Source organism: Ahaetulla prasina, chromosome 10, assembly GCF_028640845.1.
Source record: "Ahaetulla prasina isolate Xishuangbanna chromosome 10, ASM2864084v1, whole genome shotgun sequence".
NCBI lineage: Eukaryota > Metazoa > Chordata > Lepidosauria > Squamata > Colubridae > Ahaetulla > Ahaetulla prasina.
In genome coordinates, this window is record NC_080548.1 from 17,843,831 (window position 1) to 17,988,009 (window position 144,179).

Here is a 144,179-nt window from a genome sequence, read left to right on the forward strand (position 1 = left end):
GACCAGGGGAGACATGATAGCAGTCTTCCAATATTTAAGGGGCTGCCACAGAGAGGAAGAGGTCAAGCTATTTTCCAAGGCACCTGAAGGCCAGACAAGGAATAATGGATGGAAACTGAAGAAGGAGAGATTCAACCTAGAAATAAAGAGAAATTTTCTGACACTGAGAATAATCAACTAATGGAACAGAAGTTGCCTTCAGAAGTTGTGGGAGTTTCATCACTAGAGACTTTCAAGAAAAGATTGGACTGCCGTTTGTCAGAAATGGTGTAGGGTCTCCTGCTTGAGCCGGGGGGTTGGACTAGATGATCTATAAGGTCCCTTCCAACTCTCTGTTAAATCAAGTTCACCATAAGACAAAAAGAAAAACTTATTTTGGTCATTTTAAGGATGGAGAATGCACTTGGTGGTGACAAACATATTAGTCATAAGTCATATTCACCGACGATTTACAATTACGATACCTTTACAATTATGATACCAATTACAATAGACATGGATCTCCAGATGTTATAGACACACCCACAACTCTTATGTCTGGGGAAGCAGGTTCACTTTGTAGGTTGATGCTTTCAATCAGTGGCTAGATCCATACCATACACATCAGCTGCAAGGCCGGCTATGCGGTTTGCATAACATGCTCAGCCTGGTTAGCATGAAATTTTCGATGGTTTCATGGCATCTGCATGTACATATCTCAGCGAGACACTAATTTTCATTGCCTTTATCTGACCGCACTTCAGGTAGTCCTTGACTCGCAACCACAAATGGGGCTGGAATTTCCGTTGCTAAACAAAGCGGATGTTAACTGGGTCATGCCCAATTTTACAACCTTTTTGCCACGGTTGTTAAGTGAATCACAGTGGTTGCTAAGCAAATCACATGGCCGTTAAGCAAATCTTCGCTTCTCCCATTGACTTGGCTTGTCAGAAGCCAGTTGGGAAGCTTGTGTAGAAAGTTAGCACCCACTCCTGTCCTAGAAGAATGAAATATTTTGAGAAATATTTAAAAAAGGCAGAATATCATATTTCCCTGGAAGAGAAATGGAGAAACATGTTTTTTAGAGGGAGAAAGCAGCCCCCCTTTCTTAATAACCCTCAGCAGATGCCAGCACTTAAGAGATAAAGGGATAGATAGCTCTATTCATAAGCCAAATACCCTCACCCAAAATCCAACACAGGAAAAAGCCATTCAGCCACAATAGGAATTGCCCAACGCCCCTTCATTGCATCACCCTCACAAACTTCAACCAAACCTGGAAGCTCAGACAACCTATAGAGCCAGCTATGACCCCAACATAACCCCTACATGGGCCCCACGGGAATTTGACAGCAGCCAATAGAATACATATTCTTGCGCAGGAACAGGAAGCTCAAATGCAAAGCCCAAAGAAAGTATAAAACCCCCTCACTTGCAACCAGTGATGGGATTCAGCCAGTTTGGGTGAACCAGTAGTTAAATTGCTGGCTGGCCCCTCCCCTCCCCGCCCTTTCCAGGAATCCCCACGCGCCCCATTTTGGCTCCCAGCTAAGTGCAGGGAAGCCTACTAGGCCCAAAACGGGGTGAAGGTGGTGCGGCAGGCCCCACCCCCGGCGGCCCCGTTTTTCCTCCCAGGAGGCTTCATGAGACATACTAGGCCCAAAACGGGGTGCGGGGGGGAGCTCATCCCCCCTCCCCGTAGCCCGTTTTTGCTCCCAGGGGGTACAGGAGGCCAAATGCTGCCTGTCACACCCCCTGGGCACGCCCACCCAGCCAGTCATTTGGGCAGAGAACCAATTGCTAAATTATTTGAATCCTATCACTGCTCTCAACTCCATGTGGTCAGCTGCACCAGGACCATGTGCTTGGTGGTTCTGCTTCATCATTAAACCTCTTTAAGGTTTAATGATGCACAAGAGGGCCTCTTGTGGCTCAACAGGCTAATGCAGTCTGTTATTACTACAGCTGCCTGCAATTACAATTACTGCAGGTTCGAGTCCCACCAGGCCCAAGGTTGACTCAGCCTTCCATCCTTTATAAGGTAGGTAAAATGAGGACCCAGATTGTGGGGGGGGGGGAAATACAAGTTGACTTTGTATATAATATACAAATGGATGAAGACTATTGCCTTACACAATGTAAGCCGCCCTGAGTCTTCGGAGAAGGGCGGGATATAAATTCAAAACAACAACAAAGTCTTTCCAACCAGCCTCCATGTTTCCAGTGTCTTTCTCTTGGCTTGGAACTGAACCAGAGGGATATTTCTTCCCACTGTTGCAAATGGCAATCGCGCAACCTGAAAATGCTGCAGCCATTGTAAAGGTATGTCGGTTGCCAAGTGCCTGAATTTTGATCCCCTGACCAGTCAAAAGTCTGAGCACTGGTTGATCCCTTTTTCGGTGTCCTTGTAATTTTGACTGGCTGCTATGCCAACGGTTGTAAGTTGAGGACTTTTAAAAGCGGGGATCCAGTGAAGTAGTTTTAAGCACCGTGTTACACTATATCCTTTTTCTGGGATATAATCCGCATTATTGAAAATCCTTTTGCTTTGACGGTTCAGGAGTCTTGTCCCTTGTAGCTTCTGGCCATCCTGAGCAGAGACTTCCATTACAAGCCCCAACGATGTCTAAATAATGACTTGTGCCATGACATCATTATAAAACAATGGCACAGTTTGAGCTTGTAATGCCAGGCAATACAAGTCTGCGCATTGCTTGTTTTGCACAATAAGGAAAGAATGCAGGTGTTGCCATTTGCCCCCATTGGACATCTATTACTTTAGGAAAGGGATAATCCTGATCATCATCATTATCATCAGCAGCAGATCTGTTTATTTAACTCTTTAAATTTATTATAGTTAAAGGTAAAGGTTCCCCTCGCACATACGTGCTAGTCGTTCCTTACTCTAGGAGGCAGTGCTCATCTCCATTTCAAAGCCGAAGAGCCAGCGCTGTCCAAAGACTTCTCCGTGGTCATGTGGCCGGCATGACTAAATGCCAAAGGTGCACGGAACGCAGTTACCTTCCCACCAAAGGTGGTCCCTATTTTTCTACTTGCATTTTTTATGTGCTTTCAAAACTGCTAGGTTGGCAGAAGCTGGGACAAGTAATGGGAGCTCACCCCATTACGCGGCACTAGGGATTTGAACCTCTGAACTGCCAACCTTGCGATCGACAAGGTCGGCATCTTAGGCACTGAGCCGCTGCATCCTTTTTATTATAGTTCCCTAATCCCAATAGATTTGGGGCAGGGTAAAACTCTGTTCCCCAAATCCTTTACAGATAAAACCTAAAACCACACAGACGGCCTTAAGTTATCTAAAAATAACACCAATCAATCAAACAATATAGCTCATTCCCCCAACACCCAAAACAACAACAACAAAATGATAACCCCAGGCCTGGGTCCAAAATTAGGTTTTTAAGAGTTTTGTGGAATCCAAGGAGAGGGGCCTTCATCACTGGAAGCTTTCAAGAAGAGATTGGACTGCCATTTGTCAGAAATGATGTAGGGACTCCTGCTTGGGGGGCGGGGGTTGGACTAGATGACCTACAAGGTCCCTTCCAACTGTATTAGTCTGTTATCGGTTAACTCAGGGAGCAGGGCAAGGCCGCCGTTGCTGCTGGTGCTCAGCTGGGTTAGCTGCTTTGCCCTTGTGAGCTGCGAGCGAGCCGGCAAAGCAGGAGGCCCGTGGGCGGGAGGAAGAGCAGCCTGGGTGTGGGTGTTGATGATGCCGGGCTGAGTGGCAGGCTGGTCCGGCACCAGGTGAGCCGAGATGGGGTGCAGGCGCAGCAAACAGGACACCGCAGAGATGCAGAGATCAGATTAGTCACCTACAGCTGTGAGGCAGCAGCACAGCAGCTAATAAAAGACCCAAATGTTTCCTGTTGTTTTTTTCATCGACACCCGCCCACCTGACCTCACGCCCCAGTTGCAGGAAAGAGAGAGAGAGAAAGAGAGAGAAAGAGAGAGGAGGAAAGACATGCAGAACCCGAAGAAGAAGATATAAGATTCTCCCTTGGCAGAACACGCTTTCCCTGTTTATCAAATTAAGCCAAGTGTCTCAGCTCACGTAATAGTTAGCCCTCGATTTACAACCATTTGTATCCAAAATTTTTATTAATTTTACTACAACAACAACACAATGCAACGCAAACGTGTATAACACAAACACAAAATCTGTGTTTTCTTTTTACATGTCAGTTTCATTCCACATACTTTCTGCTTTATGTAATTCCCCATTTTTCCCCTCTTCTTATCTTTTATCATCCCTTTATTTCTAGTTTTATTCATTTAGTATATTTTATACATTTATCACCTTCTGTTCTCCGTCATTTATTAATATTTACTTTTCCTATTGTCTAACCAATCGTACCACTTAATCCATACTTGATAGTATTCTGTCTCTTCTTTCTCTTTTATTCTTTTCGTTAATTTATCCATCTCCGCAAAGTCCAGAATTTTCTTGATTATTTCTTCCTCTGTTGGTACCTTTTCATTTTTCCAGAACTGTGTGTAGACAATCCTTGCAGCAGTAATTATGTGTAATACCAAATATTGACTTTCTTTACTGTAAGTTCTGTTCAGTATCCCTAGTAAAAGCGTCTCTGGTTTCAAGTCCATCTTCTGTCCACTTATCTCTCCTATCCGGTTTCTAATTCTGGACCAATATTTTTTCACCTTGGGACATGTCCACCAGAGGGGATAATATGAACTTTTTTGCCTTTCCAACAATCTGGAGAATTATTACTTAAAACCATTTGTTTAGTGACTGTTTGAAGTTACAGCAGCTCTTAAAAAAATGGATTGATGACCATTTTTCACACTTATGACCATTGCAGCATCCCCGTGGTCACGTGAGGAAAATTCGGACACTTGGCAACTGACTCATAGGTAGGACGGTTGCAGGGTCCCGAGGTCATGTGATCCCCTTTGGTGATCTTCTGACGAGCAAAGTCAGTCAGTGGGGAAGCCAGATTCAATTAACACTGACTTTTAAGAACTGTGATGATTCACTTAACAACCGTGGCAAGAAAGCTTATACAATGGGGCAAAACTCACTGAACGGTCTTGCTTAGCAATATAAACGTTGGGCTGAATTGTGGTTGTAATTTAGCTGTGAAATGCAGCCGGTTATATCCGGCTCGCACGAACCAGTAGAGGCGGCAGGAGGCTTCGCTCACCCGCTGGGACGTCATTACGTCCCTTTTTTACCCTCTGTGAATGCATCCCATTCCCGAACCGGTAGTGAAGATAAGTGGATATTCACCCTTGTTGTAAATGGTGGATTACCGACATCTTCCATGAAAAGTGGGGTAGATGGGTTGGTTCTGGCACTGGCTAAGAGGCAGGGAGGTCCAGGTGAAAATGAACACCGGCTGTCAGGCCAACCTCTCTGTTGGGTCAACACAGCCCACGAAAAAAGCACACAAGCATGATAATTGGACAACAATGGGGCGATCCCAAATCCCCAAACATCATCCTATGATGGAGTTGGGGCCACCATCAAAAGCCTTATGTGGAACTTGAAGCAGCTGAATCCCCACTGTTTGTCCTAGCTAAGCCCCAGATGTTGCTGGCAACCTTTCAATAGGACTCAGTGAAGTAATAGGATCATCTGATCTCCTTGAACTTTTCAAGGCCTGGGTTTTGACTCAGCAGTTGCACCAGAACTGATCTTCCCTCCCCTCCCTGCTGATACTGTTGTTCAGGAAATCTCAGCCAACAGCCTGAGCAGATAACAGGTGAGATAAACTGATTAGAAGGGGGAAAATAATCTAAGCAGGCAATAAATATGTAAGTTTTCAAAGCAGCTGATTATTCCACACAGAGAGGAAACAACGTGTGTGCATGCACGTGTGTGCGTTCAGAAAAAAAAATCAGATAATATAGCCTGACTGGGAATGTCCCACACTGCATAGAAACATTGAAGGGAGAAGGGAGTAATTTAAAAGATGATCAGGTCCAACACCCGGCAAGATGTACTATATAACAGTTATGCAAGGGTGAAATCCAGCAGGTTCTGACAGGTTCTGGAGAACCGGTAGCGGAAATTATGAGCAATTCGGAGAACCAGCAAATGCCACCTCTGGCTGGCCCCAAAGTGGGGTGGGAATGGAGATTTTGCAATATCCTTCCCCCAGGAGTGGGGTGTGTGTGAAAATGGGGATTTTGCAATAACCTTCCCCCAGGAGTGGGGAAGGAATGGAGATTTTGCAATATCCTTCCCCTGGAGTGTGGTGGGAATGGAGATTTTGCAATATCCTTCCCCTGGAGTGTGGTGGGAATGGGGATTTTGCAATATCCCTCCCCTGGAGTGTAGTGGGAATGGGGATTTTGCAGTATCCTTCCCCTGCCACGCCCACCAAGCCACGCCCACAGATCCAGTAGTAAACAAAATTGGATTTTACCGCTGCAGTGATGGCTAAACTTTTCCGGACTGAGTGCCCAAATTGTGCGCCCGAACCCCCAAAATGCAATGCGTACATGGCCCCTGCGCATGTACCCCACTCCCCGCGCATACATGCACGGCCCCCTGCATGTTCCCCCACCCCCACGCATGCATGGCAGAGACCAGAAGACCAGCTGGCCAGTGGGAGACGCGTGTGCATGCACAACAGAGCTGAACTGGGGCGATGGCTCGCGTGCCATCAGAGAAGGCGCTGCGTGCCACCTGCGGCACTCGTGCCCTAGCTTCAACATCACGGCTATATACTATCTCTGATAGATGATTATCCACTTAGTTGCTCTGAAAATACTTTTTTTTGCAGAAATCAGCTTAGTAACTTCGTAAGTTTCTTCCCCCCCTCTCTTTCAAAAGAAGCCTTCCTGTGTTCTCTTTTATTCTCCATGTCCTTGAAAATTTCTCCTATAGTGTTTTGACTTGATTGGCAGAGGAAGTGCTACAGCTGATCTGGTTTTCTGTTTGCGGGTGTCCTATTCGACTTTGATCCAATTTGGGTAATTGACTCTACTTGGATCATTGATCCAATCGGAATCAAATTGGGAAAATCAAATCAGGTCAAAGACCCGGCTGAATTACCCTTCAAATGGATTCAGCTTGAGACAGTCATCCCTAATTTGATGTGTTGTGCGAAGAGAGATGCTGTCAGGCCAAGCAGCATCGCTAGATAGCCGAAATAGGCAACGTTCATCAACTCATAGACTCAACAGTCTCTGTCAAAAACTTTTCTTCAAAAGTAGGTAGGACACAAAATCCAATTTTGGGAGGAGGGGCAGATATAAGAAATGAAAAGAGTATGTTAAATCCCTGCAAGATACAAACAGCATTTTATTGATTTGTTTATTTTCTATAGCTGCCCTTCTCAATCCATCAAACTGAATTGGACCCAGTTTGACTCAGTTGAACTCAATTGGGCCCAATTTGATTCAACTGAACTCAAATGGACAAATTACCAATTTATCTCTTTGATGCAGGGTTGAAATCTACTTACCTTCCTCACTGGCTCAGGAGTGCACATGCCGTGCGTCACATGCGCACACAGACCTTCTGCCCATGTGCAAAGCCTTCTGCGCATGCATAAAACGTAAAAAACACATTACTTCCTGGTTAAAACCAGGAAGTAATGACACCCGAGTGGGTGGGCGGAGCTTTACTCTGCCATTGCTACTGGATCACCGAACTACTGGCCGCGATTGCTACCGGATCGTGCGATCCGGTCCAATCCGGTAGCATTTCACCCCTGCTTTGATGCCTCCCCAAAAGTTCATTGGGAAATGGGAACTGAAAAACGAATTGTGATGAAGCTCTTATGGCTCCAGATAGTATTTTTTTGCAATTAAGCCACGTTTTATGTATGAGATACTTTAAGACCACAGAGATCTGAAAAAAAGAATGTCAGTCTAAATGTACCAGCTATGATAGCGAGGGAATTCTGGGAGTTGAAGTCCACCCAACTTTTAGTTGCCAGATTTGAAGAACACTGAACCAGACAAACTTTGATACCCCTTTCCAACTCTGTGATTCTTTGATTTAATGACTCATCGTTCACATATTTTCCGTTCAAAGAGGTTTTGTTCCATTGATGAAGCTTGCACAGCAGCCAGAGATGGAAACCAAAATGCTTAGCTTTGAAAAAAATATTTCTAATTTGTTAGCCACATGGCACACACGCATAATTCACACTTTTCTAAATATTTGCAACTGCATTTTGTACTGAACAATTAAACAGGTGCAAGGGAAACTGCAGGGTGGATGTGGTATTAGACATTTCCATGCCAAGAGGTGGAATTTGCACTGTTGGTTATCAGCAAAAGAACTAAAACAAATTGTTAGTTTAAAAGAGTCTGGGATGTGGCAAAACTATGCAAGAATATAATCCATTCTGATACATAAAAAGTTGTAGATACTTTAGGCATCGGTAAACAGGGCAAAAATACATCCAAGCCAGGATCTTACAATTTTTTACAAAATGAAAATATTTCATTTCAATATTTGAACAAGTATTCCAGTTACACGCACTCTTATGACTAAGAAGACACTTCAGACAAACAAATGGAATTTATTACAGAGGGTTTCTCTCTCATTCACTTAATCTACATACAATTACCATATTTCTATGGAGATTCTCAGTCACCCAGGCCATGGTTGTCCCCAAACTGCTTTTTCAAAAGGCAACTGGACTCTGTTTTTCCTTGAAGACGTTTCACTTCTCATCCAAGAATTGAACTGAAGAAGCTTCTTGGATGAAAAGAGAAACGTCTTCAAGGAAAACCAAAGTCCAGTTGCCTTTTGAAAAAGCACCTTTGGTACAACTACTATGTTTCATTTAAATTATATTAAATCATTTCTTTCCTTTTTCTTTCCTGAGTGACTATCTTGAGTTGAGGGCTTCAAGCTAATTTTTAAGCTACGTCAGAAGCTCAGTCTAGGCAGGTAACAAAGTCCCTACAGCAGTGGTGGGTTTCAAAAATTTTTACGACCCGTTCTGTGGGCGTGGCTTGGTGGGTGTGGTGTGGCTTGGTGGGCGTGGCAGGGGAAGGATACTGTAAAATCTCCATTCCCACCCCACTCCAAGGGAAGGTTACTGCAAAGTCTCCATTTCCTCCCAATCAGCTGGGACTTGGGAGGCAGAGAATAGATGGGGGCAGGGCCAGTCAGAATTTTTACTACAAACTATTCAAAATTTCTGCTACCGGTTCTCCAGAACTGGTCAGAACCTGCTGAAACCCATCTCTGACCTATACCTGCAGGCACCAAGGTTAAAGTGACCAGATTTCAGCGATGGCAAAGCGGGACACCATTGACAGGGGGACCGGGGGGGGGGCTGCGCATGCGTGCTGAGTCTTGCCATTTGCCTGAAGGAGGAGGAATGACTGCTGCTTCTCCGCTCTTCCAGGCAGGCTCGGCTCTCCTCGGCTCTCCTCTCCGCTCTTCTCTTCCTCTCGGGTGAAGTCAAGCGGCATCTCTCCTCCCTCTCGCGCCCCCTTCTCTGCCACTCCCCCTCCTCCTCCTCCTCCTCTTGCGTTGCCGCCTCCCATTTTCAAAATGGGAGTGAAACAAAAAAAAATCGGGACTTTTTGGAATTGCAGCGGGACGCGGGACAAATTATTAAAAAGCGGGACTGTCCCGCCAAAAGCGGGACGTCTGGTCACTATAACCAAGGTGGCTGTAAATATCTCACTTGGCAGCTGTTAGATTCCCTGGCCTACCTAATTTTTAAGGGCTGAACAGGCACAATGCACCTATCTTGATTCTCTTAGATCTCTCAGTTGACTGTCAGCAACATTGGCATTCTTTAAACCATCTGAAACTGTTGAGAATGAGAGACACCATCTTGCATCATCCTTAGCAGATAAACTTTGCCAATAAAGTGTGATTGGACACACAAGGAATTTGTCTTTGGTGCATAGGCTCTCAGTGTACATAAAAAGAAAAGATACATTGTCAAGAATCATAAGGTACAACACTGAATGATAGTCATAGGGTACAAATAAGCAATCAAATCATACTAGGAAACAATGTAAATCATAAGGATACAAGCAACAAAGTTACAGTCATACAGTCATAAATGGAAGGAGGTGGGTGATGGGAATAATGAGAAGATTAATAGTAATAGTAATGCAACCTTAGTGAATAGTTTGACAGTGTTGAGGGAATTATGTGTTTAGCAGAGCGATGGTGTTCGGGAAAAAACTGTTCTTGTGTCTAGTTGTTCTGGCGTGCAGTGCTCTACAGCGTCGTTATGAGGGTAGGAGTTGAAACAATTTATGTCCAGGATGCGAGGGGTCTGTAAATATTTTCACAGCCCTCTTTTTGACTTGTGCAGTATACAGGTCCTCAATGGAAGTCTGGGTCTGTCTTATTGGGTTGCAGAACGCAACCAAACCACTTTGGAAGCATTTGCTCTTAAAAAATTAGGGCCCTTCCTGGACTTGTGACTCATGCTGGAACAACAGGTGGAACTGTCACCATGAAATCCTTCCTTGACTTCAGTTGGTGCTCCAGATGCAGTTTTCCCTTAGGTGAAAGGGCCTAGCAGTAGTGATTCAGGCCATTATCACCACCTGCTTGGACAATTACGACCTGATCTACATAGAACTGCCTTCCAAGACTTCTTGGAAATGATTGAAAGTATGGTAGACCCTTTCTTGCCATCTAGAATTCCCTTCCATATCCGAACGGGGAGAATGTATTGGATCGCTTACTCCTCAGGCCTCCATTGTCCGTGAAAGGAAGGAATCTTGGTGAGCTGTATTTTTTTGCATCTCTAATTCTAACCTATCTTGATGGTTTCCTTCCTGTCGAGTTTCACAATTCACAGCTGGAATAATGCATAAGTTCTCATTACTGGTGGTTTGTTAGGTTTGGTGTCTGCATGGAATTTTGATGTTGTTGTCTAAGTCTATTTTGAAAATTGTAAGGCAGACCAAGAGGGAGGAACCCTGGCTGAGTCAAAACCCACACAATCAAGGCCTAAAGATGGCTTCCAGATGCTTAGGTCAGTAGTTATTGCATTTAAAGGCTGCTGCATCTTCTAGGAAAAGAAGAATTAATGAACCAGCTGTCTGGTTCATTAATTCTCATGGAAGAGATCTTCACAGCAGAAATTCAGGATCCCACTTAGAACAGGGCAGGGGTAAAATGTTCCCAGTTCAGACCAGATCACCCAATCCTGTAGCGATGGTGGTGGGTGGTTCGGAGAACCGGTAGCAAAAATCCCTGCCCACCCCCCTGCCCAGCTGAGTCGCGCGATCATCAGAGGCTTTTTTTTTTACTTTTAAAAGCATATTTTGTCAGCCGAAGAAAAAATGCTTTTAAAAGTAAAAAAAAAACAACCCCTCTGATGATCGTGTTGCTCAGCTGGGCATGGGGGGGGGGGTGCGGCAGGGATTTTTAATACCTGTTCTCCGAACCACCTGCCACCATCACTACCGGATCGGGTGATCCAATCCGAACCGGGAACATTTCATCCCTGCCCTGTTCTAAGTGGGATCCTGGATTTCTGCCGTGAAGATCTCTTCCACCAGAACTAATGAACCAGACAGCCGGAAAGCCAAAAGCTGTTTCGTTTTTTCAATGCCTTCTTGATTCATGCCATTCCTGTGTTAGGATCTACTCTCATGGCAGCTTCCAACGTTATTTCTGTTGTGAATCACCTGAAGTATTAAAGCAGGTATTTTGCTCATCCCAGTGGACTTTTGAAAGAAAGGATTCGGCCGTGGCTTTCGTCCAATAATGGTTGCTGGAACTGGAATGTGGGAGATTTATAGTACGATGTCCTTGATCCACACGATAAGCTGTTTCACCCATCGCAGCTGGAGTGGCGATGATTAATGGCAGAGAAATGTTTTTCTGCATTAGCACAGAATGTGTTCTGCTTCTAAAGTTAAGCCGCTGTCAAATTACCTCGATTTCTTTTCTCCCCCCCCCCCCAAAAAAAAAACTTTTCCAGGCAGAAAAAGAAGGATCCTGAATGATTTGCGGCATTCTTTATTCAGCCAGAAAAGACACGTTTGGCACCCACAGATAAAAGGAAATGGAGACGGATACAGCAGCCTCGGTTGTTACGCAGCTGCTTTCCAATTTAGGGGGAATAAAAAGAAGCAAATTCAGAAACAGCCGTTTCAGAAGTCAAAAAAGATAAAGCAGAGATAATAGAAAGTCAATACTTGGGCTTTCTAACATGCTTCTCTAAAACTGGGAAGGTCATGGCCGGCTCAAGGCTGCCAGCAACTTCCTGGATTGTTGTTGACATGATGATTCAGAGGCTTCTTAAAATCAGGGAGGCTACAATCTTAATATCCTGTTTTTTAAAAAATATAATAATTAGAAGGATTCCAGGTCCCTAATTGTTTTTCCTTGCCTTTCTTAATAAATAATAATAATAATAATAATAATAACAACAACAACAACAAAACAACTATTATTATTATTATTATTATTATTATTATTATTATTATTATTATTATTATTATTTAATTTTTATACCGCCCTTCTCCTGAAGGACTCAGGGCAGTGCACAGCCAGATAAAATCAACAATCAATAGATACAATATAAATAAAAACAGTACTAAAAAACTTATTAAATTTGGCCCCTGGATTAAAATACATAAACCATAAAACCTATATTTAAAATTACAAATATTAAAACTAATTCTATGCCAGTCCTGCGCGGAAGAATAAATACGTCTTCAGCTCGTGGCGGAAGGTCCGGAGATCAGGGAGTTGACTAAGTCCTGGGGGAAGTTCGTTCCAGAGGGTAGGGCCCCCCACAGCAGCTCTCTTCCTTCACCAGCAGCTCTCTCATGGGGTGAATGAAATTCACTAGTCTTCATTCAGCTCATCTCCATTCATAGGAACTTCAACCATTCATGCGTTGCTGGAGAAGTGGGGGGGGGGAAGAATCTTTAAAAGTTTTATGCTCTAGGACAGAATTTACCAATGTTGGCAACTTTTAAGACTTGTGGACTTTTCAACTCTGGCTGGGGAATTCTGGGAGTTGAAGTCCTTATGCCTTAAAGTTAGCCAAGTTGGGGAACCCTGTTGCAGGCTGTTTTATCCTTTCTCATCAGGCCTTGGTGGCTAAGACGCTGAGCTTGTCGATCAGAAAGATCGGTAATTCGAATCCCTAGTATAGTTCTCCTGCGTGAGCAGGGGGTTGGACCAGGGGTGAAATCCAGAAGGTTCCGACAGGTTCTGGAGAACCAGTAGTGGAAATTTTGAGTAGTTCGAAGAACCGGCAAATACTGCCTCTGGCTGGTTCCAGAGTGGGCTGGGAATGGAGATTTTGAAATATCCTTTCCCCAGGAGTGGGGAGGGAATGGGGATTTTGCAGTATCCTTCCCCTGCCACGGCCACCAAACCACCCCTACCAAGCCACACCACACCCACCAAGCCACGCCCACAGAACCGGTAGTAAAAAAATTGGATTTTACCATGGCTTCAGCTCCAGGACGATGGGTTTAAGACAGGGCCCTCAGGACATGAGTGGGGAGGGAATGGGGATTTTGCAGTATCCTTCCCCTGCCATGCCCACCAAGCCACATCATGCCCACTAAGCCACGCCCACAGAACTGGTAGTAAAAAAAAATTGGATTTCACCACTGGGTTGGACTAGATGACCTCCAAGGTCCCTTCCAACTCTGTTACTGTCATTTATTTATGAAATATATTGGGAGTCTGTCGCTCCGTTTTTTGATGGATCTACTTGCTTGTTTTTCCTCTTTTATCTTTTTTCCAAAGTTTTCCAAGTTAGGAAAGGCTATATTTGATCACTCGGCTTCTTTTTTTGTAGCTTGGGCAAACAGCTCCCTCAGCTGGCAGTCTGTGGAACTTACTACTCTTCTATATCTCAGGAGGAACAATTTCTCCTTTATGGATGAAGATCAGTTAAATGTCTTATCTTTAAAATCGTTTCGGTGTGCCATTCCTCCCACTTAAAGATACGAAGGACAGCATAGGAAGATCTTTTATAGCAGGTCAGACTCGCTATAAAAGAAGAGGGCCGTGAAAATATTTGCAGATCACTCGCATCCTGGACATAAACTGTTTCAACTCCTACCCTCAAAACGACACTATAGAGCACTGCACACAAGAACAGTTTTTTCCCGAAGGCTATCACTCTGCTAAACAAATAATTCCATCAACACTGTCAGACTATTTACTGAATCTGCACTACTATTAATCGTCTCATAGTTCCCATCACCAATCTCTTTCCACTTATGACTGTATGACTATAACTTGTTGCTGGCAATCCTTATGATTATATTGATATAGAATAGAATAGAATTTTTATTGGCCAAGTGTGATTGGACACACAAGGAATTTGTCTTGGTGCATATGCTCTCAGTGTACATAAAAGAAAAGATACGTTCATTGTGTTGTAAATGTTGTACCTTGATGAACGTATCTTTTCTTTTATGTACACTGAGAGCATATGCACCAAGACAAATTCCTTGTGTGTCCAATCACACTTGGCCAATAAAATTCTATTCTATTCTATTCTATCAAACCATGGAGTTTTACATGTTTTTCGATGGCCTATTGGAGTCTGGTTTGATGGGACAAATCTTATAGGTAGCCCTACGTTGTATTCTCTTTGAACTTGCATTGGAGGCTGCATAACCATGTTCCCATTAGATTTAGGACAGGGGTCTCCAACCTTAGCAACAAAGCTGGCTGAGGAACTCTGGGAGCTGAAGTCCCCAAGTCTTAAAGTTGCCAAGGTTGGAGACCCCTGATTTAGGACATCTAATTTGTGGGGTTGGGGGTTTGGGAAGGAGCACACTGGTGGGTCATATAACCAGCCCTTGATGAACCCTGTAAATCAATCCTTCACTTGTAGGATTACAGATTAACAGAGTTGAAAGGGACCTTGCAGGTCTTCTAGTCCAACCCCCTGTCCAAGTGGGAGACCCTACATTTGTCTCCACCTAGGATCGAACTCACAACCTCCTGATTGTGAAGCAAGAGCTCCACCTCTAGGCCACAGCAGCTGGGATTGATGAACCAAAGCTGGTCTACTCGGAAGACCTACCTGATAATGATGTGGGCCTGCTTGGGAAGCTGGCTGGCCAATTAGTGAGCCAAGTCAGAATAGCAGAATAACAAATGTTGGAAGAGACCTTGGAGCAGAGGTGATATTCAGCCGGTTCACACCGGTTCGGGCGAACTGGTAGCGGCAATCACAGGTGGGCCTGCCCACTCACCCAGACTCCAAGTCGTGATTTTTAGGCACATTTTCAAGGCCAGGCGCATGTGCAGAAGGCGCATGAGCAAGCAAAGCAAATGCACGGAAGACCGGGCGCATGCGCGGACAGCACACGCAGGGCGAACCAGTGGTAAAGGTAAGTGAGACCCACCCATGCCTTGGAGGTCTTCTAATCCAATCCCTGCTCAAGCAGGAGACCATATACCATTTCAGACAAATGGCTGTCCAATCTCTTCTTCAAAACCTCCAGTGATGACGCACTCACAACTTCTGAAGACAAATCCCACTGTTTAATTGTTGTATCTGCCAGGAAATTTCTTCTTTGTTCTAGTTCAGTGATGGCTAACTTTTTTGCTGTTGCATGCCAAAAACATGAGGAGTAGGGGGCCCACGCGCATGTGTGCCCACACCCATAATTCAATGCCACCCCCAGCGCCCTGTCCTTCCATGCATGCACACGTGACCCCACCGTGCTCCCCTGCTTTTGGCATGTGATGCTAAAAAGGTTACTAGTGGGTCCAGTAGGTCCATTTTTCACCCTCCTCAGGCTCCAGAGGCTTTCTTGGAGCCTGGGGAGGGCGAAAGCGGCCTTCCCCACCCCCTGGAGGCCCTCCGGAGGCCGGGAATGGCTTGTTTCCCGACTTCCAGTGGGACCATAAGGCCCAAAAATCAGCTGGCCGGTGCGCACATGCACGCTGGAACTGAGCTAGGTCAATGCTCGTGTGCCCACAGATATGGCTCCGCGTGCCACCTGTGGCACACATGCCATAGATTTGCCATCACAGTTCTAGTTGGTTTTCTCCTTGATTAGTTTCCATCCATTGTTTCTTGTTCTGCCTAACACGTCCTATCATGGGACATTCTCTTCCAATTCTCTTTCTTCTATCCATAACCACCCTAGGGTCACAATAACGCCTGTGGCCTAAGCAGGGTCCTTCCATGCAGGTAGATGATGTCCTTAACTTGCAACTATTCATTTAGTGACTGCTCGGTTACAACAGCACTGAAAAGAGTGACTCATGGTCAGTCGTCAAATGTAAAAACCACGACAGCATCCCCACAGTCAAAATTTGGGCGCTTGGCAACCGGTGTGCATTTACGACAGTTGAAGCGTCCCAGAGTCAGGTGGTCACCGTTTGTGACCTTCCCCGCCAGCTTCTGACAAGCCAAGTCAATAGGAAGTCCAGGTTCCCTTAAGGAACCTGCGATTGACTTAACAGCTGCAGTGATCCGCTTAACCACCATAGCAAACATGGCAGGGGCGACTCCCTTAATAACCACCTCGCTTAGCAACAGAAATTCTGGTCCCAGCTTGGTCATAAGGCGAGCATTATGTGTGCTTTGCTTTGCACAGCCCCATGAATCTGCAGTGAGCTTTAGGACTTGACTCAACTCTTGTGCCAGGGGAAAAGATGTACTCAAGGGTTTTGCTACATTTTGGGGGGGATGTTGTAGCAGAATCTGTTTCCATGAGGATTCTCCTGTGATTGGCCTCTCTTCCTGATAGGCAAAGGCACTGTGGCTTTGGTTGCAAATCTTCCATCACATGACTATGACACAGACAACCATCCTCTCTCCCCAGGGTAGGGGAGCCTCCTTTCCACCTCACTGAGAAAAGCACACAAACCAAGAGAAGAACGATGAAGGGTGCCAGTTAGCTGCCAGTTTTGGTGCTCTACTTTGGCCAGCTGGCTGGTTCAAGTGCAGGAAGCTAAGCTGGCTTGCCCGCCCATCATACTATACAAAAATGCGGTTTATCATGTAAGCAGTGAGGTGAAACCACCAGCTGTGTAGTAAAGTCCTTCCTACTCCCAAGATACTTCATACTTGTGCAAATATTTGAGTTTCACCAAAGTGGATGATCCTGTCTCTTATGGCACCATTTTTTTTCTGATTAAGGATATCTTTTTTTTAAAAAAGACATTGGATTCCAACCTGGCTGCAGGAAACAGTATGTCTCTACTTACTTAATAATAATAATAACAGAGTTGGAAGGGACCTTGGAGGTCTTCTAGTCCAACCCCCTGCCCAGGCAGGAAACCCTACACCACTTCAGACAAATGGTTATCCAACGTTTTCTTTAAAAATTCCAGTGTTGGAGCATTCACAATTTCTGCAGGCAAGTTGTTCCATTTATTAATTGTTCTAACTTAAATTAAAAAAAAAACTCTCCCAGAATTGGCCTTGCAAGTATTGTAATTTGATACCGGATATTTATCATGAATAGTCTCTACATTTTAAATTATGTGTTCCGTGTTAGTATCAGAGAGATTGTGTTACAATCACGAAATTCAGGCTTGGGAACAAGGCAATTTTATTGTCCTAACACGAAGTACAGGAATTGGATAAATTAGAGAGAAAGTAATAGACAGATGTCCAGATCCCAAAACCAAGAAAAATATGTTGAGGTTCTTCTAAGCATTTTCCTTTATGGGTCTTCTTCACTTGTTGGCAGAGATCTTGCCAAATTGAAGCAGCTACTTGCACCATTAAATATACTCTTGAGAACACCTACAAAGAAGCTGTCTTTCTTCCTTCCACACAAACTCTCTAAATTTTGCTGTCTTTTGCTGCTCTGGAATGCAGCCCCTCCTTCCTGGGAATCCAGAGCACATTCCATCACACCAGGGCTTTGCCTCTCTTCAAAGCAGAGGTGGGCAATTCATTTTCCCAAGGGGCCACATCAAAAAACTGAGACTGTGTGAAGGGCCAAACAATCAGGTTGTGAAGGTGTGTAGCAGGGGTGAAATGTAAAATTCGGTTCTGTGGGCGTGGCTTGGTGGGGGGAGGTAATGTGACTGGGTGGGCGTGGTCAACTTTTTAAAAAACTTTTAAAAGCATTTTTTCTACAACCTCTTCCACTGAAGATGCTTTTAAAAGCCTCCGATGATCAGGCAACTCAGCTGGGATTGCCAGAGGAGACTTTTAAAAGCTTTTAAAGGGTTCTGACGATCCCAGCTGAGTTGCCTGATCGCCAGAACCTTTTAAAAGCATTTTTACAACCTCTTCAGCTGAAGAGGTTGTAGAAAAAATGTTTTTAAAAGGTTCTGACGATCCCAGCTGAGTCGTGCGATCATCAGAGGCTTTTTTTTTTAACTTTTAAAAGCATTTTTACAACCTCTTCAGCTGAAGAGGTTGTAGAAAAAATGTTTTTAAAAGGTTCTGACGATCCCAGCTGAGTCGTGCGATCATCAGAGGCTTTTTTTTTTAACTTTTAAAAGCATTTTTTCGGCTGAAGAAAAAATGCTTTTAAAAGTAAAAAAAAACAACCCACCTCTGATGATCACATGGCTCAGCTGGACATGGGCAGGGAGGGCAGGGATTTTTGCTACCGGTTCTCCGAACCACCCGCCACTATCGCTACGGGATCGGGCGATCCGGTCCGAACCGGGAGCATTTCACCCCTGGTGTGTAGGCATGCGTGCACCTATGTACATGTACATTAGTTTTGAAGGCAAATGCTTTCAAAATAAAAGCAATCCACGCTGGCTGGATAGGAGAGCCAGAGGGCTGGATGTAGGCTTGAGGGCTATAAAATGACCCGGTCTGCTTTAAAAGGATGCTTAACTTCCAAATTCAACTTCACCAGAATGGCACTGTTTCAAAGCCGTTTTGTGAAATGATGTGGTTTCCTGCATTGAGAGGAAGGAAAGGACTTTGTGCAAAATATGTTTCTGCCTAACAGAAGAAGTAGAACAGGTGCTTTGCGTGGAGACCATCATTTCTGTACTTGGTGGTGTCCACTACTGCACGATGGCATGTTCTTTCCACCACAGTAACAATTTTGGGACACAATCTGGTATTCACGCTGAAATATGCCTATTTATTTCATTTATTGGTTGCACAACTCCAGTGGATTCCTGTAGACATAGCTGCATCCACGGCCTGCCTATCTATCTATCTATCTATCTATCTATCTATCTATCTATCTATCTATCTATCTATCTATCTATCTATTTATTATTCTTTATTGGCCAAGTGTGATTGGACACACAAGGAATTGGTCTTTGGTGCGTAGGCTCTCATGTGCATCAAAAAATACGTTCATTAAGAATAAGAGAGCTAATCGGAACTTCCTAGGTGTGGAATAGGCTGTATGGCTTGGTCTGCTGGCTAGAAAGAATGGGTATTCTCCAGAAATGTGGGCCAACACCCAGAATTCTTAGCATTGTCATGTTGACTGGGAAATTCCAGACAGTTGGAGGGTACCCAGTGGTGGGTTTCAAAAATTTTTACTAGATGGTTCTGTGGGCGTGGCTTGGAGGGTGTGGCATGGCTTGGTAGGCGTGGCTTGGTGGCCATGGCAGGGGAAAGATACTGTAAAATCTCCATTCCCACCCCACTCCAGGGGAGGGATACTGCAAAATCCCCATTTTTTTCCCGATCAGCTGGGACTCAGGAGGCAGAGAATAGATGGGGGTGGGGCCAGTCAGAATTTTTACTACCGGTTCTCCGAACTACTCAAAATTTCCACTGCCAGAACTGGTCAGAACCTGCTGAAACCCACTTCTGAGGGTACCCCAACTTTATAAGGCACTTTAGAAGAGACATGGCATTCTGTCAGTGGATAATCTTTGTCCAAGTGTTCTTGGCTTCAATAAAGCACCAGAATAAGGGTCCAAAATTTGGCAGGGGGGCAGTTAGGCACTTTGTGGGAATTTTGGCCAAATGGCTTACAGAATAGCAATAGCACTTATATACCACTTCACAGTGCTTTATAGCCCTCCCTAAGCGGTTTACAGAGTCAGCATTTTGCTCTCAACAATCTGGGTCCTCATTTTACCGACCTCAGAAAGATGGAAAGCTGAGTCAGCCTTGAGCCGGTCAGGATCAAACTCCTGGCAGTGAACTTAGTTAGCCTGCAATACTGCATTCTAACCACCGTGCTACCACGGCTCCACTGCAGGAGGGCTTTCCCCCAGAGACTAGCCAATTCTTTACAATTGCCCGTTGTCTGAAAGAATTGCCCCTTGCGGGACACAAAACTTCTCATTTCCTGAAAAGCAAGCGAACACAGCTAAAAAAGAGAACCGACATTTGAATGCATTTTGTACAAAAAAATAAATAAATGAAGAGAGGTGGGGAAATTGTCCCACGCCAAAACGGGCGCCTGCAGTTCTGTTCAGCTCATAAGCATCGTGTGGAGGAATTTAGTATCAAAAGATCCATTGGGCCGAGATAGATTCAGGGTAGCGTGAAAGCTGGATTTTCATTGCAAGCGGCTGATATAGAATCCTTCAGGAGATCAAAAGAGCAAAGTTCTTGTCTGCAGAGTTTTCTTTCTCTAAGCCCCAAAGAGAGGGCAAGATAGGGAAGTCGGTTTGGACCAATACAGTGGTCCTCGAATTACAGCCATTCGTTTAGTGACCAGTTAAAATTACAAAGGCACTGAAAAGGTGACTTATAATTAGTATTTGTATTTACAACTCTTGCAGCAATCCTATGGTCACGAGATCAAAAGCTTGCAACTGACATGTAGACAGTAGGGGCCAAAATTGTGGAAACCTTTTGGGAAAAGTGTATTTTTGAGATTTGATGGCTAATAACACAACTTTTTTTTGGGGGGGGGAATTTCAAGATAATCATATCCCACTTCTGGAATGGCCTGGGAATAGCCTAGACCTTAACCCAATTGAAAATCTACGGAGCCGACTAAAGACTATCGCTTCTGGTAGTCAGAAGCGACCCAGCAATAAAACCCAGTTAATAGAAGCAATCATTCAATCTTGGTTTCACATTTTCACAGCTGCAGAACTAAAAGACTCAATTTGCTCCATGGGAAGACATTGTAAGACCCTAATTCATGCTAAAGGTTACCCAACTAAGTATTAACTGACATGGTGATAATTTTTGTATATCTCATTTTTTCTACGTGTTTAACTTTTCTTCTTTATGTTGTAACTGCTATGCTAATAGCAAATCCTTCATAAAAGTTATCGCGTTGCATTCTTGATTAAATTTTCTTTCCATTGATATATAATTTTATGGTACTATTCCCCCAAAAAATGTGGTGTTATTAGCTAATTTTAGAAAATACACTTTTCCCAAAAGGTTTCCACAATTTTGGCCACTACTGTATAATAAGATGGTTGCAGTGTCCCAGGGTTGTGTGATGGGACCTTCATGGGACCTTCCCATCCAGCTTCCAACCAATTAAGTTAATGGTACTGGTAGAAGCTGGATTCTCTTAATAATTGCATGATTCAGTTAATTGTAGTGTTTTGCTTAACAACCACGGCAAAAGATTGTAAAATCAGGCAAGATTCACTTAGCAACCGCCTTGCTTAAGCAATGGCTATTCTGATCCCAAGTGTGTTTGTAAGTTGAGGACTAACCGTGCTGGATAACCAAATTCACTGCAAAGATGGAGGAGTCAGAGTTGGCTCCATCGGCTTTCTTGGGGATGGTAGAGAAATGAGGAAAGGGATAAATGCATAATGTGTATTTATCAGCGCCTTGCCAGGCGATCCCAAACATCTGCGGTTGGATGGAAATTATATCTATCACTCCCACACAAAGCATTAACATTCGCAGCAAATTCGTCCAGCGGGCTGCCCATTTTTGCCCTGATCCCCAAACCTTACAGGGTCCTACAACACACAAAAGAAAGGAACAAAGGCCCCCGTTGCTAAATCACAGTTGAATTACGAAGATGCTAGGCCGCCGGTTGCCATGGTAACTGTTCAAGGGTTATGATTACCGTGGCTCCCAAGGATACTCCCATTGGGGAACTCTCATTTGCCTAGGGGACAGGCCACACCAGTGCCTTGCAGGCCGCAAAAGCCGTCCGGATTTTTGTGCAGATATTGCTGGTGGTAATCTTCAGCATAATAGAATTCGCCGGCCGCTTGAATCTCAGTTGTTATTGGTCCTAGTTGCTTCTTAGCCAACTCCTGCCAAAGAGGAGACAGAAATGCATTTCAAGGAAAAAACAATCTGAAATCTTGTCTCCCTGCAGGGTCATGAAAGGAACGATGTTTAAATATATATATTTTTTTTTACAAAATCCAAGAAAATATTTGTAGCTCAGGTTTGAAAGGAAGGATCCTCAGCGCTCTCTCAACTTGAGTGCTTTCTCGCAGACGTTTCATTACCAAAGTCGGTAGCATCATCCGTGCTAGCACAGATGATATGACCCTGTTTTGGATCATGAAACGCCTGCAAGAAAACGACCAAGCTCAGAGAGCGCTAAGGACCCTTGTAGCTTATCTTCAACTCACCATCCTCTCTGCTTGCCAAATGTGGATTCTAGATAAGAGCCTCAGCATGCTAGGCCCAGAGGTGGGTTTCAGCAGGTTCTGACCAGTTCTGGAGAACTGGTCACGGAAATTTTGAATAGTTCGGAGAACCAGCAGTAAAAATTCTAACTGGCCCTGCCCCCATCTATTCTCTGCCTCCCGAGTCCCAGCTGATTGGGAGGAAATGGGGATTTTGCAGTAACCTTCCCCTGGAGTCGGGTGGAAATGGAGATTTTACAATATCCTTCCCCTGCCACGCCCACCAAGCCACACCCACAGAACAGGCAGTAAAAAAAATTGAAACCCACCACTGGCTAGGCCCCTTTTATGACACCGAGACAAGGAAGATCATTTAATTTACATTTTATTTGAGATATTTCAATTTAAAAGGACTTTTTAAAATTGATTTCACAAGTGAGAGAACCTGGAAAAAATGGCTTGCGGTTACTCTTAAGAGTCAGCACGACCAAGAACTTCAGTTCTCCCTCCTCCTTGCAGTACCAAATTCATGTTGGAATTTTAGTGGTGGGAAAGAGAACTAATGTTTTTAAGAAGAGCTGGCACTCATAAAGAGAAAACAAGTTTCTGGTCCTTGTGGCACTGAATATTGGCTAGGAAAAGTGTGAGCTGCAATCAAAGGTATTGTAGGGCAGGAAGGATTTTCACAGTGCTTGCGGGAATGGAGTGGCTGGCTCCGGAATTCTGGGAGTTGAAGTCCACAAGTCATAAAAGGGCCATAGATTCCCACATCTCTGTCCTAAGGTTTTGGTATGTTTTAATAGTTTTTAAGGCATCTTTCTGACTTGAAATATGGCAAAATGCCCAGAAGGATTGCCACAGCCTATGCCAAAGCCCACTGTAACAACATTGCCAAAAAGGCACTAAGAGTTGTTAACTTAATCTTGCGTAGCTTCTTCTCTGGTAATATTGTACTACTAACTAGAGCATACAAAACATTTGCTAGACCAATTCTCGAATACAGCTCATGGAACCCGCACTGCATTAATACAATTGAGAGAGTCCAGAGATATTTTACAAGAAGAGTCCTCCATTCCTCATCCCGCAATAAAATACCTTATGCCAACAGATTCCAAATTTTGGGGTCTGGAAGACAGAACTTCACTGTCTTCGGTCTGACCTAAGTACATCAAATCATCTGCTACAACGTCCTACCAGCCAATGACTACTTCAGCTTCAACCACAACAATACACGAGCACACAATAGATACAAACTCAAGGTAAACCGCTCCAAACTCGACTGCAGAAAATACGACTTCAGTAACAGAGTTGTTAATGCACTATCTGACTCTGTAGTTTCTTCCCCAAACCCCCAAAACTTTAACCTTAGACTGTCTACTGTTGACCTCACCCCATTCCTAAGAGATCTATAAGGGGCGTGCATAAGCGCACCAGCGTGCCTACCGTCCCTGTCCTAATATTCCTTTTTACTCTTACTCCTTTCATGTATTCAAATTATGTTTATACTTTTACCTGTTATCTTATACATGCCTGACAAATAAAAATAAATAAATAAATAAATATGTGGCCACTTGAGGGCCCCCAAGATCCCTGCCTATTTACAGAGTTCCTTCATCCAAAGCTTTCAGGTTGTTTCAATAAGATGTATTCATTCAGAATTCAGAAGGACAGAGAAATAAAAAAAGATAATAATGAAATAAAAATGGAACACTATTAATTGTTGCTGATATGAGCCTGACTTTTACCAACAATGCCAACCCTTCGAAATTTTGCAATCCATGCATCTGGTTGTTCACACCATCTCCTTTTAAGATGACCTACCATACCAAAAAGATAGTCCTCAGCGTACGACCACAATAGAGCCCCAAATTTCTGTTGCTAAGCGAGACAGTTGTTCAGTAAGCTTTGCTCCGTTTTACAATTTTTCTTGCCACAGAACATCTGTGAAATGAATCACTGCTCTGGTCAATTCAGTAACACGGCTGTTAAGGGAATCTGGCTTCCCCATTGAGTTTGTTGGTCACAAGGTCGCAAAAGGGGAATCACGTGATCTCCAAAATACTTGCAGCTGTCATAAATATGAACCAATGGCCAAGCATCCGAAGTTCAATCACATGACCATGGGGATGCTGCCAATGGTTCTAAATTTGAAAAACGATCATCATTCACTTTCTTTCGTGCCATTTTAACCTGTATCTAAGTCAGATACTCCCAAACAAAGCTTTTATCATGCAATCTCCAAGAATCACCTTCTAATCTCCAAGGACTTTAAGAAGGGCAGCTAAGAGACTTCCGGTTTGGCACCGTAGGTGATGGCGGTGATCTTTATGATCACCAACCTCTGGATTATGTGGAATCGCTAGGACAGCTTAAATCTGCTGTCCAGCGGTTCGGAAAACCCCCTCTTCGGGAGAAGGAGAAGGGGTGAGCTGAGGGCAGAGGTTGAATTTCCCTAAAGCCCCTGAGAAAAAAGGGGTTTGAAGGGTTAAGTTCCCTCCAGTAACCCGAAGTGCTCCAGATCCGAGGATTCTTCTGCTTTGGCGGAACCAATCACCACGACCAAACGCCGAGATTTATTTTGGACAATAAAGGATTATACCGGACAGAACGAAAGTGGGAGAACTTTATGCAAGTAGCCAAGCCGATTCCCCGATACTTTGTAACAAGCTTGAAAACAGTAAAAAAATGGAGGCGAATTGTTAACAAGTTAACGAGTGGAAAGCGAAAGCGATACTTTCAGCGTTGGGTCTGCAGTTGGTAATTTGCATGTTACTTGCTGCTTTTACTCTTTAACTCTTTGCTGCCTGCTGATAGAATCTAGGGGAGATTTTTAAATACTGCTTTAAAAGACTGTGTTTTTTAGAGGTTAAGAAGATTTAAAGTGAATATTAAGTTGGAAATAAATAAATATATAATTTTATAGAAGATGGCAGCCAAACAATTAAAGTCTACTGTAACAAAGAGCTCTGGAACTTTATCAGCTGGTGCCTCTCCAGCTCATACAGCAGAGACTAGAACATTGAATTTAGAGGCGTTACAAGAGAACTTAAAAGGCTTTATAGAAGAAAAATTTAAAGTAATAACTGATGAGATGTCTGAAATGAAAGAGCAGATATCAGAAATTCAAGTGGGAAATAAAGAAGTTAAAGAAGGATTTGTAATGGCAGTACAAGTTTGGCAACGAATGTGATTTTATTGGAGGAGGAGGTTGAAGAAATTAAGCAACATAATTTAAAATTAGAAAATAAAATGGATGAATTTCAAAGTAAAATGGAAAAACAGAGGATGAAATAGTTTTGATACAATATAGAAATATGGAATTTGCTCTTAGAATTCGAGGTTTGAAAGAAAATAAGGAAGAGAATTTAAGGAAATTTTTCTGAAGTATTTGCTGAGATATTAGCAGCTCGTCCAGCAGATGTGGCTTATCAAATTGATAAAATATATCGTGTGAATTCTTGGATAGCAAGGCAAAAAAGTTGCCAAGGGATGTTGTTATTTATTTTACAAACAGAACAGTGAGAAATCAGATTTTGCAAGCTTCATATAAGGGGAGAAGATTCAGATTGCTGGTCAAGATATTTTGATATTAAAGGAAATTCCACCAAAATGTTAAGGGCTAGGAAGGAATTTGCCTTCCTGGTGAATGAACTTAAAAACATCAGATTGAATATAGATGGGATATTCCAACTGGTATAATAGTATATTATGCAGGAAAGTATATCGTTTCAATACGGTTGGAAAAGCAAGAGAATTTTATGTTGAGGTATTAAGTTGGAAGTCTTCCCCATTGGAAGCTAGAGGAAGGAGGCTGAAGTGAAGGAAGAGAAGTGAAGCAGGTACAAGAACAGATTGTGATGGAAGAAGATTTATTACAAGTGTTGGAAATACCTACGACGGGTTTAGATTCAAAAGAACAAAGGTTGAAAAGAGCTGCTGCTAAACGCAAGGAACAAGAGATGAAGGCACAACAACAACTGGCAACTACTACAGCGGAAACAGTGGGAGGAGCAAGGCCTAAAGTAAAATGTGATCTGCGGCTGGTGTTCCAAAAGTTTCCTATCTTGGAATGTTAATGGCCTGAACTCACCGTAGAAGAGAAGGAAAGTATTTCATTATTTGAAACAATTTAAAAATGACATTACCTGTTTACAAGAAACACATATTAGATCTTGCTAAATGTTGGAGATGCGATTGTGAAGATGCTACTTATTACCATATATGGTGGACTTGTAAAAAAGTTAAAGCATTTTGGATTAAAGTATGGTGGATCATGCAGAATATTTTGAAAAGAAGATTAAGTTTACTGCAGTTCTTTCTACTAGGAATAATTATGGACTACACAGCTATAGAGACTAAATTGATTTTGAACTTAATAACAGTCGCAAGACTTTTGATTGCTCAGTATTGGAAGAAAGAAGAATTACCTACAATCGAAGAATGGACACTCAAAGTATCAAATCTGGCAGAGATGACAAAATCTCCGCTTACTTGAAAGACTATACACTAGAAAAATATATTCTAGAATGGAAAATGTGGATTGATTATATTTAAAATAAGTATCAGATAAAAAAATATTGAATAGCATATGAGTAAATTTAGGAAATATTTTGTATTAGATATATTTTTGAAGGAGAGGGAATTGAGAGTGTGACTAAGTGTGGTGTGACTAGAGATTATAATTTAGGAATTATTTTGGATTATGATTGTTAGTTTTGATACCCTGCATTTTGTTCTGGGAAGTCGGATGGGGGTGGGGGTAAGGGGAGGGAATTGGGGGTTTGGTAGAGATGGAGTGATGGTTAATGTACAGGGATTATTGAAGAAATATAATTAATGTACGATCGGGTCTGCATAGTTACCATTTTAGAACGGTGAGGAGGGAGAAAAGAGGAGAGAGTAGGAGGTAGGAAAGAGGAGAAGAGGAAGGAAGAGGGGTAGAAGAGGGAGAAGGAAGGTGTAGGGTGGAGGGAGGAGAGGATGTAGATAAGAGAAGGAGAGGAAGGTCTGAAAAGTAAAAGAAGGTAGAAGAGGGAAGAGTGTTAAAAAGGGGGGTGGTGACTGGGCAAGCCCGACTAATTGTATATAACTGTACATTGGAGGAATTATTTGATATGATTGTAAAAATAAAACTTTTTATGAAAAAAAAAGAAAAAAAAAGAAGGGCAGCTATAACTTTCTACTGACATGATTGCAGTGTTCCAATATCTCAGGGGCTGCCACAAAGAAGAGGGAGTCAAGCTATTCTCCAAAGCACCTGAGGGCAGGACAAGAAGCAATGGGTGGAAACTAATCAAGGAGAGAAGCAACCCAGAACTAAGGAGGTATTTCCTGACAATGAGAACAATTGATCAGTGGAATGACTTGGCTCCAGAAGTTGTAAATACTCCAACATTGGAAGTTTTTAAGAAGATGTTGGATTACCATTTGTCTGAAGTGGTATAGGGTTTTCTGCCTGAGCAGGGGGCTGGTCTAGAAGACCTTCACAGTCCCTTCCAACTCTGTTATTCTGTTAAGTGGCTCTTCCCTAGTCTATTTATAGGTCATGTCACTTTTTTTCAATGCCATTGTAACTTTGAAGAATGACTAAATGAACAACAATACAAGAGCAAATAATACAATATTGCAATAATGCAGTAATACAAGAGCAAACAATAGATTCAAACCTAATGTCAACTGCTTCAAACTTGATTGGAGAAAATATGACTTCTGTAACAGAGTTGTTAATGCTTGGAACTCATTACTTGACTCCATAGTCTCTACTCAAAATCCCAAAATCTTCAACCAAAAACTGTCTACTATTGACCTCACCCCATTCCTAAGAGGACTATAAGGGGCGTGCATAAGAGCACAAAAGTGCCTACTGTTCCTGTCCTATTGTTCCCTTCATTATATCAAATTAACATAGCTGTTGCATACTTTTACTTATATATATATATATTTCTTTTATGATGTGGGGTTTTTTTATGTCGATGTTTGTGTATACTGTTGTGACAAAATAAAATTAAAAAAAAAACCTGTTGTAAGTCAAGGAGTACCTGTATCTTGCCAATGTCTATGCAGCTAGGGATGATGGAAATTGAGGTCCAAAATATCTGGAAGCATTAAGTTTTTAAAGCAGCTGAATGCAGGACAAAAAGCAATGGGTGGAAGGTAATCAAGGAGAGAAGCAACTTGGAACTAAGGAGAAATTTCCTGACAGTTGGAACAATAAATCAATAGAACGACTTGCTTCCAGAAGTTGTGAATACTCCAACAGTGGAAGTTTTTAAGAAGAGACTGGACAATCATTTGTCTGAAGTGGTGTAGGGTTTCCTGCCTAAGCAGGGGGTTGGACTAGAGGACCTCCAAGGTTCCTTCCAACTCTGTAATTCTGTTTAAGCAGTTCCACATTGCTTCTTCCACCATTTCTCTAAAGTTTCACCACCTTGGCAATCTGAAGATGTATGGACTTCAATTCTCAGGATTCCACAGCCATTTTCAGGAGAGAAATACACCAAAACTGTCACGTAAAATAGACTTTACATCTTTTTTTCCTTTGGGCTCTTAATACTATTCAGTATTGATGTCTTCCCATCTTCACTTGAGAACTGTTGCGTGGGGGGAAGAGCCTATTACTTGGGCAACGGCTAACCATTTTTTCATTACAGCTCATAAACAAAATGCTAGGAGACTTAGATGAACATTGGCAGCTAAGTCTCCTGTTATCCCTTCAAGGCAGTCTTGACCGAGAAGCAGAACTGGGTATGTTGGGCTCTTTATTGCAAAGTTACATAAACAGAATCTTGCAAGACTGAACGTATTTCTCCCCTCCTTTCCTTGTACTTTCCAGGAAACGAAGGAAATGTTTCCCCCACCCTCCCTCCTTCTGTGAGCTGAGATAATCTTTCACACACCTGTTGTCCAGTCTGCAGCTCCCGTGTCTCCCAAGGCCATTCCCACAGACCATAAATCCCCCTTCTCTTAAATGCATGGCTTCCCTGGGTCTTCCCTGGACTGGGACAGAAGGCTAAATACTATTTCTCTCCATCAAAGGTCTGGAACAGGGGTCTCCAACCTCCGGTCCGTGGCATGCCTGAAACTGGGCCGCACAAACAAGTGAAGCCCCAGCATAGTTACTACTACTACAGTAGTAGTAACTGTGAGAGGGATCTTGGAGTCCTAGTGGACAACTGTTTAAATATGAGCCAGCAGTGTGCAGCAGCTGCCAAAAAAGCCAACACAGTTCTAGGCTGCATAAACAGAGGGATAGAATCAAGATCACCTGAAGTGTTAATACCACTTTATAATGCCTTGGTAAGGCCACACTTGGAATGCTGCATTCAGTTTTGGTCGCCATGATGTAAAAAAGATGTGGAGACTCTAGAAAGAGTGCAGAGAAGAGCAACCAAGATGATTAGGGGACTGGAGGCTAAAACATATGAAGAACGGTTGCAGGAACTGGGTATGTCTAGTCTAATGAAAAGAAGGACTAGGGGAGACATGAAAGCAGTGTTCCAATATCTCAGGGGCTGCCACAAAGAAGAGGGAGTCAAGCTATTCTCCAAAGCACCTGAAGGCAGGACAAGAAGCAAGGGATGGAAACTAATCAAGGAGAGAAGCAACCTAGAACTAAGGAGAAATTTTCTGACACTGAGAACAATTAATCAGTGGAACAACTTGCCTCCAGAAGTTGTGAATGCTCCAACACTGGAAGTTTTTAAGAAGATGTTGGATAACCGTTGGTCTGATGTGGTGTAGGGTTTCATGCCTAAGCAGCGGGTTGGACAATAGGACCTCCAAGGTCCCTTCTAACTCTGTTATTCTATTCTATTCTATTCTATTCTATTCTATTCTATTCTATTCTATTCTATTCTATTCTATTCTATTCTATTCTATTCTACTCTACTCTACTCTACTCTACTCTACTCTACTCTACTCTACTCTACTCTACTCTACTCTACTCTACTCTACTCTATCCTACCTGCGGGATGCAGGCAGCACATGAAACCATGCCCACTCCGGTCTGCAGAAAACTCTCTCTCCATGGAACCGGTCCCTGATGCCCAAAATGTTGGGAGCCACTGGTCTAGAACCGGGCCGTCACAAAAATGCTACCCAGTGTCTCCATTTCCATAGGATGAGTCTAGCAGAGACTGGTGGGGCCCTCCCACCTCCTTTTCCCTTTGTCATCTGCCCCTACCAGGTGAAATGATTTTATCTCCTCTCCTGAGGAATAGTGGGGAAGCAGAGGCAGAAAGAGGGGATGATCCTGTCAACCCTGAAGCTGACCTGGCTGGGGCCGTTTTCTTTTCTGTAGCTTTTTCTATAGGCATTTTCTTCACATGGCTTCAGGCTTGACAAAGTCTGGAGCTGAGCGGGGTGTAGAGATAGCTGGGGTTTTGCAGCCAAAACAAAATAGTTCTTTTATGAGCCAAGGACATTCCAACTGCTGGCTGGCCAGAGGAGGAGGAGAAAAGTAACCAGGCAACCAGCCAGCACCCAGATTGGACAATGTGACTCATTGTTTGGGAGAAAAGGGAAACTTTCACTTTTTAAGGTGGTGGAAAACACAGGAACTCTCAGAGTTGGTTTTCCACCCATCTGTGTGCCAAGATGGTATCCCCAAATAAAACTGTTCTTTGAGGAATCAACCTGCCTCGGGTTCTGTTTGCAATGGGTGTATTACTTGAAACATTGACGTATCCATTTAGCAACCATTCCAAGTTATAACAGCACTGGGGAAAAAAGGGATTTACAACCAGTATTTACACTTAAAACCATTGCAGCATCCCCAATGGTCATGTGATCAAAACTGGGGTGCTTGGCAACCAGCACCCCAGGGTCATGTGATCGCCATGGGCAACCTTCTCAGCTGGCTCCCAACAAGCAAAGTGCCAGGGTTCCAGGTAACGGACCCAACGCAATGAAAACTCCGAGGCCTAGGAGTTCCTCAAAGTCCAGATTTATTATGATTTATGTCATATTGGCACATCTGGGAAAAGCCCGACTCTGAAGGTCCCATGGTTTTCCCCACCCAAATTAAAAGTCAAAGTTCTCCCCCCCCAACAATCCACATGTCCATCACATAATCCAATCCGGCCACAGCCTCAACTCCAGTTGGATTCAATCCACGCCTCCCCAATACTTGGTGAGAACGTCTGTCCTCCATCTTCCCTGAGTCTTTGTGTCACCCGGTGTTGGGTCGACACTTGGGGCTCAGGACCCCAGGCAGCACCCTGAAACTCGTGAGAGCTGCTTTTGTTTGACTAGGGATTCGGGTTAATGTCCAGGTTCCAAGTAAAACCCCCAACGAAATCAAACTCTGAGGCTTGAAGTTCCTCAAAACTAATTTTTATTAGAGATGTCATATTGGCACATTTGGGAAAACCCGGATCTGAGAGCTTCCGGGTTTTCCTCACCCGAAAGCAAGTTCAAGTCCTTGCCCTTCACCCACATGTCCATCACACGAACCAATCAGGTACCCTCCAGAACAGAAGATACCTCCTCATTCTTCTCAGCACAGCTGCAGGGCACAACGGCCTTGACTTTCTAAAAAGAATTTTATTTTGACTACATATCCTCTTCACTGTATGCAATTCCCCCCTCCCATTTTCCCACAGTAGACTTTGTGGCAGGCCTGAAGGCTCAAAGGTAGAAAGGTAGAAAGATGGCTTCTAGGTCTGACAACGTCCTTGGTTCCCAGGAGAAAAAACTTTATTTTGGCTACAGGTCCCCAGCTATTTCTATTCCCCCCGCCCGTTCCCACAGCTCCAACCAGCATAGTTGTGGCAGCCCTGAAGATACTCCAGAAATGGCTTCAGGGTTGACACAAAATCAATGAGGAATGCTAGATTCACTGAACAATGGCAGTGATTCGCTTAACCACCAGCCTCCCCCCCCAAAAGGGGGAGGGGAAATTGGGCACGACTCACTTAACAACTGCCTTGCTTAGCTATGGAAATCCTGGTACCAACTGTGGTTCATTTGAGGACTACCTGTCAACCGACTGGGGAAGAGGGTGGCCTTGGGAGACGGTGGAGTGGGGAGAGAGAGAGAGGAAACGCACGGCTCGATTTTTCAACCATGCAATTAATGGACCTGCCCACTTCAAAGGAAATTGTGGATAGCTCAGGAGGCTTCTTGGCCGAGGGAAGCTGGATTGTTTATTTCAGGGGAAAGGAAGTCTGAGAAGGAAGCGTGGGGCTCTCCAGGGCTAAGTACAATGAGGCTTATCGCAGGCAGAGTTAATTCGCATGCAGGCTGGATGATGTGTGCAAGAGAGCCGATAAGACAACATGGTTAATTAACTGGAACCCAGCTGAGCCTGGCGTCAGCAGAGACGCTGCGGCAGGAAAAGAGCAGTGGAAGTCAGCTTTGCATCGGGAGAGAGGGAGAGAAAGAAAAGAAAGAAAAGAAAGAATGGAAGGAAGGAAGGAAGGAAGGAAAGAAAGAAAGAAAGAAAAAGGAAGGAAGGAAGGAAGGAAAGAGAAAGAAAGAAAGAAGAAAGAGAGAGAGAGAAAGAAAGAAAGAAGAGAGAGAGAGAGAAAAAGAAAGAAAGAAAGAAAGAAAGAAAGAAAGAAAGGAAGGGAGGGAGGGAAGGAAGGAAAGAAAAAGAAAGAAAAAAAGAAAGAAAGAGAAAAAGAAAGGAAGGAAGGAAGGGAGGAAGAAAAGGAAGGAAAGAAAAAGAAAGAAAGAAACAAAGGAAGGAAGGAAGGAAGGGAAGGAAGGAAGGAAAGAAAAAGAAAGAAAAAAGGAAGGAAGGAAGGAAGGAAGGAAGGAAGGAAGGAAGGAAGGAAGGAAGGAAGGAAGAGGACTTGCTGGGGCTTCTAAAGGAGAGTGAATGGCTGCACTCCTGCTCCTGCTTCTTAAACAATCTGAGAAATTTTGCAAGGATCGAAGCGTGATTCCTAGGAATGTTCACTTTTTCTAATTCAAGAGGAACGGCCAATATCTAAATCATGATCAGAAGGTATTGGGGTTAGCTCTCACAAACATTTCCTCCAAATTAAGTCAAGTAGGAGATCTGAAGATTTAATATCTTCAGGTCAACCAAGTGTTTTTAAATGGCTCTGAGTTAGGCCCTCTTGTGTTCTAATCAAGGCTTTGTTACTCAATTCCTATGTCCCTTTCTTGCTTTTGAAAATATAGGATTCCAACCCTGTTTGAAGAAAATACTGTATTACTGCTTATTTAAGTAAGCACTCACATATACACACTTCAATTTCAAAATCAGGCAGTTTAGTATTGGATATTGGACATTAATAATATATACCTGAAAAAACAAATAAACAAGCGAGATTAAAATTAACCAAATTTGGCAGATTGTGTGAAGGCACTTTCTAAGTTCCTAAGTGACATAGTTTGGCTTGTTATGAGAACATCACCAGAATACACACGTTCTTTATACAGTGATACCTCCGGTACTCAACATTAATTGGTTCTGGGAGATGCGATGACTACCAAAAATGATGAGTACCAAACAACCTTTTCCCATAAGGAATAATGCAGTGAGTCACAAGGCAACCAACATTGACAAATCCTATCTTGTGAGCTGAGTACCAAACAAATGATGAATACCAGCACAAAAGTTTCAGGTCAAAATCCACTGAGTACCAAATTCGATGAGTTTCAAAGCGGCTGAGTACCAAGGTACCATTGTATTTATAAAGTGGTTCTAAGGTTGCTTTCTAATAGAATTGGGTTAGAGCTCTCAACATCCCCTCTCAGACCACTCAAGCTGAGAAGCAGGTGGGAGGGCTCAGCCAGTCTCGGCTAAATCCATCCTAAGTAAGCAAAGTGGCAGGGGATGATGGGCGAGGAAAGGTGTCCCAAGCAAAGTCTTTTCTTGTCTTACTTCTAGGCCAGGGGTGAAATGCTCCCAGTTCAGACCGGATCGCCTGATCCGGTAGTGATGGTGGCGGGTGGTTTGGAGAACCGGTAGCAAAAATTCCCGCCCCCCCCCCCCACCATACCCAGCTGAGCTGTGCGATCATCAGAGGTTGTTTTTTTTTACTTTGAAAAACATTTTTTCTTCTGCCGAAAAAAGGCTTTTAAAAGTTAAAAAAAAAAAGGCTCTGATGATCGCACAGCTCAGCTGGGATCGTCAGAATCCTTTAAAAGCATTTTTTCTACAACCTCTTCGGCTGAAGCGGTTGTAGAAAAAAACCTTTTGAAAGGTTCTGGCGATCAGGCAACTCAGCTGGGATCGTCAGAACCCTTTAAAAGCTTTTTTTCTTCTGGTGATCCCAGCTGAGTTGCCTGATCATCACAGACTTTTAAAAGCTTTTTTTTTACAATCTCTTCGGCGGAAGAGGTTGTAGAAAAAAATGCTTCTAAAAGTTTAAAAAAAAAAAAGTTGGCCACGCCCACTCAGTCACATTACCCCCCACCAAGTCACGCCCACAGAACCGGTAGTAACAAATTTTACATTTCATCCCGGTTCCAGGCTATAGTGTGCACCTACTCAGCATCGATGCTCCACACCCAACAAGAAGGTATAGTAGCTCTCCTAGGAGCAGGTACACAATTCCAATTTGCTACTTTTGGAATGGGATGTGTCATGGCCCCATCAGAGCCTGAATCTGTGGGGGGGGGAAAGACGAGCTGGAACCCTGAGCCCACAGAGATGGAGGGGGCGGCTTCATTGACTATGGAGGAAAATGGGGAAGAGCAGAGCCAGTCAGGCCAGGACCTTTCAGGTTTAGAACAGCTTGTAGGCAGGGAGGAACAGGGGCCCCGATGAACACGAGAGACGGAACTCAGCCGATGAGCAAGGATCACTCCCTCCTGATCCGAGAGCACGGAGAGTGGAGAGAAGGCGAGAACAACGCAGACTGGGCAGGCTACTCAGGAGAAGAATGCCCGGCCCATCTTCACAAGGCACACCTGGGGAATGAGGCTTAAGGAAACACTGTGGGGAGGGGCATTTGTCAGGAACAAACGCTGAATTCCTGAAGTGCTGAATCTGTGGAGCCTCACGTGCACTTGCCAACGTCTGGAGATTACTGTGCTCTGTCTTGTGTGCCTTGCCCAGTTCGTCTACCTCGCTGGGCTGCTGGCCTTGGATGCTGCTTTGCTAATCTTGCTTATTGGACTACTCGCAGCCAGAGGGTGTTGAAGGTGCATGTGAGAGCTTGGCTCCAGGCCTTCTAGTAAATGTGGGGTCATTTGGGGGCAAAGTTGGAGTAATATAGGGGCGTTAGACCTGTTCTCTGGCTGTGTTGCTTCCATGCCACGCCTCAGGTCATCACAGGACGGATGGATGAATGGATGGATGGATGGAGAGATTCCACACTAAAGCATCCGCCCCTAAATTCATCCCCTGACATTTCTTATAGAAGATGAACTCAAGCTGCAGTACCAGGAAAGATCCTTGACTGGAGATCATGGACATAAGGAGCAAGAAACCAATATACCTTTTCCCATTGAAGAGCCTGAATAAACAGGTTAGGCAAACATAAGCACAGCTGTCCTTCAGACAGACATCTAGCTCAATCTGCAGGGGGGCCAGGAAGAACAAGAGACAGAACTGGAAGGCAATTTCCCTAACAGCTTTCAGAATTTCAACTCAAAGTTGGCTTCAAACTTCAGATCTCAGGAATGCAAATTGAAAATAAGGGCCCCTGCCTTGAACATCAAATGCAATTGGAGTTGGGAAATAATGCTTTGGTTTTAATCTTCTTCCAATCCAGTCCTGCAAAGCTCCCAGCAAGGAAGAGAGGGAAACAAATCCTTGGAGGAAAACCTCGCTATTTCTGAACGACAGAAACAGGATCCCAGATGGATCTGGACAAACAGGAGGATCTGTCTCCCTTGGAGTGATCAATAAATGCTAAGATATTTCTTTCTGCCGCATCCCGAGGATGGGATGAGCAAAGCTCTAAGGGCCTCTGCAGGGAGCAAAGAGCAGAGACCAAGTGCTTGGTATTTAAGCCATACCGAGGAACAGAATATATAAATAACAGATTGTTCCTAGAGGCAGCATGCTATCTTCCTGTCCTTTGGGATGTGGAGGGGAGCTATTGATTTTTTTCCCCTCCCTGGTGGGGAATATCTTAGCATGTTTAATGGCCACTAGAAGTAAACCTGTCAGAGAAGAATGATGTGATCTGTCTGTCAAAATCTCCCAAACAGCCAGAGTCTGATCTCAGTTATGATGTCCCATCATGAACACCCCTTCTCCTTCCCCCTCCCCTAAGGGACAGCAATATCCTGGGTCACAGGTACATTCATGCCATGCAGTTCATCAACCACGCAGATGTGTAATTTCATTGGCAGAAGCAACAGGGAAACTGCATGAAAGAACAGCTATGACTCTCACCAGCTTATAATAAGTTATAATAAGATGATCCACCTAGGCTCTTGAGAGCATTTTGTTAGAAATGGCTACTATGCTGAGGGACTTGAATATCTATCTATCTATCTATCTATCTATCTATCTATCTATCTATCTATCTATCTATTGAATATCTGTCTATCCATCCATCCATCTATTCATCCATCATTCTATCTATCTATCTATCTATCTATCTATCTATCTATCTATCTATCTATCTATCTATCTGTCTGTCTGTCTGTCTATCTATCACCTATCCATTCTTCCTTCCATCCATCCATCCATCCATCCATCCATACATACATACATACATACATACATCTATCTATCACCTATCTATCTGATTTATATGTCAGCCCATCTCACAATTCAAGGCAACTGTGAGTGGCTTACAGTGTAATATTCACAAGATGGTTGCCATGTTGGATTAAGGTTCATTGCCAACACTATTTTTCCAAAGACAAACTGATACCCTACATAAAGAGATGGGCTACAGCATCCAACATCCACAGTCTCCAGTTGACTGGGCTACACAACCCATCATTCATTGTCATCAATGAAGGATAGTAACTTAGGAAAGGCTGCTGAGGGGCAGGAAATGGGGGAGGTGTGAGAGAGGTACTTTATTTATTTATAAATTTGGTACTTTATTAGACAGTACAACCAATCTACAAATTAAATAATAAGACAGCCTGAAGCAGTGCAAGCAGAAGTATTGCTGAACACCTGGTGAATTTCACATTCTGACATTTCAAAATCAAAAAAATTGATTTGTGCATTACCCAATTTTCCAAAGATACTAAAACCTCACACTTATATGATGCAACTAAAGAAACAGAATCCTACTCCACAACATCACAAATACACAAAAATATTCTCTCTCTTCCTCCAAAAACTAACTTTGCACCCCAAAAGCATACTAAAGGAACAGTGGCACTAAGGTGGGAGGTGTTGCCATCAAATGAGAACCATACACCAAAAGTTAGACTAGCTATACAAATTTGATTCAGCTTAGATCCGTGTCCAGAATGAAACGAAGTCTTGTCCTCCGAGAAATAACTCTGCCACATCTCTGCCTTAATAAACCTTAGTCTGGTTTTAATTCTATCCTAGCTTGGCCTGACTGAGAACTTCAAGAAACCTAGCTTAAGTAGATCTAGACAAATGGCAACAGTTATGGGAGAGGAACTACAAATTAACAATGTCCACTGCATATAAAGAAAATCAATATTAAATGTTTTATAGATGGCATATGCCACCTGAGAAACTGGCAAAAATGTTTAAAAATAAATCAGCTAAATGCTGGAAATGTCATCAGTTACCAGGATCTTATTATCATATGTGGGGGACATGCCCAGAAGACAAAAGTTATTGGGAGAAAATAAAGGGTTGGTTAGAAGAAATGATCCAACAACACACTGACTCAAAACTGGAGCTGTTCTTTTTGGGGATTCTACCAGAGAAAATCAGTAAAGAAAATATCTATTTGATTATACATGTAATAACAGCAGCAAGAATTGTTTTTGAGCAAAATTGGAAAGCAGAGATAATACCCCTGGAAGGAGAAATTATTAGAAAAATTTTAGATTGTGCAGAAATGAATAGATTAACTTTGATGATTAAAGAAAGAGAAGATTCCGAATATTTTAAGATATGGGATAAATTCTACCATTGGTTAGAAAAAAGGTATAGATAAGCAATGGATAATTATGTAAGAAAATGGTATAATTAGAATAGTGTATTTGTGGGAAAATGGTAATAGATTAAATTGAAGTGAAGAAAGAAGAAACAATAAAAAGATGGAGCCATGAAGAAAACACCGAGATGCCACATGGAAGGAATGACTGATATACTAAATGTCTATTTGTTTATAAAATAAAAAACTTCTTTTTTTTAAAAAAAGAAACCTAGCTTAAGAGCAAATGCTATGAGAGACAAAGCTGGTTTGTTCACAGGTACAGTGCTGTAAGCATTTTCAGGACCATGGATAGCTCAGGGCAAATAACCACGATTGAACTAATTCTAAGAACTATTGTACCAGCACCTGTCCAAGCTAAACCAGTATCAACATTTAACGACCCCATAATCCTTTGCAGGATGGAGTCTGGGTGTTTACTGGCCGGATGCCCTTCCTGTCGCCAATGCGGAGCTATATTTAGCAGATATATTCTCATCATGCAAGAGACTGAAATATCTGCCTCTACCTAGGATTGAACTCATAGCCTTCTGATTGTGAGGCGAGAGCTCCACCTCTAGGCCACCGCACCACTCAGGCTCAACCAGTACATTAAGTCTAAAAAGCCAGCAGTTCTTCAATACCCCCGCACACGCTTGCTAGTATGTTGATTTAAATATCTTTTAATCTTTTCTGCATGGCTGGAAAATCACAGGAACTATGAAAAACTCTGAACCTGAACAGAAAACTAGAGCCTCAGGCTTGGAAGGCATAGAGAGGGTGCTAACAGTTTGGTTAGCCTTTGGTTCCCCACAGTTTGTGTCTTGGCAATTAAGGGTGAATTACCTGCGGCGCGCCAGATCCTACTAAACACCCAGTTCTAGATGCCTCAGCCAGGAATGCCACCGGTGTGGAACACTGGAAGTTCTAGATCAAATCTCACAGGACCAGTGCAAAACACCAAATGGTTCAGCCTTATGGGTTCTAAAGTATTAATATCGCCAATTGACAAACAGGGCAGAAATGCTACTGCTGTGCAAGCGTCCTTATATCGTTTATAATATTTCTCTTGGCAAAACGTTTTTAAGTTGTCCTTCACACTAGATGTTCTCAAGCTTTGCTTAAATGTTTTTTCTGAATCGGATCACCAATGCTCTAATATAACTTCTTCTTTATTATTCATGATTGTTTACTCTTTCTTGAATGAACCCCTTGGAGAAGACCTCACCACTCAATGTCTCGAGCATTACGGAGCTCTGTTCCCACCAGAGCAGTTTTTATCTTCAGACCTTGGTGCACAGACACCAAGTGGTTTTGGGCCTTTCAAGTCAGGCATTGACAAGAAGTAAGGTTTCCGTCAATGAATGAGCTATCTAAGGACACTTCCTGATCAATATTTTTCTTCGTTTCCTTCTGCCTAGAAACACAGATGATGTTGGGGGGGGTAGGGCTTTCTTCTCCAAGGCTTCAATCCTGATGTCGCCTACTCACGAAGGCAGGGGTGCTATTCAGCAGGTTCTGACAGGTTCAGAAGAACCAGAAGTGGAAATTTTGTGTAGTTCGGAGAATTGGCAAATACCATCTCTGGCTGGCCCCAGAGTGGGGAGAGAATGGAGATTTTGCAATATCCTTCCCCCAGGAGTGGGGAAGGAATGGGGACTTTGCAGTATCCTTCCCCCAGGAGTGGGGAGGGAATGGAGATTTTGCAGTAACCTTCCCTTGCCACACCCACCAAGCCATGCCCACCAAGCCACACCACAATCACCAAGCCACACCTACAGAACCGGTAGTAAAAATATTTGAATTCCACCACTGCACCAAGGCATTATAGGAGTTGCAAAAAAAAAAATGCTTGGAAAGCAGGACAAAGATTCAATTTTCTGCTCAATTACTATTACTGTATATTTGGATATTGCAACTAGTCCTCAGTTTATGACCATTTAGTGACTGTTTGAAGGTACAAGAGTGGTGAAATGGATGACCTTGGACCAGTCCTTGCACTTAGCGTCCATCACAACATCCCTGTGGTCACATGATCACAATTCGGATTCTTGGCAACTGGCATCTACTTACAACAGTTGCTGAATCCCAGTGTCCTGTGATCAACGTTTATAACGTTTCCCAGACAGCTTTTGACAACAAAGTCATTGGGGGACTCTGAATTTGCTTAATAAACACATAATTCGCTGAACAACCAAAACATGTTGTAAAATTGGGGTTGGTCATGTTAACAACTTGTATCCCTTAGCAATGGAAATTCGGGCCCCAATTGTGGCTTGTAAGTCGAAGACTACTTGTATTAAAAAGATAGCAATGTAAAATAATATAAAAATGTAATAATAGAAAACTGGTTATGTCACTGTGTGCTGTTTAAATACCAGTAATCTGATATCATCAGAGAAAGCTGATTTATCTAGGAAGGAAGGAAGGAAGGAAGGAAGGAAGGAAGGAAGGAAGGAAGGAAGGAAGGAAGGAAGGAAGGAAGGAAGGAAGGAAGGAAGGAAGGAAGGAAGAATAAATGAACAAACAAACAAACAAAAAAAGGGAGGGAGGGAAGGAGGGCGGAAAGAGGAGGAGGGAGGGAGGAGGAAGGAAGGAAGGAAGGAAAGAAAGAAAGAAAGAAAGAAAGAAAGAAAAAGAAAGAAAGAAAGAGAAAGAAAGAAAGAAAGAAAGAAAGAAAGAAAGAAAGAAAGAAGGAAGGAAGGAAGGAAGAAGGAAGAAAGAAAGAAAGAAAGAAAGAGAAGGAAGGAAGGAAGGAAGGAAGGAAGGAAGGAAGGAAGGAAGGAAGAAAAAAAGAAAGAAAGAAAGAAAGAAAGAAAGAAAGAAAGAAAGAAAGAAAGAAAGAAAGAAAGAAAGAAAGAAAGAAAGAACCAACCTTCAGACCTCATGTAACATTACCTCCATGTTTGGGAACCCTCCCTCAGATGGTATCAACCAAATAGCAATTTTCACCTGCCTCTTTTTACTTAGATCTACTTAAAAACCACAACCAGCAACCTGGTCAAGAGTGGTAAAGCCTCCGGTATTCTAAAGGTGCCCAACTTTGGAACTGTTCAGAAAACCCTCCAGAGGATTTTCCCATCCTTGCTCCTTTCAGTACATCTCGGCCTGCCTTCTGCAGTTGCCAAGAAACAATAAAGGAAACGCCAACCCCTAGCTGCGGTGGGTGGGGGGGGAAAGAGGCTGTTCTGCTAGACCTCCCCTCCCCTCCCCAACCCCACCCTGCCCCCATCATAAAAACCCAGCAACATTGGCATCTTTGGAATGACTCTGCCCTCACCTATCCTCACCAGGAAGGAGGAGACCCTTCCAAAACTGCCCCAGTTCCCTTGATCTCAACCTCATTAGCCACTTGGAAATACACAACACTCCCCACCCACAGACTGCCAGCCCCCAAGAAATACCCTCCTTCCCCCCCACCTTTTCCCTCCCTCCTCCCACACTGATGTCCAGCCAGCACGTGCCAATTTTAAGCTGGGGTTGCCCTTAACTGTCCTACTTGGGAGGAGGGGGGGCAACTGCTTATGGCAATGAATCATTTCCAAATGGGCCCAGGCGGAGGGGAGATATTGCACCTGCCTCTCCCGTGACCTTTGCTCTCTAGCTGCCAATCACCATCATGGCAAGTTGCCAGGGAAACTGAGACATCTCTCCCTCCCTCCCCCCTTTTTTTCTCTCCATCCAGAGTGCACTAACGGCCTTGGAGGAGCAATTATCTATATTCGCTTCTCTGCCTTTGTTATGGGGCAAGGCGTTGGGGGCAGGTTCTATTCACTGGAGGGGACCAAAACAAAAAAACAGCCTCTTCAGAGTCCCTGAGGGTGTGTGTGTGTGTGTGTGTGTGTGTGTGTGTGTGAGAGAGAGAGAGAGAGAGAGAAGGAAAGAGTGTGTGTGCAGGAGAGAGAAAGAAAAACAGATCCCTACCAGCTCCATCGTGAATCCGATGCTGGAAAGACACAGCATCTTCCTGGCGACTGCTTATTTAAAGGTCTCTCTGAACATGTTTCCAAAACAGATTGTACCCGTAAAAGAACCACATTGTGTAAAAAAAAAAGAAAGAAAAAAGAACACAATGTCAAGCCACAAGATGATGGGGGGCGGTGGGGAGAGAGGGACTGAAAGGCCCACACTTTTCCAAGAAGCTGCTGAAAGGGGTTGAGTTGCCAAGAATGGAAACCAGCGGACATCTTTTGACAGAGAACATTCTGTATGTAATTGTGGAAAAACAGCTGTACTGGATCTACCTAAACATGTGTCAGCATAACACAGAAAATTGCAGACTTTTAACTCCCAGCCGGAAGGCTTTAGAAATTGTCACCAATATTATATATATATTTAAATGACACAAGATAAATTTGGAATATTCAAAGTTAGAAAGTAGAAAGACATTTCTGGCTGAGGGACTCTGGAAGTTGAAGTCCACAAGTCTTAAAGGGACCAAGGTTGGAGACCCCTGACCTAGAGCATGTCCTCCCTGTAGGAGCATGTTGGGGCAGGCAGATGTTCTTCAGGACCCTCAAGTAAATACGGGTAGTCCTCATCTTACGACCATAACTGGGAGAGAATCTCCACTGCTAAGCAAGACCGTTGTAAAGTGAGTCATGCCTGATTTTGCCATGGTTGTTAAGTGACTCGCATGATCATTAAGTGAATCCAGCTTCTCCCATTGACTTTGCTTGTCAGAAGCCAGCTAGGGAAAGTCATAAATGGCAACCACAGGACACTTGGATACTGCAACCCCTTGTAAATATACAGCAATAGTCATAGCGCTTAGACTTATATACCGCTTCGCAGTGCTTGACAGCCTTCTCTACGCGGTTTACAAAGTCAGCCTCTTACCTCCAATAATCTGGGTCCTCGTTTTACCCACCTCAGAAGGATGGAAGGCTGAGTCAACCTGGAGCTGGTTAGGATCGAACTGCTGGCAGCCGGTAGAGTTAGCCTGAAAATACTGCATTCTAATCACTGCGCCACCACAGCCACCAATATATATTGGTTGCCAAATGTCTGCATTTTGGTTATGTGACAGTGGATATGCTGCGATAGCCCTAAGTCTCTAAATCAGGGGTTTCAAACTCAATTACATTGAGGGCCGCAACAATGCTGTGGTTCGCCTCGGGGGGGAGTGGCCAACTGGGTGGGCGTGGTCTGCTTGATGCCACTCCCCAAACTGTTGGCATGTTTCCTCTTCGCACTGGGTAGACTGGGCCGAAGTGACACAGGCAGTGGTGGGATTCAAATAATTTAACAACCGGTTCTCTGCCCTAATGTTTTCTTCCAACAACCAGTTCATCAAACTGCTCAGAAAGCTAACAACCGGTTCTCCCGAAGTGGCGCGAACTGGCTGAATCCTACCACTGCACACAGGTAGACTGGGCTGAAGGACAGCCCTGTAGACTGGATCCAACCACATGGCGGGCCAGATTCGGCCCACGGGCCTTACGTTTGACACTCCTGCTCTAAATGAATAATTGTAAGACAAGAACTGTTTGTATTTTGCTTGGCCTATAGAACCTGACCCTGTACATATACAGTATATATAATTGCTGAACCAGCATCTGCATATTAGGAGAATTACAGTCCTAGACAGCTTGGCAGACAAGATTGGCCGAGAGTCCAGAGCACTTTAGGGCATTAGAGATTAAGAGCTATGCTATTTTCTTTAAGCATAAGTAGCAGCTCCGGTAAAAATGAAGCTTGTCTGAAAACATAGTGTGCAAAGAACAATACCTTCCTGGCATAATTAGATTGCCACTTCAAACCTCTGTTGGTTAATGAGCCCCTAACAAGAAAAAGCTGAAGGCATTAAGATATGTTTAGCCTTAAAAAGAGATTATTAAGAGGCAACATGCTAGCGAAAATATCTGAAGTATTGTCCTCCTCTAACGAGACTCCAGAGCATTGAATTCAAAATCCCAATGGGAAATGAAGAAAGAGGTTTCGACTTCGCTCTTATAAAATCTTCTTCACATCCAAACAATTCAGCGGTGAACCAGTTTGGTGCCTTGGTTAAAGGCACAAGGCTAGAAACCAGGAATCCATGAATTCTAGTCCTCCCTTAGCCATCCAAGCCGGCTGGATGGCTTTGAACCAATCCCTCTCTCAGCCCTAGGATGAATATTTCTAAGAAACGTCACTAAGAAAATTGCACAGACTTGAGTAAATATTGCCTCAAACACACAGATACAGAGAAACAAGCTGATTAAAAATAAATTTATGTATTTCAGGGGGGAAACTAGGGGTGAAATGCTCCCGGTTCGGACCGGATCGGCCAATCCGGTACCGTTTAAAAAACGGTAGCAATCGCGGTGTGAGGCTCCGCCCTCCAGCCCGGCTGTGGTTTTTTACCCTCTGCGCATGTGCAGAAAGGTTTTGTGCATGCGCAGAGGATGTGCGCTTTCGAACCGGTAAGGAAGGTAAGTAGATTTCACCCCTGGGGGAAACTAGTTATACAGTATTTGTATTTAACTGGGAATGAGCAGGATTGATTTGTCATGCAAACCCATAACCTACTTAACTGTGGGCTTGAGGGGTTCAGAACCCTGGAAGAGCTCTACGTTGTTTTAAATTAAACTACTGTTCCCTGGTCAACCATGTTGGGCAACTATGGAAGAGAGAGAGAGTTAACTTCTTCCTGCTGGCAGAGAAATGTAGATACAGAGCAATCCTGCAAAAATGGGGCTTTTCTAGGAATCCTGCCTCTACCATTACTTTTTAACCCTACCCTTCTGGCCGCATGGGAGGACTGAACATTGGAGAAGTAAGGTGGGTGAAGGAAACTTTGCGTTGCTGGTGACAGCTGAATCATTGTAAATGCTTAAAATACTGTGGCAGCTGAGATCCTAACTTGCTTGGGACAGCTGTGATTATGCATTCCCAGTCCATGAAGTTATTTTCTGCAGAAGAGCTGCCAACTGGGCCAGCTGTGGGATGGGAAGACAGTCACCGTAACTATGTAGTTTAGCTCCTAACTCTAACAATTAATCTTATAAATGAACTCCAGGTTTAGGACTATAATTAGGATATCCTAACAGAACTACAACCCAGTTGTGGAGCACACGTTTCCCATGAAGGAAGTCCCAGGTTTTAATTGTGATATCTCCAATTAAGAGCTCTTACATGGGAAGCTAGGGGGCACGATGGCTAAGGGGTTAAAGATGCTGAGTTTATCCGTTAGAAAGTTGACCGCCTGGGTTTGAGACCCGAACGCTGTGTGATGGAGTGAGTTCCTATTACTTGCCTCAGCTCCTGCCCACCTAGAATTTTGAAAGCATACCAGTGCAAGTAGATAAATAGGTACCACGTTGGTGGGAAGGTAAAAGTGTTCCGTGCGCCTTGGTGTATAGTCATGCTGGCCACATGACCATGGAAGCATCTTTGGACAACACTGGCTCCCTCGGCTAAGAAACAGATATGAGCACCACCTCTTAAAGTCGGACACGACTGGACAGGGGAAACATTTATCTTTACCTTTACCTTTAGATGAGAATTCGTAGCTAGGAACCTTTGCCTTACAAAGTTAATGCCAATAAGAGTCAACCTTAATCATATAAATAGCAGCACCATGGTCCAAGACCTCAATCTCCTGTCCCCCATCTATCCATAATTCTCCTATACCTGTTCATACATTGCCTTGGATCTTAAAGCAGATTCCAGTTGTTCTGCTCCGATAGTGTAGATGGCCGAGCGATATTGTGTGCCAAAGTCTTCGTACTGCTTCATTCCTGGGGGGGAGGGGGGAAACAAGACCACAACAATGCACGTTATCAGACAGAAGATGATCAAACTGATTCATACTGCTGAATCTTCTTCATCCCACTTCAACCTTAGTAATAAACAGTTTCAGGGGAAAAAGTGTTATCCTTGAGTATTTCCATTTTATCCATGTCATTAATAGAAAACAGAAAGAAAATTTTAGTGCTAGATTAGAAGATAGATCAGTGGTCTCACTCCACAGAAAATAACTTTTTTTTGTTTGTTTATTCTGAGGTTCCTCCTGAATTTAGGGACTAGGATTTCAAAGATCGTCTAATTTTGATTTTTGGTATCCATAGCCAATATTTCTAGCAGGTATACAAACTACGTATGTTGTCACTTTGGAAATTGCCATTCTGAGTTTAGTGGACATGGATATTGTCCCGGGAAAGAAATATTGGCTATGGATACCAAAGCCAATATTTTTTTCCCGGGACAATATCCATGTCCACTAAACTCAGAATGGCAATTTCCAAAGTGACAACATACGTAGTTCGTATACCTGCTAGATAAGTATGACTTCAGCAAAAAGTCCAAGTTTTCTCCATGAATTAAATATGGAAGACAAAAGACATCCAGCGACATTTGCAGAAGAAAACATTTTGGATCAAAAAACTCTTGAATTTGCTGAGTCCTGATCCAGAAAATGTTCCCTGATAATAAAATACCACCAGAAAACACTGCTTTGTTCACTGCAAAAAGGTGAACGTCTCACAACGAATTTGTACCTGATAATAACATGCAAAAGCTTTTCCTTCAAGATCAAATATAAAATACAGTTAGTCCTCAACTTAACAACATTCATTTAGTGACCATTCAAACTTACAATGGCACTGAAAAAAAGTGACTTATGACTATTATTCACATCACACTTTTTGCTCACCCGTGGTCAGGTGATCAAAATTCAGATGCTTGGAAACTGACTCATATTTATGACTGTTGTAGTGTCCCAGGATCATGTGGATCCCCTTTTGTGACCTTCTGATAAGCAACATTAATGAGGGAGCCAGATTCATTAAACAACCCTGAGACTAATTTAACAACTGCAGCGCTTCACTTAACAACTGTGGCAAGAAAGGTCATTAAAATGGGGAAAAACTCACTTAAAAACTGTCTCTTCCACTTAGCAATGGAAGTGTTGGGCTCAATTGTGGTTGTAAGTTAAGGACTTACATGTAAAATATGAATCCTGCTAATGCAATAGAAGAGGTAATATTATTGGTTGGAGGAAAAAGAAAAAAGACTAGACTAAATTAGACTAGGCTAGGCTAGGCTAGAATTTTTTATTGGCCAAGTGTGATTGGACACACAAGGAATTTGTCTTGGTGCATATGCTCTCAGTGTACATAAAAGAGAAGATACCTTCATCAAGAATCATAAGGCACAATACTTTATGATAGTCATAGACTAGACTAGACTAGACTGGAAAAGAATAGAATAGAATAGAATAGAATTTTTTATTGGCCAAGTGTGATTGGACACACAAGGAATTTGTCTTGGTGCATATGCTCTCAGCGTACATAAAAGAGAAGATACCTTCATCAAGAATCATAAGGCACAATACTTTATGATAGTCATAGACTAGACTAGACTAGACTGGAAAAGAATAGAATAGAATAGAATAGAATTTTTTATTGGCCAAGTGTGATTGGACACACAAGGAATTTGTCTTGGTGCATATGCTCTCAGCGTACATAAAAGAGAAGATACCTTCATCAAGAATCATAAGGCACAATACTTTATGATAGTCATAGACTAGACTAGACTAGACTAGACTAGACTAGACTAGACTAGACTGGAAAAGAATAGAATAGAATAGAATAGAATTTTTTATTGGCCAAGTGTGATTGGACACACAAGGAATTTGTCTTGGTGCATATGCTCTCAGTGTACATAAAAGAAAAGATACCTTCATCAATAATCATAAGGTACAACACTTTATGATAGTCACAGACTAGACTAGACTAGAAAAGAATAGAATAGAATAGAATAGAATTTTTTATTGGCCAAGTGTGATTGGACATACAAGGAATTTGTCTTGGTGCATATGCTCTCAGTGTACATAAAAGAAAAGATACCTTCATCAAGGTACAACACTTACAACACTTAATGATAGTCATAGGGGACAAATTTAACACTTAATGATACAACACTTAATGATACAACAAATAGGAGAAAACAAAAATTGCTGAAAGGAAATTGTGTACACGTTTATGTCTATGTATATATGTAAATAAAATAATTAATATTAGAAATATATGTATAAAAGACATATTAGGATAAGGGAGAAAAAAATGTATAAGTATTGGTTACCGACGCAAAACTGTTAAAATAAAAAAGTGTCAAAATTTATTTTTGTTTTTAAAAATGTTTAATAATTTTTTTTTAAAGAAGAGGTAATATTATAACCGCCAACATCATTCACGCATAAGCCTAGATGGTCCATCCTTAGAGTCCTGTAACCAAAGAGCCCTTTACTATCAGTGGAAGTGCCTTAAATCTTCATCCCGATTTGAGGCGAGCAATGGAAAAACCCTGCCTGAAGAGGAGCTCTTAGTAAGAAGGACAGGACTGCCTGCCAATGGTAGTATAGCTATAAAAGTGGGCAGCCATAAATGGGTGAGAGGAGGGGTTTCTCTTTTTCCTTCTGAAGAAGCTGGATGCCAGAAAAACCAGAGTTTCCTGTCAGTGGTCATCACTGAGGGCTTATAATATGCAATTCAGGGGTGAGACAAGTAAGGTACTGAACAGCGGTGAAATCCTCTGAAGTCTGCTAGCGGTCAGTGAGTCTGTTACTGAGGCACGCCTGCGCAGCGCTAAAAAAGGAACATTTTTAAGCCTTCCAAGTCTGCAAAGATAAGTAGAACAGTGAGGGGGGGATGGAAATCTGCCGTGATTTAGATTAGCTAGAAAGCAGGAAATCCAACGATTCCAAATATAAATTGCGGGTCACAGCTGATCGCCGCCCAGCTGATTGTCAGAAATACCAGTCCGGCCAAACCGGGAGCATTTTTTAACTACCAGTTCACCCAAACTGGTAGGAGTTCACCCTTCATCCTGAACTTAGGCAGGAAAAACCAAAACCACAGGGACAAATAAGTGGTACCCGTCAACAGTCCGATTAGTGGACCCAAAAGAAGTAAACACTCTTGGGAGCTTTGACTTCCAAAAAGAATAACTTTATTGAACACACCATCTCGGAACTGCAGAAGCAAAACCAGCTCTGGTTTTCCCACGCCAATGCTCACTTAGTTAAGCAATAGATTCCCTTTCTCCCCACCCCTGGCTATTTACATTCTCCAATTACAAAACTCCCTTTTGCTATGGGAAAAGTCTGCTATGGGAAAAGTTTGCTATGGGAAAAGTCCATGCCTCCATCTAGCTTCTGCAGTAGTGACCTTGGTGAGGTTTGGCTCTCCCAGTCCGTAAATGAAAGCTGAGCATTCCATTTTGCCCCCTCCTCCCATTTGGATGATAAGCTGAAAAGCGATAGAAGCTCAGAAGAAGGAAAGCAATTCAATCCTGACATGCCTCCCCCCCAGAGGAAAGGTAGACCGAGGAAAAAAATACCAAACACAGGTTAACATTGTTACTCAAGAATCTACTCCTTCAACAGTAGCAACTGAGAGAGAAATCTAAGTGTCCAGGTGGACCACCACTTCAGTATAAGCCAGCAACGTATTGCAGATGCCAAAACAACCCAATGCAATCCTGGTCTGCAGGATAACATCAAGATCATGAGAAGTGATGGCACCACTTTTCACCGCACTGGTAAGACCACACTTGCAATAACATGTCCAGTTCTGGTCACCACAATACAAAAAGGATATTGAGATCCTGGAAAGTGTGCGGAGAAGAGCCACAAAGCAACAAAGATGATAAAGGGTCTGTAGGCTACATTGTATGATGAACAGTTGAGGGAGCTAGGAATGTCTAAACCGGGGATGGGGGTCAAACTCAAGGCCCAGGGGCCAGATCCGGCCTGCGGGATGCTTAGATCTGGCCCTCAGGCCACCTGGAAACAGTGAAGGACCGGTCCACGATGCCTCTGCCAGTGAAAATGGAACTTGCAAGGGCCACGGGGAGCCCTCCGGAGCTCCGTTTTCACTGGCAGAGGGTTGCAGGAGGCAGTTGCAGCTGAAAACAGAGCTTGGGAGCCTGTTTTCTCTGGCAGAGTACTCAGCCCGTCACAGGCACTCCTGGCACGAGTGATGTTGAGCTGCTATGCCCACCTTGGCCACACCTATCCCAGGCCCACCAAGGTCAAATACAACCCTGATGCGGCCCTCAATGAAATCGAGTTTGACACCCCTGGACTAGACTATTGAAAAGAAGGCATCAAGCTGAGTTTGTGAGGGAATTCACGGGGGAAATTTGGGGGGGGGAGACACATGTTAACTGTCTTCCAATACTTGAGGGGTTGTCACAGAGAATGAGGGGAGTGACTTATCCTCCAAAGTACCAGAGGGCAGAACGGGAAATAATTGGTGGAAGCTTGTTAAAAAAAGATCCAACCTAGAAGTAAGGAAAAATTTTCTGACAGCAAGAACAATTAACCAGTAGAATAGCCTGCCTCCTAGGGCTGTAGATGTTCCATCACTGGAGGTTTTCAAAAATAAACTAGACAGCCATTTGAATGGGATGGTGTAACTTCCTGCCTTGAACGGGGGTGGGGTGGGGGTTGAACTAGAACAGGGGTCTGCAACCTTAAACACTCGAAAGAACCATTTGGACCCGTTTCCCACAGAAAAGAAAACACCGGGAGCCACAAAACCCTTCCCGTGGCTGACTATTTCTTGAGCGGCCACAAAACTAGCATATGTAGCTGAATTAAATGTTCTGTTTTCTTCTGAAACTTTTCTTTTCTTGGATTTATCCATGGTTAGCCTACCAGGGGTTGAAAAGCTCAATAAATTGTGTGCCAGCGGATATTGCACATTGGCGGTTGTGACACATACTTTGAGTGACATGGAGCCACAGCAGAGGGGTGAAAGAGCCACATGCGGCTCCAGAGCCGCAGGTTGCTGACCCTTGGATTAGAAGATCTCCGAGGTCCCTTGTAGCCTTATGATTCTATATGGCCCTTTGAAATGAGCTCAATTGTTCCACTCATGAGTTTATGAGTTAAGGTTACGCAACTCTGGACCTTAAAAAGCTACACAATGAATGAGAGAGCGTCACAAATGGGAGAACAATACGAAGTCCCAGAATTGTAGGCTAGATCACCAGTCCCTAATCCCCGGTCCGTGGACTGGCACTCGCCCGCGGCATGTCAACACCCGGTCCACACAAACAAGCGAAGCCACATCCATGGGATGCAGGCAGAACACAAAACCACACACCCCTCCAATCTATGGAAAAACTTTTCTCCATGGGATCAATCCCTGGTGCCCAAAAAGTTGGGTGCCACTTAGTGGTGAAATGTAAAATTTGTTACTATCAGTTCTGTGGGTGTGGCTTGGTGGTGGGGAGGGTAATGTGACTGGGTGGGCGTAGCCAACTTTTTTTTTACTTTTAAAAGCATTTTTTTTCTACAACCTCTTTGGCCAAAGAAAAAAATGCTTTTAAAAGGCTCCTCTGACAATCCCAGCTGAGTTGCCTGATCATCAGGCTTTTCTTTTCTTTTAAAAGCATTTTTTTTGCCTTTAAAAGAAAAAAAAAGCCTCTGACGATCAGGCAACTCGGCTGGATGGTCAGAGCCTTTTAAAAGCATTTTTACAGCATCTTCCGCCGAAGAGGTTGTAGAAAAAATGCTTTTAAAAGCCTCTGACGATCCCAGCTGAGCTGCGCGATCATCAGAGCCTTTTTTTTTTTTTACTTTTAAAGGCATTTTTTCGGCCGAAGAAAAAATGCTTTTAAAAGTTAAAAAAAAAGCCTCTGATGATCGCACGGCTCAGCTGGGCATGGTGGGGGGGAGCAGGGATTTTTGCTACCAGTTCTCCGAACCACCCACCGCCATCGCTACCGGATCGGGCGATCTGGTCCGAACTGAGAACATTTCACCCCTGGTGCCACTGGACCACTGAATCCCAATGTGAAACGAAGAGCTCAGGAGAAGGCCGCGGTGGCCCGTTTCCTTGTTATTGCAAGAAAAAACATTGGCCCGGATGCGGCCATGTTAAGTCACCAGGGGTCAAGCTTGGCTTCAAGGAAAATGTCATCTCTTCCTTTTGTGCCCGACCATGTCACTAAGGGAGAGCAGTCAGCAACGTTCCTCAGCTATAAGGCATATCTCCTTTTGAAATCTAGCACACAATGACTGTTGGGAGGGGGGAGGCAGACTTCTTCTCTCACCACCCCCACGTGCTCATTCCCTAATACTGCCATCCACACTGGCAACGTTACTCATTAAAACAAAAACCCACCATGACACACCCAGAGGAGGGCCCAGCCGGCAACACACAGAGAATGCTAATTTCCTCATTAAAATTACACTTCATTACAAAAATGCTCGGTCTTCCTAAGGCCTTCAACCCGTCCCCCCTCCCCTCCGCTGTTGCTCAGTGTTGACGTGAGGTGGGTTACAAACAGCCCTCCACCCCTCCATTTCCTCTGGTTATTAAAAAAAAAAGGGGGGGTGAGGAGAGAAACATTAGAAATCCCCAGTTCCCTCCCACCCCCCTTCTTTACAACTGAATTTCTCCTGTCTCAGCAGAGGTTCCACTAAGAGCTTCTTCACCTTTTGTGGCCTTGGTAGGGAAGGTGGGAGAAGCCATTTAAAGGAGTCGTTTAAAGCAGGGGTCTCCAACCTTGGTCTCTTTAAGACTTGTGGACTTCAACTCCCAGAGTTCCTCAGCCAGCTTTGCTGGCTGAGGGACTCTGGGAGTTGAAGTCCACAAGTTTTAAAGGGACCAAGGTTGGAGACCCCTGCTTTAAAGAGATACAGTAGCCTGAAAAATGAGGTCGGCTTACAAAATCAAGAGGAGCATGTGAGTGATTCCTGAAGAGAAAAAAAACCTTCTGCCTCAGGAGGAGTCGGGGAGTGAGTCAGGCTGGAGAAATTAGGTATTCTTTGGATGGAACCATCAAATGACTCAGCAAATAAATGAAAAACAAAATGGTATGAAGAAGGTTAAAGGTAAAGGTTCTCCTCGCACATACGTGCTAGTCGTTCCCGACTCTAGGGGGTGGTGCGCTCATCTCCGTTTCAAAGCCAAAGAGCCAGCGCTGTCCGAAGACGTCTCCGTGGTCATGCGGCCGGCATGACTCGACGCCAAAGGCGCATGGAACGCTCTTACCTTCCCACCAAAGGTCCCTATTTTTTCTACTTGCATTTTTTTACATGCTTTCCAACTGCTAGATTGGCAGAAGCTGGGACAAGTCACGGGAGCTCACCCTGTTACGCGGCACTCGGGATTCGAACTGCTGAACTGCCGACCTTTCCATCGACAAGCTCAGCGTCTTAGCCACTGAGCCACCACGTCCCTATATGAAGAAGGTTAGCTCAACTCAATAAGCTGTACAGGGAGTCCTCGATTTTCAACCATTCGTTTAGTGACAATACAGTAACGGCATTGAAAAAAAAAGTGACTTATGACCATTTTTCGCACTTACAACCGGGCAGGCATCCCCCCCACGTTCACGTGATCAAAATTTGGCCGCTTGGGCAAGTGGTTGCAGTATCCCAGGGTCATGCGGCCACCTTTTGCGGCCCATCGGACAAACAAAGTCAATGGGTAAGCCAGATTCACTTAACAACTGTGTTATTAACTTAACAATTGCAGTCATTCACTTAACAACTGGGGTAAGAATAGTTTGTAAAGGGGGGAACAAAACTCACTTAAAATTTTGGGTTGAATTGTGGTTGGAAGCTGAGGATTATCTGTATTCAAAATACTCCAAGCAGCTTTCGATCCAGGTATGGCATCTCTCTAGAACTATGTGTGTCTGCTGTATTACAGATTTTCAGGCTAGCCAGAGGCAAGCAATCTTAGCCCATCTAGCTCAATTTAGCATACTCTGCACTCAGGTAGAACAAGAAATCCCTTTTTATTAGGAGCAGGGGTCAGCAACCTGCAGCTCTGGAGCTGCATGTGGCTCTTTCACCCCTCTGCTGCGGCTCCCTGTCACTCAAAATAAGTGTCACAACCACCAATGTGCAACACCCACTGGCATGCAATTTATTGAGCTTTTCAACCCCCGGTAGGCCAACCACGGATAAATCCAAGAAAAGAACAGTTTCAGAAGAAAACAGAACGTTTAATTTCAACTACATATGCTAGTTTTGTGGCCACTCAAGAAATAGTCAGACACAGGAAGGATTTTTGTGGCTCCCGGTGTTTTCTTTTCTGTGGGAAACGGGTCCAAATGGCTCTTTGAGTGTTTAAGGTTGCCGACCTCTGCTCAGGAGGATAGTCTTAAATATTAGAATTGAAGCTGGTTTTTTACAACGGCGGTTCAATATTTTGGAGTTTCACATGTCTGCCTTTTTCAAAACGGTGGGAAGTCATGACACTGATTTTCAGCAACTGAAAACTTACTGGTGACGTTGGGAGGGAATTCCACCACAAGAGAATTCTTTTCAGAATGTGGACTTAGACCCATAAATTGCCCAAGATTCAATTAAACAACCCTTTGATCGGTCTGGGTTTAGCAATGTTTATCAATCCTTAAGCATCTAAAATATATTATTAGATCCTATTAATTATAAAATCAGGACTAAGAAAGGCAAAAAAGACAAGAGTGGTGAGAATCAGATATGAAAAGACGGCAAGAATGTGCTATTGTGTGCAAACAGACACATGGGGTCATCACATACTAAATTATGTTCTTCCTTCTTCAGTGCATTGTTAAGAGGAACCAATCAATCAATCAATCAGAATAGATTGAGGACTTAAGATTCTTATAAAATCAGCCCAGTCTGGTTTCCTATAAACCGATCTACAATTCTCTTTCCTCCTAGTCACCATAACTGTTGATAATCTAAGCTTCTATAAATTGCAGTCACAATTGGCCATGGTGGTTGAAGAATGATAGGGGCTGTAGTCAGAGGTGAGATTCAGTTATCTTCCCTACTGGTTCGCAAACGTGCATGAGTGCGCTCGCTTCACTCTCACGCGCCTCCTCTGCGCACACACACAACCTTCTGCGCATGCTCTTTGCTCGCACATTATGTCTGGGCGGGTGGGCAGAACCTCCCGCAGTCGCCACTAGCAGTTTGCGTGAATCTGCTGAATCCCATCTCTGGCTGTAGTCCGAGAGACTGCAGGGTACCGTACCAACAAAGCTGCTTTAGCATTACTTGCAAACATGATTCCTCTTGATTTGCTAGAGCAGTGTTTCTCAACCTTGGTAACTCGGAGAAGTGTGGTGTCAGTTCTGGAAGGCAATTTTCTTTTTGCTCCTTAACTGCCACATATTTTAGCTGTTGAAGTTGGGAGGGGGTTGTTGTTGGAGCGGTAGAAAGTTAGTCATAACAACATTCCGTATTCAAGGACTTTTGCCTACGTCTGATGTAGATTGCCTGAAGATTGTATCCAGTTGAGTGTAAAGGGTTGATTGGACAATATGATGAACCTGTGGGTGTGGGGCAGGGCTGTGAACTGTCAGCTGGGTGTGGAAAACCTGGAAGTTTTCAGTTTTGGGTTTTCCCAGCTGTACCAACATGACGTCTCTAATAAATTGGAACTTTGAGGAACCTCAAGCCTCAGAGCTTTATTTCGTTGGGGGTGTTCCTTGGAACCCTGACATGTGGACTTCAACTCCCAGAATTTTGGGCATTGGGGAAGGTTATCTTATGTAGTTCCATGTAAAATAGGTCTTTGAAGAATTCTGGGAATTGAAGTCCAGATATCTTCAAGCTGCCATGGTTGAGAAGAGTATTGCTTATAATAAATCCAGGTAAATAGTGGCAAAAGATTGGCTTCTCATACTGCACCTTTCCTGACCCTTAGATTTTACCTTGGGTTGGATCGTGGTTCTCCCAGAAGAATCGGAGGAGCTTTTCATAGCTGATCTTCTGTGGGTCAAACACTACACGGACTACCTCCGCATGTCCGGTCATCCCTGGAAACAGAATGGAGAAAATCACCCAATTAGAGCTTCTTCTTTTTTTGACCTTTGCAGTTGTTACAACCAATGGAAATTTACCCCGTTATGGGGCCAAGTCAGGGGTGGGGCTGCTGGGGGTTCACAGGGGTTCGGGAGAACCTCTAGCTAAGATTCTGTGCAGTTCGGAGAATCCCCAAATCCCACTCCTGGCTGGCCCCGCCCCACGAGTCCCCACACGGCCCATTTTGGATGCAGGTAAGTGCCGGGCACACGTGGAGGCTCAGGGAGGGCAAAAAACGGCCTCTGGAGCCTAGGGTGGCTTGGAGAAGCCAAAAAGGCACCCTCACCATGGTTCAAGAGGCCGACTAGGCCACGCTCACCATGGCCACACCCACCCAGCAACTGGGCAGAGAACCCCTTGCTAAAATTTTTGAAGCCCACCCCTGGGCCAAATTGATACTGCTGAGCCTTCTGTCTTGCAAATTATATTCTATGCTAGAAGTAATCCTTGACCTATGAACATTCATTTAGCGACCATCTGCATTTACAGCAACACTGGAAAAGGAGACTTACAGTCGGTTCTTGCACTCACCGCATCCCCATGGCCCTATGATAAAAATTCAGATACTTGGCAACCGGCATGTATTTATGACGATTGCGGCCTCCCAGGGTTGCGGTGACTGCCGTTTGAAACCTTCGCAGCCACCTTATGACAAGCAAAGTCAGTGGGGGAAGCTGGATTCGCGTAACGACTGCAGGGATCGTTTAAGCGCTCCTATGATTTGTTTAACGATCAAAAGAGTCATACAATCAGGCGTGTCTCCCTCAACAAATGGCATGCTTAGCCACAAGAAGTAAAGGTAAAGGTTCCCCTTGCACATACGTGCTAGTCATTCCCGACTCTAGGGGGCAGTGCTCATCTCCGTTTCAAAGCCGAAGAGCCAGTGCTGTCCGAAGACATCTCCATGGTCATGTGGCCAGCATGACTAAATACCAAAGACGCACAGAATGCTGTTACCTTCCCACCAAAGGTTGTCCCTATTTTTTCTACTTGCATTTTTTATGGGGTTTCGAACTGCTAGGTTGGCAAAAGCTGGGACAAATAACAGGAGCTCTCCCTGTTACACGGCAGCACTAGGGATTCGAACCGCTGAACTGCCGACCTTTCAATCAACAAGCTCAGCTGTCTTAGCCCCTGAGCCACCGTGTCCCTAACCACAAGAATACTGGTCCCTAAATGTGAATGGCCCTGGCTCTATTAGCCTTCAGAAGAATCGAGAAAACCTGGCATTTCTCCTGGGCACTGGGCTGGATGGGACGTGAACTCATCTTTTGGTGAAAATGATTCCTTCAGCTCAGCTATGGACCATATGTTTTGGAGTATAAGACACACTTTCTCCCCCCAAAAGAGGGTGAAAATGTTGGTGCACGTTATACACTGAATACAGCCATTTTTGGCCTCCCGAAACCCTGCCCGGCGCGTCCAGTTTTTGCCAAAAAGAGTCCCGCTATTCACAAAAACGGGATGCGCAGAGGGTTTGGGAGACCTGCAGAATGCTCCAGGGGGCTGGGGAGGGCAAAAACGCAACGTGTGGGGTGGGGGGTTTGGGAGGCCAGAAACAGGCCTGTTTTTTGCAAAAACTGGAACATTTTTGCCTTCCCCAGCCCCCAAGAGCACTCTGCAGACCTCCCAAACTCTCTGCGCGCCCCATTTTTGGCCTCCCAGCCCCCCCATGCAATGCATTTTTGCCCTCCCCCGCCCCCCGGAACACTCTGCAGGCCTGCCCCAAACCCTCTGCGCATCCCATTTTTCACAGAAACAGGATGTGCAGAGGGTTTGGGAGGCCTGCAGAACTGGGGTGAAATCCAGCAAGTTCTGACAGGTTCTGGAGAACCGGTAGCGGAAATTTTGAGTAGTTCGGAGAACTGGCAAATACCACCTCTTGCTGGTCCCAGAGTGGGGTGGGAATGGAGATTTTGCAGTATCCTTCCCCTGCCATACCACGCCCACCAAGCCACGCCCACAGAACCGATAATAAAAGAATTTGGATTTCACCACTGCTGCAGAGTGCTCCTGGGGGCCGGGGAGGGCAAAAACTTTTTTTCTTGTTTACCTCTTCTAAATCTTGGTGCGTCTTATACTATGATGCGTCTTATAGTCCGAAAAATACGGTATCTGACAGTGCTTTGGTGTGTTGAATCTATATGGTTTGATATTTTTTAAAAATGGAATGATTTTGCCACTCAGGGTCCAAATTTATGAGTTGAGTGGCCTTGCATATTCCTTAACTAAATAAATCAGTCCCCAGTACTGGAACTACAGGAACTAGGAGAAGCTGTTAAGAAATACATAAGGAACAAAAAGGTACATAAGGAACAAAAAGGTAAAGGCCAGCGTGTAGTGGAGTTTAATGTGTGGCTAAAGGAGTGGTGTAAAAGGGAAGGCTTTGGTTTTATTAGTCATGATGTCTGCAACTGGTCCAATGAAAAATTGTACAAAAGAGATGGATTGCATCCATCAAAGAAAGGGACTGAGTTACTTAGCAATACATTCACAGATTTTCTGGATAAACATTTAAACCGAACAGTGGGGACAGAGAATTAACTGATATAGAAAATTTCTGTCCCCAGCAATCGAAAACTAAAAGGGTTATCAGTGCATGTAACATAGATGTCTGTATGGGTAAGACTATCAACCATGCTATCAAGCAAAACCAAGCATTTAACAGTGAGTGCCATACCATGTGCACTAAACCAACAGGTGGCATGAAAGTAGGGGCAGTCAACACAGGTTATGTAGACAGTAAACACAAGATCAATCCAAATGGACTCAAATGTCTATACACCAATGCACAGAGTATGAGGAATAAACAGGGTGAATTAGAACCAAGTAAATGAGGGTAGATATGATATTGTTGCCATTACGGAAACTTGGTGGGATGAAACTGACAAATGGAACATACAGCTAGAGGGATATAAATTATTTAAAAGAAATAGACCAAATAAAAGAGGAGGTGGAGTTGCACTATATATAAGAAATAACTACATCTCTACAGAAATAGAGCACAACAATGATGAAAATCATCTTGAATGTATTTGGGTCAATATAAAAGGGTGAAAACGATATTGCCATAGGTCTATACTATAGGCCACCCAACCAAACAGAGGAAGTAGATGAACTTTTGCTAGTCAGCTAACTAAGGTATGTAGGAAGCACATCACAGTAGTAATGGGGATTTTAACTACCCTGACATCAACTGGGAAACAAACTCTGCACCAAGTGGAAGATCCAACAGGTTCCTAACAAACCTAGCAGACAACTTTGTTTCCCAAAAATAGAGAAGGCGACAAGGATCAGCCATATTGGACTTAATTCTCACTAACAGAGATGAAATGATAGAAGGTGTTGAAGCTACAGGAACCTTGGGGCAAGTGACCACGCAATATTGGAATTCAACATTAAGCAAATACAAGTAGTAGAACAAAGTCAAACTAGAGTCTTGGACTTTAAGAGAGCTAATTTCAATAAACTTAGAGAGATCTTGAGAAGGATTCAATGGATGAGAATCCTCAGGGGGAAAACAACTCAAGAAGCTTGGGAAATTTTGAAAAGTGAGATTATAAAAGCACAGTCTAACACAATACCAATGAAGAAGAAAAATAGTAGATCACAAAAGAAACCAGCATGGATGCATAAAGAACTATCTGACAAATTGAAAGACAAAAGGACAAATATAAAAAGTGGAAAGAGGGGCAAATAACTAAGGCAGAATATCAGCAACAGCCCGAGCCTGTAAAGATGAAGTGAGGAAAGCTAAGGCTCACAATGAACAAAGGCTAGCGACAAAAGTAAAAATAATAAAAAGCTTTTTACAACATGTTAAAAACAAGAAAAAAGTCAAGGAAACAATTGGCCCATTGCTGGGAGAAAGTGGCAAGAAGATGACAAGCAACAGGGAGAAAGCAGATCTACTTAACTCATATTTTGCATCTGTCTTTACACAAAAGGAAAAAACAATCCAACCTATCAAAAACAGCACTACAAAAAACAGATTAGACACACAAGTTAAAATAGGGAAGAAAATGGTAAGTGAACACCTGTCTACCCTAGACGAGTTCAAATCACCAGGACCGGATGGATTACACCCCAAGGTTCTGAAGGAACTGGCAGACGTGATCTCAGAACCACTGAACTATATCTTTCAAAGATCCTGGAGCACAGGGAGCTGCCAGAGGACTGGAAAAGAGCTGATGTAGTTCCCATCTTCAAAAAGGAAAAAACAGATCCAGGAAACTACAGACCTATCAGTCTGACCTCAATACCGGGAAGATTCTGGAAAAGATAATCAAGCAACGAATCACCGAACACCTAGAAGCAAACAAAGTAATAACCAAAAGCCAACATGGGTTTGTCAAAACAGATCATGCCAGACTAATCTTATCGCATTCTTTGACAAAATGACAAAATTAGTAGACCAGAGGAATGCTGTTGATATAATTTACTTGGACTTCAGTAAAGCATTTGATAAAGTAGACCATAACCTACTACTAGATAAAGTAGAAAATGTGGGTTAGACAGCACCACCACCAGATGGATTCGTAACTGGCTGACCAACCGCACTCAACGTGTAGTCCTCAACGGAACTACATCCACATGGAGGAAGTATGCAGTGGAGTACCCCAAGGCTCTGTTTTAGGCCCAGTACTCTTCAACATCTTCATCAATGACTTGGACGAGGGATAGATGGGGAACTCATCAAATTTGCAGATGACACCAAGCTGGCAGGAATAGCCAACACTCCAGAAGATAGGCTCAAGTTACAGAAAGATCTTGACAGACTTGAACATTGGGCGCTATCTAACAAAATGAAATTCAACAGTGAAAAAGTAAGGTTCTACATTTAGGCCAAAAACAAAATGCACCAGTACCGTATATGTGGTACCTTGCTCAATAGTAGTACCTGTGAGAGGGATCTTGGAGTCCTAGTGGATAACCATCTAGATATGAGCCAGCAGTGTGCAGCAGCTGTTAAAAAGCCAACACAGTTCTGGGCTGCATAAACAGAGGATAGAATCAAGATCACGTGAAGTGCTAGTACCACTTTATAATGCCTTGGTAAGGCCACACTTGGAATATTGCATCCAGTTTTGGTCGCCACGATGTAAAAAAGATGTTGAGACTCTAGAAAGAGTGCAGAGAAGAGCAACAAAGATGATTAGGGGACTGGAGGATAAAACATATGAAGAACGGTTGCAGGAACTGGGTATGTCTAGTTTAACAAAAAGAAGGACTAGGGGAGACATGATAGCAGTGTTCCAATATCTCAGGGGCTGCCACAGAGAAGTGGGAGTTGGGCTGTTCTCCAAAGCACCTGAGGGTAGAACAAGAAGCAATGGGTGGAAACTGATCAAGGAAAGAAGCAACTTAGAACTAAGGAGAAATTTCCTGATAGTTAGAACAATTAATCAGTGGAACGACTTGCCTGCAGAAGTTGTGAATGCTCCAACACTGGAAATTTTTAAGAAAATGTTGGATAACCATCTGACTGAGATGGTGTAGGGTTTCCTGCCTGGGCAGGGGGTTGGACTAGAAGGCCTCCAAGGTCCCTTCCAACTCTGATGTTATGTTATGTTATGTTATGTTATGTTAATAGGTAGAAAGTTGAGGGCAACTTCTTCCATTGCTTCTAAAGTCCTTCTTGTTATTTTTTTCCATTTAAGGCAATGTGGCCCTCAATTACAGTTCATTTAGCGACTGTTCAAAGTTACAACAGCACTGAAAAAAGTGACTTCTGACTGTTTTTCACACTTATGACCGTTGAAGCATCCCGATAGTCGCATGATCAAAATTCGGACAGTTGACAACTTATGTTTATGATGGTTGCAGTGCCTGAGGGGGTCATGTGATCCTCTTTTGTGACCTTTTGTCACAAAAGGTCAATGGGGAAGCCAGATTCACTTAACAACCATGTTACCAAACAACTGCAGTGATTCACTTAACGACCTATGGCAAGAAAGGTCGTAACATGGGGCAAAACTTGCTTAACAACTGTCTCACTTAGCAACAGAAATTTTGGGCTCAATTGTGGCCGTAAGTGGAGGACAACCTGTAACGGGAACTCGTTCAGTGGGAGCCCATCTATAAAACAGAACTGATATCAGCAAATACAGACTTTTGTCATAGTACTGTCAGACTCTGCTCTTTCGAAAAGTTGTTATCCGAAAGCCCAAATGAACCACATGTCTTAACAGAATAACACAGTTGGAAAGGACCTTGGAGGTCTTTTAACCCAACAGAGTTGGAAGTGACCTTTAACAGATTAACAGAGTTGGAAGGGACCTTGTAGGTCATCTAGTCCAACCCTCCATCCATACAGGATACCTTACACCATTTCTGACAAATGGCAGTCCAATTTCTTCTTGAAAGTCTCAAGCGATGAAGCTCCCACAACTCCCGAAGGCAACTTCTCTTCCATGGGTTGATTGCTCTCACTGTCAGAAAAGTTCTCCTTATTTCTAGGTTGAATCTCTCCTTGGTCAGTTTCCATCCATTAATCCTTGTCTGGCCTTCAGGTGCTTTGGAAAATAGCTTGACCCCTTCCTCTCTGTGACAGGCCCTCAAATATTGGAACACTGCTACCATGTCTCCCCCGGTCCTTCTCTTCACACCTTGGAGGTCTCCCTGCTCAAGCAGGAGATCCTTTACCATTTCAGACAAATGACTGCTCAGTCTCTTCTTAAAAGCCTTCCGTGGTGGAACAACATCCATAACTTCTGAAGACAAGACGTTCCATTGCTTAATTGTTCTCACTGTCAGGAAATTTCTCCTTCATTCTAGGTTACTTCTCCCCTTGATTAGTTTCCATGGTGGCTCACTGGCTAAGACGCCGAGCTTGTTGATCAGAAAGGTCGGCAGTTCAGCGGTTCGAATCCCTAGTATAGGGTCTCCTGCATGAGCAGGGGGTTGGACTAGATGACCTTCAAAGGTCCCTTCCAACTCTGTTACTGTCATCCATTCTTACTGGTGCTTTGGAAAATAGGTTGATTTCACCACCACCCCACCTCTTCTTTGTGGCAGCCCCTCAAATATTGGAACACTGCTATCCTGTCATCAACTAGACCGCAAGCTACTTCTTGGCATGCTTCCTGAAGCAGATAATATTCATACCGCAATTTAAGAGCAGCACTGCAGGGGTTAATCCAGAGCCTTCATCCCACTTGGAAACACTTGACACATTCCCATTAGATTAATATCTCCTGTCTAAAGGAGGAATTTCTCCTTTCACTGCCGTACCCTCATTCCCCCGTGGAGTTTGAAATTCTCATCAGAGATGCATTTCCCTGAAGCGGTTTCTAGTTAATTTTACTCAAGCAAGCCTGCTGACCCTCCTATGGTAATTAGGAGGGGGGGAAGGGGACGGGGGAGGAAGGGGGGGAATGTTCAATTCCACCGGCAACCAGGCAAGAAAAGCTGGTGAACATGCCATGCCTACTGTGCTGGGCCCTGCTGCAGTCAAATGAGAACAAGGCAGAGAAGGGATGAATAGGCAATATAAAGAAGAGACTGGCAGTGGTTGGATGCGGTGGGGGAAAAATCTTGTACTCAGTGGTTTTCCTGCTACAAGAGAAGCAAAGGGGAGCAGGTGACCTAGCCCTGTTTGGGTCTCCCAACCACAACACAGTTGTACCACACGGACAAATAGCCAATGGGGCTACCAGAGTCCATAGGTCTGTCTGCAAGGAATATAAATCCTTCCATTCCCCACCATCCAGTCAGAGCTGAAGGAGCTTCTTGAATGAGAAGCAGAAGGTCTTCAAAAGAAAAAACCAGAAAGTCCAATTGCCTCTTGAGAAAAGCACCTTTGGGACAACCATGACCTGGATGATTGAAAATCTCCAGTGATGGAGCATCCACAACTTCTGGAAGCAAGCTGTTCCACTGGCTAATTGTTCTCATTGTCGGTAAATTTGTCCTTAGTTCTAGGTTGGTCCTTTCCTTGATTAATTTCCATTGATCCTTTTATTAGGGCAGCCATTTGCAACAATACTAGTAGAGGGGAATATCTACAGCTCAGGATTGAACTGTAGAGTCTTTGATGCTCTCTGACCTTGGTTGTTCTCTCGGCTCAGTTCTCCAAGCAAGAAGCCAACCAAGTTCTGGGAGCACCAAGGACTCCACATCTGCAACAATAGCAGTCCCCAAGGCAGCCTGCTGCAATCAGGTTCAAATATCCTAACTTGCACAGCTACATTATCTCTGCCCTCTGCCGCACCCAAGAGGGAACTGCATACCTGCGTGATAACTATCACCTTACGCTACTTCGAAAAGTACCGTATTTTTTGGAATATAAGACGCACCAGAATATAAGACGCACCTTAGTTTTTGGGGAGGAAAATAAGAAAAAAGCTGATTGGCAGGTGGATCGGCCTCCCAGAATACCCCCAATCAGCTGTTCCCAGAGGTGAATTTTAGCAATAGGTTCCTTGGTTGTGAGCTCTGTGCCTTGCTTTTTTTTTTGCTTTTTTTTTCTGCCTCTGAAAGCCTCCAAAACAGAACTTCAGAAAAAAAGCCTCTGAAGCTCTGTTTGGAGGCTTTTTTTCTGAAGCTCTGTTTGGGGGCTTCTTTTCTAAAGCTTCGTTTCTGATGCTTTTTTTCAGCCTCTGCAACCTCTGTTTGAGAAGCTGGGTGGGGCTACATTCGGAGTATAAGATGCACCCAGGTTTTCGCCCTCTTTTTTGGGGGGAAAAGGTGTGTCTTATACTCTGAAAAATACGGTGAGTCTAAGTGCTATTGCTATTGCTACTTCTTAAAGCAGCTACATCCTTTGATGACCTCATATTGAGTTCGTCCACACAATCGTTCTTACAAACCTAGCGGTTGCATTTGAGTCACACACTAACCATGCTTAGTGTGTTTTATTCTAAGCCTGGTTAGTTTTAATTCTGGTAGGGTTTTATGTTTGTATATATATTTTAACCTTTGATCCTGTACCTATCCAACCATTGGTTCATTTAACAATTAAGATCAGATCTTTATTCTGGGGAATTCTAGAATGATCTGGAAAATGCTAGAATGTTCCCTTCCCCTTCGGACCATGATGGACCTCCAGCTAGACTGTGCAGTTCCTGAATCAGCGAGTTTTGTACCTCCTTAGAGGCAGCATTGCCTTTTATGAACCTGGGAGTAGAACACTTGTGTCTTCTCTGGCCTTCCCCAGACAAACGCATCTATTGGCAGAGTTAATCCTCCCTCCCCAATCTGGATCCCGCAGAAATCAGAGCAAAAGAGTTTTGCAGCTTAACTGCAAAAGCATTTTAAATGTGGGTATGGAAGATTATCTGTCTGAAAGAAACGTTCTCTACATCTGTCATCTACATTCTGGGTATTAAGACAATATTAAGGAAGTGGGGGGAGGACAATCTCTTTGCTCACACGCGTGCATGCACACACACACACAAACACACTAAGTTATCTTACTCTCCAAAACAATTAATCTGTCAAATCTGCAAATTGCATTTATATCTCCCAATCTTTGTCTCGTTTTTAGAAAATCAGGGATGCACTGATTGCGGTGCTGGAGGCAACAAAGCAGGGAGCCAGATTTTTTCCCAACACAATCTTATAAACCAAGTGTTCCCAACCAGTGGTGGTATTCAGCCGGTTCGCACTGGTTCAGGCGAACCGGTTGTTAAATTACCTCCCCACCCCGCTATCAAAGTGGACATTGGGTGCTGCGGTGCGGTGCAGAAACGGGCAACGGAATGGCCGGCACGAGGGAAGGAGAAGGCTGCTGTGATGACCCGGGGTGTGACACAAAGGCAACACAGCCAGAGAACCGATATGAGTCCCTTTATTATCACCAACTGTGCCCCCAATGTCCCTTTCAACTCTCCGGCCTGGAGAGAGCTCTTCCACCAACCTGTAATAGTCTGTGGCTGACAATACTTCAGTCCCATGTTGTAAAAGAAAACTTTCAATAAAAAATCCAACAAGGCAAGACCAGGTAATTAATCCAGCAGGGCAACCAAAATAGGGAATTCCAGAATTGAAGTAGCATGGCAGTAATATCAAACCAGTTGGGAGGATGCCAGGACTTCAGATAAACACCAGATGAACTCAGTGTTTGTTCCCAACAACCGCCCCTCCCATTTGCCTTTCCTTTTAAACTCCATCAGCAGCTGTGCCTTGTAAAGAGGATTGGGTCCCTTTCCTTCCTCGGAAGCCACGCAACCCACATTGCTCTCTTCTCCATTCCTCCCTAAGATGAGGAGAGGGTGGGCCTTGGTCTTCATCTGGAACCCTCTCTCCCTTGTTCTACCTCTCTCCTGCTCTGCCCAGCCTGACTTTGCACTTCTCCAGTTTCTTCCACAGCCAACGGATCCACTCTCTCACTCTCTGTCAGCTGTTCTTCTTCCCCTTCGGATTCAGACTCCGAGAGGGGCATGACAGCTGCTTTCCCTCTTTCTTCTCCCTGCTCCTCCTCCTTCCCTCATGCTGGCCGCTCCATTGCCCGTTGCAGTGCAGCGCCCAGGGTCAGGTTGGCGGGCCTAGCCAATGGTTCCTGCTTATCTCCATCAGGGTCATCTTCCTTACTTTCTGCATGAACGGACCTGGAGATGATCTGGTTCAAATAGTTTTGGGATGGAGATACTCAATTTGAGACCTACTTCCCTTTTGACCCTCATCCTTCCTGCTTTCAGATTCTTCTGCCACTTGGGAGTTACCGTATTTTTTGGAGTATAAGACGTACCTTTTTCCCCCAAAAGAGAGGGTGAAAATCTGGATGCGTCTTATACTCCGAATGTAGCCCCACCCAGCTTCTCAAACGGAGGTTTCAGAGGCTGAAAGAAGCTTCAGAAAAGAAGCCCCCAAACAGAGCTTCAGAAAAAAAGCCCCAATTGAGGCTTTCAGAGTCAGGAAAAAAAGTTTTTTTTTGAAACAGTTTCAGAAGTTTCAGAGGCAGAAAAAAAGCAAAAAAACAAAACAAAAGCAAGGCACAGAGCTGACAATCAAGGAACCTGTTGCTAAAATTCACCTCTGGGAACAGCTGATTGGGGGTATTCCGGGAGGCCAATCCACCTGCCAATCAGCTTTTTTCTTATTTTCCTCCCCCAAAACTAAGGTTTTTGTATACTCCAAAAAATACAGTATGTACCGCTTCACAGTGCTTTACAGCCCTCTCTAAGAGGTTTACAGAGTCAGCATATTACCTCCAACAACCTGGGTAGTAGATGCCAACCTATAAGCTCAGAAGCATATTTTTTTGTGGAACTGAATCCAAAGTTCTGCACAAGCCTGGTTTGAAACTGACTGGGTAAAGTGTGCAATGTCACACAGCTACATCAGTATAAAGTTGAAAATCAGAAAATCAAGGCAAGTGAGTCTCAACTTATTGTCTTTTGTTTCAACTGGAGAGAAAGTAAAGACCGTCAGTCTCGTATGTACAAGCCCCCCAATCTCTTTCACGGAGAAACAGCTTCCACCCAGAGTTCTTCTCAAGAAGACTTACCGCTGCAGACTTCTCGGTAGGTAGGATTGGGGGTGAAGCCTCCTGAGAACCCCACCTGTGTGGAGAAGACTCCCGACAGTTTCCAAAACATTTTTTCTGCTCCCCAGAAACATCCCATGCCTGTGAAGGAAACAAAGAAAAAGAAAAGCCATCTTAATAAGTGACTCATGAAGATGTTCTATGTCAGAGGTGTCTAATCTCAGCAACTTTAAGACTTGTGGACTTCAATTTCCAGAATTCCCCAGCCAGCCAGCCAGGCAAGTAACAGCAAGGTATTGTGGTTTGCTGGCGGCCTGCAAAGCTGACAGCAGAGTCGGACAGTGAGGAGGTTGGGGAGGAACATGGGCCAGTCCTGGAGTCTGGGGAAGGCTCGGACGAGGGCTCTGCATCGGAGGCAGAGAGAGGGCCAGGGCCATCTGGTAGTTATGTGCTGCCTCCGGAATCTGACATCAACGAGGCAGAAGAACAATGTGAGCCTGTTCCTAGTGTGCGCATGCACAGAGCTGCTAGAAGGCAAGAACAATTAAGGAAAAAAAGGGTGACTCGGGAGTAAGGCTTGGAGTTGACTGGCCCCTCCCATAAGACATAAAAGAGGAGCAAACAGACGTGAGCCATTGCAGGAAGCAATCAGTTCGTATAGTCGGTTCAAGCTCTGAGAAGTCCTGTTTGACTCTGTGCTCCGTTTGGCCTTGCAAAACTAATCGGCAATTAGGCCTCTGGCAGCATTTCAAGGGAGATAAAGGTGGGTGCTTATCAACGTTACCCTGAACGACTGTGTCAACTCGAGCAGACATCTGTCGGAATCTGCACAGACTGTTTGTGAATCATTACGGGCTGCAAATGATGATAATTCACAGCTCACAGCCGGCTCAATAAAAGAGGATTTTTGAGACTAAGATTGTGATTTATGCTTTCTCAGGAAGCCGAGGTCAGAACAGGTATCAACTACATAATTTCTCTGTTGCTGGATCCAGAAATTTTACTTCCTCGTTAAAATTAGAATCCAGGATTGGAGCCCGAAGTGGCGGGAGAAGGGGTGTAATTAAATCTGGCCATGGACAAATCATCACTCACCAAATATTGCCATTTGCATTCCTTCAGGAAATGGGGGATATGTTGGGTTGTTATTGACGGCATGGACAGCTGCAAAAAAACAAACAAACAGGGAAAGAAAAATCCTCAGAGGTAGTCTCAGTTAATGACCATTCATTCAGTGATTGTGGAAACAGCACTGAACAAGAAACTTATGCCCGTCCTCCAAATTGCAGCCTTCACAGGGTCCCTGCAGTTTTGTGACTGCGATTTGGGTGCCTAGCAACCAGCTCATCATGATGACCCTTGCAGCTTCCCGTAGTTACATGACTTGGGACTTTGACTGCCAGTTTCCCACAAGCAAAGTCAATGGGCCGTGATAGCTCAGGCTGTTAGAAGCCTGTTATTAGAACACAGTAGCCTGCAATTACTGCAGGTTCGAGCCCGGCCCAAGGTTGACTCAGCCTTCCATCCTTTATAAGGTAGGTAAAATGAGGACCCAGATTGTTCGGGGGGGGCAATAAGTTGACTTTGTAAAATATACAAATAGAATGAGACTATTGCCTTATACACTGTAAGCCGCCCTGAGTCTTCGGAGAAGGGCGGGATATAAATGTAAATAAAATAAAAATAAAAATGGGGAAACAGACAGGAGGTCACAAGTTGTGATCGTGCGAGGTCCTCGCTTAACGATAGCAACTGGGACTGCTGAAACGGTCACCGCTACGTGAGGCAGTCATGTGACACTGCAGTTTATAACTGTGTTGCTTAGCAACAAGGTTTTGCCCTGTCTTATGACCTTTCTTGCCACAGTTGTTAAGGGAATCCCGGCAATTAAGGGAGCAACACGGTTGCTAAAGTGAACCTGGCTTCCCGCATCGACTTTGCTTCTCAGAAGATCGCAAAAGGTGGGTCGCATAGCAACCGTCAGAAATGCCAATCCTCTGAATTCTGATCACATGACCACGGCCCGTCAATGTGAAAAAAATGGTCATGAGTCGCTTTTTTCAGTGCGGTCGTAACTTGGAATGGTCACTAAACGAAAGGGTTGTAAGTTAAGGATTTCTTGAGTTTTACTTCCTCCCCTCGCAAAGTTTGCAAGCCACGTATGCCATTTTTATAGGGCCTCTGTACTGAAAAATCGGAGTTCCAAGTACTAAAAGTATACCTTTGCAGCAGGGGTGAAATGCTCCTGGTTCGGAGTGGATTCCCCGATCCGGTAGCGATGGCAGCAGGTAGTTTGGAGAACCAGTAGCAAAAATCCCTGCCCCCCCCAATGCCAAGCTGAGCCGCGCGATCATCACAGGTTGTTGTTTTTTTTTTTTACTTTTAAAAGCACTTTTTCTTTGGCCGAAAAAATGCTTTTAAAAGCCTCTGATGATCGCACGGCTCAGCTGAGATCGTCAGAACCCTTTAAAAGCATTTTTTCTACGACCTCTTCGGCTGAAGAGGCTGTTACAAATGCTTTTAAAGAGTTCTGGCGATCAGGCAACTCTGCTGGGATCGTCAGAACCCTTTAAAAACTTTTAAAAGGCTCCTCTGGCGATCCCAGCTGAGTTGCCTGATCATCAGAGGCTTTTAAAAGCATTTTTTCTACAACCTCTTCAGCCAAAGAGGTTGTAGAAAAAATGCTTTTAAAAGTAAAAAAAAAAAGTTGGCCACGCCCACCCAGTCACATTTACATCCCCACCAAGCCACGCCCACAGAACCGGTAGCAACAAATTTTACATTTCACCCCTGCTTTGCAGGATATACACATCCATTACAGATAATCTTTGACGTATGACTGTACCAGAGGTGGTATTCAGTCAGTTCAAACCGGTTCGCCTGAACCGGTAGCGGAAACCCTAACCCAGGGGTCTGCAAACTTGGTTCTTTTAAGACTTGTGGAATTCAACTCCCAGAGTTCTTCAGCCAGCAAAGCTGGCTGAGGAACTCTGGGAGTTGAAGTCCACAAGTCTTAAAAGAACCAAGTTTGCAGACCTCTGCCCTAACCCATGCCCCAGCTCTATACCATCCTATTTAGGAACATTTTTGAGTCCGGGCACATGCGCAGAAGGCGCACGCACCAGCAAAGCCCATGTGTGGAAGGCTCTGTGCATGCATGGCATGCACTCTCACATTTGCAAACCGGTAGGGAAACTAAGTGAATACCACCCCTGGAGTGTACCCAAAATTTCCATTACTACGCATGGTAGTTGTTAAGTGAGCTTTGCCCCATTTTATGACCTTTCTTGCCACAGCTGTTAAATAAATCACTGCAGTTGTTAAGTAAGCCACTGTATTGTTAAGTGAAATGTGGCTTCCCCGTCGGGGTGGCTATTCCTTACATGCATTTTGTCTGTATGTTTTGGATACAGTTTTGTCAGCCTTTTTAATTTGGCCATGAATAAAAAAGCTGTTATTTTTTGCAAGCCTCGTCTGGAGTCTCACTCTCTTTGGCATCTCAGTGGCTCAGGGAAACTTCTGGGACTTTACAAAGGTTATTTCCTCGTTCTCTTACAGCATCCCATCCAACATCTGGAGAGCCCTCTAAATAACGGTTTAAGTAGTGCAATATAGATTATCCAGGTATCTATCGGTCTCTCTGTGCCTCATACACACACACACACAAACACTGCATTATCAGAGATTGAGAGGATCTATTGATTGCAATAGTAAAGCGACTTTGTATAAAAAAGCACGTATATGTATTTTACTCCTGTATATTCTTGTATTGTTGAAAATGAAACTCCAAATCAAACTTCACATTATCCCAAAGCAGTGTTTCTCAACCTTCAGCAATTTTAAGATGGGTGGACTTCAGCTCCCAGAATTCCTCTGCCACCTGGGGTCAGAGAATGACAGTTAGAAAGATCAATCAAGTCTACCTGCTAACCTACAGTAGTGGCCAAAATTGTGGAAACCTTTTGGGGAAAGTGTATTTTTGAGGTTTGATGGCTAATAACACCACTTTTTTTGGGGGGGGGGAGTTTCAAGATAATCCTATTCCACTGCTGGAATAGCCTGGGAATAGCCCAGACCTTAACCCAATTGAAAATCTATGGAGCCGACTAAAGAAACTTGTTAGTCAGAAGTGACCCAGCAATAAAACCCAGTTAATAGAAGCCATCATTAAATCTTGGTTTCATATTATAACAGCTGCAGAACTGAAAGACTTGGTTCACTCCATGGGAAGATGTTGTAAGGCCGTAATTCATGGTTACCCAACTATTAACTGACATGGTGATAATTTTTGTATATCTCATTTTTTTTTTGGTGATAATTTTTGTATATCTCATTTTTTCTTTGGTGATAATTTTTGTATATCTCGTTTTTTTCTACAGGTTTCACTTTTCTTCTTTATACCGTAACTGCTGTTCTAATAGCAAATCCTTCATAAAAGTTATTGCATTATATTCTTGATTAAATTATCTTTCCATTGATATATAATTTTATGGTACCACTCCAAAAAAAAAGTGGTGTTATTTGCTAGTTTCAGAAAGTACACTTTTCCCAAAAGGTTTCCACAATTTTGCCCACTACTGTACTTGGACATAAAATTGGTTCTAGAAGGAAAACAATTAAATTATTTTAACTCCACAACTTTCTTCTCAATAAAACTTGCTCAAGAGAACTCGGTGAGAATAGTAGAGCTTGGGAAAGAATTACTTTCAAGTTAGGTGAATGACCAGACAACCTGACATGAAATCTGCCTATGAATTCATTCAAGGCTTCTTTTAAAAACTACAGGGACTGTTGCTGTATCTGATGGCAGCAGCTTCTACAATTTAAGTCCATCTTATATAAAAAGTGTTTTGTTTTGGTTTTTGGTTATACCTTTAGAGATGACCCTGAGTTATAACAGGGGAGAATAATATCTCTACCTGTATTTTCCACACCATGTATGACCACAGGGAATCTTCATTTAGTGACGGTCTTGTTTAACAACCGTTCACCACTGCAGTGGGGCTGACCAAGTCATCTTATGACCAATCCTTTCACTTATGAACTTCTGCAGGTCTATAAAGCTGAAGTAAGATCTTAAGCACTGTTGTGGTTTCATTTAGTGACTGCTTTGCTTAATGACAAAGTTGCTGATGGTCACTAAATGAGGACTACCTGTATACATACCTTTGAGTTTCTTGCTGACTACCGGCTCTAAGCTACAAATAATGCAGTCTTTCCTTTAACACCTACAATAATTTCTGTTGCCTCTGTCTCCTTTTTAAAATATGCTTTTTTAAAAAAACAAAAAAAAGGATATTTCCCCTTCTTTTAGCTATACTGCATTAGATCAGATCTCTGCTTGTGTTTCTTCTATACCTACAACTTCAAAACGGAGCCTGCCGGCTGTCGTGTCAAATATTGCAGCCTGAATCCTGAAACATTTTCTCATTTCTATTCAGGTTTTTAAAAAACCAACAACAACCTTCACTTTACCTAATGAATTAATTTTCAGAAAACCCAGGCAAATTCAGGCTGAAGCATGGTATCTCCCACCTGGGTGTGCCGACGGTCTTGAGATGTGTTTAAATATATATATACATTATACTATGACCAAAACATCAGAGACATCGACTGGAAAGAAAGGAGCACCCAAGCATAAACCTGACTCATTTTCTTCCAATCCTTCGTTAAGTTCAGCGAGACTGTAATTTCTTTGTCTTCCTGGATGTCTCACACCTACAAAGGCGGCCGAGACACACCGGCAGCTCTATCGAAGAGGCTTCAAAGTGAGCAGCGGGGTGAAGATCCTGGCAGGATATTCCTTCTTTTTCCTAGGTCCATCTTAGAGCAAACAGCATCCTGTCCAAGCTTCCTTCCATGCAGGAGCTCCTGGCACAGCTTTAACCCGTCTTCTGCACCACACCCACCAAAAGCGGTTAGAAAAAGCTGGCAACCCTGAACCAGCAAAGCTGCAGCCACGCTTCAGTTCTGCCTCACCTTCTTAAAGCTCGTGGATGCCCAGGACCAAAGACTAGATGCTGAAGAGCATCAGCAACGTAGAGGCAGCCCCACGGCGGGCCAACATGCCGTACGGTTTGAGAAAGGAGATGCGACAAAGCAGGCATCGACTTTTGACTATTTTTTCCCCCCAAAGGGAGGCTAAAATCTACACACCCATCCTTTAAAAAAAAACAAAAACCACCTATGCCCACCCTACAACCCCGTGCCAACCCCATTCTCGTGGACTTCAGATGCAAATGTTTCCGGCTTTGGCATCCTTTTGAAAACTAAACCAGACAAAGGAACCACCGCTGGCCCAGAGGTTTTCTCCTTACCTGTTCTGGGACTACCTTCCTCCGAGGTTGAAGGGGTCCCTGTGTAAAAGCCACCTAGGGAATCCAGCCCCGCCCCTAATCAATATCCAAAGAGAGAGGTCCAAAGGCGCCACCGGAGGCCCGTTTGGATCCGGGCGACGATTCCTTGCCAAGGTGGCGAGGCAGCTTGGCAGCTGGCAGCCAATTCCTGCTACCCCTCTCTCTCCTTCCCCCCTTCTTCCAGGCAAGATAGCAGTCAACATTATTTCCTTGGCCCAGATTCAAATCAATCAGCGCAGGAAGTCCTGCGTTCCCTAAACGCAACTCTCTTGCATTTGGTACTCCTGTGCTACATAATGAACATCCAATAACCACAAGAAAAGGAGAAGGAGGGGAGGAAAAAAATCAAAGGAAAAGATGGAAGCAATTTGCCATATTAAAAGAAAACAAACAGGTGCCCAGATCAAGGATCTGCGATTCATTCTGTTCGCCTAAACCTCCCCCCCCGCCACCGCAGCTTTTCAGCATTTCTCTTCCGAAATATACATTACCATGTGTGTGTTCGCCCAGCTTTCTATGGCATCTTTGCCAAGCAGCCTTGGCAAACCTCCAGCCTGTGCCAGTTTTATTCTCTCCCTCCTTCTCTCCCTCTGTCTCCTGGCTTCCCTGCCAACCTTCATCCCAACGGCCGTGATCCTCTCTCTCTCTTTCTCTTTCTCTCTCTCTCTTTCTCTAGCCCTTTGCTGCTTGTCGGAACCCAGAAACGGAGCCAAAAACGAGAGAGAAAATGTTGAACGATATAAACGTCCATAGACACTACTGTATTTTTATGTTCCTCCCCCACCCACCCAAAAAAACAAAAAGGATGAATAAGGGAGGAAGAGGGAAGAAGAGGAGAAAGAACAGAGCCCAAATAAAAGCTTACCCCCCTTGGGTAGGCGGTTCTTGGTTCCCTTCGGGATTAGGACCCGCGCGGGGTTTTTTGGATGCCCGCCTTGTGCCCTCTGAGTGCAGGAGGCTCAGGGATACCAGGAAGGGGATGGAGTAGGTCAGACAATGCATGCCCAGGAGGCTACTGTCGGAAAGCTGGAGTTCTTCCTCTCCAAATGGTGCCAGGTTTTTCCCACCCTTCTGCCATCAAAAGAATGGGCAGCATAACAGCCCGTTGTTGTTTTTTTTATATGGCATCAGCTTGCCGAGGTACAATGCATCATGGGACAGGGAGGAAGAAGGGAGGAGGGAGAAGGGAACAAATTTACCTTTAGAGATGCCAATTCCCTTTCATTACTTTTTTTTTTTTAAACCAACACTCGTGTTCAACATCAGCTGAGAAAATGAGCAGGAGAAACTCGATTCTCCAAATTGCTCAAAGAGAAAACTGGCTCTTCAAATCTCTGCATGCTATTTCTCCATCATTTCTGCCCAAGGTGAGAGAACAGAGTCCTTGGTTACCGTTGTTAAGCAAATCATCAGGGGTCACTAAGCGAGGATCTCACATGGCCACGACGCCTTGATTTTGCTTGTCGGAAGCCAGCGGAGAAGGTCACAAATTGTGTTCATGTGATATTGCAATGATCAGTTACCGGGCACCTGGATGGCGATCATGTGACCCACGGGGGATACAATGGCCAGAATTCTGAGGACCAGTTGTAAGTATCACTTATTCAGAATGGTTGCAAGTTCAGTCGCTCAACATGTGGCCATTACCTGAGTACCATCTATAATGTAAAACCTGTTGTGGCCCACCAGCGGTCAGCAGAGCTGGCAGCAGAGTCGGACAGTGAGGAGGTTGAGGAGGAACATGGGCCAGTCCTGGGGGCTGAGGAAAGCTCAGACTACAGCTCTGCATCGGAGGCAGAGAAGGAGCTAGACAGCAGTGAGGCAGAGGAACAGCTGGAGCCTGATCCCAGTGTGCGCATGCAGAAGACAAGGACAACTCAGAAAGAAGGATCGACTTGGGAGTAAAGTCACATCTTGGAGGTGATTGGCCCCTCCCGTAGGAAACAAAAGAGGACCGGAGTGGGCTTTTGCAGGAAACAATTCATCCGGTTGTTTCAAGAGTGGAGAGTTCTGTTTGTGACTCTAAGAGACTCTGTGCCAAGTTTTGCCTTGCACTGCATTTGGAAACTAGTTATCTGGCAGCTTTCCAAGCGAGATAAGGTTGGTGTTGATAAATATTCCTCTGAAAGACTGTTTGCCAAGCCTTACTGACTGTGAATGAAAGGAATTCACAGTTGTGTAAATAAAAGGGGGTTTGCCTAGACCAAGACTGTTTTATGCTTTTTTAAGAAAGCCTAGGTCAGAACAAAACCTGAAATAAGCATAGATGTTTCAAAAACCCCAAATGCAGTGGTGGGATTCAAGTAATTTAACAACCGGTTCTCTGCCCTAATGATTTCTTCCAACAACCAGTTTGCCAAACTGCTCAGAAAGTTAACAACCAGTTCTCAAAGTGGTGCGAACTGGCTGAATCCCACCACTGCCCAAATGTCAGCATTTTCACCAACTACAGTTGACTGCAGACTTCCTATCCCCAACAAAAAGATTTAAGTTTTGGCTTATAGCCAACAATTTATACTCTACTGCACTAAAACATTGTCGCATTATGCATTCCAGATCGTTGCCGCTCGCCAATGTACATTGCACAAATCAAAAATAAAACTATTCCTTCTAATAAAACTTACATTTCAAGATTTCCACTCCTCTGGAAGATTAAAAAATGAACCTGCTTTCATAAACTAGGAGTGAACCTCTGCTCACACTTGCAGCTTTTTTTTCTCTTTCATATGAACTAGGAAATTTTCTATTAACTTTCATATTCCAATAGCATTCAAGACGGGACATTATATCCAAGGAATGGTCTTGGTTTATTAACCCAACATTTAAACTCACTTTAATAGTCCGGATTACTCAGGAAATACTGTGATTTCTTGGCTCGGATGAAATTGGAAATTTATTTCAATTATTGCTAACGGTACTACCCCCAATTCTCTGTGAAGTTTCTTCCAACATTGCACTGAAAGGAGAAAAAAAGCTAGAAATAAACAGAAATAAACTTGGAACGAGTTTTATAAAAAGGGAAGACCGGCATGCTGAACAGAATCAATCAAGGATGTTCATCGGTGTAGGACTTGATAAATTTGCCTATTTCACTGCCTGCACAGGGACTACATTTCCCATATGAATATTAAATGCCTAGCAGACAATTACACACTACAAGTAAAAAGTAGTATGTTATTGTCTGCTGACAGCTAGATCAATTAATCTGGAACGACTTGCCTCCAGAAGTTGTGGGTACTCCAACACTGGAATTTTTTAGGAAGAGATTGGACAACCATTTTTCTGAAATGGTATTGGCTTTCCTGCCTGAGCAGGGGGTTGGACTAGAATAGCGGTTACCAACTGGTGGTCCACGGACCACTGGTGGTCCACGAGAAAATTTTGGTGTCCGCAGAAAAATTATTTGCATTTTTTATATTGCACTAAATCAGGGGTCCTCAAACTACAGCCCCTGGGCTGAATATGTGCCCATCTATTCTCTGCCTCCCGAGTCCCAGCTGATTAGGAGGAAATGGGGATTCTGCAGTAACCTTTCCCTGGATTGGGGAGGAAATGGAGGTTTTACAATATCCTTCTCCTGGAGTGGGGTGGAAATGGAGATTTTACAGTATCCTTCCCCTGCCATGCCCACAAGCCACGCCCACCAAGCCATGCCACGCCCACCAAGCCACACCCACAGAACCGGTAGTAAAAAAAATGAAACCCACCACCTCTGGCACATCTGCCATGGGTTCGCCATCATAGCCTTAGGACATACAGGCTCAGGAATTCTGGGGGTTGAAGTCCACAAGTCATAAAGGGGCCATCTGGAGAAGATGGCAGCTGGGCACAAGGACATACCAGATTATGAAACTACACAGTAATCAGGTGATTGGTGTGTAGTCTCAAAAGGGGGAGAATGAAGCAGACCCCCCCCCACAAGTAAGGGTACCAATATACCCCAAAAGTTGAATACTTATAAATCTATAAGGCTTAAAGGAATTTTCCTGTCATATAAGCAGAAGTAAAATAGTATCTTGCAGAGGTGTTCTGTTGCAATAACCAACAGGAAGATGTGAAATCTTGCTAACTATTATTCTTTGTGACCTATGTACCAGCTACTTTCTGTAACATGATGTTGAAAGAGGAGGGCTTCGAAAGTAACAGATGAATCAGGTGGTGTAAGATACCTTCCATATATGGACATTATTATACGCTGACCATGTAATCCAAATGTCAACTTCTTCTTTTCTTGTTATTTTACTTTCTGTAAGAAACATATAAGAGTACAATCATGGGTGTGGCTTATTGTTCAGATTTTTCTCCTGCACGAGCGGAAATCTGTTCCATTTGTGCAATTAAATTCTTGTTTCTCTTCTACTTCGTGGTTATGTCTCCTGCCTTGTAGACCTAGCTTTCTACAGTATTTCCCCACTTCTGCCTTAGGACAAACATTTTATCAGAAGCATGGGACAACTATACAACTCCCAAACCATGCCATATTTGTGCACCGGAGACAAATTGCTTCTGTGTCCCATCACACTTGGCCAATAAAGAATTCTATATTTCTTTCTTCCAAGGTTGGCTCCAGTCTGTTTTGCTGTGCTGTTTATTTAAATCATGGGGGTTTTTTTTATTTTCAATGATTTGCTGATAGAGCATTTAATATTTTTTTTAAAAAAAAGTATTACTGGGGGCAGATAAGATTATCATTAGAATAATCAGAGAGACCATTATTTCTAGATACGTTAACTACCGGTAACTGGAGTGAACGTTTTATTCCTCTTCTTAGTAATTAGGATTACATTCTCTTTTGTCCTGTCTGGCCATTATCTACTAGTCAAAATCCAATCTGGATACCCCAAGACAAATGGCCTAAAACTATTTCTTATGTTCCTTCAACTTAAGTTTGATCCATCCTTATGGTTGAACTGGTAAAAGACCAAAGAAGGAGTTTACAAAAGGAAGAAAGTCTGCCAATCTAAAATAATTTCCCAGGGCAATTTTTTTTACCTTTAAAGGACAGGGAAACAATAAGAGTAATCTGATTGGAAACTCATAATTTATTTGATTTAAAATCCGTCAGGCCTCCAAACCAAGAATGGCAAGTGGTGATTCTTCCAAGTTAAATTCCTTATTGTTGCTCACCTATGGACAGAATCTTGCCAGACTAAACACTCCAGCATCTGCATCTACCAAATACTGGGGGAACTATTAAAGAGGGACTGTCCTCACCCTCATGTCAGAAGAGACCTGAGCCAGCAAGCTTCTTATTTTTAGAGCCCATTATGGCCATATCCATGCCTAGCATCTTCCTTTAGATCAGGGACCAGCAACCTGCGGCTCTGGAGCCGCATGTGGCTCTTTCACCCCTCTGCTGCGGTTCCCTGTCACTCAAAATATGCGTCACAACCTCCAATGTGCAACACCCACCAGCATACAATTTATTGAGCTTTTAAACTCCCGGTAGGCCAACCATGGATAAATCCAAGAAAAGAAAAGTTTCAGAAGAAAACAGAACGTTTAATTCAACTATGTATGCTAGTTTTGTGGCCGCTCAAGAAATAGTCAGGCACGGGAAGGGTTTTTGTGGCTCCCAGTGTCTTCTTTTCTGTGGGAAACGGGTGCAAATGGTTCTTCGAGTGTTTAAGGTTGCAGACCCCTGCTTTAGATTAAAGCCATGATCAAGATACCATCCCCCAATTGATGGGCACACTATTGCTTCAAATAAACTCAGCATAAAACATTAGTCCCTCACACAGCCAAGAAATGGGCCCCAAAAATGCCCAGTCTTCCATTGTCCCCAACTCCTCCGCGTCCTGGTGCTCCTGTCTCATGGTCGTAACTGTTCTTGCCATGTTTCAGGAATCATCTTGTTCCAAATGGGGAGACAGCAGAAGACGAGGGGGAGGGGGAGGAAGGCTGCCAGGCATCCCTCCAAGTCTTTTATTCCTCCGTCTCCTAGCAACAGTATCCGTTGCCATGGAAAGTGCCGTGTATGCCCCCATCCCAATCGGCACACGGGGAGCAGCTAGGGTATCATTCCAGAGCATTGGCTCTTGGCACATGTTCAGAATGTAAACAGAGATGACTCGGGGTCAGGAAGAACAGCTGGGAAATCAGCAAACCACAGACGTTCACACACACCATATTGTACACCCAGCCCTCATTCCTGAGCAAGAGGCTGCCAACTGCAGAGGGAATGCAGAGGCAGGAAGAGCACTATTCAGGATTCAGTGGCTGCAAGATGCATGCTGTACTCACTGAGGATCAAGTCTCTAACCTTTCAGATAGGGGAGGAGGAGGAGGAGGAGGAGGGCAAATAACTCAATTTGGCTTCCAAAGTCCAGGTGTGGAACAGCCTTTTCCAAAGTCAGCATCGTTACTCCTACCAGGCATATCTGCCAGAGGTGGTTTTCAGCAGGTTCTGACCAGTTCTGGAGAACCGGTAGTGGAAATTTTGAGTAGTTCGGAGAACCAGTAGTAAAAATTCTGACTGGCCCCGCCCCCATCTATTTTCTGCCTCCCAAGTCCCAGCTGATCGGGGGTGGGGGGGAATGGAGATTTTGCAGTAACCTTCCCCTGCCACGCCCACCAAGCCATGCCACGCCTACCAAGCCACACCCACAGAACCAGTAGTAAAAAAAATTGAAACCCACCACTGATACCTGCCTACACTGAAGGCCAGAGGTAATTGCAATTTTATTTTTATTTATTTCACAATATTTATACAGGTAGTCCCTGGCTTAGGACCAAAACCGGGGTGGGTTGCTGGGAGTTTGCAGGGGTTCGGGAGAACCTCTAGCTAAGATTCTGTGGAGTTTGGAGAACCCGCAAATCCCAGTCCTGGCTGGCCCCACCCACCCCACCCCTCCCCTCCCAGGAGTCCCCACGTGGCCTGTTTTAGATGCAGGTAAGTGCAGGATGCGCACAGAGGCTTGGGGAGGGTGAAAAATGAGCCTTCTGGAAGTTTGGGAAGGCCAGAAATGGGCCCAGAGCCTGGGGAGGCTGTTTTTGTCCTCCCGGAGGCTTGAGGAAAGCCTCCGAAGCCAGGAGAGGACAAAAAAGCACCCCCCCACACACACACCATGGTGCAGGAGGCTGACTAGGCCACGCCCAGCATGGCCACGCCCACCCAGCAACTGGGCACAGAACCCCTTGCTAAAATTTTTGAAGCCCACCCCTGACCACAATTGAGCTCAGAATTTCTGTTGTTAAAGGAAGCCGTTGTTAACGTCAGCTGCCAGGGAAATCACGGGATTCAGGCAGTTCAAACGAGTATAAAGATTTATTGCAAGCTTAAACTCTCTACAACAGGGGTCCCCAACCCCTGGTCCATGGACCAGCAACCGGACCATGGCAAGCCAGAAACTGATCTGCAGAAACAAACGAAGCTCCGACCATGGGACGCAGGTGGCACACAAAACCATACCCCCTCTGGTCCATCAAAAAACCTCTCTCCGTAGAACATGTCCCTAGTGCCCAAAAGGTTGGGGGACGCTGCTCTACAAGAATCTGAACTACTAATAGGCAAGGGAAATTAGCGGGAGATAAGAATGGAAAGAATTCCAGGTGGACTGGATTTAGATCTCTTGTGGGCACAAAGGGACTCGTGACTGATGGCACATTTGAACCCTCCCTCGGGCTCAGCCTGGCCATCTCCTACTGTTAAGTGGATCACACCCAATTTTACGACCCGTGTTCCCATGGTTGTTAAGTGAACCGTGCATCCTTTAAACGAATCCAGCTTTCCCCATTGACTTGGCTAGCTGGAAGCCAGCTCGGATGGTTATAAATGGGGACCCACTGACCACAGGATGCTGCAACCATCGTAAATACATGGCTGGATGACCAGCAATCAAACTTTGGATCTCATGACCGTGGGGAAGCTATGCCAGTCGTAAGTGCGAGTATTGGCTCACAGTCACATTTCCCAATGCCGTTGTAACTTTTAACGGTCACTAAATGAATGGTTGTAAGGTGAGGGTTACTGGCACGCTGCCCTAATCCATTACCACTGGGCAGTACAAAATAACGCCATATGCAATAAAAATCATGATTTGGACCAGCAAGGATGGACCATATTTTTCTGGCTGAGCGCCAAAGAATTGAGGCCTTCGAACTCTGGTACTGGAGAAGACTCCTGCGAGTCCCTTGGACTGCGAGGCAAACAAACCGGTCAGTCCTAGAGGAGATCAACCCTGACTGCTCTTTAGAAGGCCAGATCCTGAAGATGAAACTCAAATACTTTGGCTATCTAATGAGAAGGAAGGACTCCCTGGAGAAGAGCCTAATGCTGGGAAAGATTGAGGGCAAAAGAAGAAGGGGACGGCAGAGAACGAGGTGGCTGGATGGAGTCACTGAAGCAGTCAGCGTGAGCTTAAATGGACTCCAGAGGATGGTAGAGGACAGGAAGGCCTGGAGCAGGGGTCAGCAACCTTAAACACTCAAACAGCCACAAAGGTCCTAACCGGAAGCCCCCCATTCAATTCTGCAGCCGACTGGAAGTCCGGTTCCCCCACCATGGAGTCTCCTCCTAGCATTGTATCCTTTTTCCTCTACCTGTCCTAACCGAATGCCCTATTAATTGTAGAACCGACAGGCGACAGGGGCCACAGCAGATGGATGAAAGAGCCACATGCGGCTCCAGAGCCGCAGGTTGCTGATCCCTGGCCTGGAGGAACGTTGTCCATAGGGTCACGATGGGTCATGGGTCGGACACGACTTTGCAACTAACAACAGCAACGTTTTGGGGGGAAGGTTTGTGGACAGAATCAGGAATGTTTCTTTTTCTCAGACGTTTGGGGTGAGCGCTTTACCGCTCTCTTCATTGTGCTTAATCCACTGAGAGCTTCTCTTGCAAAGTTTTTGTTTCATGAACATATTTGGCAGTGATATTCAGTTTTTCTTGATGGTTGAGAGGGGAGGATCTCAGTTAAGAAACAAGAAAAGGATTAGATGTCTGGACCCACCCCTGAGGTTGTGTATTGTTGAGCCCTCTCCTGTTGTAGGTTCGGCAGAGTGAGGAAGATCTAACCAAAATGGAGTAACTTATCCAACCTGTAGGGAACAACATAAATTCCCAGACTTACAAAAGTATAAAATCTTTGACTTAGTACAAATAGTCCTCAACTTATAACAGTTTGTTTAGTGACCCTTCAAAGTTACAACAGCACTGAAAAAGGTTGACTTATGACTGTTTTTCACACTTATGACCATTGCAGTATCCCCATGGTCACGTGATCAAAACTCAGATGCTTGGCAACTGGTTCATATTTATGACCTTTGCTGTGTCCCAGAGTCATGTAAGCTTTTGTAACCCTTTGACAAGCAAAGTCAATGGGGAATCCAGATTCACTTAACGACAAGTGTTGCTAACTTAACTGCAGTGATTCACTTAACGACTGTGACAAGAGAGATGGCAAAATGGGGCAAACTTCACTTAACCAGTGTCTCACTTAGCAACAGAAATTTTGGTCTCGGTTGTGGTTGTAAATTGAGGCTTAGCGGAATGTCACAGGTAGTCCTCTACTTACGACCAAAATTGAGCCCAATCACTGTAGTTAAGTTAGCAGCACGCTCCTTAAGTATATTTGTTTTCCCCATTGATTTCCCTTGTCAGAGGGTTACAAAATATATTACCTGTATAATAAAATCCTATTTGTAAAGGAATAAATGAATGGATCTTAGGGAGGGGAGATAAACCTTTTTTTGGGGAGAAGGAAGATGATTCCCCTTCCCCTAGTTAGTTTACCTCCCGCTAGGTCTGTAATCCCTTTCAAAGTCACCCGTTGTTTTCTGGAACAGGGGTCTCCAACCTTGGCAACTTTAAGACCTGTGGACTTTAACTCCCAGAGTTCCTCAGCCAGCACAGCACAGCTGGCTGAGGAACTCTGGGAGTTGAAGTCCACAAGTCTTAAAGTTGCCAAGGTGGGAGACCCCTGCTCTGGAATATACAAGAGAGCTGCAGGGCAAAAGAGCAGAAAAATTCCAAAGTCCAAAGATCAGGCCGTCAACGTGTTTTGCATAAACCTGTAAAGGTCTTAGCATCGTGAACCCTGGCTGAAGCTACCAACACTCTTGAAGTCCACTCGGAACAGCCCCGTTGCTTTGCCAAGACTGGCACACAAGGAACTGAAACTTTTATTTTTTTTAATTTTTTTTATTTTGTCACAACATCATACAAAAAGATTATATAGTATATAAACATATATATGAGTAAATATTAGGAGGTATAAGCATATATATATATAGGAAGAAGAAAAGAAAAACGATAGGAATGGTAGGCACATTTGTGCACTTATTCATGCCCCTTATGGTCCTCTTAGGAATGGGGTGAGGTCAATAGTAGAAAGTTTTTGGTTAAAGCTTTTAGGATTATGGGAAGAGACCACAGAGTCAGGTAAAGTATTCCAAGCACTGATGATTCTGTTACAGAAGTCATATTTTCTGCAATCTAGATTAAAGCGGTTAACATTAAGTTTAAATCTATTGGTTGCTCTTGTATTATTGCAATTAAAGCTGAAGTACTCTTTAACAGGAAGGACATTACAATAGATGATTCTATGAGTTAAACTTAGGTCTTGTTGAAGGCGAGGGAGTTCCAAGCCTAGGATTTCAAGTCTGGTGGGATAAGGTATTTTGTTGTTTTCAGAGGAATGGAGAACTCTTCTTGTAAAATATTTCTGGACACGTTCAATTGTATTGATGTCAGAGATGGGGTGAGGGTTCCAAACAGGCGAGCTGTATTCTAGAATTGGTCTCCGCCAACGTCCGTTTTGAGGCGTGCTTTTATTGAGGGGTGTGTGTGTCCCGTTCCGTTCTTTACGGGAGGAGGGAGTTTTGGAGGAGACCAGGGAAGGAAAAGAGGCTGACGACCACAGCTATCGTTTTGCTTAGCAAAACAAACAAACAAACAAAAAACAAACGGGGAACAACCCCCGGAAATCGCTTCGCCTTTCCTCCCTTCGCTGCCAAGTGCTCGGTTCTCCACGTTGGTGGAGTTCGTTAAGTTTCGGTTCCTTCTGCGCCTCGCTTGGGAAAAGCAACTGGCAGTTCCGAATTGACTTCAGGGCCGTGTTGATAACTTCAGGGTTAACGATCATAAGACCTTTACACTTTTATGCAAAACACGCTGACGATCCGATCTTGGGACTTTGGTCTCTTGGTTCGCAGACCATAAGCCGGGGCTGCTCAAAGAGCGGCAGGCGAGGCAAAATGCGCATCTTTGCAGGTAGGGACACCCCCACCCACCCAGCCCCGCAAGGCTCCCTAAAACCCGCGCACCGAGCTAAGTACGCGCATTTTACTCTACTCATAGCCAGCTCCGCCTCGGTTTTGCAACTCTGTTGAAGTTCAACTCCCATCGTTCCCTGCTCAGCAAAGGACGATGGGAGTTGAAGTCCAACGGAGCTCTCAAGCACCAGCCCGGGAGGCTCCAACTCCTCCACGCTGGACCCTGCCACGCGTGGCTCATCTCCGCTGGGTACCTTGCACTACGATGGCTTCAGATCTGCCCGGCGGAGCTTCGTCCCGGCTCGGCATCTCCATTTTCCCCGGCATCGCGGCGCCCGCGACCCCTGAAGAAGCCGCCCACCGTCCACGGGTGACCCTTCCACCACTTTGCAAAGCCAGGGTGCTGCGCGGGCCAGCTGGGGTGGGCGGGGACGAGGGGAGGGCGTGACGTAGGTTCTTGGAGGGGGCGGGGCTGTTGGCCTTTGCAGGGCTGGAGGTGGAGGGGGGGAAACGCCAGAAATAGGGAAGCTTGCGCAGTGTTGGCATCCAGGTGGCATTCCGACGCACGCATAACTCCCCCGTGGGTTCGCTTCCCCCCACGCGGCTCCTTGTGTAAACCTGCGTAATACTGGGGGTGCGCCTAGCATCTTGGCTAGAAGCAAAGCTCAGTTGCTCCACTTTAGGCGAGGAGAGGCTTCTTCCGGTTGCAAACCTATTTAGATCACCTCCGCATGCAGTCCCAGTTAATAGAATAGGATTCTTTTATTTTTATTGGCCAAGTGTGATTAGATACACAAGGAATTTGTCTTTGGTGCATATGCTCTCAGTGTACATAAGGAGAATAAAATACATCCATCAGGAACAAAAAGATACAACACTTAGTGATAGTCAAGGTTATTAATAAGCTGTCAAATCGTACTAGGAAACAAATAAAAACAAGATAAATGGAAAGATACAAGCAGCATGGGTATAGTCATAAGTGAGAAGAGATAGATACTTCCAGGTAGAGAATAGAATAGAATAGAATTAGAATAGAATAGAATTTTATTGGCCAAGTGTGATTGGACACACAAGGAATTTGTCTTGGTGCATATGCTCTCAGTGTACATAAAAGAAAAGATACCTTCATCAAGGTACAGCACTTACAACACTTAATGATAGTCATAGAGTACAAATTTAACACTTAATGAGGAAGGAAGAGAAGAATAATAGTAATACAGTCTTAGTAAATTATTTGACAGTGTTAATTAATTGTTTAGCAGAGTGATGACATTCGGGGGGAAAACTGTCCTTGTGTCTAGTTGTTCTGGTATGCAGTGCCCTATAGCGTCGTTTTGAGGGTAGAAGTTGAAACAATTTATGTCCGGGATGTGAGGGGCCTGTAGATATTTTCACAGCCCTCTTTTTGACTGGTGCAGTATACAGATCCTCAATGGAAGGCAGGTTGGTAGCAATTATTTTTTCTGCAGTTCTAATTATCCTCTGAAGTTTGTGTCTTTCTTGTTGGGTTGCAGAACCAAACCAGACAGTTATGGAGGTGCAGATAACAGACTCAATAATGCCTCTATAATTCAGAGGAGTTTTTGCACGATCCAATCTGGGTCGGTCCCCAGGACCAAAAGTTTAAGTCTTCTGAGCTTTCGGACTCGTGCTGGGAATTTCTCTCTAACGGAATGTGCCATACATTCACACATTCTGGTGAGAGAGAGAAGTGCCCTGAGGATGGGCTCCAGCACGAGTCCGAAAGCTCGGAAGACTTAAACCTCTGGTCCTGGGGACCGACCCAGATTGGATCCTGCAACATTATCCTGGGACACGTGTGTTTTGCCGTCTTCATTCATGCCATCAGAGGAGTTTTTTCCCCAAGGGAAAGCAAGCCTAGTCTATTTATCAGGCATGAAACTTTTTGCATCTTAAGTCCAGTTAGAGCAGTCCCAAATGTGCTTTTTTAAGAGGCAACTGGGCTTTCTGGTTTTTCTTTGAAGACATTTCACTTCTCATCCAAGAAGTTTCTTCAGCTCTGACTGGCCTTAACGACTCAATTAAAAACAGGCAAATGACCAGCAGCCTGCAAGGAGTATAAATCAGAGGTGGGTTTCAGCAGGTCCTGACCAGTTCTGGAGAAATTTTGAGTAGTTCGGAGAACTGGTAGTAAAAATTCTGACTGGCCCCGCCCCCATCTATTCTCTGCCTCCCAAGTCCCAGCTGAATGAGAGGAAATGGGGATTTTGCAGTAACTTTCCCCTGGAGTAGGGTGGGAATGGAGATTTTACAGTATCCTTCCCCTGCCACGCCCACCAAGCCACACATGCCCACCAAGCCACGGTCACAGAACCGGTAGTAAAACAAATTGAAACCCACCACTGGTATAAATCCTTCCATTCCTCACCATCCAGTCAGAGCTGAAGAAGCTTCTTGGATGAGAAGTAAAATGTCTTCAAAGAAAAAACAGAAAGTCCAGTTGCCTCTTGAAAAAAGCACTTTTGGGACAACCGTGACCTGGATGACTGAGATTCTCCATAGACAGAGCCATGAACTTAGAGCTACTTTATTGTCACTTTGAATCAGCGGGTTGCCAAATTTTTTAAAATACTGCAGTACACCCATCTGCTCTCTAGGAAAAAAACTTGCAATTGAAGGTCATCCATTGAAGGCCACTTCTTCAACCAGAAGATTCCTTTTCAGAGTTCTTTAGAGCTTAGATCTTTTAAGAAGAAATCTTTTTTTTTTTTTTGTATTTATATCCCGCCCTTCTCCGAAGACTCAGGGCGGCTTACACTATGTCAAGCAATAGTCTTCATCCTTTTGTATATATATACAAAGTCAACTAATTGCCCCCAACAATCTGGGTCCTCATTTTACCTACCTTATGAAGGATGGGAGGCTGAGTCAACCTTGGGCCTGATGGGACTTGAACCTGCAGTAATTGCAAGCAGCTGTGTTAATAACAGACTGTCTTAGCAGTCTGAGCCACCAGAGGCCCTTCTGTTCTTCACTAGGACTTAAATTTCCATCCTGACTGCAGGAGGGATGGGTGGGGTAAAGGAAAAGGCCTAATCCAGGGGTTGGCAATCTTAAACACTCAAAGAGCCATTTGGACCCATTTCCCACAGAAAAGAAAACACCGGGAGCCACAAAAACCCTTTTGACATCTAAAATGTTACACTCCATATATCGTTTTTTACCTTTATGCCTTTATAAAAAAACTTATATATCCATGGTTGGCCTAATGGGGGTTGAAAAGCTCAATAAATTATGTGCCGATGGGTGTCGCACATTGCCAGTTCTGACACATATTTTGAGTGATAGGGATGAAGGAGCCACATGCGGCTCCAGAGCCGCGGGTTGCTGACCCCTGGCCTAATCTAATCAGGAAGAAAAAGTACCTAAGAGGAAACCCTTGCTCCAGGAGGATAGGTCTCAAATTTTGCAGATCACATGATTCAGTAAGGAAGCATCCATTTTAAATTATGTTTAGGTTTTGTGTATGTTTTCTGTTTTCCCTTTCACATTCGTCCATATTTTCTCATTGATCCTTGATATCCCATAGTTCATTGATGGAACTCCTGGAGTCAATTGCTTTCCAATGTTTCTCAAATTCCAACAGAATAAAATCAACAAAAACTGGCGCAGAACCCCCTAAAAGAGCTAGTGTACCAATGCTCTAGTCGGTCATTCCTCCTTCCTGGTTCCCTGGATTCGCTGAATTTATTCAACATGGTAGATGAAACTGGATGAAAGTGTTCCAATATTTGAGGGGCTGCCACAGAGAGGAGCGGGGGGAGTAAAGCTATTTTCCAAAGCACCTGAAGGCCAGACAAGGAATAATGGATGGAAACTGACCAAGGAGAGATTCAACCTGGAAATAAGGAGAAATTTTCTGACAGTGAGAACAATCAACCAATGGAACAGAAGTTGCCTTCGGAAGTTGTGGGAGCTTCATCGTTGGAAGCTTTCAAGAAGAGACTGGACTGCCATCTGTCAGAAATGGTGTTGGGTCTCCTGCTTGGGCAGGGGATTAGATTAGATCAGTGGTGAAATCCAGGTTTTTTTTACTACTAGTTCTGTGGGTGTGGCTTGGTGGGCGTGGTGTGGCTTGGTGGACGTGGCAGGGGAAGGATACTGCAAAATCCCTATTCCCTCCCCACTCCAGGGGAAGGATATTGCAAAATCTCCATTCCCTTCCCACTCCTGGGGGAAGGATACTGCAAAATCTCCATTCCCTCCCCACTCTAGGGGAACAATACTGCAAAATCCCCATTCCTTCCGCACTCCAGGGGGAAAGATATTGCAAAATCTTCATTCCCATCCCACTCTGGGGCCAATCAGAGTGCTGGTTCTCTGAACTGTTCAAAATTTCTGCTACCGGTTCATCAGAACCTGCTGGATTTCACCCCTGGATTAGATGACCTACAAAGTCCCATCCACCTCTGTCAATCTGTATCTGGTTTTGATAGCTGATGGTTCAGTGTGTTATGGAGACCAAGCCAGGGTCTAATCATGTGGGGTGAACCAGGCGACGAGACTCAATCCATAATGTGATTGCTTCATCATAGTGTGTTAAGCAAAGGCAGCAGTTGTGGTCTGTTAATCCAGATTTAGGGTTTTGAATGCCCTGAGATACACTGCTGAGGATATATGTCAGGTGAACCAGTCTGAGGTTCTCAATCTAATCTTGAATGACATTCATCCTCATTTCTCTACCACTTGGCAAACTTTCCAAAGCCCACTGCAAGGGGATTGCTTCCCATTTCTCACAGAGGATTTGTTCCTTTGCCAACCGATCCCTGGGCAGTAGACCTTGGCCTGCCCTGACCTTATCCAAGGCTGATATGAGCAATGCACCCCCAGCAAGCATTGCCATAGAGGCAGGGGTGAAATGCTCCCGATTCAGACCGGATCGCCTGATCCGGTAGCGATGGTGGCGGGTGGTTCGGAGAACCGGTAGCAAAAATCCCTGTTCCCCCCTCCCCCATGCCCAGCTGAGCTGCGCGATCATCAGAGGTTTTTGTTTTTTTTTAACTTTTAAAAGGATTATTTCTTCGGCCGAAAAAATGCTTTTAAAAGTTGGAAAAAAAAAGCCTCTGATGATTGCGCGGCTCAGCTGGGATTATCAGAGCCTTTTAAAAGCATTTTTTTTTTTACAATCTCTTCAGCCGAAGAGATTGTAGAAAAAATGCTTTTAAAAGTAAAAAAAAAAAAGTTGGTCACGCCCACCTAGTCACATTACCCACCACCACCAAGCCACACCCACAGAACTGGTAGTAACAAATTTTACATTTCACCACTGAATAGTGGTTTTCCTGAAGGAAATGCAACCCTTATCAGGAAGAAAAATGCCCCGCCTGAGTTTTGCAAGTAAAATTAAGAGGTTGGAGGCTGATTCTTGGAACACAAGATAAAAACTCCCTCGCCTATGATTAAGATGCAAAGGATGACATTTGCAAATCATCGTAAGTCAATGTCTTAATCATGGCTTGTGGAACAAGCCACAGTAGGGTTATTAGAATGCAATAGATCCTGATTTACATCAGCCACGCCAGTGTTTTTTTTGAACTTGGTAACTTTAGCATCCAAAGGGTGCTCAGGGGCTAGGACGTTGAGCTTGTTGATCGAAAGGTCGGCAGCTCGGCGGTTCGAATCCCTAGTGCTGCCGTGTAACGGGGTGAGCTCCTGTTACTTGTCCCAGCTTCTGCCAACCTAGCAGTTTCGAAAGCACGTAAAAATGCAAGTAGAAAAAATAGGGACCACCTTTGGTGGGAAGGTAACAGCGTTCCGTGTGCCTTTGGCGTTGAGTCATGCCGGCCACATGACCACGGAGACATCTTCGGACAGCGCTGGCTCTTCGGCTTTGAAACGGAGATGAGCACCGCCCCCTAGAGTCGGAAACGACTAGCACGTATGTGTGAGGGGAACCTTTACCTTTACCTTTACCTAACTTTAGCATGAGCTGGCGAGGGAATTCTGGGAGTTAAATTCCAGCTAACTTAAAGTTGCCAGCTGGAAAAACATCAGTCCCAAATCAAGCAAACTGTTTTATGTGTAGACTAAGTATGGGAATCCAGAATGGATTCTGCTAAGAAAATCTGCAAGTCGAGGGAGCCCTAAAATGAGTGGGACTTGCCAAAATACAAGGATGAATTACTTATTTGGTTGCTATGCTTTATGGCAGGGGTCTCAAACTTGCGTCGTCATGGCAGCGTCACATGACGTATCGTGACCTTTCCCCCCCTTTGCTAAACCAGGCATGGGCGTGGCCAGCGCGTGACACATCCGGCCCATGGGCCATGAGTTTGACAGCCCTGCTTTATGGCAAGAACCATTCACCTACACTGGATTGTACCCAGGATCAAAGCTTAGGTCTGTAAGAATGGAGTGATAGGTTATATTCCATGGCAATGAGGCAGGAGTCTCCAAATGTGGCAACTTTAAGGCTTGTGAGCTTCAGCTCCCAGTATTCCTCAGCCAACGTTTGAACCCAGGGGTGAAACTCAAAATTTTTCCCTGCCGGTTCTGTGGGCGTGGCTTGGTGGGCATGGCAAGGGAAGGATATTGCAAAATCTCCATTCCCACCCCACTCTGGGGCCAGCCGGAGGTGGTATTTGTCAGTTCTCCTAACTCAGTGATGGCTAACCTTTTCTGGATCGAGTGCCCAGAGTACACCCAAAATGCAATGTGCGTGTGCCCCCCGCGCATGCACTCTGCTCCCTCATACATGTGTATGCACCCCCTGCATGTGCCCTGCCCCATGCATGCGTGCACCCCCTGCATGGGCCCCACCCCGTGTGCATGTGTGCGCCTCCACATGTGCCCCCCCCGTGCATGCATGTGACACCCCGTCACGTCTCCCGCTCCTCGGGCATGTGTGACAGAGACCCAAAGACCAGCTGGCTGGTGGGAGGTGCGCGCGCATGCGCAGCAGATCTTAACTAGGGCAATGGCTTGCATGCCATCGTAGAGGGCCCTGCGTGCCATAGGTTCGCCATCATGGTCCTAACTACTCAAAATTTCCGCTACCGGTTCTCCAGAACCTGTTAGAACCTGCTGGATTTCACCCCTGTTTGAACCCCTATTACAGGAGTCTCCACACGTGGCAACTTTAAGACTTGTGGACTTCAATTCCCAAAATTCCCCAGCCAACATTCGTTTGCTGGGGAATTCTGGGAGTTGAAGTCCACAAGTCTTAACGTCGTCACGTGTGGGAGACTCCTGCAATAGGGGTTCAAATTTATTGTGTTGCCTGATGGAAAAAAACCAATACCTTTGGTAATACTTTGAATTTAGAAAACTCACTTTGCAGGGGCTCTTCCACCAGGTCATGGGAATCCAGACACCACGGTCTGCAAACAAACCAGGGTTTACCTCTTAGCATATCGAAAGAACCCAGCCGGTATATGGACTGATTTTTATATCTGCAGCCTATTGCTGGTATCCAACTGATTAAGGTTGAGCCAACTTGGCAATGATTCAAATCCTCAGGTGTTAGTTGCATTGCTGTTGTTCAAATGACAGGTGATCCACTGTTTTGGTTTGACAGAAATTAGCCTGTCCAGGAAGATGAGAGAGAGAAAAGATTCATTGCTGAACTGCGTGAGCAGGGGTTGGACTAGATGATCTCCACGGTCCCTTCCAACTTTGCTACCGTTACTAAAAATGCTTAGCCTTCTCCTCCCCACCCCCACCCCAAAAAAAAAATATTAAAGAAGTTGACATGGAATCGGCTCTGCTGTGTGGCCCCCATACAGCAGTCATCTAAAGCTAGACGGCTCCACATTTATTAGGTTCTCCAATAATATTTGACACAATCATTGAAATGTATAAAGAGAACTCCATGGGGGTGGAAGGGCTGCTTTGTAGCAGCAACAACTGTGTCATTAAAAGGATCCCTCGGTGGGGAAATGACTTTGTAGATTAAATTGCAGGGGAAACTATTCGTGTGGGAGGGGAAGAGAAGAGGAGCTTAAATTCAAAATGATTACGGCTGCTGAGAATGAATTAAAATCCCAGTGCAAGCAATTTAGGTCACAATCAACATGTTCTGAAAATGATAATAGGAAGGGGGGGTGGGAAATGGAAGAAAGAAGGCACCAAACTCAAAAGAAGAGATATTATCCCTCGGTGGGTGGAAAAATCGGGGTAGCAAAGTTGATTTAAACTCTTAATCAAGACGGCTCCTTGGCTCCTTCGATTTCCGTCTTTCTCCTTTCCACGTCATCCGTTCTCAAGGATGAGATTGTCTTTGCCCAAAATGCTTCACGGTGTTGAAAGAAATTAGTTTGGATCCGAGGTGGGTTTCAGCAGGTTCTGACCAGTTCTGGAGAACTGGTAGCGGAAATTTTGAGTAGTTCGGAGAACCGGCAGTAAAAATTCTGACTGGTCCCGCCCCCATCTATTCTCTGCTTCTGGAGTCCCAGCTGATCGGGAGGAAATGAGGATTTTGCAATAACCTTCCCCTGGAGTGGGGTGGGAATGGAGATTTTACAGTATCCTTTCCCTGCCACACCCACCAAGCCATGCCCACCAAGCTATGCCATGCCCACCAAGCCACACCCACAGAACCGGTTGAAATTGAAACCCACCATTGGTTTGGATGGCGGGATGGTTAGAAAGCCCCTGTAACAGAAAACTTCCTGATGGTGAGAACAATTAATCAGCGGAATGACTTGCCTTCAGAAGTTGTGGGTTGCTCCAACACTGCAGGTTTTATTAACAAGATATTGGGCAGTCTGAAATGATACAGGGTTCTCCGCTTGAGCCACGGGGGGGGGGGGCGGGTTGGATTACAAGACCTCCAAGGTCCCTTCCAACTCTGTTATTCGTTGTTTTCATCAGAAGGAAACGGACTCAAACCAGCTTCAAGGTTTGCGTCAGTGGACCTTCTCTTTAAGCTGGACCTCTGTCTTCCACCATTGGAAGACTCCAAATATCTAGTCGCTTCCAAGGGATGCTTTTTTCAAAAGCTCTTTAGAGGGTGATCTAAGCTGAACCATTTTCAAACACGGATGTTTTGTGTTTATCACACCAAAGTCACACAACCGTCCAGAAGAAGGTATGACTCAGTCCTGATTGTTTTTAAAAGCGGAGCTAATCTTACCCACAGATTGTTTTTCCCAAAATTCAATTTTGTTACATAAATTTAAACCCACCCACCCCTTCAACTGTTTGGGTCTTAAGCAAATGGCTCAAACCGATACATTTTTAGAAGGCAGAATCTTCTCTTTCACCGTTTGTTCGTTCTGTCTGTTCTCTCACACACATACCAGCCTATACACACAGACCCACACATCTGAAAAAGGGTGGCTTAAAAAGAGGAGATTTGTTTACATTTAAAACATCGTGAATGTCAGCCCATCTTCTCATACCACCTTCTTTCTCCCACCCCCTCCCTCCCAAACCTTATCTGGATGCCAATTTCAATCCCTAATCTGTTAAAAACAAACATTAAAAACAAAAACCCGTTGCTTTTTGTCCGTCTCCCTATTGTCTTTTCCTTTCAGAGCTGCGTGGGACCCGGCTATCTGATTCGGCATCGGCAAGGCCTTGACTTGTTTATCTGCAGCAGAGCTAGGACAAAAAGAACCCCGCAACGCTGACAACAATCCTTGAAGGATTCCGGTAATATTGCTGCAGTTGGTTAGGAAGAGAAGAATTCACAATAGCTAGGTCATAAGGTAAGGCAGTAATGCGGATGACTTCTCCGTATCCGCCGCACACCGCCTCTCTCCAAGCGCAGAGATACCTTGGAGGAACCCCATTTCCAAAAGCCAACCTGGGACAAGCAAGACAACCCTTCCTTGCTTATAAGGTGGTGAAAGCTGGATTTGAATCCCAGGCGTATCTGGAGGGTGGTCCCTTGACTCCATCTCTGGTTGCCACTTTTAATCTCAGGTCTATTTTCTGCTCCATCCTGTCTTGGTATGAGCTGGCGGAAGACGTGTCTTTTCATGTCTTTATCACGAAAGGGGTTAAATTTACACACAGGCAGACCTCATGAGTTGGTGGGGAAGGGAGGGGGGCACACCTTACCACAGCAATGGCCTCATTCCGGTTGAGAAAGGGGGCATTGACACCTTGGGTGTCACCCCATCAGCTCACTGCTAAGATCATCTCTCACTTGGGTTTTATTTGTCTGTGCGCCAGTCTCCTCCCTCCTTCCCTTCCTCTCTCTCTCTCTCTGCATCTTTCTCCCCTCTCCACCAAGAAGGAACAGCTTGGAATGTTCTGCAGTTCAAACATTAAGGTAATTATGATTCAGCGGGTGTTGGGGGGATTGAAGAAGGGGGAGAGGGAGTCCAGAGATGGGGGGGAGGAGGCAGGAGAGAGAGAGAGAGAGAGAGAGAGAGAGAGAGAGAGAGAAATGGCTAAACACTGTCCTGTAATGAATACACTATTGTTTCGGCTTTTAAATAGGAAATTTGGAAAGGGGACTTGGCAGATGGATGATAAAGCCTTCTTGATAGCCCTTTAAGTGAGGGAGTGCACCTGTGCACGTGTGACTGCATGTCTGTGTGTGTGTGTGTGAAAAAGTGAGAGAACTGCATGTGCACATATACACATGCTACAGGCTCAGCACTAGCTATGTTCTTTGCTGGTCCGACGCCGTATGGCCATAGATGGCGTTCAGTGTGTCACCCAGGAATAACGACAAGCCTCTGGAAAGCTTTGGCATCCCCCAAATAGATCAGTCATGAAAGCAATTGTTTTATCCCCGTGACGGATACCCAACCCCCTCCCACCTTGCATGTATTGTCATACAGCTAAGCTCCCACCCACCCACGACCCCCCACCCACGCCATCTATACTGAGATCAGTTTCCATCTCGCTAGAATTAACCAGTCGGCTCGCACAAGGCACAAGGAAGCCAATTCTGGCTCCCGCACAGCTTTTCTTCCTACGGCTCCTCCTCTGAATCCTGCCGTCCTGTTGCACCCTTTTCCTTCCCAGGTCCCTCTGCTTTCTTATCTGTGTGAACACCCTACCTCCTCTTTTTTTTCCCCCTCCCTCCCCCCACCCCCACAGTTTTGTGTATGCCTTCTGCACTCTAGCATTAGCACACCCCTGGGATGCCAGGATAAATTTTTCCATTGTCCTTCCTGTCCTTATAGCAAAGCCCAGAAACTCTGCGCCACCGGCAGCAAGGGCAGCATTTCGTGCCCCCTGTGGCGCATTTTGTCGGTTAATGCCACTCGCCCTCCAACCTCATCCCAGCAGCAGCCCCATTGTTCCAGAGAAGGGCGGGCGGGCACGCAGGCTTCAGGATGGGACTTTGCGCTGGACCCTGAAATTATACCAAAGTCAAGGGCAGGCTAACGTTGCAAACAGGAAAGGAGGAATAAGGGAGCATTGATTTCATGCCCAGCCTAGGAAACTGTTTATAAGTATAACCGAATTAGAACTCAAAACCTGATCATGATCAGTTTTTGATGGTTTGACTCAATATGAAAAACATCCTCTTTTGTGCAGCTAATAAATGATAAGGAGGCAGGAAAACCCCAGCTGCTCTTAAGCATTGATTGGCAGATTCCTATTTGTGCTCTTTCATGTAGACTTTAAATGCATGTCCCATCTTTTTACTCCTGACGTGGGCAACGACTGACATAACTGCCTTGAATTGGATTGTCCTATTTTTTTCCAAAGACTGCCTTTAAAACAATCTCTTAAGAGAGACAAAGGAACCATTTCCCCATCCCATCACCCCCCCCTTCTGAATCATACCTCCTCTTTCAGATGCCACCCTACTTCAAAAAAAAAAATGACCTTGAAAGAAAAGGATGAATAAAACCTGGGATTTCTATAGAACAAGCACACACTCTATCACCAAGGAAGTTGAGAGTGGCTGCAACCAAACCCTTGAAACAGGGGTGAAGTCCAGCAGGTTCTGACAGGTTCTGGAGAACCAGTAGCAGAAATTTTGAGCAGTTCAGAGAACTGGCAAATACCACCTCTGGCTGGCCCCAAAGTGGGGTGGGAATGGGGATTTTGCAGTATCCTTCCCCTGCCACGCCCCCCAAGCCACACCACGCCCCCCCAAGCCACACCCACAGAACCGGCAGTAAAAAAAATTGGATTTCACCACTGCCCCGAAACATGGATGGTTTCTCTCTGCAAATGAGATTCAGCTGCACCTCGTCTCTTTTCCCTTTCCTTTGTTGGGTTCCTACTGGTCTACTTCAAAAGGCTGATGGGAAGATGCAATTGAACTAGGAGTGCAGTGATGCTGCTGATGCATCTGAATTTTGTCACACAGGTTTCTCGCATGATTAGTTTCGGGGGAGGGGAAAGGAGATGATTTCCCAGAGGGTGGGAGATGATCAGAATAGGGGCAAACAGCTTTGTTGGCCTAGTTATACCAAGGCTGACTGGGCCAAGAATTGCTCACGACCGCACCCTTTCCACTGGCTTGCTCTGAGCATCTGGCTAGCCAGGTTCACCGTCACAGACGCAAGCCTCCTTTTTATTCCTGTCATCCAAAATGGACCATCATCGTCACGTAAGCAGTTTTTTTGCAACGTGAAATTGTGCCCATATTTCTCTTTAGCACAAGTACAGAATCTGGTTCGAAGCACAGAACGGGAAGCTGAGTAGGGAGGAAGAAGAGGTGGAGAAGAACGTTGTGCGGACAGATGATGGTTTAAAAGAAAACGAGGAAAGGGTGGGGGGGGAAGCAGGCAAAAATTGCTTTCTCCATTTCTGGCCTTGCCCGTTGCTGGCTTCAGCTTGCTCGTTTTCTTGTCTTGAGTCAAGAATTTTGCACCCCCCTGCCAAAACAAGTCAAAATGGCAGCTGCAATGGAATGCTTGAAACTCAGCCTGGTTTGTTTGTTTTTTTGGTATGTGATGCACATTTTTTTAAAAATTGCATTTAGCTGTGGAGGTGGGGGGATATAAATTCAATCCTTTCCTAAAGCTTGATGGGACTCAGTCCATGCAATCGCAGTCATTCTTGCGTCAGAATCGCTACCTCATGGTTTCTCAGCAAATCATGCATATAGGCAGAGGAAGCGTTAGAAAGACAAATGAATTGGTAGATTAATTTGTAAGACTTCAGCTTCTCCATAGTGGTAGCTTCCATATAGATTTGACTACAGGCCTCATTATCCTCTCACTGGCATGCTCCAAATGACAGCAGTTGTAGTCTTAACATATTGATAACGCACCACATTTGAAAAGGTATGCCACATGTTTGAAAAACCCTACCCCACCCTGTTGTTTGCAGCATAGGAATTTGCCAATCTCTGTGATAGTTTATTAAAGCAGGACAAAGTCCACGAAATTCTTCCTATTTAAAAGACGTTTTCTTATTCCATTTCTCACCCAAGCAAAATGCTATTGAAAGAATTCCACACAATACACCTAAGCCACGTGTGACTTGTTTTAGTGGGTTGTTGCAAACTGAGAAAATGGTTTTACGAGTTTATTGGACTTTTTGCTGAAAATGGAGAAAAATGAACTTGTGATTAATGTGTTGGATGATTAGAAAGGATAAAATATACCTTTAGAAAGCAGGGAGCCATGAATAAAAGCTAGAGAGAGAGAGAGAGGCTAGCCCAGGGGTCTCCAACCTTGGCAACTTTAAGCCTGGTGGACTTCAACTCCCAGAATTCCCCAGCCAGCTTTGCTTAAAGTTGCCAAGGTTGGAGACCCCTGGGCTAGAATATAAACACATTTATAACTGTTGTAAAGAAGAATCAAAGCCTTTATATTTCTTTTTTCTTTCCTTTTTTGTCTTTTTTATTGGTTACTTATTCACTCGTCGCTTTTCTTTCTGTTCTTTTTTCCCCCTTGAAATTTGTTTTCACTCTGCAAAAATCTCTTTAATAAACATTAACCATAATTTTTTAAAAAAAGAAACCACTTTATGGCTTAGCCTATGATGTAAACAGACCTGATTTATGATGAAGTGTGGGTGAAAACCCAAGCAGGGCTTAAACAGAAACAAGCAGACAGCAAACGTTCTTGTTTTTCTCCAAAGTAACAGAAAACATGATGAATAGCTCCACCTCTTCAGCACCATGGAGAGTTCCCAGGCATTACATTGACAGAGTACTTCCCCCTCTGCACCGTGAGTTTTTCACAGTCATCCATAGATGAGTTTTTACATTACTTTCCAGTTGTGTCATCTACTCCTACACCTGGCACTCACCCACAGAACAGCTGGCAGGCAGTGCCCTCAAAAATTCTTTTCCCACCTTGAGAAAGAAGGTTTGAGAAGTTTGATACTTCTTTAGTTTGAGAAGGTGTATGTCGGTTACATATAATACACAGGTATTATATGTAATTATATGTTATATTATATGTAATACATGTGTATGTAGGTGTGTAGGTGTGTAGGGACGTGGTGGCTCAGTGGCTAAAACACTGAGCTTGTCGATCGAAAGGTCAGCGGTTCAGCGGTTCGACTCCCTAGCGCCGCGTAACAGGGTGAGCTCCCGTTACTTGTCGCAGCTTCTGCCAATCTAGCAGTTCAAAAGCATGTAAAAAATGCAAGTAGAAAAATAGGGACCACCTTTGGTGGGAAAGTAACAGTGCGCATTTAACAAGTTTAGTCATGCTGGCCACATGACCATGGAGACGTCTTCAGACTGCACTGACTCTTCGGCTTTGAAATGGAGATGAGCACCGTCCCCTAGAGTCGGGAACGACTAGCACATATGTGCGAGGGAAACTTTTACCTTTATGTCTGTAAGATAGGAGCTCACGCGATGTGGTGCATACTTTGACCAGGGTAAATTAAAACCTGTTTAAGATTAGCTTTTCCTTAATGCAGGGGGAACAAAATGGTTACCAAAATGAACGACTATCTTTCTTATCAAGGTACAAGATGAGGAGCTTTTAAGAACATCCCTTCCCCTGCCCCCTCCCTCCCCCCAGCAAAAGGTGAGTAAGTGAAGTGTTTTATAGAAGCGTCTCCCAATAAATTATACAGAGGAGAAATAAATTAGAAATATGTTTTTCTCCATCCCTTAGAACAGGGGTCTCCAGCCTTGGCCACTTTAAACCTGGCGGACTTCAACTCCCAGAATTCCCCAGCCAGCAAAACAAAGCAGAGCAGAGCAGGGCAGGGCAGAGCGAAGCAAAGCGGCCAAGGTTGGAGACCCCTGCCTTAGAATGTTAGAACCGACTCAGTAAAGCCAAATGGTTAGTGAGCAGGACAGGGCATAATCTATAGTGTTCACCATCAAAGCACCATGGCCATACAGGAGGGTGACTTTATAAGGGGGAGGGCGCGGTATGCCCATTTTCTATTCAACCCACAGTTCCCTTCTTCTCTCTTTTCAACTTGTCTAGTGACAGAGGAAATGCTTGATGACGTTCCATGCTTCTCTTAGCTTGCATAGATGAGGAACACATGGGCAAAAACACATCTTACCCAAAGGACATCAATAAAACAGTAGCTCTAATTCTGACATGGTAGCTTTCTGATAGGGGCTGGGCATAGTGGAGAGCCAACCAGAACAAAGTATTTTCTTTGCCCATTTCCATGTGATTCTGGATTTACCTTGAACAGGTAAATACTCTGTATTTAGAATATAGCGAGCGACGTTGTGTGACCAAACCATCTTTTTAATGTCTTTAATTTATTTTTCTCCAAGGACTGCAGGGGGCATGGCAGGGACATAGAAATGTGACAGGGGCTGCAAGTAAAGGGAGAAAAGGGTGGGAGGGGGGATTGTCTGTGCAAATACAGAGAGCGCTGGATGAAACTCCGAATTAAAGGGAGAGATGATTTCAATGTCCAAGTATATGGAAGGATGCGGTAGGGAAGCCAGTCAGGAAGTAATCTGGGATTAGAAATAGTGGGTGCAAGCTACAGCTACTTGAATCATGCTTCAATATAAGAAATTATGCCCTGGTGGTAAGATCTATTCAACTAGGAAAGAGTCTAACATGGAGATTAAAACCTCCAGAGACTAGACCAGGGGTCAGCAACTCGCGGCTCTTTCATCCCTCTGCTGCGGTTCCCTGTCACTCAAAATATGCGTCACAACTGCCGATGTGTGATACCCACCGGCACATGATTTACTGAGCTTTTCAACACCTGGTAGGCCAACCATGGATAAATCCAAGAAAAGAAAAGTTTCAGAAGAAAACAGAACGTTTAATTCAACTATGTATGCTAGTTTTGTGGCCGCTCAAGAAATAGTCAGGCACGGGAAGGGTTTTTGTGGCTCCCAGTGTCTTCTTTTCTGTGGGAAACGGGTGCAAATGGCTCTTCGAGTGTTTAAGGTTGCAGACCCCTGCTTTAGATTAAACTTTGCTGGCTGGGGAATTCTGGGAGTTGAAGTCCTCCAGGCTTAAAGTTGCCAAGGTTGAGGACCCCTGTTCTAATGCAGGCGCTGTAGGGTTCAACTCTTTCGCTACTCCTATTTAACACTTACATGAAACTGCTGGTATATCGATATGCTGACGATACTCAACTGTATATCTCATGCCTGGGATATGGGATCAAGGTTTCAATCCAGACCCTGGAGGATATGAGGATCTGGACGGGGAGGAACAGATGCAGGTGTAATCCTAGCAAGATGGAGTGGGATCTCAGTGGATTTTGGAAACCAACTGAAGTGTCAGATATGTCATTTTTGGTTGGTTGTGCCCTACTAAATGCATTGTGGTAACTTGGGATCCTCAAATAGCAGGTAGTAGCTGTGACCAGGATGCTTTTTGCACAATTCCATCTATTGCACCGATTAGAACACGTACCAAATATTGGTATATACCTATTAACAACCGTTCCTAGATAAGAAGGCCCTGCTCAAGCTCACAGATGCTTTCGTCAGCTCTTGATTTAACCATTGCAATGCATTCAATTCAGATTTTTTCCCTTGAAGGCCTGCTGAATGTTGAAAGTTCAAGGATGCGGTGGCTCAAGATGGTATGAGGGTATTGTCGTGTCCCACTCCTCCGCTGACGGCCGGGTCAGGGAAATCCGAATCAGGCTTGCCTCTGCAGCTCTGCCCAAAGTCCTAGCAAAGTCCTCAGAGCAGGCAGACCAGTAAGTGACTTCAGCAAGATAAGTTCGACTTTTGCCTGACTCAGAGACTGCCAGAAAGCAGATCCTTTATATAGGCCATGGGGTGTGGCTCCATGACTCAGCACTCATTAAGGCCTGTCCCTCCCTTCCTTCTGTTGCCTCCGCCTATCCAGTCTTCTGATGCGAGGGTCACACCAATCAGCAGCTGTTGGGAATAAACCCTCCTCAGGCTCACATGCTGTGGAGGAGGGGGAGGGGTCTAGCTGCTCCATTTGCCTGGGCATGGAGTCAGGGCTGGGGCTGGGAGATGCTCCTTCTTCTGCAGTTTGTGTGGGCATGGAGCCAGGACTTGGGCCGGGAGGCATACATTCCTCAGTGTTCGGGAGCAGGTAAGAAGGCCCCGGCTGCTCTGAGGGCGGGCAAGACACAACAGGTATCTTAAGGTAAAGGTTCCCCCCAGAGGTGGGTTTCAGCAGGTTCTGGCCAGTTCTGGAGAACCGGTACCAGAAATTTTGAGTAGTTCGGAGAAGCGGTAGTAAAAATTCTGACTGGCCCCACCCCCATCTATTCTCTGCCTCCCGAGTCCCAGCTGATTGGAAGGAAATGAGGATTTTATTTATTTATTTATTTATTTATTTATTTATTTATTTATTTATTTTATTCATATTTTTATACCGCCCTTCTCCGAAGACTCAGGGCGGTGTACAGCCAATAAAACGACAAGAATCTTAACAAATTAAAATAAAATATCAAGTTTAAAAAACTGATTCAATCGCTGTATACTTAAAATATTAGCTAAAATTTATCAAAACTAAAACCTTAGTAAAACCCTATTAAAACCCACTAAAACCCCCATCCAAAAATCAATCAGGCCAGCCCCACTTGGTGAAAAAAGAAAGTCTTGAGCTCGCGCTTAAAGGTCCAGAGATCAGGGAGGAGACGGAGTCCCACCGGCAGCTCATTCCATAAAGCCGGGGCCCCCACAGAGAACGCCCTTCCCCTGGGGGCCGCCAGCCAACATTGACTAGCCGACGGCACCCTAAGAAGACCCTCCCTGTGGGCGCGCACTGGACATATCGGACAATGGGAGGTAACTGTTGGTAGCAGGCAGTCTGTAAATATCCCGGTCCATTTTGCAGTAACCTTCCCCTGGAGCGGGGAGGGAATGGAGATTTTACAGTATCCTTCCCCTGCCACGCCCAACAAGCCATGCCCAACAAGCCATGCCACACCCAACAAGCCACACCCACAGAACCAGTAATAAAAAAATTTGAAACCCACCACTGGTTCCCCTGCACATGCGTGCTAGTCGTTTCCAGCTCCAGGGGTGGTACTCATCTCCATTTCTAAGCCAAAGAGCCAGGACTGTCTAAAGACAATCTCCGTGATAATGTGGCCAGTATGCTTCAATGCCGAAGCTGTACGGAGCGCTGTTCCCTTCCCACCAAAATTGGTCCCTATTTTTCTACTTGCATTTTTTACATGCTTTCAAACTGCTAGGTTGGCAGAAGCTGGGACAGGTAATGGGAGTTCACTCCCTTACGCGGCGCTAGGGAATCTGAACCGCTGAACTACCGGCCTTCTGATCGACAAGCTCAGCATCTTAGCCATTGAACCACTGCGTCCCACGTATCTTACTTACCTCAATAAGTAAGGTATAATAAGGTACCCATATTATGGTAACTGCATTGGTTACCAGTTAGTTTCTGCGTGCAATTCAAGGTGTGATTGTCATTCATAAAGACTGACTTTGATGAATTTTGTCAGTATCTGCACATCCAGCAAGATCTGGAAGAGAGTCTCCCTTCAGGTTCCCTGTCCAGAAAAATGCCACCAACAGCGGCCATGAAGTGGGATTTTTCCATGACCCCCTTCTGTGAAACAACATCCCCTTCGAGATCAGGACAGTATCACTTCTATTGGTCCTTAGTCAACCTTTAGGAGCTGTTTCTCACCTGTTTCCCAGTCTTTGGCCTCTGATTTGAAAGTTGACATCTCCCTCGTAGCACATGAGGGTTAGCTATTTTGGTACAATTATTCTTTAGCACGATGCGTGTTGTGTATGTATTGTTATGCTACTGTCTTTTTTCACCTGTTTACTGAACTATGCACCATGTAGAGTTGATCGGTTATCGAAAGGCTATATAAATCTGAATAATAGTTTTGCTTTACCTTTCATTTAAAACAAGGATAATTCTGCTAGAGGCTTAATGCATCCATCTTACTTATTATGTTGAGTTTTCCAAAGCAAAAAATTGTCCAGTTAGTTTTTCTTTCTAGCAGTCTACTGGTAAATTTCAGTAATTGGTGTTTGGTTGGAGGCTTCAAGATCTACTGCATCCCTGGATTTTATGGAAGTCTACAAGAAGGAAACTAGTGGTGGGCTGCTGTCCTTGTAACAATCAGTTCGCCCGAAACCAAAAATGTGAGCTCGCTTCACTCGCAGGCCTTCCGCACATGCGCGTGGCATCAAAAAACCAGCAATTATATAGGAGGTGATAGTGCCAGGGCAGGTGGGTGGGGCCAGCCCTGGTCGGAACTACCAGTTCGCCTGAACTGATCTGAACTGGCAGAAGCCCACCACTGCCTTTTTCCCTTCAGTACTGTGCAGGGGTTGGGCTGCTGGGGGTTCGTAGGGGTTCAGGAGAATCTCTGGCTAAGATTCTGTGCAGTTCGGAGAACGCCCAAATCCCACTCCTGGCTGGCCCCACCCATCCCACCCCACCCTTCCCAGGAGTCCCCATGCAGCCTGTTTTGGATGCAAGTAAGTGCAGGGCATGTGTGGAGGCTTGGGGAGGGCGAAAAATGGTCCTACCGGAAGTTCAGGAAGGCTAGAAATGGGCCTGTTTCCGGTTTCCAGAAGGCCTCCAGAGCCTGGGGAAGGGCGTTTTCACCCTCCCAGAGGCTTGAAGAAAGCCTCCAGAGCCCAGGGAGGGCAAAAAGCCCCCCCACCACCACCGTGGTGCAGGAGGCTGGCTAGGCCATGCCCACCATAGCCACGCCCACCCAGCAACCAGGCAGAGAACCCTTTGCTAAAACTTTTGAAGCCCACCCCTGTTACTATCTAATCTAGTAATCTAGATTCTCATTAGTCAGTCTTATTAAAAGGAAAAATGGTAACTTGAGCACTTCCATCTAGTCATAAATACATTAAGGCAGAGCTTCCATATTATATGTCTTCTCGCTAACTGCTTTTTGACACCGGTGAGGTAGCATTACCTATTCACCTGATAGGAAGGAATGCACAAATATTCCTGTCCTGCATCTTTTTTTTTTTTTTTTTAAGTTCTGATTCCCAGTCCCAGGATGAGAGAATTCCGTTACAGCTATCATCATTCCAAAAAAGGAGCATCTGTCCTTGAGAAATGGTCCTTGAGAAATGGTGAAATAATGTATTCTTCCCCTGAAGAAATCCCACGCTTAGAGAAGAAACATTGGAGTCGTTTCTGACCAGTTTTGGTTTCTATTAAACAAACTTTGAATAGGGGGTACATTTTCTAAAATGGCTTTGATTGTGTGACATACGGTACTTGTTTTTATTTTCCCCCTCTTGGAATTCCATTCAAACAACTTGACCGGTAGTATCTGATACTAAATACTGATTCCAGTATTTTTTCAGGATCAAATACTTGCTGCAAATATAAATTCGTAGACTAGGTTCCTATATTTCAATAATCCATGATTCATTTAGAATCGGCTTACTGTGTTGTGTAAACCTAGATATTGTGATTGGGAAGGTACGGCTGATGACTTACTGTATTATATACAATGACCTTTTTTTCTCTGTTTAGCAATGTTTAGTTTAAATCAGGGGACACAGTGGCTCAGTGGTTAAGACGCTGAGCTTCTCGATTGAAAGATCGGCAGTTCAGCGGTTCGAATCCCTAGTGCCGCCTAGTAAGTCAAGGACTACCTAAAAAGTACCAGGCTGGAGAAATAGAATAGAATAGAATAGAATAGAATAGAATAGAATAGAATTTATTGGCCAAGTGTGATTGGACACACAAGGAATTTGTCTTGGTGCATATGCTCTCAGTATACATAAAAGAAAAGATACGTTCATCAAGGTACGACATTTACAACACAATTGATGGTCAATATATCAATATAAATCATAAGGATTGCCAGCAACAAGTTATAATCATACAGTCATAAGTGGAAAGAGATTGGTGATGGGAACTATGAGAAGATTAATAGTAGTGCAGATTCAGTAAATAGTTTGACAGTGTTGATGGAATTATTTGTTTAGCAGAGTGATGGCCTTCGGGAAAAAACTGTTCTTGTGTCTAGTTGTTCTGGTGTGCAGCGCTCTATAGCGTCGTTTTGAGGGTAGGAGTTGAAACAGTTTATGTCCAGGATGTGAGGTAAATGTGCCTTAACCAAGAGATATAATTTATTGAGCCGTGGTGGTGTCGTGGTTAGAATGCAGTACTGTAGCTACTTCTGCTGACTGCCGGCTGACTGCAATTTGGTAGTTCGAATCTCACCAGGCTCAAGGTTGACGCTGCCTTCTATCCTTCCGAGGTGGGTAAAATGAGGACCCAGATTGTTACAGGCAAGATGCTGACTGCTTAAACCTCTCAGAGAGGGCTGTAAAGCACTGTGAAGCGGTATATAAGTCTAAGTGTTATTGGTACTCAATACTGGGGAGTTTTTTTTAAAAAAAAAAACCAAAACTCGAGAGATTCGTATTCTTCCCTCCTTGTCTAAAACCTAGAAATGGGACACAGAAACAGGAGGCCAGATTCCCAAGCAAACCCTGGTTTCTTATCCAGCGCTTGCTGCGCTTCGAAGGAGAAGGCGGCAGATGCTGCAGTGGAAACCTTGAATGCAATCTAAGTAGCAGCTTGGCCACAGACCGCCCAGAGAATGTGGGCAGGGCTATGACATCACTGGCAGCCAATCAAGAGGCTCTCTTCCGGTTCAGCATCCTGAAGCATCTTTCCCTCCCAATTGTTCATAAGGCCTGTGGGCCAAAGACAATCCTAGAGCCGTAAAGTCCAGAGGAGACAATGATTAAAAAAAATCAGGGTGGAAAGCTCTGCAGCTGGTGCTTGAAGGAGATACCTTTGAAATGGTTCCTCTTTTCTGATATATATCATGTTTTCTAGACTATTCCCCCTTCTAAGGTCTAGGATGCACAAACTTTACTTGCAGAGTTTATCAATCGAGAGTAGGGTTCATTGTATGCTTTAACTCTGTTACTGGAAGAAATGATGCCTCCTAATTTATAAGCAGGTTGCGGGTTGAATGAACGTTTGGTCTTTGATGCAATATAGTATCCCAATGCATTTAAGAGGGGTGCAGTGGCTCAGAGGCTAAGTCAATTGAAAGGTCGGCAGTTCAGCGGTTCGAATCCCGCGTGCCGCGTAACGGGGTGAGCTCCCATTGCTTGTCCCAGCTCCTGCCAACCTAGCAGTTCGAAAGCAGGTAAAAAATGCAAGTAGAAAAAATAGGGACCACCTTTGGTGGGAAGGGAACAGCCTTCCGTGCGTCTTTGGCGTTGAGTCATGCCGGCCACATGACCACGGAGACGTCTTCGGACAGCGCTGGCTCTTCGGCTTTGAAACAGAGATGAGCACCGCCCCCTAGAGTCGGGAACGACTAGCACGTATGTGCGAGGGGAACGTTTACCTTTACCCATTTAAGACGAAAACCTTTTTTGAACCAGGCAAGAACATCTCATCCGCTAGCCAAGATTTTCAGCAAAGACCAGTTAAGCAAGTGGCAACAGCCACATAGCCAAGCATTCAGTCCCAGTAACAGGAGGAAGGTTGGGGCACGACCAAGTCATTCTAGGTTGGGAATTAGGACGTTGAAAGGGTGCAAAAGTATTTCTGTTTTAAGGGACTCGGCAGTTGGTAGGCACAGGCTCCGGTCCTGTTTTAACCAGGGAAATCTGCAGAGAGATGACAATGACAGGAACATCGTAACAAATAGCTATGACTGTAACTTTGTTGCTTGTATCCTTATGATTTATATTGATATTGATTATTTCCTGACTGCTTATTTCTACCCTATGACTATCATTAAGTGTTGTACCTTATGATTCTTGAGGAACGTATCTTTTCTTTTATGTACGCTGAGAGCATATGCACCAAACACAAATTCCTTGTGTGTCCAATCGCACTTGGCCAATAAAAAAATTATATTCTATTATTCTAAAAAATAGCTGGCTGGAGAATTCTGGGAGTTGAAGTCCACAAGTCTTGAAGCTGCCAAGTTTGAAGACCTCTGCCCTAGGATTTTCAAAATGTGGTCATCTTGGGAGAGACAATTCAAAATTGCTCCTTCTAAACAAGGCTTTTAAAAAAATATGTTTTAGGACAGAATGATTGCTGGAGAACTGGTCTTCCTTTGTAAACAGCACCCATCTACTTTGTTTTTTTCTCCACTGCTCTTCCAAGAAGAATGTGAGTGGAAACACTCCAAATGGTGACATTTTATGATTGTTATATTGTAATTTTTTTTAATTAAAAAAAGGGTGGTCCCTTTGAATTAGTTTGCGATTGTCTAGACATCCCTGCAGTTTTCTTGACCCAATTTCAGAAGTGCCTGAGCCTTGGCTCCTTCTTAGGGTTGAGAGAAAGGGACTTTGGCCTAAGGTCACGTGATTCATTTGTGCCTTAAGGCAAGACTAGAACTCCTGGTCTCCCAGTTTCTAGCTTCCTTCCTTAAGCACTGCACCAGATTGGCTCATGTTAACACCCTGCAATGAAACGTCGCCATCCAATTGAGCGATTCAAATGCTAAAGCTGCATTTAGTTGGATCTATCCTTTCAGAGGTTAGGCTCGGGCTGAACCACAGAGATGTTCTCGAAGGAACAAACCAGCTTTGCAGTTGCCTTGTTCTTCCGGTTCTTCCTTAATTGTATTCCTCGTATTTTAAGTAAGGCCAGAAGTGGGTTTCAGCAGGTTCTAAATAGTTCTGGAGAACCGGTAGTAGAAATTTTGGATAGTTCGGAGAACCGGTAGTAAAAATTCTGACTGGCCCCGCCCCCATATATTCTTTTCCTCCTGAGTCCCAGCTGAATGGGAGGAAATGAGGATTTTTTGCAGTATCCTTCCCCTGGAGTGGGGTGGGAATGGAGATTTCATAGTATCCTTCCCCTGGGGTGGGGAAGGAATGGAGATTTTACAATATCCTTCTCCTGGATTGGGGAGGGAATGGAGGTTTTAAGTATCCTTCCCCTGGAGTGGGGAAGGAATGGAGATTTTATAGTATTGTTCCACTGGAGTGGGATGAGAATGGAAATTTTACAGTATCCTTCCCCTGGAGTGGGGTGGGAATGGAGATTTTATAGTATCCTTCCCCTGGGGTGGAGAAGGAATGGGGATTTTACAATATCCTTCCCCTGGAGTGGGGTGGGAATGGAGGTTTTAAGTATCCTTCCCCTGGAATAGGGTGGGAATGGATATTTTATAGTGTCCTTCCCCTGGAGTGGGGTGGGAATGGAGATTTTATAGTATCCTTTCCCTGCCATGCCCACCAAGCTATGCCATGCCCACCTAGCCACACCCACAGAACTAGTAGTAAAAAAATTTGAAACCCACCACCGAGTAAGACCACACCTAGAATACAGCATCCAGTTTTGTTCACCATACTATAAAAAAAGACGTTGAGACTCTAGAAAAAGTGCTCAACTAGAAGGCCTTAGTAGAATATAAGGTCAAGGCCTCGTCCCCCCAACTCTCTTCCCTTCCTCAAAGCGTCCTGCCTCTTAGTGGACAAGCAGTTAAATATGAGCCAGCAGTGTGTGGCGGTGACCAAAAAAAGCCAATGCAATCCAAAGTTGCATTAACAGAGGAATACAATCAAGATCAAGGGAACTACTAATACCACTCTATAAAGCCTTAGTAAGACCACACCTAGAATACTGCATCCTGTTTGGGTCACCACACTATAAAAAAGATGCTGAGACTCTAGAAAGAGTGAAGAGAAAAGCAATCAAGATGATTAGGGGACTGGAGGCTAAAACATACGAAGAACGGTTGCAGGAACTGGGCATGGCTAGCCTAGTGAAGAGAAGGACCAGGGGAGACATGATAGCAGTCTTCCAATATTTAAGGGGCTTCAACAGAGGGGAGGGGGGCACCTGAGGGCCAGACAAGAAATAATGGACGGAAACTGGCCAAGGAGAGATTCAACCTGGAAATAAGGAGAAATTTCCTGACAGTGAGAGCAATCAACCAATGGAGCATAAGTTGCCTTCGGAAGTTGTGGGAGCTTCATCACTGGAGGCTTTCAAGAAGAGATTGGACTGCCATCTGTCAGAAATGGTGTAGGGTCTCCTGCTTGGGTGGCGGGGTGGGTGGGTGGTTGGACTAGAGCAGGGGTCTCCAACCTTGGCAACTTCAAGACTTGTGGACTTAAACTCCCAGAGTTCCTCAGCCAGCAAATTCTGGGAGTTGAAGTCCACAAGTCTTAAAGTTGCCAAGATTGGAGACCCCTGGACTAGATGACCTCCTACAAGGTCCCTTCCAACTCTGTTAATCTGTTACTCCTATCTGTTACTCAGTTGGAGAAGGCAGAGAATCTCTTTGGTTGCAAGGCGAACACCAGATGGGGGCCCGATGGGGAACAGCAGAGCAGGAGAAATTGTGGAATAATCCCTTTGCACTGCAGCTTATTTAATTGAAACGCTTTTGAGAGCAGATTTGCTTTCACATCAAATGCACAAGCCTGACCCAAATTTGGAAGCCCGAGGAAGCTTCTTAAAGAGACAGTGGCTTCACTCCCCCCTCACTGCTTCCTTTTTAAAATAATAATAATAATAATAAAGGTGGCATGACATTCCCTCTCTCTTTTGGCCCTTGCTTAGAGCATCCTTCTCTTCCAGGAGGATTCCAGCCTAGCAATCATTCTCATTGTTTACAGTTTTCCTTTTAGGCAAGAGCGTTGATGAAAAGAAGGGAAGCCATGGGTGCAGGAGGGAAGGTGTTGGGGGGAGGATTTAACACTCTTTCCTCCTGCCCCCCTACTCCCCCCAGCCATGCAGATTTGAGAGGAGAATGTCAGAAACACGGATCCTTTTTCATTATTATAAAAGCTGCTGTTTCCATGGGCCATCTTTTAGAAGGTTTGATGTTTGATCTGTTCAGATTTGATGGTTATCAGATGGGCAGGGGGTGTAAATTGCCCCAGACTGCTTTGTTGGGGAATGGGGAATATTGTGGCAGAAGTAAACTTTATTGCTTTCTTTCACTACTTGGTTATAGACTGAATATCTTTGCAAGCTGCAAAGAATAGAATAGAATAGAATAGAATAGAATAGAATAGAATAGAATAGAATAGAATAGAATAGAATAGAATAGAATAGAATTCTCTGTGGGGGCTCCCGCCCTCTGGAACGAACTCCCCCCGGGACTCCGTCAACTTCCGGACCTCCGAACCTTTCGTCGCGAGCTTAAAACGCATTTATTCATCTGCGCAGGACTGGGTTAGTTTTTTAAATTTATGGGTTTTAATTGGGGGTTTTAAATGGGGTTTTAAATTGTATCTAAATTTTTAGGCCGTTATTGAATCAGTTTTTTATATAGTTTTTAATTTGTATTCTATGTATTGTGTTTTTTATTGGCTGTGAACCGCCCTGAGTCCTTCGGGAGAAGAGCGGTATACAAATATAAATAAATAAATAAATAAATAAATAGAATAGAATAGAATAGAATAGAATAGAATAGAATAGAATAGAATAGAATAGAATAGAATAGAATAGAATAGAATAGAATTTTTTATTGGCCAAGTGTGATTGGACACACAAGGAATTTGTCTTGGTGCATATGCTCTCAGTGTACATAAAAGAAAAGATACGTTCATCAAGGTACAACATTTACAACACAATTGATGATCAATATATCAATATAAATCATAAGGATTGCCAGCAACAAGTTATAGTCATACAGTCATAAGTGGAAAGAGATTGGTGATGGGAACTATGAAACGATTAATAGTAGTGCAGATTCAGTAAATAGTCTGACAGTGTTGAGGGAATTATTTGTTTAGCAGAGTGATGGCCTTCGGGGAAAAACTGTTCTTGTGTCTAGTTGTTCTGGTGTGCAGTGCTCTATAGCGTCGTTTTGAGGGTAGGAGTTGAAACAGTTTATGTCCAGGATGCGAGGGATCTGCAAATATTTTCACAGCCCTCTTCTTGATTCGTGCAGTATACAGGTCCTCAATGGAAGGCAAGTTGGTAGCAATTATTTTATCTGCAGTTCTAATGATCCTCTGAAGTCTGTGTTTTTCTTGTTGGGTTGCAGAACCGAACCAGACAGTTATAGAGGTGCAAATGACAGACTCAATAATTCCTCTGTAGAATTGGATCAGCAGCTCCTTGGGCAGTTTGAGCTTACTGAGTTGGCGCAGAAAGAACATTCTTTGTTGTCCTTTTTTAATGATGTTTTTGATGTTAGCTGTCCATTTGAGATCTTGCGATATGATAGAACCCAGAAATTTGAAGGTTTCTACTGTTGATACTGTGTTGTCAAGTATTGTGAGAGGTGGAAGTATGGAAGGGTTTTTCCTAAAGTCTACCACCATTTCTACGGTTTTGAGTGTGTTCAGTTCCAGATTGTTTTGGTTGCACCACAAGGCTAGTCGTTCGACCTCTCGTCTATATGCGGAGTTGGATGGGAGCTTGGAGGTCTTCTAGTCCACCCCCCTGCCCAGGCAGGAAACCTTCCATCACTTCAGACAAATGTTTATCCAACATCTTCTTAAAAACTTCCAATGTTGGAGCATTCACAGCTTCTGGAGGCAAGTTGTTCCACTGATTAATTGTTCTCACTGTCAGGAAATTTATCCTTAGTTCTAAGTTGCTTCTCTCCTTGATCAGTTTCCACCCGTTGCTTCTTGTCCTGCCTTCAGGTGCTTTGGAGAATAGTTTGACTCCCTCTTCTTTGTGGCAGCCCCTGAGATATTGGAACACTGCTATCATGTCTCCCCTAGTCCTTCTTTTCATCAAACTAGACATACCCAGTTCCTGTAACCATTCTTCATATGTTTTAACCTCCAGTCCCCTAATCATCTTGGTTGTTCTTCTCTGCACCCTTTCTAAAGTCTCCACATCTTTTTTTACATCGTGGCAACCAAAACTGTATGCAGTATTCCAAGTGTGGCCTTACCAAGGTGTCCTCAACAGCTTGTTTCCCAAATTGTTCCTGCCGTCTCTTTGGCCTTTGATATTATTCAGCACAAAGGTGCCTGATAAAGATCATATGGCGCAATGGACACATTTGCAAATACAGATACAGATTGTCAGAGTTGGAAGGGACCTTGTAAGTCATCTAGTCCAACCCCCCCCCCTCCCACCCGCCCAAGCAAATAAATCCTTGCACTTTTGGGGCAAAAAATATTATATAGCTGGCTTGCTCTCTGTCATAGATAAAACCTCTTTCTCTTCCATAAAGCACAAGGGACAAGAATAACTGCTAGCTCTTCTGTCTCCACCTGACTCCCAAAAAGGAATTCTTGATATCAAACCAAGAGGTGGGGGAGAGAAGCCTATTACACAACTGGTTACCTGGTCTTGGACTGAAGAATAAGTCAACCACAACCGACAAGAACAACCAGACATAAGACTTCATGAATGTAGATCTTTGTTAGAGAGGTGATATCCGTAGAGGAAGGCATAATCTGATTTCTTACAATCACCAAGTTGGGCTACTAAAATTCTGCCCATTTTTAACGGAGAGCATCTAACAGTCAAGTGTGACCATGCTTAGTAGATGCCTGGAATGTGGGCTTCATGGTTTCTTCACCTATCATCCTAAACCAGGGGCCTGCAACCTTAAATACTCAAAAGAGCCATTTGGACCCATTTCCCACAGAAAAGAAAACACCGGGAGCCACAAAACCTGGGTGGGCGTGGCCAAATTGGTGTCACTCACTTCCACCAGTCACATGACTCCCCTTAGCCACGCCTACCCAGCCGGTCATTAGAGCAGAGAATCAGTTGTTTAAAGAACACTGGGAACCACAAAATCCTTTTGACATATCTCTTTCTCCCCTCCCTCCCTCTCTCCCCCCTCTCTCCCTCTCTCTCTGTATCTCTCTATGTCTCTCTCTCCCTCTCTCTCTGTATCTCTCTGTCTCTGCCCTGGGCGCTTCTCCATCCCCCGCAGTCGCCCTTATCCAGTGGTGGGATTCAGCCAGTTCGCACCACTTCAGGAGAACCGGTTGTTAACTTTGTGAGCAGTTTGGCAAACTGGTTGTTGGAAGAAATAATTAGGGCAGAGAACCGGTTGTTAAATTGCTTGAATCCCACCACTGCCCTTACTTTCTCAGGCCAGGCGAGGAGTGACTGGGAGGGGTGGGCCTGCCAGTTGTGGGATCACCTGACAGGGAGCCACAGCAGAGGGCCCAAAGAGCCGCATGCGGCTCCAGAGCCACACGTGGCTGACCCCTGTCCTAAGCCATATGATGCTTTTTTGGTTTCATGCAATATGTGACTAAGGTGGCTGATAGGCTCCTGTTTAAGTTAGGGATAAAGAATTTTTTTTCCAGATGGAAGGCAGCGCTTGGTCTTTAAGAGCTATGCCAACATCTGCAGACCACAAAGTAGGGAACAGGAGAGAAACAAAGGTTTTGTTTCCCCTTGCCTCTAGTTATAAATAAATCTAATTAATACGATCCTACTCCAATCATATATTCAATCGTGTTTGTCTTTCAGATACTTTGAAAATTACAATTAGCAGAATTTGGGTCTTTCTAGAGCAGGTGACGTGCATCGTCATGGCCTCGTCACATCACATATCGTGCAGGGGTGAAATGTAAAATTTGTTAATACCGGTTCTGTGGGCGTGGCTTGGTGGGGTAATGTGACTGGGTGGGCATGGCCAACTTTTTTTTTTAACTTTTAAAAGCATTTTTTTCTACAACCTCTTTATCCTCTGGAACTTCCCAAACTTTTTTTTTTATTATTTGCATTTATGTCCCGCTCTTCTCCGAAGACTCAAGGCGGCTTACACTATGTCAAGCAATAGTCTTCATCCTATTTGTATATTTATATACAAAGTCAACTTATTGCCCCCAACAATCTGGGTCCTCATTTTAACTACCTTATAAAGGATGGAAGGCTGAGTCAACCTTGGGCCTGGTGGGACTAGAACCTGCAGTAATTGCAGGCAGCTGCTGTTAATAACAGACTGCATTAGCAGTCTGAGCCACAGAGTCCCCCTAAAAACTTGCCGTTTTTCACCTTCCCCAAGCCTCCACGCGCGCCCTGCATTTACCTGCATCCAAAACGGGCCATGTGGGGATTCCTGGGAGGGGCAGAGTAGGCGGGGCTAGCCAGGACTGGAATTTGGGGGCTCTCCTAACTGTACAGAATCTTAGCTAGAGGTTCTCCCGAACCCCTGAGAACCCCCAGCAGCCCCACCCCTGCATTAACTCTTATCTAGCGCCAGTTTGGCTTGGCCAGGAACACGTCAGGTTCTTGTGTATAGGTTGCATGGAATAAGCTTATAGTGCTTTGAACTCAACTCCTGTTCCTTGTTCCTCGGACCTGGCAATTAGAAGCTAAAGAATGGATGATTATGAAATTCCAACCGACCTCTTTTCCATTAAAAACCTGGCAATACCTTTGGAAGAGAACCTGGGGTGAGCCTTTTCTGCAGGAGGGAAACCTTGGAAGAGACCTAGATGATATGGAACCATCTTTCCTTCCAGCTCTTTGAGAGTTGGCTAGAGAATCTCTACTATGGCGAAGAAATCATACAAGTCCAAGACAGTGGTGAAATGTAAAATTTGTTACTACTGGTTCTATAGGCGTGGCTTGGTGGGGGTGGGGGTGGTAATGTGCCTGGGTGGGCGTGGCCAACTTTTTTTTTATTACTTTTAAGAGCATTTTTTCTACAACCTCTTTATCCTCTGGAACTTCCCAAACTTTTTTTTTTATTATTTGCATTTATGTCCCGCTCTTCTCCGAAGACTCAAGGCGGCTTACACTATGTCAAGCAATAGTCTTCATCCTATTTGTATATTTATATACAAAGTCAACTTATTGCCCCCAACAATCTGGGTCCTCATTTTACCTACCTTATAAAGGATGGAAGGCTGAGTCAACCTTGGGCCTGGTGGGACTAGAACCTGCAGTAATTGCAGGCAGCTGCTGTTAATAACAGACTGCATTAGCAGTCTGAGCCACAGAGGCCCCCTAAAAACTTGCCGTTTTTCACCTTCCCTGAGCCTCCACGCGCACCCTGTATTTACCTGCATCCAAAACGGGCCATGTGGGGATTCCTGGGAGGGGCAGGGTAGGCGGGGCTAGCCAGGACTGGCATTTGGGGGATCTCCGAACTGTACAGAATCTTAGCTAGAGGTTCTCCCGAACCCCTGAGAACCCCCAGCAGCCCCACCCCTCATTAACTCTTATCTAGCGCCAGTTTGGCTTGGCCAGGAACACGTCAGGTTCTTGTGTATAGGTTGCATGGAATAAGCTTATAGTGCTTTGAACTCAACTCCTGTTCCTTGTTCCTCGGACCTGGCAACTAGAAGCTAAAGAATGGATGATTATGAAATTCCAACCGACCTCTTTTCCATTAAAAACCTGGCAATACCTTTGGAAGAGAACCTGGGGTGAGCCTTTTCTGCAGGAGGGAAACCTTGGAAGAGACCTAGATGATATGGAACCATCTTTCCTTCCAGCTCTTTGAGAGTTGGCTGGAGAATCTCTACTATGGCGAAGAAATCATACAAGTCCAAGACAGTGGTGAAATGTAAAATTTGTTACTACCGGTTCTGTGGGCTTGGCTTGGTGGGGGTGGGGGGGGTAATATGACTGGGTGGGCGTGGCCAACTTTTTTTTTTTTTTACTTTTAAAAGTATCTTTTCTACAACCTCTTTGGCTGAAAAAGTTATACAAAATGCTTTTAAAAGGCTCTGACGATCCCAGCAGAGTTTAAAAGCATTTTTTTTGCCTTTAAAAGAAAAAAAAGCCTCTGACGATCAGGCAACTCAGCTGGGATCGCCAGAGCCTTTTAAAAACATTTTTTCTACAACCTCTTCAGCCAAAGAGGTTGTAGAAAAAAATGCTTTTAAAAGGCTCTGACAATCCCAGCTGAACCACACGATTATCAGAGGCTTTTTTTTTACTTTTAAAAGCATTTTTTGGCCGAAGAAAAATGCTTTTAAAAGAAAAAAAAAACACCTCTGATGATCGCACAGCTCAGTTGTGCGGGGTGGGGTTGCAGGGATTTTTGCTATCGATTCTCCAAACCACCCGCCGTCATCGCTACCGGATCAATTGATCCGGTCCGAACCGGGAGCATTTCACCCCTGGTCCAAGTGCCATGTTGGGCCAGGTAGTCAGCTCAAGAATTCGCTGTTTGATTATTAGGACAAAGCCCCGTACTTGAATACACCAAAGGCCTCCAGATTCTGCTTTAGAATTAAAAGGCAAACCTCCATGATTAATCACTTTAATAAACACACACACACACACACATATTAAATCTTTCAAAAAACCAAAGCTCTCAGTAAAATATTTGGTTTAAAGCGAGCAAATTGTGTCCCATCTTATCGCGTACTTCTGTTCCTGCTTCCCCCCACCCCACCCCACCCCATTCATCCTTTCTCTATAGGAAGGAGAAACAGCCTGGGGTTTGTGCATTAAACATCATATCAGCTGACCTATATAGAAGCAGCTAGGCATCGCCCTGGTGAAACGGAATCTTTCCCCCATCCCCCACAAAAGGAATTTGTCTGCATACTGCAGGGCTAAAGCCAGATATATGTTGGCACTGAAAGAATTGCAGATGAAGCCAATGGAAGAGCATGGCTCATTCGCTCTCTTTCGTGCAGGCGCATCCCTTCCTTTTTTTGCAAACGGGAATTGTCCTTGGATGCCCAAACAGGCAATGAGGGGGTGGGGAGTCTGATAAAATAGAGAGAAAAGGAGTGGGGGAAAGCAGTAGAGAGAAAAGAAAGAGAATTGGTCTTCCACATTCTGTTCTCTTTTTTTTTTTCCCAATGGCTTTTTTTTTAATTCAAGAAAAGTTAAAATACAGAACACCAACCTATATAAATAAAAGGGACAAGAAAAGAAGAAACGCAATGCCCAAGACATTAAAAAGGAGATGATGCCTTATAAAAATAAAGACTTATACACATAATGTCCTTCTTAGTTGGATGCAGATTAATATAATAAGACAATGTTAGTTTCTCACTCCGTGCAAAATAGGCCAAAAGAATGTTAAACTACTAAACTATTAAATCTACCGTGTTTCCCTGAAAATAAGCCTTCCCCAAAAATAAGCCCTTCCTTGAAAATAAGCCCTCCCCGAAAATATTTAAATGCACGTGCAGCCGGCCCCACCATTTCCTCTGGTTAGGGTTAGGGAGACAGAGCTGGAAATCAGATAAGATGGCAAGAGGAGCCCCGTCTTGCTCCATGCGCCCCAAAATAATAAAACCTCTCCAAAAATAAGGCCAAGTGCTTATTTCAGGGTTCAAAAAAATTTAAGACAGGTCTTATTTTCGGAGAAACATTATAAATTGTTAGCCTGCCACCTATATACTATATTAATAACAAAACAGCTAGCAGAAAGAACAATAATAAGAATGAGAATATTATATAAAAAATAATAAAATTATTAATAACAAAGGGAAGACAACATTGAAATTCCAAAACCCTCCCTTAACATGCTATTATTGTAGTCAACTCATATAAAATTTATCATGGCTCCACATTCTGCTCTCTCGAATTTGCTTCCAATCACTTAAAATGATATTAACCTTAACTGAGGTTTTATTTTTTATTTTTTCCAGCATTCCTAGCTTTGCCCTTAGGGTTCTGTTTGAACATAAAAGGATTAGGCTTCGCAGATTGATGTTTAATATTATGGTATCAAAATTATTGACAAGCATTATAGAGCAGGGATGCTGAAGAACAAAGTAACAATTTAAAACCTAAAGCTTCGAAATTTCGCCCGTCGGATTAGAAATGCATGGCTCAATTTCATGCAACACACACCATCTTGTAGTATTTTACATTGGTTAACATATTTGTTCTCTGAGAAAATGTGATGCTCGCTTCCCATTATGGCCGTAACATCCAAAGAATGCATAAAATGTATGTTTGAAATTTCATAGATCTTTTTTATTAAAAACGTGTCGTTAAAAGGACAGATTAACAAAATAGTCTTAGAACATATATAATGGTGGAGCCCTTTGGAGTCAGCTCTCTTAAGGTTGCTTCAGAGAAATATGAATATATAGCTTTTTTCCCCCCTGTGCTTTTTTAAACTAGCCACATGGCAACTGGGTATTGTTTTCATTGCAACTTTCTCTCAAATTTGAAAAGTCTGATGTGTCTAAAAATATTCTACTATTTTGTGATCTGTAATTGTTCTTTGTGCTGAAGATTTTGGCTTCTTCTATTTTATTTGCAATTTTGCTGATGTCCCCTGTTGGTAAAGCAGCATTTTCTACCACCGCATGGACAATACAGCTTAGCTCCTAGAATCAGTATCAAGTCCTTATCTGATTCCAATCTTTTTGTTCAATTTTATTATGATCAAAGATCCATCTTTTTTTAAAAAAAGAAGAAGAAGCCATTTATACAGAACAGGGAAGAAGAGGATAGTGATTTAAAAGAGAAACTATTAATACACAACAATGAATCGTACGAGAACAGATTTTTCAGAGTTTCGCAAACAATTCTTCTCGTATATGAATGGAGATTGAACAAAGTTCTGCCACCTCCTTTGATGTATTCTAAAACTTATAAAGAACAGTTGCAGGAATTGGGTATTTCTAGTTTAATGGGGGGGGGAGACTTAGGAGTGACATGATAGCAGTGTTCCAGTATTTGAGGGGCTGCCACAAAGAAGAGGGGGTCGACTTATTCTCCAAAGCATCTGAAGGGAGGACAAGAAGAAGATTAGGATGGAAACCAATCAAGGAGAGAAGCAACCTAGAACTAAGGAGAAATTTCCTGACAGTGAGAGCAATTAATCAGTGGAATGGTTTATCTCCAGAAGTTGTGGGTGTTCCGAGGCTGGAGGTTTTTAAGAGATTAGACACCCATTCACCTGAAATGGTATAGAGCCGTGATGGAGAACCTATGGTACGCGTGGCACACAGAGCCATATCGGTGGGCATGCAAGCTCAGCTCCAATACACATGTGCACGCTGGCCAGCTGATTTTCAGGCCTTCTGGGCCCACCAGAAATAGGGAAATGGGCCGTTTCTGGCTCCTGGAAGGTGGGGAACGCAGGTTTTGCCCTCCCCAGGCTCCTAGAGAGGCTCTGGAGTCTGGGGAGAGCAAAAAACAGGCTCACTGTGCCATCACATGCCAAAAGTGGGAGAGCATGGGGGGTCACATGCACATGCGTGGTAGGCGGGGCGCATATAATTATGGGTGTGGGTACAGATGCATGCGACACTCCCCCAGCTTTTGGCACGTGATGGCAAAAAGGTTAGCCATCACTGGTATAGAGTCACCTGCTTGAAAAGGGGGTTGGACTAGAAGACCCCCAAGATCCCTTCCAACTCTGTTATTCTGATAAATATGGGAACTAATCATCCAGTAAGAAATTCACATATTCTGCCTCCAACATACCTGGGTATATAGTGATGGGTGGTTGCATGAAACATTCGAAGCCTTGTATGCAATAGATATTGAAGTTGTATTACATTGTGTGCTTTTTTAAATCCACATAGGCACTTTTTGTTTGCTCTTGGTATTTTGTGCTATTTTCTTTTCGATAACATACGGGACAACATAGCTCGTCTAGCTAGGAAGTTGTTTCTGCAATGCTCTTATAAACGATGTTTGTCAGGAAGTTTGCAGGGATAAAGGATCTCTTACTAGAATAGAATAGAATTTTTAATAGGCCAAGTGTGACTGGACACACAAGGAATTTGTCTTGGTGCAGATGCTCTCAGTGTACATAAAAGAAAAGATATGTTCATCAAGAATCATAAGGTACAACACTTTATGATAGGAATGGAATGGAATGGAATGGAATGGAATAGAGTAGAGTAGGATAGGATAGGATAGGATAGGATAGAATAGAATAGAATAGAATAGAATAGAATAGAATAGAATAGAATAGAATAGAATAGAATAGAATAGAATAGAATAGAATTTTTTATTGGCCAAGTGTGATTGGACACACAAGGAATTTGTCTTGGTGCAGATGTTCTCAGTGTACATAAAAAGAAAATATGTTCATCAAGAATTATAACGTACAACACTTTATGATAGGAATGGAATGGAATGGAATAGAGTAGAGTAGGATAGGATGGGATAGAATAGAATAGCATAGAATAGAATAGAATAGAATTTTTTATTGGCCAAGTGTGATTGGACACACAAGGAATTTGTCTTGGTGCAGATGTTCTCAGTGTACATAAAAAGAAAATATGTTCATCAAGAATTATAACGTACTAATCCCCTATCTCTAAACCCAAAGATGATCAGTGGTTGGGATGAAGCCCATCCTGGTTATCTTGTCAGATTTCTTTTTTCCGGGACTGAGAATTGAGCAGTTAAGGGCTATTTTAAGTCAAAAATTCAAATTGTGCCCCCATCTTATTTTAAATAAACACCCTCCATGTTCCAATTCCTATTATACATTTTCAGCACAAACAGCAGCATGAAAAGCTTTTGTAGGAGATTTTGACTGAACAATTAGAGTGTCAGGGTTCCAATACATCCAACGCAATCAAAACTCCGAGGCCTGGGAGTTCCTCAAAAGTACAGATCTATTAGGCATGTCATATTGGCACTTCTGGTGAAAACCCGACTCTGAAAGTCCCACGGTTTTCCCCACCCAAATTGAAAGTCGAAGTTCTTTCCTCCAGTCCACATGTCCATCACATGGTCCAATCCGGTCATAGCCCCAACTCCAGTTGGTTTCAGTCCATGCCTCCCCAGCACCTGGTGAGAACCTCCTTGGTTCCCAGGAGAAAGAATTTTATTTTGGATACAGGTCCCCAGTTATCTCTATCTCCCCGCCCCCCTCCTGTTCCCGCAGCTCTAGCCAGCCCTGTTGTGGCAGCCCTGAAGATGCTCCAAAATGGCTTCAGGGTTGACATCAAGGGTGGGTTCTACTTACCTTTACTACCGGTTTGCAACAGGATCGTGCACACTTGCTTGCTTCTGCACATGTGCAGAAGCTTCCTCATGATGTCGGGGTCAGTGGGCGGAGCCTCCCTCTGGTTTTACTACCGGTTCGCAAGAACCGGTCCGAACCGGGGGCAACCCACCATTGGTTGACATGGGTTTTTTTTACTCCTATAAATACAGATGTCTGAAGAGTGCAGCATCTGCAAGTGATTTTTAGACTTGACAATTCTAATAACATCTGGTAAATAGTTGCCACCTCTAGATTCATTTAGCTTGGTTGTGTCTGTGAATATTATCTGCAATCTGATAAATATGTGATATTTGTAGCTAAAAGTTCAAATGTGTTCTGCACATCCTGTCTATAGCTAAATCCCAAGGATGCCTTTTGTGGAGAAAAAAAACAACTATAATGTTGGGTCTGCTTATAATTTATATTTAAAATGTATCCTGCTTGCTATATACAGTGTTTCCCCGAAAACAAGACTGGATCTTATCTTAATTTTTGCTCCAAAAGACACATTAGGGCTTATTTTCTGGTTAGGTCTTATTTTCAGGGAAATACGGTACTGAATGCGCCTGTCTGGTTGACAATCTTAACTGGGATTTATTTTGGGGGTAGGGCTTATATTACAAGCATCCTAAAAAATCATGCTGGGGCTTATTTTCTGGCTGGGTCTTTATTTTCAGGGAAACAGAGTAATAGAAGAACACAGTGCTTCTTCTCGAACCAATCTGAGCTGTGGCTAAATCTGCAACAGCCTCTGTGTGCAGTAACAATTCTAGTGGCCTTTCTGCCAGGTTTTGAAAACCTGGATCCAATCAAATTCTCATTCAGCAGCTCCAAACCCTGATTTTGACTTTTCTTGCAAAAATGCAATGCCCTTATTCTGCTCTCCTAGGACATCAGAAGAACAAAACATTATTTCGCTGCTAGCTAAATGTTGTCCTTTGGAAACACCTGTTGTATGTCAGTTTTGCCAACAATCTTGAGGTTGACTGCTTGTGACTACCATGTTTCCCCCAAAATAAGACAAAATGTGACTCAGGCCCAAGTAGCTAGTAGGAAACTCAGTCTGTGAAAAAACAAGCAAACTTTATTCAAACAGCTGAGAATTACATCATTCTCAGCGTACTTCCTAAATTAAAGCAAATTCCTCCCACCACAAATTCCTCAGTCCTATCGCAAACCTTGGCCCAATTAGGCAAACTGCCAAAGGCCTTTCTTGGCAAACATTCAGAAGACACCGATACAAAACAAATGCAAAAAGATGAAGCTATCAACATTGTTTTCCGGCAAAGAGCCCAAACGCCGTTGCTGGTCTTTTAAGCCTTATGGGAGGGGCCAATCATCTCTTGGCCCTACTCCTGAGTTATCCTCTTTGCTTGACCTGCTCTTGCCTTCTGGCAGCTCTTCTCATGCATGCATTAGGAACAGGCTCCTCCTATTCCTCTGCCTCACTACTATCAGTCTCTGGAAGCTCCGGAGTCCGCACCTCACTCCCCGATGGCCCTGGCCCCACCTCAGCCTCCTTGCTGTCCAGCTCCGTTGCCAGCTCCCCAGGCTGCTGGCAGACCACAACAGACCAGGTTTTATATTAATTTTTGCTCCAAAAGATGCATTATGGCTTATTTTCCAGTTAGGTCTTATTTGGGGGGAAATACAGTACTAAACGCCTCCATCTGCTGACGATCTTAACTGGGGCCTATTTTTTTGGGTAGGGCTTATATTACGAGCATCCTGAAAAATCATGCTAGGCCTTAATTTCCGGTTGGGTCTTATTTTCAGGGAAACAGGGTATCATAAACAGAAAGTAGAAGGGCATTGTAAGCAGGAGACCACCAAGCGTTGACCTTTGTCCTCATCTACGATGACAGCAGATTTCCCAACAGTTTGCAGTCTCGAGATGCAGTGATGGTTTCTCAGAGGTAAGTCTGTATTTTCTGACTCCTGACTTTTCTAGTGTTCTTGTTCATTTTCCGGGATGAAACAATAGTCTACAAAAAAATGGGAATTGCTCCCTTGTATTAAGGATTGTACAATCAAAGGCCGCTCCTCATTCCAGGTAATTCTCAACATAATTTCAAAACTTTTCTGCAAGAGATCATCTTAAACCTCTGCCTCTATTTTTTTTTTTTGGACATTTTTTAGAAATTAGAGAGATAATCAAGGAAAAGTGGGAATAAGTGTTTCCACCTACCTTTTGACTGACCCCATTTATCTCTTTCTTCAACTTCTGTCACCATGCCATCCTCAAGAACAGGGGTCTCCAACCTTGGCAACTTTAAGACTTGTGGATTTCAACTTCCAAAATTCCTCAACCAGCTTTGCTTTGCTGGCTGAGGAACTCTGGGAGTTGAAGTCCACAAGTCTTAAAGTTGCCAAGGTTGGAGACCCCTGCTCAAGAGGGCCATGGATAGCTCAGGCTGTAAGGAGCCTGTTATTAGAACACAGTAGCCTGCAATTACTGCAGGTTCAAGCCCGGCCCAAGGTTGACTCAGCCTTCCATCCTTTATAAGGTAGGTAAAATGAGGACCCAGATTGTTGGGGGGGCAATAAGTTGACTTTGTAAATATACAAATAGAATGAGACTATTGCCTTATACACTGTAAGCCGCCCTGAGTCTTCGGAAAAGGGCGGGATATAAATGTAAATAAAAAAAATAAAAAAATAAAAAAGAGAGGGGAAAAAAATCTTGAGACTTTCTGACATTTGCTTTTCTCTCTCAAGGACCATTTCTCATCTACAAACTCCAAATCTAAAGTAGTTTGTCCTCAGGAACAAGATCCTTGACTGATTTATAGCAATTCCAGCTGTTGGCTCAGTTCTTCTGTCTATTTGAGGTGGTACTCAAACGGGCCAGCTCTATCAGCCAGGACATCATTCACCCATACCCTGCAATGTAATATATGCCATCACCTGCCAGCTGTGCTTTTAGCTGTCTGTGTAGGATAACAGGTCTGTCTCAGATGAGAAATATTTTTTTTTAAAAAGCCTGAACATTAAAAATAAGAACATTATGAAATCAGCAGGATAATATTACGTTTCCTTGGCCAATGCTCTTTCTGACCTCAAGGTCGCTATTCCTTTTACACCATCAGCATCAAAAGGCCTTTCAAGGAAATGCTGGTGTTCAGTTTCTGGACTTGAATATTTCAGTCCATTTGATTATAGCCAGTGCACAGGTAGTCCACAACTTATGACCACAATTCAGTTTAAAATAACAGAGTTGGAAGGGACCTTGGAGGTCTTCTAGTCCAACCCCCTGCTTAGGCAGGAAAACCCTACACCACTTCAGACAAATGGGTATCCAACATCTTCTTAAAAACCTCCAGTGTTGGAGCATCCATAACCTCTGGAGTCAGGTTGTTCCACTGATTAATTGTTCTAACTGTCGGGAAATTTCTCCTTAGTTCTAAGTTGCTTCTCTCCTTGATTAGTTCCCACCCATTGCTTCTTGTCCTGCCCTCAGGTGCTTTGGAGAATGGCTTGACTTTATAATAGCTTCTGAATAGCTTCCTTGTGGCAGCCCCTGAGATATTGGCTATCATGTGTCCCCTAGTCCTTCTTTTCATTAAACTAGACATACCCAGTTTCTGCAACCGTTCTTCGTATGTTTTAGCCTCCGGTCCCCTAATCATCTTTGCTGCTCTTCTCTGCACTCTTTCTGGAGTCTCCACATCTTTTTTACATCATGATGACCAAAACTGGATGCATTATTCCAAGTGTGGCCTTACCAAGGCCTTATAAAGTGGTATTAATACTTCACATGATCTTGATTCTAGCCCTCTCTTTATGCAGCCTAGAACTGTGTTGGCTTTTTTGGCAGCTGCTACACATGGCTGGTTCATATTTAAATGGTTGTCCACTAGGACTCCAAGAGCCCTCTCACAGTTACTACTATTGAGCGAGGTACCACATCATATACTGTACCAGTGCTTTTTGGGTTTGTTTGTTTTTTTGACCCCCAAGTTTCTGTTGCTAAGTGAGACACTTGTTAACTGAGTTTTCTTCCATTTTACAACCTTTCTTGCCATAGTTGTTAAGGGAATCAGTGCAGTTGTTATAAGTTAATAACACGGTTGTTAAGTAAATCTGGCTTCCCTGTTAATTTTGCTTTTCGGAAGGTCGTAAAAGGGGATCGTGTGACCCCCCAGGACAATGCAACCGTCATAAATGTGACTCACTTGCCAAGCTGTCTGAATGCTGATCACGAGACCACAGAGATGCCACAGTGGTCGTTAAGTGTGAAAAACAGTCATAAATCACTTTTTTTCAGTGCCATTGTAACTTCACTAAAGGTCACTAAATGAACTGCCAAAAGTCAAGGATGACCTGTAATTCTGACATTCTCTCCTGGCTGTGTGTAGCAAATTTAAAATTTAGCAAAATCAGAAACGGAATGTCATCTGCCTCCCGTGGCTTCTTCATTTGTTCCTAGAACTGTCAGCAGACTATTTATCTCCCTTTTAGAGTTTTTGAATTCCGTTCTTACGGATAAAGCCTGTATTGATCTGAAGCAGGTCTTGTGTTGGTCGGCGTTGATATGATTGAAAGAGCTGTTCCTTCAATTTGATCGTGTAGATCAGAGACCTTCAAACTTGGCAGCTTTAAGACTTGTGGACTTCAACTCCCAGAACTGAATTCTGAGAAGAAGCGAAGAAGAGAATTCTGGGAGTTGAAGTCCACAAGTCTTAAAGCTGCTAAGTTTGAAGACCTCTGGTATAGATGATCCAAGTATGATCCACAGCATGAAAAGGCTGAGCCACTTAATTCGGGGTCTCAAGCATTTTTCAACCAGGGTATTACTAATAGATGTATAGATAGATGCTCTTCGTGATGACTGGCAAATTAAACAGTCAGCTTCTTACAAGAGTAAGTGATGAAGGCAAAGGCTAGCCTTCCAGAAGAAAAGCCAAATATCTATATTACAAGTAAATAAATTATTATTAGTAGTAGTAGTACCAGTAATATTATCAACAACAACACCATCAAATATCCAGATTTGACTACTTTAAGACAAATTTTAAGACAAATTCCTTGTGTATCCAATCACACTTGACCAATAAAGAATTCTATTCTATTCTATTCTATTCCAAAAAAGAATAAGAATCAGAATAACAACAACAACACCATCAAATATCCAGATTTGACTACTTTAAGACAAAATTTTAAAACAAATTCCTTGTGTATCCAATCACACTTGGCCAATAAAAAAATCTATTCTATTCTATTCTGTTCTATTCTAGTCTAGTCTAGTCTAGTCCAAAAAAGAATAATAAGAATAAGAATAACAACACCATCAAATATCCAGATTTGACTACTTTAAGACAAAATTTTAAAACAAATTCCTTGTGTATCCAATCACACTTGGCCAATAAAAAATTCTATTCTATTCTATTCTAGTCTAGTCTAGTCTAGTCTATTCTAGTCTATTCTAGTCTAGTCTAGTCTAGTCTAGTCTAGTCTAGTCTAGTCCAAAAAAGAATAATAAGAATAACAACAACAACAACAGCATCAGACATCCAGATTTGACTATCCCGGTTCCCCTGTAGGGACCCGATAGGTAGACAAAAATGCCAAACCCAGTCTGAACATCTGGCTCATTGTGCGATGATCAATAAATCATACATTTAATTTTAACTGGATTTTAAATTTAAGGTCTCTAATTTTTAAAAAAATCTTTTCTATGGCATTTTTACTGAATGATTGTAAGCTGCCTTGAATAGTCTTTGGTGAGATAGATGGCATATAAGTTTAATAAACAAATAAATAAAAGAGCAATGTGCCTTTAAGATCTGGGGGGGGAGTGGGAGGGGCCTTCTGAGACTTTTGCTAAGAGTACACCTTGGATTTCAGCCCTTGATCTGGCAGGTGAGCAAAGTGAGAAGAGGGCTTTCCCCTTTCATAGCTTCTTGCTGGCCATACGCAGAGGACTCTGCAGGGGTCTCCAACCTTGGTCCCTTTAAGACTTGTGGACTTCAACTCCCAGAGTTCCTCAGCCAGCTTTGCTGGCTGAGGGACTCTGGGAGTTGAAGTCCACAAGTCTAAAAGGGACCAAGGTTGGAGACCCCTGCTCTGGGGGACAAAAAGAATAAGCGAATACTTCCCTTTTTAAAATCTCTTGGATGAGGTTGATGCTTTACCCTAAACAGCTCAGCAAGTTGGATTGCCCTGCGAATTAAAGGCTAAACATGGCACTGTATCTGACTGACAACGTTTTGTGCAAGCTCAGCTTCACTGGGCGTTTATGCTTTGTTAGACATCAGCTGCCTCTCTGGTCAGATTGCTGCCGGCTTAGAGAACAGTCCCTCCCCATAAAGTCAGCTAGTGAGATTTTTAGTGGCAGTTTGTTTTGATGCCTGTGTTTGGGCATTGAAGGCAAAAGGGAGGCAGGGAGGGAAGGAGGAGGGAGAAATGGAAGGGGAGGGAAGGGAAGGGAAGGGAGTGGAGAGGAGAGGAGAGGAGAGGAGAGGAGAGGAAAGGAAAGGAAAGGAAAGGAAAGGAAAGGAAAGGAAAGGAAAGGAAAGGAAAGGAAAGGAGAGGAGGAGGAGAGGAGAGGAGGAGAGGAAAGGAAAGGAAAGGAGAGGAGGAGAGGAGGAGAGGAGAGGAGAGGAGAGGAGAGGAGAGGAGAGGAAAGGAAAGGAAAGGAAAGGAAAGGAAAGGAAAGGAAAGGAAAGGAAAGGAAAGGAAAGGAAAGGAAAGGGAGAGGAGAGGAGAGGAGCGGAGAGGAGAGGAAAGGAAAGGAAAGGAAAGGAAAGGAAAGGAAAGGAAGAGGAGGGGCGGGGAAAGGAAGGGAAGGGAGAGGAGAGGAGAGGAGAGGAGAGGAAAGGAAAGGAAAGGAAAGGAAAGGAAAGGAAAGGAAAGGAAAGGAAAGGAAAGGAAAGGAAAGGAAAGGAGTATGTGGACAGCTGGACAGATCAGACTGGGAATAATTCACTCCTTCTCCGTCCTGCCTACTTAACAGGTTTGTGACTGTGATGATAACATTAGAAGAGAAATCCGTACACAAACCATCTGGAACTCCTAGAAGAAAAGCTGGATATTAATTTAAAATCAAAACAGAGCCATTTCTGTGGGAGGCGAGGGGGTGAACCCCAGCTCCCCCTCTGCTCTCGATCTAGAACCCTGTCCCAGCTAGCATCCCTCTTCCTTGAGCAGGCAAACAAAAGGACTCTTCAAGGCCCGCTGCACAAGCACAAAAGCTTGTGGCCTGAGCAGGCCTGTTATGGGAGGCTGTGGGCAAAGACACTCTCATTTCCATTCATCAGGCAGGAGTGAGCATGGGGCCTGGTGCAGCTGTGCCTCAGCTGACCTCTCTGAGTTATGGATGACCCCGAAGGAGGTGAAACCAAGGGACGTGTTTATTACCTAGCTTTCCACGATGAGTCCCCACCAGCCACCACCCTCCTCTGCATCATGAAAGTGGGTCATTTAATGAAGCTGCCACCAAAATCATCTTGGCCATCTGTCCCAACCGGGTGCCCTTTTGGAAGGGTTAGGCAGCCTCTTCCATCACCTCCATCAGGTAGGAGCGTTTCTCGGGGAAGATGGGAATTGTAATCCAAAATATTTGGAGCAGTGGGTTCAAGGTAGGAGCGTTTCTTGGGGAAGATGGGAACTGTAATTCAAAACATTTGGAGCAGCTGGTTCCAACTGCTAAATTCTTCAGACTTTTCCAGTCCAGAGTGAGCTAATATTGTCTCTACTTGAATTCTAGTTTGTATTCTGACCTAGGTTTCCTGAGACAGTAAAAAGCACACAATTAGTCCCAAAAACCCAACAGCCTATGCTGAGTCACAAATAGTTTGTAAAGAATCCAACAGAAGTCTGCCACAATCCTTCGGGATAAGGCTGATAAGCACCCACCTTTATCTCCCTTGACACGCTGCCAAAGACCTAGACCACCTAGTGGTCACCTCTATTTCTTAGCCAAGAGAGTCAGGGTTATCTAAAGATTTTTCTGAGGTCATGTGACCAGCATGGTTTTATGCCGTGGTACACGAAATGCTGTTATTTTCCCACCAAAGTGGTACCTATTAATCTACTCGCAGTTGCATGCTTTCAAACTGCTAGATGGGCAGGACCTGGAGCAAGGAATGGGAACTCACACCATCGCACAGCACTCAGGTCTCAGACCCAAGCTGTCAGCTCTCCATCCAACAAGCTCAGCATCTTTAACCACTGAGTTTTCACGCCCCCTGGTAAATATCTAAGATTCTGCAAGAATGTGTTCAATTGTGACTCCTGATTCAACTAAGCTGGCTCAGGAATTCTGGGCGTTGAAGTCCACTGTTGCCGTAGTAGCCCACTCCTGCTCTTGCTCTTGCTCTCTCTCTCTCTCTCTCTCTCTCTCTCTCTCTCTCTCTCTCTCTCTCTCTCTCTCTCTCTCTCTCTCTCTCTCTCTCTCTCTCTCTCTCTCTCTCTCTCTCTCTCTCTCTCTCTTGACTGCCTTGACTTACTTGTAAAAATAATAAAAGCTGGATACAAATAAATAAATAAAACAAAGCACAGGAGGAAAAAGAAATGGCTGAAGAATTGCATGGGACATCCGGAAGAGATCTAGCAGAGATTTAACTTTCTGCGGCATTTTGCTACTAACTAATGGATGTCAAAAAAAAATTGTGTCCCGCAATTTGGCATCCTCACAACCTTTTGCTCTTGTGGGATTGCAGCAGTCAGTGTTGTGGTCCATCAGCAGCCTGCGGAGCTGGCAATGGAGTTGGACAACGATGAGGCTGGGGAAGGCCAGGATGAGGGCTCTGCGTCGGAGGCTGAGGTGTGGCCAGGGCCATCGGGGAGTGAGGTGCAGACTCCAGAGCCTCCAGAGACTGACAGTAGTGAGGCAGAAGAACAGGAGGAGCCTGTTCCTAATGCATGCATGAGAAGAGCTGCCAGAAGGCAAGAGCAGCTCAAGCAAAAAGGACAACTCAGGAGTAGGGCCAAGAGATGATTGGCCCCTCCCATAAGGCTTAAAAGACCAGCACGGCATTAGACCTTTGCCGGAAAACAACGTTGGTAGCTTCGTCTTCTTGCATTTATTTTCGTATCGGTATCTTCTGAACTTTTGCCAAGAAAGGCCTTTGGCAGTTTGCCTAATTGGACGAAGGTTTGCGATAGGACTGAGGAATTTGTGGTGGGAGGAATTTGCTTTAATTTAGTTGGACTACGCTGGGAATGAAGTAATTCTCAGCTGTTCGAATAAAGTTGTTTGTTTTTTCACTGACTGAGTTTCCTACTACCTACTTGGGCCTGAGTCACAAAAGTCGGAGCCCCAACCCAGTCCATTGTTCCCCTGCTGAGTGATCCCCATTAATTTTTTTTCCTTTCTGTTTTCCACTGGGCTGGAGAAGGTGGTTCCTACGGCCACCGACAGCATGATTGATGGCTTTGCACTCCAAAGGAATGAATTACAAATATTGATTAGATTCTCATCTGCTTGGGCCAGGATGGGGGGGGCGTGCATTGAGGCCAGTCCAAGGTGATGGGGGAGGATAGAGGAAAGAAGAAAGGAGGCTACTGGCAGGAGAGGAAGGGAGGCAGTTAATTCAAAAAATTAATTGCTGTCAAGTGGATTTGGATCCCAATCAATCAAGGTCAGGACAGTTGTGATTCCCCGTCAATAGAAGCATGGACTGGTGCACTGCAGTGGCCCAGCTTCTGTGCTAATTGGCCGGGGGTGGGGGTGGGAAGAGAGAGGCCCTGCCTCTCGCCTATACATCCCAAAACAGGCTGCGGCTGATGCAGAGAGAAGCACAAGAATGGGTCGTGCCGTTTCATTTTGGGGGGTGGGTGGGAGCCGTGAACTCTTGCAAGCCTGCTACCCTCTTCCGTGGCATCTAGCGTTCTCTCGGTGTACTCATTTACACACCGGCGGTGTTTATATGACATGCCTAGCTGAGCAGAGGGTGTTAGCATGTTGTGCAAACACCATCGTAGAAGAAGAGACTGGGACGGATGTAGTAGGATGGGACTGGAAGAGGTCCAGAAAGGTGATTTGCAGTAGAATTCAGTGAGCGAAGCTCAGCAACGCAACAAATGGAGATGATAGAAAGAAGAATGGATCGGTGTTTCCCTACCATTCTGATGAATGTGGATTTTATCTTCGATAAATGTCGGCGCACGGTTGCTCTTTCTGCGTAGAATCAAAGCTGGAGGTTTAGTCCATATTGCATTAATTTGTGATATGGGTGAAGAGGGTTAAATATTGGTCCAATGTATGCCTCTATCCATTATGCCATGTTTGATCTGTTACAGGGTAACGATCAAAGGGCCAGATTAAGATGGCAGCAGCTCCAATGCCTGCACAAATACGAAGGTCACTCGGAAATGTTGGGAAAGGAGTTTGTTTGTTGCAAATGTTTCATTAGCCAACTAGATGACATCATTACTTTATTTCCTAATTAGATGCAGAGGTGGGTTTCAGCAGGTTCGGACCAGTTCTGGAGAACCGGGAGCGGAAATTTTGAGTAATTCGGAGAACCGGTAGTAAAAATTCTGACTGGCCCCGCCCCCCATCTATTCTCTGCCTCCCGAGTCCCAGCTGATTATTAATATTATTATTATTATTTATTCGATTTTTATACCGCCCTTCTCCCGAAGGACTCAGGGCGGTGTACAGCCAAAAGTAAAAACAGACAATACAATATACAATTTAAAATACAAATTAAAAAAGTTATTTTATAATTGGCCTAAAAAACTTTAAAATATATAAAACTAAAACCCCATTAAAATTAATACTAAAATTTAAAATCGATAAAATTTAAGAACGATAAAATTTAAGCCAGCCCCGCGCGAATAAAAAGATGTGTCTTCAGTTCGCGGCGGAAGGTCCGAAGGTCAGGTATCTGGCGTAAACCCGGGGGAAGCTCGTTCCAGAGTGTGGGAGCCCCCACAGAGAAGGATCAGGAGGAAATGGGGATTTTGCAGTAACCTTCCCCTGGATTGGAGAGGGAATGGAGATTTTACAGTAACCTTCCCTGGAATGGGGTGGGAATGGAGATTTTATAGTATCCTTTTCATGCCACGCCCACCAAGCCACACTCACCAAGTCATGCCACGCCCACCAAGCCACACCCACAGAACCTGTAGTAAAAAATTTTGAGACCCACCACTGGTTAGACAATGAAACATCTGCAAGCAAATCACGAAAGCTCAGAGAGTATCAAGGACTCCGTAGTTCCTCTTTACTTACAAGAGATCCCAAAAGTGTTTTTTTTTTTACAGGAGGTAACTGGACTTCCTTTGTTTTCTCTTGAAGGTGTTTCGCTTCTCAAGCAAGACGCTTCTTCCCTTCTGATTGAATGGTGGGGACTGGAAGGATATATATTCCTTGAAGTCATCTGGTCCTTAGCGCTCTCTCTGAGAGTCCTTGAGGCCACTTGGAACCACTCAGAAAGAGTGCTAACGACCAGATGACTGCAAGGAATATAAATCCTTCCATTCCCCACCATTCAGTTAGAATGGAGGAAGCTTATAGGATGAGAAGCAAAAACATCTTAAGGAAAAAAACGAAGGAAGTCCAGTTGCCTCTTGAGCAAAAGCGCCTTTGGGACCACCATGACCTGGATGACTGAGACTCTCCGTAGACATTTGGCTACAGATATTCTCTTCCATGGGAATGTTAGGATAGTGATTTCTACTACTTCACAGAGTTGACGTAAAGGAGCAACGTATCCAAGAGAGGAAGGATGGCGTATATTGTTTTAAGTTCCTTGAAAGAAAGGAGACAGATTAGCAAATATTTTTGTAATGGAATGATGGAACATTTAGAATGGAACCCTTAATGTGAGAAGAATAGGGTAGCTGCAAAAAAAACAACCAGCTAAAATGAATTTGTATTTAAAAAGTATACATTTTTTTTAACTGGAAAAAAAATTGTCAGAGCAATGGAGGGAAGCCACGTCTCTCCAGATACTGCAGAAGTATGATTTTTAACATTTCTGGCCTCTGGCTCTATTCATTAGCTCTGCAAAAATTTCTGTTCCACACCACAATCCATCCATCAGATGATCTGTTTCTCTGTTTCTCTCTCTCTTCCCCCCTCTTTCTCTCTCCTCTCTCTCCTTTCTTTGTCTTTCTCTTCTCTCTCTCTCTCCTTGTTCTCTCTCCTCACTCGCTTTTTTCTCTCTATCACACTCTCCTTTCTCTTTCTCTCTCTGCCCCCTCTCTCCTTTCTCTTTCTCTCTCCTTTCTTTGTCTTTCTCTCTCTCTCTCTCTCTCTCCTTTTTTTCTCTCTCTCCTCACTCGCTCTTTTTTTCTCTCTCCCACACTCCTTTCTTTCTCTCTCTCTCCAAACAACCTTCATTCACTCTTCTTTAGTTGTCTTTGTCCCTGAGGCCACTTATCCAACAGCGATGTTTATTTTTTTCCCCTTGGATGGCATGGAAACATGTACAGTATACACAAGAGGATTAAACCTTCTTACTGGACCACCAGTTTCAGGATTTGTACCGTACATTGAAACGTAAAGTAATGAGATTGGATGGGTTTCTACAATATCCTAAATTATTGGGGAGGGCAAGGTTAAAATCACTGGATAGCACGGGATTTGGGGCCTTCATGGCTGCAACATCCTGGTCTGTTAGGTCACCTCTGATCAGGTCACCATTGGAAACGTAGTTCCATATCAGTTAAAAGACCATAATCTCCGCTTCTCCTCCCGTAAAAATCAAGAGGAAAGGAGAAGACAATTCTCGCCGGTTGTGTCTTTAAGTGGAAAGAGATGGAAAACATCTCTTCTGTCAAAAGTTTGAATCAGGGCTTCCTTCGTGGACCTCCCAGCCAATTTCCAACTTGTCCTCTGCAAAGTGATGGGGTGGTGGTTGTTATTATTATTATTATTATTATTATTATTATTATTATTATTATTATTATTATTATTATTATTATTATTATTAATATCCCGCCCTTCTCCGAAGACTCAGGGCGGCTTACATTGTGTTAAGCAATAGTCTTCATCCATTTGTATATTATATACAAAGTCAACTTTTATTGCCCCCAACAATCTGGGTCCTCATTTTACCTACCTTATAAAGGATGGAAGGCTGAGTCAACCTTGGGCCTGGTGGGACTTGAACTTGCAGTAATTGCAAGCAGCTGTGTTAATAACAGACAGACTTAGTCTGCTGAGGTTGCTGCTTAAGATACGTTACATGAATCCCCTTCCTTTTCTACAGAGTAAAGATGTTTTGTCAGGGAAGATGGCCGAATTTCCAGAGAAGGAATCAGCTGTGCACAATGAGAGCTACAGCCGAATCCATTCCCCCCTCCCCCCACCCCCCCACCCGCAACCTACAAAGCTGCTCCTTTAAGTTACTCCAGAATTTCTACCCTGGCGTTGATATCAACCAAACCTACATCCGTGTTCAGTCCATTTAGGATGATCACACATAGCTGTAGTAGAATACATTCCTGCTTAGCGAGTGTAGAAGGAACCTTTCAGCTTGCAAGTTGTTTGCTGCCTGAAGGGCAACAGCACCTTTGTCTTCCGTGCTGCACTGCAGTCAGCTACGCGCAGGGTGCCCTCTGCAATGCCACTGCATCTAGTCGGCTGCTGCAAAGGCGAGCAAATGGCCCCGTTTTCTTCTGCTAGGGTGGGACAAGGCCACGAAGTGCAGGCTGGGTGAGAATGGAATGTGGACACTATAGAGATGCTTTCAAAGGATGGAACAAGAGCATCCACAGATCGTTTTAAAAGTAGACTTTGTGTTCTTGTGCTCCCACTGCTTAGTAGTATTTTTCCTCTGCATTTGTAGAATATAGAATGACAGAGTCGGAAAGGAACCTTGGAGGTCTTCTAGTCCAACCTCCTGCCTAGGCAGGAAACCCTACACCACTTCAGACCAATGGTTATCCAATCTCTTCTTAAAAACTTCCAGTGTTGGAGCATTCACAACTTTTCTAGGGGAAAGTATTTTAATGAAGGCAAGACAACAAATGAAAGGTCCACCTCTGAGGCGAATAGAATAGAATAGAATAGAATAGAATAGAATAGAATAGAATAGAATAGAATAGAATAGAATTTTTTATTGACCAAGTGTGATTCGGCTTTGAAACGGAGATGAGCACAGCCCCCTAGAGTCGGCAACGACTAGCACGTATGTGCGAGGGGAACCTTTACCTTTACCTTATAGGCTCTTAGTGTACGTAAAAGATGCGTTCACAAAGAATCATAAGGTACAATACTTAATGATAGTCATAGGGTACAAATAAGCAATCAAGTTGCTAAGGTTGAGAAACACTGAGATAAACAATGCTTCCTGGAAAGAATTTGATAGCAACAGCACTTAGCAATAAGACTTCTATAACTACTTCACAGTGCTTTTTACAGCCCTCTCTAAGTGGTTTACAGAGTCAGCCTATTGCCCCCAACAATCTGGTCCTCATTTTACCCACCTCAGAAGGATGGAAGGCTGAGTCAACCTTGAACCTGTGAGATTTGAACTGCCAAACTGCAGCTAACAGTCAGCTGAAGTAACCTGTAGTACTGCACTCTAACCACTGCACCACCAAGGCTCTTTGGGTGCAGAATATCGAATTCTCCATGCAGAGACTTCTCCACTTGTGCAAAATTACTCTGTTCCCCTCAGGAAGGTTATTTTATTTTAACCTCTTTTCCTCTTTCCCCTTTCCTTACCAAATGAGACTTGAAACATCTACCAATAACCCCACCCCCTTTACACAAAGGCAAACACCCCCCCCCACACACACACACTCTAACTGGGCAAGTATCTATAATAGTGCTTCTTCCAAGGCTATTCAAAGCATGAAAAAAAAATCTCTTTACAATTGCACCTCATAAACCCTAGTAAAAGTAGCTGTGTGGTCCTTTGGCCCCAATTTCCTCACCTTTATCCTATGCAGATGCTGAGAATGTTGCAAAAATCAGCTACATGGGTGGAAACAGGCCTCAAGATGGTACCAAGGCCAAACAGGAATTAGGACATGCCTTTTTAACTATTTTAATGCCTTTGTTTTTTTTAAAAAGAAATGACTTGTTAAGGAAAGAAGAGAGGAAAAGAGAGGAGAAGGGAGAGGAGGGAGGGGGAGGGAGGAGAGAGGAGGGAGGGAGGAAGGGGGAGAGGAAGGGGGAGGGGAAGGAAGGGAGAGAGAGAATAGGAGGGGAGGGGAGAGGGAGATGAGAGGAGGGAGTGGGAGAGGAAGGAAGGGAGAAGACGGGAGGAGAGGAGGGAGGGGGAGAGGGAGAGGAGGGAGGGGGAGAGGGAGAGGAAGGGAGGGGGAGAGGAAGGAAGGGAGAAGACAGGAGGGGAAGAGAGAGGAGGGGAGGGGAGGGGAGGAAGGTGGAAGATATAAAGTATAATGACAGCCAATTTTTCATCTCATCCAACTATCTGTTTATAGGGTTTGTTTTGTTTTTTTGACGGGGGAACTGTGGGTCTACAAAATGTTCAACCCTCGCCGTATTCAAGCAGAACCAAGCCTTCTGCTAAGACTGGACAGGGCTGCCTGCAGCGGTACAGCTCCATGTAGCCTTTGAACTAATTTTAAAACATCTTATATAAAGAATCATTTCAGATCTCTGGCGGAAGCTTGCTGTACCTACTTGCAGCCTGCTGTTCAGAGAAGAGGTTCTTGGGAAGAACAAATGCTGTCAGAATTGGTTAGATTTGTCTTATTTCAGCACCGGCAGGTGGACAGCGCCATTCTGCCCATAACAAGCAAGCTCAGAGGGCACCCAGGATTCTACTGTTCCTCAACTTAAAACTTGAAATGTCCTTTGTTTTGTTCCTCTGCATCCATCGCTTTAGTCTCTTTGCTTCACTTAATGGCAAAACCCTCCCTCTCTGTTACTCTTCCATACTCTTCCGTAACCCTTGATTATTTTGCCTGCAAATTGCTAACACCGCTACCCCTCTGGAAACGGCACCTTAATACATGTCCATGAACATTTGAAGCTCCTCAAGGGGCTTCAAAGAGGATAGCCCTTTGGTCACAAGTGAGAAGACGATCTAATTTTCTTCCCTCCTCCTCCTCCTCCTGGGCAGACCCTTTCATCAAAGTGGTTTTGGTTTTGTTGGTGCAACGTAGTGGTTATAGATTCCAAGCTACAATTAAGGCTGCCTCTGCACATACCTTGCTTCTACTATGAACTCAATTCTCCATGCCTCCCAGCACCCGTGAGATGGGAAATGATCGTTCAAACTTATTTTACAAGGTGGTTATTAAGAGCCCAAGCAGATAAAGAATGATGGGAAAGGCTCTGAACATTTGAAAGTGTTACACAGATATGAAGCTTCATCCTTATTAGTGTTACTCAATGCCCTTAAGCGCTCAGACATTTGTGTGTGTGTGTGTGTGTGTGTGTGTGTGTGTGTGTGTGTGTGTGTGAATATTTTATTTCTTTTCCCTTTCCTCAGCATTTCCTGCTGGCTGTTTTGCTGCTCTTTAATTAATTGCCTCCTAGTCCCCTGCTTTTGCTCTGCCATGTTATTATTGTGTTTTCTTCATTTTGATTGCTGTTTAATTTATAGTATTGGTTGTCAGCAGTTTATTACCAATGCTACAGATCTTCAGAAATCAAAGGGTAAGATATTGTTGTTGACCAAATAGGCAAAACAAGGAAGATGAAGAGAGTTTTAAAAGTACAATAAATAATATTATGATGAATGGGTGCTGAATGTGATTTTTTTAAAAGTAATTTATGAAGTTCTAACTCGGTCTTTTCCCCCCAAATTGTGATAGTATGAACCTATTATATACATATGTAATATGTTTTGGGTGCAAAACGGGTCTCCTGATCATTTTTTTCTATTCTAAAGCTTGATTTCATCTAATCTTATATTGCAATCCCATGCTTCAGAACCTTGGCCATTTTAAGCTCTCTGGACTTCAACTCCCAGAATTCCCCATCCAGCATTCAATTCAATTTTGGGAATTAAAATCCACACAGCTGTGACCAAAGTTGAGATACATGATGGCTATAAACGAAGGCCAGTGCAGATAATGTTCTGGGCATGTTGTATGAACCAGAATGCCAGGTTAAGCCTTCATGTGATTTATTGATTGTGGGCACCATGTTATATGAACGTAGCAATTGTATTTTATTGATTTAGATTTATGGGTTAGCATGTTGTTGCATGAGCCCAAATGATAAGAATGCACTGAAGTGAAGGAAACCCTCCTATTGTATATATCTGGTCCATCCTTTTCAAATTTGGGGCCCTACAGAGGTTTGGAACACATCTATCATCATCCCTGGCCTGTGTACAGTATTGTAATCCGAGGGACCTGGAGAATATTACTTTGATTGCTGTCACCATGGATGCATGCAGGGGTGGGCTTCAAAAATTTTAGCAAGGGGTTCTCTGCCCAGTTGCTGGGTGGGCGTGGCCTAGTCTGCCTCCTGCACCATGGCGGAGGGAGCGTTTTTGCCCTCCCCAGGATCCAGAGGCTTTCCTCAAGCCTCCGGAAGAGCGAAAACAGCCTCCCCAGGCTCTGGAGGCCCTCTGGAGGCCAGAAATAGGCCCATTTCCAGCCTTCCCGAACTTCTGGTAGGCCTGTTTTTTGCCCTCCCCGGGCCTCCGCATGCGCCCTGCACTTACCTGCATCCAAAACAGGCTGCATGGAGACTCCTGGGAGGGGAAGAGTGAGGTGGGTGGAGCCAGCCAGGAGTGGGATTGCGGGTTCTCCAAACTGCACAGAATCTTAGCTAGAGGTTCTCCCAGCAGCCTGTGAACCCCCAGCAGCCCACCCCTGGATGCATGTCTATGCAACCTTTCAGTATACCGGAGTCCCGTTAAAATCAATGGGGCCAAGATGGAAACAATTGACTGTGATTTGAAAGAGCTATATTCAAACCATGGAGCCATATCGCCCTATGTGGTGTTCTTCTCAAAGAGGTCCAAGAGATTTTGGCTTGGCTTTATCCTCCAAAACATCAAGATCTTTTTTGAGCCAAAAAGGTGCAGCAGGACAAAAGAAACGGTTACATCATAGGGAGAAACAAAGCTGCCCTCCAACTATTTCCGCCTCTCTGAAAAAAAACTCACTGACCTCCTCTAGCATTCAGCACTCCTGACTCATCCTAACTTCAGCTTAGATCAGTTTGTTGGTAAGTTCAACTCTCTGTAATTGTCAAGCTCTGATTCCAAAATTAAGAGGGCCTCTCAGGACAAACGCGGCAGGAGATCTACCGTCATAATTTGGTTCCAGCGGGGGTAGCGTATTTGTTTTTTTGGGAACAAATGCAGAGAGTTAAGACTCCCTTAACAATTAAAAAAGTACATACACTTTTAAATATTACAGCATACTAGAGATTTATGCAGTGGAATGAAAGAGCTGCCAATTACCTAAGCTAATTATATATAAAACTGTGCCTACTGAGCTACTGCCGGCCTCTTTGATGATTATTCGGTTCTATTACGGCGTCTCCCAAATCTTCAGTGGCAAATGGAACTGGTTAATCTTAAATTTGGTTCAACCTGGCGAGAGTGGGAAAAAAAGCATCTTCAGAAACAACACGGAAAAGAAGCAGCAGCTCAAAAGGTTTCCCAGTGAGGTTAGAGTAGACCAGAAGCTTCAGGCTAAACTTGTCAAGAGCCAGGGAAATCAGGAGAGCCAGGCAGTTCAAACTAATATAAAGATTTACTGCAAATTTAAGCTCTCTACAAGAATCTGATCTACTAACCGTCCAAGCAAATTGGCAGTAGATAAGAGTCAATGGAATTCAAAGTCGGATGTAGATTTCCGGTGGGCATGAAGAGACTCATGACTGGAATGTTTCGGGCTCCCATGGACAGCAATGGCATCGAGTGGAGCTCGCTGTCAGCATGTTTTGGCCCAACGAGTATCAGGTGAGACAAGGATTACTATCAGGCACAATAAATCAGGAAGCAAGGTGGTTGAAATGACTACAAGTTTCTTGCATGCAGGGGTGAAATGCTCCCGGTTCGGACCGGATCGGGTGAGCCGGTAGCGATGGGGACAGGTAGTTCGGTGAACCGCAAGCAAAAATCCCTGCCTGCTAACACTGTGTACAAGAATCTGGACTACTACCATTACTACTAAAGAAACTCAACTAGTCAAAGCAAATTGGTGGTAGATAGGAGTCAATGGAATTCAACGTGGGCTGGGCTTAGATTTCTTGTGGGCATGAAGAGACTCATGACTGATGATGTGTTTGACGCCTCCCTCCCTCAGGCTCAGCCTGGTCATCTCCTAGTAAACTATTGAAAAAGGAACCAGAAAAGTGACATGGTGGGATTCAGGATACTAGAAGGAAGGCTGGTTGTCATCCTAAAGAAGAAGTCTACTCCCATTCGGAGCTGAAGATACAGTACAATGTGTTCTATTGGCTGCTGACTAGTACAGAGGTCTGCAACCTTAAACACTCAAAGAGCCATTTGGACCCATTTCCCACAGAAAAGAAAACACCGGGAGCCACAAAAACCCTTGAGCGTCCACAAAACTAGCATATGTAGTTGAATTAAATGTTCTGTTTTCTTCTGAAAGTTTTCTTTTCTTGGATTTATCCGTGGTTGGCCTACCGGGGATTGAAAAGCTCAGTAAATCGTGTGCCGGTGGCTATCGCACATTGACGGTTGTGACACATATTTTGAGTGACAGGGAGCCACAGCAGAGGGGTGAAAGAGCCACATGCAGCTCCAGAGCTGCAGGTTGCTGACTCCTGGACTAGTAGCTATTGACAACCAAGCCAAGATACAGCTAGTTCTCAACTTATAACCACAATTGAGACTAACATTTCTGTTGCTAAGCAAAACGGTGTTTAAGAGAGTTGCACCCAATTGTAGAGTCTTTTTTTTTTTTTGCCATGGTTGTTAACTGAATCACTGCAGGTGTTAATGAATCATGCAGTCGCTAAGCAAATCTGCCTTCCCCCATTGACTTTGCTTGTGGGAAGCCAGCTGGAAAGCTTGCAAACGAGCTCAGGGCACTGCAACTGTTGTAAATGGATGAAGACTATTGCTTGACGTAGTGTAAGCCGCCCTGAGTCTTCGGAGAAGGGCGGGATATAAATGCAAATAAAATAAAAATAAATACATGCCGGTTGTCAAGTGCCCAAATTCTGATCACATGATCATACAAACAGCTGTACATCAAGGAGTAACTGTAGTTCTAAAGTTAAATGCTGTGCATAGTCAACAAATGCAAGCTCATTGGGTTCAAATCTTGTTACAAAGTTGAACATAGAACATCTAGTATGGAAACAGTGGCAAAAATTGCGTTCACGCCATATTGGAAGGAACGTAATACACCACCAGAGGGATTAATCATTCAGAAGATATATGACTGTGCCGAAATGGATAAACTTACCCTAGAACTAAAACAAAAAGATGATTCGGAATTTTACACGGTTTGGGAAAAATGGTACACCTGGATAGGTAATAGAAATAAAAATTGGAAAGATATATAAGGTTATTGAGGATTAGGTATTGAATCTAAGGTACATGGTATATATATTGTATGGAATGTTGATCCAAAGTATATAAAAATGACACAGTCCGTTGATTATGTACTACTGTTGTATAAAGGAAAAATTGTAATAAAAATTACTTATATATAAAAAAAGCATCTAGTATGGAGGACACCTACCTCTGAAGAGTCCCAATAAGGATAAAAACCAGCTGTCTAGTGACTCCTACTGGTTAATAGTCAATATCACATCCACAACGAGCTAAAGCTAACTAAAATAAATACAACAATAATAGTAACAGTACTTTATTCCATGTACATGCTGCCAACTCCCAGCGACTTTTAACATGGTTAAAACATTTTTAAAAACAAAGGACAAGCTTGCATATTAAACCTTGACTGATGATGCTGGTGAGGTGAAGTGCGGTTCAGTTGCGTCTGACTTTTGGTGGTTCTGCAGTATGGGCCAGCTCCCTCCACCCATCTTCCAATCTTGCACTACTTCTTTGAGTTGTTCTCTGCTTTGGCTGGCTCAAGACTTAGTGAAAGGAAACCAGGTCACCAAAGAACAGTGACTGGACACGATCAAAGCTGCCAAGTCTTGATTGTTAGGAAGAAGACCCTGTTCTGACAATGGAACAGATTGCATGAGAAATGGGTTGGACCCTGATGCCATCCCTCTAAGAACAAATCCATTTCAATCTAGTTCCTTGTGAAAAAATGCCAGTCCTTGGGCTGCATAGAATAGAATAGAATGGAATGGAATGGAGTAGAATCGAATGGAATGGAATGGAATGGAATGAAGTAGGGTAGGGTAGGGTAGGGTAGGGTAGGGTAGGGTAGGGTAGGGTAGGGTAGAATAGAATTCTTTATTGGCCATGTGTGATTAGACACAGAAGGAATTTGTCTGGTGTATATGTTCTCAGTGTACATAAGGAGAATAAAATACATTCATCAAGAATAAAAAGATACAATACTTAGTGATAATCAAGGTTACAATAAGCTATCAAATCGTACTAAGAAACAAAAACAATATAAATTGAAAAATATAAGCAACACGGTTATAGTAATAAGTGGGAAAAGACAGATACTAGTAAGGAAGAGAAGAATAATAGTAATACAATCTTAGTAAATTATTTGACAGTGTTGTGGAAATTATTTGTTTAGCAGAGTAATGGCGTTCGGGGGAAAACTGTTTTTGCGCCTAGTTGTTTTGGTGTGCATTGCTCTATAGTGTCGTTTTGAGGGTACGAGTTGAAACAGTTTATGTCCAGGATGTGAGGGGTCTGTAAATATTTTCACAGCCCTCTTTTTAACTCATGTAGTATACAGGTCCTCAATGGAAGGCAGGTTGGTAGCCATTGTTTTTTCTGCAGTTCTAATGATCCTCTGAAGTCTGGGTCTGTCTTGTTGGGTTGCAGAACCAAACCAGACAGTTATGGAGGTACAGATGACAGACTCTGTAGAACTGAATCAGCAGCTCTTCTGTTTGCATGGTTTTAAGCCAGTCTAAAGCTGGATCCAATTTCTTCTTTTGGGTTAGGTAAACAAATCCATGATTAGGTCTCTTTCCCCCTTT

The 144,179-nt window shown here is 44.0% G+C and overlaps 1 protein-coding gene across 4 annotated transcripts; it reads right to left on the reverse strand.

Moving 5' to 3' along the window:
- Positions 1-11,907: 11,907 nt before the first annotated feature.
- LOC131204628 (mitochondrial peptide methionine sulfoxide reductase-like) lies at positions 11,908-85,595 on the reverse strand. Of its 4 annotated transcripts, none has more exons than XM_058196076.1 (7): positions 85,420-85,595; positions 68,691-68,759; positions 67,617-67,736; positions 56,017-56,121; positions 45,979-46,085; positions 21,853-22,045; positions 11,909-12,245 (listed from the first exon to the last, which is right to left on the reverse strand). In XM_058196076.1, exons 1-6 carry the CDS (start codon positions 85,490-85,492, stop codon positions 21,887-21,889), a joined length of 633 nt encoding a protein of 210 aa, XP_058052059.1. In that variant the 5' UTR covers positions 85,493-85,595; the 3' UTR covers positions 11,909-12,245; positions 21,853-21,886. The 4 variants fall into 4 exon arrangements, with proteins under 4 accessions (XP_058052061.1, XP_058052059.1, XP_058052060.1 ...); XM_058196077.1 differs by lacking the exon at positions 11,909-12,245 and adding an exon at positions 12,371-12,821; XM_058196078.1 differs by lacking the exon at positions 21,853-22,045 and having other exon boundaries at positions 11,908-12,245.
- Between the last annotated feature and the right edge of the window lie 58,584 nt (positions 85,596-144,179).

Excerpts from the sequence above, each read along its gene's own strand:
- LOC131204628 (XM_058196076.1), bottom strand. The coding sequence starts at position 85,492 with ATGCCGGGGAAAATGGAGATGCCGAGCCGGGACGAAGCTCCGCCGGGC. Across the intron at positions 67,737-68,690 it reads AATGCAAATGGCAATATTTG|GCATGGGATGTTTCTGGGGA; the intron begins GTGAGTGATGAT and ends TTTCCTTCACAG. Across the intron at positions 46,086-56,016 it reads GAACCACGATCCAACCCAAG|GAATGAAGCAGTACGAAGAC; the intron begins GTAAAATCTAAG and ends CCTCCCCCCCAG.